General features: G+C 50.3%; 9 protein-coding genes and 1 long non-coding RNA gene across 12 annotated transcripts; 3 read left to right on the top strand and 7 right to left on the bottom strand.

Moving 5' to 3' along the window:
- Positions 1 to 1,669: 1,669 nt before the first annotated feature.
- On the bottom strand, positions 1,670 to 7,560 carry LOC129734408 (keratin, type I cytoskeletal 13-like). The gene is given in 9 exon segments (XM_055697718.1): positions 1,670 to 2,023; positions 2,415 to 2,782; positions 3,572 to 3,798; positions 4,030 to 4,155; positions 4,530 to 4,691; positions 5,346 to 5,502; positions 5,972 to 6,054; positions 6,822 to 7,476; positions 7,478 to 7,560. Coding segments are annotated over 9 exon segments (1,887 nt in total). The 3' UTR covers positions 1,670 to 1,997.
- Positions 7,561 to 9,763: 2,203 nt separating this feature from the next.
- On the top strand, positions 9,764 to 11,444 carry LOC129734372 (uncharacterized). The gene is made up of 2 exons (XR_008729993.1): positions 9,764 to 9,990; positions 11,243 to 11,444. It is a non-coding gene; the product is annotated as an uncharacterized LOC129734372 (long non-coding RNA).
- Positions 11,445 to 16,648: 5,204 nt separating this feature from the next.
- Positions 16,649 to 22,883, bottom strand: LOC102048425 (keratin, type I cytoskeletal 13). The gene is made up of 8 exons (XM_055697782.1): positions 21,873 to 22,883; positions 21,178 to 21,260; positions 20,460 to 20,616; positions 19,903 to 20,064; positions 19,445 to 19,570; positions 18,983 to 19,209; positions 18,104 to 18,426; positions 16,649 to 17,614 (listed from the first exon to the last, which is right to left on the bottom strand). Exons 1-8 carry the CDS (start codon positions 22,536 to 22,538, stop codon positions 17,412 to 17,414), a joined length of 1,947 nt encoding a protein of 648 aa, XP_055553757.1. The 5' UTR covers positions 22,539 to 22,883; the 3' UTR covers positions 16,649 to 17,411.
- An 8,370-nt stretch (positions 22,884 to 31,253) lies between these two features.
- Positions 31,254 to 36,383, bottom strand: LOC102048253 (keratin, type I cytoskeletal 19-like). The gene is made up of 8 exons (XM_005439332.3): positions 35,895 to 36,383; positions 34,921 to 35,003; positions 34,192 to 34,348; positions 33,602 to 33,763; positions 33,027 to 33,152; positions 32,624 to 32,850; positions 31,990 to 32,120; positions 31,254 to 31,425 (listed from the first exon to the last, which is right to left on the bottom strand). Exons 1-8 carry the CDS (start codon positions 36,381 to 36,383, stop codon positions 31,400 to 31,402), a joined length of 1,401 nt encoding a protein of 466 aa, XP_005439389.1. The 3' UTR covers positions 31,254 to 31,399.
- A 5,019-nt stretch (positions 36,384 to 41,402) lies between these two features.
- On the bottom strand, positions 41,403 to 46,648 carry LOC102048082 (keratin, type I cytoskeletal 19). The gene is made up of 8 exons (XM_005439331.3): positions 46,064 to 46,648; positions 45,015 to 45,097; positions 44,313 to 44,469; positions 43,898 to 44,059; positions 43,341 to 43,466; positions 42,993 to 43,219; positions 42,545 to 42,690; positions 41,403 to 41,751 (listed from the first exon to the last, which is right to left on the bottom strand). Exons 1-8 carry the CDS (start codon positions 46,646 to 46,648, stop codon positions 41,726 to 41,728), a joined length of 1,512 nt encoding a protein of 503 aa, XP_005439388.1. The 3' UTR covers positions 41,403 to 41,725.
- A 6,954-nt stretch (positions 46,649 to 53,602) lies between these two features.
- LOC102053467 (keratin, type I cytoskeletal 19-like) lies at positions 53,603 to 58,203 on the bottom strand. The gene is made up of 8 exons (XM_005439362.3): positions 57,354 to 58,203; positions 56,880 to 56,962; positions 56,448 to 56,604; positions 56,191 to 56,352; positions 55,752 to 55,877; positions 55,389 to 55,615; positions 54,298 to 54,415; positions 53,603 to 53,763 (listed from the first exon to the last, which is right to left on the bottom strand). The coding sequence occupies exons 1-7, from the start codon at positions 57,969 to 57,971 to the stop codon at positions 54,328 to 54,330; spliced, it is 1,461 nt and encodes a 486-aa protein (XP_005439419.3). The 5' UTR covers positions 57,972 to 58,203; the 3' UTR covers positions 53,603 to 53,763; positions 54,298 to 54,327.
- Positions 58,204 to 63,630: 5,427 nt separating this feature from the next.
- LOC106631194 (keratin, type I cytoskeletal 14) lies at positions 63,631 to 79,120 on the bottom strand. 2 transcript variants are annotated; one of them, XM_055697710.1, is made up of 9 exons: positions 78,199 to 79,116; positions 68,378 to 68,622; positions 66,461 to 66,543; positions 65,999 to 66,155; positions 65,568 to 65,729; positions 65,349 to 65,474; positions 64,990 to 65,210; positions 64,576 to 64,625; positions 63,631 to 64,059 (listed from the first exon to the last, which is right to left on the bottom strand). In XM_055697710.1, exons 1-9 carry the CDS (start codon positions 78,509 to 78,511, stop codon positions 63,962 to 63,964), a joined length of 1,455 nt encoding a protein of 484 aa, XP_055553685.1. In that variant the 5' UTR covers positions 78,512 to 79,116; the 3' UTR covers positions 63,631 to 63,961. The 2 variants fall into 2 exon arrangements, with proteins under 2 accessions (XP_055553685.1, XP_027661476.2); XM_027805675.2 differs by lacking the exons at positions 63,631 to 64,059; positions 64,576 to 64,625; positions 64,990 to 65,210; ... (3 more) ...; positions 66,461 to 66,543; positions 68,378 to 68,622 and adding exons at positions 73,528 to 73,799; positions 74,140 to 74,177; positions 74,643 to 74,863; ... (2 more) ...; positions 75,904 to 76,060; positions 76,609 to 76,691 and having other exon boundaries at positions 77,990 to 79,120.
- A 19,070-nt stretch (positions 79,121 to 98,190) lies between these two features.
- On the top strand, positions 98,191 to 99,520 carry EIF1 (eukaryotic translation initiation factor 1). Its single transcript, XM_055697727.1, has 4 exons — positions 98,191 to 98,349; positions 98,597 to 98,760; positions 98,876 to 98,977; positions 99,299 to 99,520. Exons 1-4 carry the CDS (start codon positions 98,319 to 98,321, stop codon positions 99,341 to 99,343), a joined length of 342 nt encoding a protein of 113 aa, XP_055553702.1. The 5' UTR covers positions 98,191 to 98,318; the 3' UTR covers positions 99,344 to 99,520.
- Positions 99,521 to 104,613: 5,093 nt separating this feature from the next.
- LOC102052946 (gastrin/cholecystokinin-like peptide) lies at positions 104,614 to 105,126 on the top strand. Its single transcript, XM_005439359.3, has 2 exons — positions 104,614 to 104,824; positions 104,949 to 105,126. The coding sequence occupies exons 1-2, from the start codon at positions 104,632 to 104,634 to the stop codon at positions 105,071 to 105,073; spliced, it is 318 nt and encodes a 105-aa protein (XP_005439416.1). The 5' UTR covers positions 104,614 to 104,631; the 3' UTR covers positions 105,074 to 105,126.
- A 162-nt stretch (positions 105,127 to 105,288) lies between these two features.
- On the bottom strand, positions 105,289 to 112,698 carry HAP1 (huntingtin associated protein 1). 2 transcript variants are annotated; one of them, XM_055697330.1, is made up of 15 exons: positions 112,509 to 112,698; positions 110,599 to 110,675; positions 110,356 to 110,472; positions 110,142 to 110,242; positions 109,764 to 109,872; positions 109,549 to 109,627; positions 109,279 to 109,409; positions 109,125 to 109,199; positions 108,895 to 109,032; positions 108,745 to 108,812; positions 108,494 to 108,661; positions 107,972 to 108,285; positions 107,654 to 107,872; positions 107,120 to 107,222; positions 105,289 to 106,327 (listed from the first exon to the last, which is right to left on the bottom strand). In XM_055697330.1, exons 1-15 carry the CDS (start codon positions 112,603 to 112,605, stop codon positions 105,928 to 105,930), a joined length of 2,196 nt encoding a protein of 731 aa, XP_055553305.1. In that variant the 5' UTR covers positions 112,606 to 112,698; the 3' UTR covers positions 105,289 to 105,927. The 2 variants fall into 2 exon arrangements, with proteins under 2 accessions (XP_055553305.1, XP_055553307.1); XM_055697332.1 differs by lacking the exon at positions 107,120 to 107,222 and having other exon boundaries at positions 106,164 to 106,327.
- Positions 112,699 to 114,938: the final 2,240 nt, after the last annotated feature.

The raw sequence follows: 114,938 nt of genomic DNA, 5'->3' as shown, positions 1-114,938 counted from the left end.
GCTCTATTTCCACACCCCCCCCCCCCCGTTTTCTTTCACTCTTTATTCACCACTAGAGGCCACTCCCTGAGCACCCAGCCCTGCAGCAGCGGTTCAAGCTCCAAGTTCACGTCCAAGTGAAGCAGAGCCCTCACTTGTGCGGCCTCAGGGAAATTTTGGCCCCTTGTCTGACCAGCATACTCCGCTAGCCTTTGGAGCTAGGACCTCTGCATGCATTTGGAAAAAACTTAGATTCACTTAGGTTTTTTCCTGTCTGGGCCGGAGTTACAACCGGGCCTTCTGCAAACAGCGGTATGAGCTGATCCTGCCTCAGGGAAGAGCTACAGGGAGCCTGGCATGCTGGGCTGGCACTAGTATTTTATGTTCCTTTCCAGGTTTTCCGCTGCTGGTTTTACTTGCCAGCTGCGCAGCCTATAATTGAACTTCTGTTCTGTGTTGTCCAAATAGTAGGTGTGCAATGTACTAAGACTTTCAAATGAGTCTGACGAATTCAGATGCTAACTTCTCATTAAAATTAGTAAAGCTGTGGTTTGTAATGTGTCTACTTTGGCAGCCCTCTCCTCCAGAATATCATGCAGAAATTCCTGAGGCTCCTCAAACGGTGCACAAGAGACTGCTTTGAAGGGTCTAGGACGATACAGTTAATCTCCTTTGATCTCTGAATTTGTTACTTTCTGGAAGGCAAAGCTATTTTTTTCAACTGTCTCTGGAAATGGGTTTTATCCATAGGGGTGGACCACAATCAAACAAGCTACTGTTTGTTTTCATAAACAAGGTTGTCCCAGTCACTGGAGAAAGCTATACTGTAATTTTTTTGAAATAATGGGTATAAAAAAGCTGGACAGAAGCAAATGCAATTCCCAAAAGCTAGCTAATAACAAGAGAGTGCTTTCCAGTTATTTGTTTGTTGAGTTGCTCCGAGCTCTTGCAGCAGCCAAGCAATCAAATTTTTTCGCAAGTTGTAGTCAGGAATGTTTTTAAGTAACAGTTAGGTGTGTCTGAAAGAGTTATAGTAATTTTCTTCATTGTACAGCTCTTCCCATATCCAAAAGTAAACATTCCAGGTACTTTCACACGTGCTTCATTTGTCACAGGTACAAGGCGAATATTCTTGTTAGTATTAATGTTTTATGGAGGAGAACGTTGTAAAGCTCCTGTAAATTGTATTCCCTTTTAACTTCTTTTTCTTGTCTCTTCGAAAACAGATTCCTAGTTTGTGTATTTCCAGTATAAAACAAAAAGTGTCAGTTAAGTTTTTGTGAATCACAAATTGAAATATTCCTTTCATTTTACAATCATGGTTCTGGAATCATTCATGTGTCTCTGTCGGGCCTGGGTGGGCACTCCTTTGATGCCAACCTTATTAGCATTCATGTAGCGCTGGGATTCTGCAGTCTGGTCTGGTCTGATAATTAACTGCTATTGAATCTTAGGGCTCAGCTCCACAACAGTATCTGGCGCATTATTAAAAAATGAGGGCACAGCCCAGGATGCTCCAAGAAAATTATGATCTGCCCTGAATGCTCAGACATTGTGCTTTAACTCTAAATTTCATTATCAACTATTGTAATAGATCACCAAGTTTTCTACCTACCATGTGTTGGCATGGCTTTGTATTTTCTTTTTATGTGTTTACATCTATGGAATGGAAGAAAACCTACACACAGGATTCTGGTTGCATCAGACAGAAATGAAGTTTTATTAGCGACATTTTCCCCATCCAGCCCAACCCAAGTAACAAACAGCTTGAATCTCTAAAGCAAGTAGCTCAAGTGCCAATGATTGAAGCCACAAAGCATTCCAGGCAGAAGAAGCGCGTAGCATGGTGGGCAGGTGGCCCCCAAGTAGCTGTGATGGGCCTTTTTGGATAGATGGCATCAGCAGCATTGGGGAGCTGTGAAGAGCATCTGTCGTTCCTCGGGAGCATGGGCAATATAGAGGATTTGGACCAATTTCTTTTGAAAGGTCTTGCACTGTAGGATCCTTATTATGTATGCTTAGTCAAAAGATTTTCTTCCATACCCTGTTTGGAAATAAAACAAACATTAATTTTTTCAGTACTGACATGTGATAGGTGACCATAAGCATTCCAAAAGCATAAAGGCAAACTTCAGCATGGTACAAACCCATCAGTATTTATGAGGTTCTGCAAAGAGAGATGAAGAAAACCGGCTGTGGTTTTAACTACATGATTAGCTGATGTCACCCACAAAATTGAATAGAAATTGAATGTGTGTTTCTTAAGCAGAATGGATCCTTTGCATACAAATAGAAAAGAATTGTTAGTAAAAGTAAATCTAACACTTTCCAGAAATTTCAGTTTATCCTCAGAACTGTTTACTTCCTATGTTGGTACAGTGTATGAATTATTGAGGATGGGACTGAGAACAGTGTGCCCATGCAACAGTTCTCACCTTGGCTTTCACCACCACTCCTGCAGGACTGTGACTGGGAAGACGAAGAGTAGGAGTGGGAACTGCTGACGCCTCCTGAGATCCTTCCTCCTCCTCCTCCTCCTCCTCCTCCTCCAACAATACTACTGCATCCACCGCTGCTTCCCCCTCCTATTCCTCCACTTCCTCCTCCCATTCCTCCTCCACCACTTCCTCCTCCCATTCCTCCTCCCATTCCGCTGCCAGAGGAAATGCCACCACCTCCATATCCACCACTCATGCTACTACCTCCTCCTCCCCTTCCTCCTCCAGAAGAATAGCCACCACCTCCTATTCTACCACCTCCCATTCCTCCTCCCATTCCTCCTCCCATTCCTCCTGCTGGGATTCTGCAAAGAGAGAGAAAGAAGGAGAAAAAAAATTAATCAAATGCATTTTTGACCTCAGAAGAAAATCTGTCTACAGATACTGTGCAGAAGCCTGCACTTCCCTTGTCTGTACTTCTTTCTAGACTCTAGCACAGATCAGCAAGAGAACTGATGCAGTGCCAAAAATCAACCTCTTTTTTCAATTTCAGCTTGAATGCAAGAGTTTTTGCTTTTCCCATATTCTGCTCAGATATTTCTTGCAAGATTTAGCATTGCTGCTGTATGAGTGTATGATGTCACTGCGCTCCAAATTGGAAAGGCAGAACATGAAGCTTTAGCTCTTCTTTCAGGTACCACTTAAAAGCAGAAGCAGGCTCACTGCATAAGGGAGACTGAATCAGCTTGAACTTTCAGCATGTTGCATGCTGAGACTTTTATGAAGATCTGGAAAACTATGGTCATTTTTCTGCTTATGGTCTTTTGCAAGGTGATTTCTGTCTGTTAGTTCCTGGCCTTTTCTAGAACCAGGGTGAAGGTAAGTCTCTGTATGTGGGTTTCCCTGTCCAACCTCAAATTGGTAGTTCAGAATTTCAGCATTAAGTTTTTTCATATGATTTATATTTTGAACAGGTTTGCCAAGAAATGCGTAGTACCTCAAACCTGGGAGGCAGGTGGTCAAGATAGCTGAATTAGCCTCATTTCAGTACAAAATCTGTTTTGCAAACCTAGACTGTTAATTTCCTGTCTTTGTGGCTAATCTAGCCACCCTGGGTTTCACACAACGCTCTGTTCTTTTGTCGATTTACATACACAAGATCATGCTGCCCTTCCTCAAGCAGTGCCCGGTACTGAGCAATCTCCTGTTCCAGGCGGGTCTTGATGCCCAGGAGCATCTTGTACTCTTCATTCTGGCTCTCCATCTCGCAGCGGATGCTGGCCAGCTCCTCCTCCAAGGGGCCAATCATACCCTGGATCTGCTGCAGCTGCATGTTGTAACGACGTTCTGTGTCTTCCAAGTTGGATTGCAAAGAGTCTACCTGCAAATGGAAAACAAAACAGAATGTTTACAGGAATGTGGCAAATTTAACACATTTTTGTGGAAAAACTGGAGATCTTCACAAACCAGGAGAAAGCATATCTTTGAAGATAAATAATCCAGTATCCCATTCTCTACAGCTGGAGTACTTTCTAGGTCTAACCGTTCTTTCATTCTAGTGACTCATACAGCCTGTGTCACAGGTGAAGCAGAAGCAAACCTCTTTACTTACCATGCTGATTTGTGACTGTAGCTCAATTTCCAGGCTTTGATATTCACGTCTCAGCTCAGAGATCTGTTGGTTGCTTGATTGTATCTCCTGGCCACTTGAGTGGACTTGTTGATTAACTTCTTCCATCTGAAAAATTCACATATGAAATTAAGGCATTTTTGATAACAAGAAAACATTGTGGGGTTATCATAAAGGCACTGAGAAAGAAATTAATAAGAAAAAGAAAGATGTAATGTAGAGTGACTGTGTATATTTCCCACATGCCACTCTGCTACCTCACTCTTGTGTAATTCACCTTGCTACTGGAACACAGAGATTCTACATGCTTTACTACATAACCTCAATACTCCAGAACTGACCTGTTGCAGTAAACTGCTTACATTTATTTAAAGTTAATGTTCCTTAAATAATTCATGATAAGTTGCCTTTCCTCTGCTGGATGTTAATTGGTCCAGCTCCTTGTGCAAGACTGAGTAATCAAAAAAAACCCCATGCTTTACCTTGGTTTCATACCAGCTTTCCACCTCTCTCCTGTTGTTCTCAATAAGCCGTTCATATTCGCAACGCATTTCATTTAGTTTTTCCATCAAATTAATGCCAGGAGTAGCATTGACCTCCACATTGACATCACCACCAGATTGTGTTTGCAGTCCTTTCATTTCCTAGAAAAAAAAAACATCAAAACCCCACCATGCTGTCAAAGGGTGAAGGTAAAGAAAAATGTCATAGTTTCAAATAAAGGAAAAGAAAGAAACACAAACCCTCACACAGATGTATCACTCCTGCAAAGGGGGCCTCATCTGCCCTGGTCGTGAAAGGGAACAATTCTGCCATTCCTAAGGCAAACTTTATAGTGAACAATAGCCAGGCACCACATACACATTGACCCTGATATTTTCTCCTCAGGGTCATAAGGAATTTGATGCAGCATGCTTTTTGTGAAAATCCTTTTATGAATTTTTCTTCTTAATGAGAAATACCATTGCAGATAGTATAAATATTTTCTTTTAACTCCTCCCTATGTTCTATGCAATTTTCCTTCCATGAGTTCAGCAACAGAATTGTACTTTGCACTGAAAGCCGTTCATTTCCCTGGTCTCATTTCAGCACATGTTGACCTAGGTGTCTTATTACATCAGTTGTGGGCAGCTATGGATGCTACATACTCCTGAAAATCAAAGCCAGATTATGTCAAATTGAGTGATCAAAGCCAGCAGCCAGAGTCTGGTTACTGCTAGTGGAAGAAATCCACAGGAAATTCTCTGAGTATTGAGTTTTCATTAGTTATTATTATTTTAAAGTGTGGAGAAACTTACCTCTTCGTGGTTCTTCCTAAGATAGATCAGTTCCTCTTTTAGGGATTCAAACTGTGTCTCCAAGTCAGATCTGGCTAGAGTCAGTTGATCCAAAAGTGGACGTAATCCATTAATATCACTTGCCACACTCTGGTGGAGAGTGTATTCGGTTTCATACCTGAATGACAGATGAGAAAGACAGTAAAAGAGCTGCCAGACCTCTTTGTTCATTATCTTGACTACGAGCAGTTCCCATCAGTACCTCTTTGGGTTTTAATCTCATTGCTCAGTTCTTAAAGAAAGGACCTAATTCTCTTTCCATCTCTAATAGGTTTGTTTGATTTTGGTAGAATTTCTGTCTATGAGATTTATATGATGAGGATTATGCTTATAAATCTGCATGGAAGGATAGAGAAACTTAGAATGTCATCCTTTAAATGGCACTCTTCAATAACTTGTCTGGAGAAAAATAATGATGAAAAAATAATAAAAAAATCATTCTCAGAGTGCTTTCCCCCAAAATTGTATATTCTGTCATTGGAGCCAAGAGGCTCCAATTAAGCACCTCAGAAGTTTAATCAGCAATATGAACTCATTGGGGGCTAAAGGGAGGCAAGATGAAATGAGACAGGAAGGGAAAGACTCACTTCAATCTGAAGTCATCCACAGTCATTCTGGTATTGTCAATGTCAAGAAGGATCTTGTTAAGGTCCACATTTGCACCAACAATCTGAAAGGGAGAGGGCAGATGTTATGTGGTCAGTTGTCTTTTCAGTCTGACGCACAGAGGCAGAAAATACCTGTACAGAAACATGTTTCAGAATATCTTCATGGCAATGTCAAGCCTGACTAGTGCTGCAGGAGCTATATATAGAGAGAAGAGTTTATTTCTTCCAGTTAAAAGAAAGTGCCTTGGCTGTCAGTTTTAATTGACAAATATTTATTAAAAATACCTTGCTGGAAAGAATAATTAAATAAACTCCCTATATTCAAAAAACAGTGGAAAAACATAATTACCATTGCATTTGGCATATTCATGTAGGAGATACAAGACTATTAAATGGCTGAGGGCTGGAATCAGACTAAATGCACATGTTGGCTCATCCAACATGTATATTCACAAAAAGGTGCAATTATTATGCCACTAGTAGCACAACATAAGCAAGCAGTGGTTATATCTCCTGTTCAAGAGAGCGAGGAACAAACCAGCAATAGCCAAGTGTTGAAGAGAGCACTGGACAGGCCCCGTAATGGGTGTGCGAGTGATGATCTGCCATCCCACCACACACTGCTACCTGCGCCAGACACAAGTGTGCCAGCATATACACATCACCCACAGCCAAGACAAGCTGGCAGTCAGGCTTTGTCACCACATCAGTCTGCTTTCTGGCTAAAACAAAGGAGGGAATATATTTCCCCAAATACGGATATTGTGCTGCAGGAGGCAAGTGCCGTTCTAATGACAGTCTGTTCAAAGTTAGTCAAATTACAACGTACCTGGTTTTGCAGTTCTTCAATTGTTCTGTAATATTGGCTGTAGTCCCTGGAATGAGTGGGACCTTGGTTTTTATACCACTCCCTGATCAGTTGTTCAAGCTGAGTATTTTCATCCTCCAAGCGTCGCACTTTATCCAAGTAAGAAGCCAGGCGGTCATTAAGGTTCTGCATGGTCAACTTTTCATTTGTGGAAAGCAGGCCGGCATCTTCACCAAACCCCATTCCACCGAAACTACCTCCACCATAGCCACCACCACCACCACCAAAGCTGCCACCACCAAAGCCACCACTACCCCCGAAGCCACTAAATCCACCTCCACTATAACCACCACCGCCAAAGCTACCTCCACTGAGGCTGGCTCCATAGCCACCTCCCATTCCCCCAAAACCACCACCGCCTGATCCAAATCCTCCTCCCATGCTTCCACAGCCCATTCCTCCTCCATAACTGCCGCCACTCATTCTCCCACCATAGCTACTGCGGCTAATCCTCCCACAGCTGCCACTGCTAAAGCCCCCTCCATAGCTGCTCCTGGAAGCTCCTCCACCAAAGCTTCTCCCAGAAAAGCCTCCGCCACCTCCAGAAGAAGTGTATCTTCTAGTGGACATAGAGGAGTATCCACCAGACTTACGCACTCCACAGCTGCTACCCCCCTCCACCACCACCACCACCACCACCACCACCACCTCCACTGCTAATTCTAGTGGTACTAGTTGAAGATTTAGTGCCACAGCTCATAGTGGCGGCAGGTGAGAGTCTAACCACAACCCCAAATTTAGGTGCACAGCCTGATAAGATTCAGGACTGTAAATTTTCATCCCTAGCTCTCTCTATTTATACTTTTGACAGTGGGTGTCACCATCAGGGTGTTTCTTTCTCCCAGGGCATTTACCAACCTTGTTGTTTGTGCCAAGAATAATTTGCTGAACAATATTTTTTTGCTGATATCTCAGGCAATCTAGCCCATTGCTGGGTTTATTGTGTTTGTTTAAGAGTGAACGTTTAATTTCTTTGGGGTGGCATTCTTTTCATTTAACTTTTTCTGAAAAGATATTTTACCTCATCCAGCCTGAATCTGCTTTATGACAGAAAAGCCACTTCGTACACGATCCTGAAGCTACTGTTGACATAATGTGTACCTGGTGGAATTATACAGAGAGATTTTTTGTTCTCAGTTCTTCACTAGAAGAAAGAAGATGAGGCCCAAATCCCTCATGTTAGACTGTGCATTTATTTGTTCAATTCTTAATCTACTTTTTTGCTAAGATTTTTGTAGCTGCTGTTGTCAAAGGCTATTATTCTCTTTTGCTCTTTGATATTTTGTGCATTTACAATCTCCTATACTGCTTATATTCTCTTTCTCACTATACATGATAGTGCCAGAGTTTCGTTAACAGGACTGTCTACTTGTCTATTTAGATTTTCCAACTTGTGTGTCCCTGCCATCACTTAGTAATGCCATCATCACTGCAAGCAATGCAGTGGGATTCTTATTTAAAAATCAAAATCCTTCCTTTGTGAAGAAAGTGATAAGACAGCACACTAGGTAGCTAGGCCCTAGAATTCAAAGAGGAAAAAAAAAATTGGTTTTTTTTCACCAAAGAGCTATTTAATCTAAAATAGTAGGAAGATTAAGGATAGTTTAACTGTATTATAGTCAATTGCAGCACAGTTAGAAGCTGTATTAATGCAGACAATGACCTACAAAGTATTGTGTGGGAGAAGACCTTTTACAGTTTTATATTAAACCACTCATTCCCTCTGTTGTTACTCTGTCATGCATTACAGGTGATAGAGTAATTATATATATGGCTTTTAATGCAGAGATCCTTAAGACTCTGAAATAGTATCCTGAGAGAAAAGTCAATGTCTTCTTACACACGTCAATTGAAATCAGACTGTTGAGAGGACAAGAGAAATTACACCATACTTCAGTCTTGCTCTGCTTCCCAGAAGTTTACCCAAGATGGCCTTGTAAGCAGTTTTCATCCTCAACTGTTAGATTTGATGCTAAAGCAGAGTAGCTGAAGACAGAATGGCATGTGTCTGAAAAATCTGTAAGAAGAGTCTGAGTTTGGGCAAACGGTGCTGACTGACTTTTTGATTCCAGATGACTCTCATCTACAAAGACACTTTTGTGTTATAATGTTTCATCTTTGTCCTGGGTGAAAACTAAACAGTCTGGTTCAAACACAGAATCTTGTTCCCTCAGCATCCCCTTAGCTCTGTTCTTCCACTTCAAGCTTTTAGAAAAAAAATTCATCTTATTTGTTAATACAGTAGAAACTTCATTCATGCAAACAGCCAGTCCCTGCCGCCTAGTTGCAAACACCAGCATTTGTGGTCCTGCTGCAGATGGACCTCAAACTTACAATTTGCTTGGAAGAAAGTGAACATTTTTCCAGTGACAGTTTTGTTCTCTGTTACTGAAATGTCTTCATTGCCTTTCCTCCTCTCTGATTATTGATCCTCTAATGACTGTAAGGTATTTATGAAATGTAGCAACCTCCCCCTAAACCTCAGGTGCAGGGAACAAAGAAAGGCACATCTGAGGAGCTGCCATTTGTTGTCTGCTGTCCTTTTCTCAAAGACCTTCTTCAAAAAGCGCTCTGGGAGGTGACAGTGCAGTGCACTTCTTGCTTTCCAAAGGCCAACTTGATTTGGGAGCTGATTGTATGTTGCTGCTGGTTTTTACACTCTGCTGTCAGTCTCCATGTGCATGATTCTTTTACAAATTGTATTGTTGCCTCTTAACTTCTGGTCTTTTTGAAGTGAAACTGAGAATTATTTAACATTTTCTGACTGAATCCATTGTCCTGTCCTTTGCACTGTTGCTTTTGCCAGCTTTGCTTTATTGCTGCTTATGCAATCTCTTTCAAAAGCTCTCTGATTTTATCTTGCTATTTGATATACTCAAAGGCTCAAAGATGATGAAAGATTTCAAGTAGCTTGATGATGTGATAATTTCTCATTGATTCACAGCTGGAGGATGGTAGTGTCACCTCAGCAGCATAAACAGTTTCTGGGCTTCTGCATGTTCTCTTATTGGTGCTGAAAGATGTATTTTACTATATGCAAAATGTTTTTTATTTTTAGTGTTGCTTTGCCTTTGTGTCTGTGTAATGTCGTTTTGGTCAATGGGGGCCCTTTTTCACAAATTCCATTATGGTAAGTAAAATTGATTATTGCATTCAAATTTCCATCAGTGATTCCAGTGATAGTCCTTATAGATGCTTTTCATAGACATGCTAGAACAATCTATCGCTTGTTAGTGATAGTGAGCAAAAAAATCTCTGTAGTATTGCCAAAGGAGTCTCTTATTCTGTTTATGTACTTTCTGAGAACCAACATTGTTTCCTATTTTATTTATCAGTTGTCTTTTTCTATATGTATTTGTTCACAGCAGGGATTTGCCCATACTGGAAGATCCTTCCGATAAGGGCATATCTTATTGTATGCTTGGAAAGTACTTTAAAAAACAAAAGCAATGAAAGAAAAGAAAAAGTCAAGCCATTGAGCGTGGAGAACTTTAGATAGCCTCAATATTTCATTTTAGTTCTATATTATTGCCACTACTTATATAAAAAAAAGGAACACAAATACAGGTTTTTGTCTTTAGATCTTCGGTAGCTTTTCAGTCATACGCTCATAGGCTATTCCTCTCTTGCCTTTACTGTTACTATTATTTCATTTTTATTACTAGTTCAGTCTTGGTGCTTTTTATAGAAATCCTGCTGGCTATTAGACTATGCTCTGTTCTTACCAGCTGAAAATTTTCCCTTGTGGTATTTTGTTATATTCAAAGCCACTATGCTCTCAAAAATGTAGTGTGTCTCTTTGGAGTATAATATTAAGGTACCTGAAAAATACAGGTGAACTATGAGTACTTTGTCCTCCTGTAAAGTTGTATACATTGAATTACCTTCTGGCACATTTTAATTTGTTGATTATTAAATATTATCTGCACAAATGCTTACAAACCAGAGAAGATCTACTCTGTGGACAGGATGAATTTTTCCTTTCTGAGCTCTATAAAGAGCCTTCAAAAATTTTTGTTCTCTGATGCTTTCTGCTAATGTGTTATATGGCTGATGTAAAGTTTATAAGTTACAGAATTACCTAAAAGGGGCTGGCAACTTTAGGACCTTTTCACATCTCTTTCCTGTATGTGATGCACAGTTTAATCATGAATATTCTTGTGTAGATACAGCATCCAGTATGCTATACAACATCGCTGTCTCAAAATCAAATCAGAATAAAGACATTTATTGCCACAGCTACAAGCATTACTCAGCCTGCAGAGTATCTGGATGTTTTGACACTGCGTACTGCTTCTTGTTATGTGCAGCACATGCCACATTTCAAGTACAGCTGACATTTTTTCACTCTCTCTCTCTGTTACTGTTTTCCTTTTAATCAGGCCTCTGTGATACATATCAAAGAAGTGACTGCCTAGCATCACAATGAAGATGAACTCTGTGAGCAGCCCACACTGCTGTACGTTTTAGCAAAACTAGAAGACTTTTGCAATAGGCTGGAGCTGCTGCATTTGAAACAGACCTGGAGAAAATGTAATCTCACTTTTATGTCTATGCACCGAAAAATTAAAACATTCCCCCGTAGTTCAGTGTCATTCTGAAGCCATGCTTCAGGCAAGTGCTAGAGTTTATTCTCTTGATCTGTTTAGTAATCTCTTCCCATCACTCTTCCCAGAAATTTTTGTAAGAGAGGATCTGTTTTCACCTAGGAGTCTGTGCTCACTTTTCATTCCTACTTCATCTCATAATGTTCTAGTGAAATCACAATAATTTCCAAAGAAATTAAGATTAGACCCAGCAAAGGAAACAAGGACTGTTGAGGCAGCAGTGAGCTTGCCTGTGAGGTTTAAAACCTCTAGCACTCCCCTAGCACACACTTTTGTGCAGGATAACTTGGAACTTCCAAGCAAGTAGGTTGGTGGGAAGAATGCCTGTCGCTTAGATCCTGACAATGTACAGACCATTTTTGTCATTTGGATGTGACAGTCATGGGTCAAGGCTTTCGTGCCCTACAGCTGATGGGCAGTTTACAGGCTACTAATTACTGCCTGTGGCTGCCAGTTATCATTTCTGTCACTTTCTAAGCCAGAATCAGAGAGCTGTCCCTCTGTGATTACCGCGGTCTCCTACAGGGTATTCAATTCAATTGGAATAATTTTTTTTGTTGGTGCTAAAATGGAACATTGCTTTTCATATTGCCTATAACAGCTGGAGGGCACGATAAGAGCATCTGCCAACAAAGTCTCCTGCCTTTCTCTAGAATTTAGGTGCCTCAGTCCATTTGGGTTAAGCAACCTCAGATGCCTTCCAGGCTGTGGGCATCTACAATAGTTCTGTCCCCTTGGCAGCGTTGATTACTGCAGTATCCTGCGAGATAGAACATAGCAATTTGAATCTCAGCAGGCAAAGGCACTTATCCACATACTGCACTTTCTGTTACTACAACTCATGTTGTATAAAAAAAGGCATCCATTCTTCTTGTTTTACCAGGAGGAAGGTCATGCTGGCCTGGGGGAGGCATGGCGCTGGGCTGAGCTTGGGGGGTGGGGGAATTACACACTTAAGGGGCATCTGCCTGGTCTCTGTGTGCCATGGGGACCTGGGAAGGAGCTGGTATTTGCTCTCCTTCGCTTCAGCCTGGTCTGAGCAAGTACAGAAGCAGCCTAGAGAACTCGCTAGTCAAAAAGTAAGATTTAGTGAATGTAATAATTCAAGGTGGTTAAATCCCCACTGAGCCAGGACTTACGAATCAGAGCTATGGACTTCAGCTAGTCTACGTGTAGCTAAATCCTGTTTATGCCTACTGCCTTTGGGGATCTGGTCCCTGCTTGTTTGTCCATACGGAGATTTATTGTCACAAAAATACTTCTTTAACAACACTTTAAACAAATGGCTGCCCAAGTGACCTGTGTTACCCCCCCAGAAAAGCGAAGAAGAACCACTAGGACATTCATGTTGAGATGAGTGCGTTCTAGAAAGCTTTGCTAGTTTCTTCCTTCCCCCCAACGGTGCAGTGACATGGCATACCTTGCTGTATTAATTCCGTAGCCCATGAACACAGCCTGTGAGCATTCGACAATTTAGGCATTTGACAAAATAGGGCTGACAATTAATGCTAAACAAAAGAGAGATCAGCAGAATATATGCATAGGCAATTTTGAAATTACATCTGTGCCTTCAAATGGACAAATGGATTGCTCTGGGAGTACGGAAGCCAAACACAGGAGTGTGTGTGCACATGTATTTTTGCCTAAGGTTGTTCTGAAGGTCTTGTTCTAACACGTACTACAATTTTCTTCTCAGAGCACTAATAGGAACATCAGATAAGCATCCGAATTGCAACATACTGTGCTCATAAAATTAAAGCTTATTATGCTGATTAATGCCTAACAAAATATATGCAAATAGGAAGTGCAAGGTTCTCCTCACTACTCCTAATATTGCTGGAGTCCCACTTTAAACGTGCCCTAAGCTTTGACACCTGACACTACAATATTTGTATTTCTTACTCCTGTTTTGCAATAGTTTTGGTTTTCTATCTCTGTTCCTCCACATAAGTTCTTTTGCATCTTTGTTATTATGACAAGCCTGTTCTCTCAGTAAGCAAATGCTAGGGATAACCTAGATGCAGAGTTTGCATTTACAAAATGGAGAAAGAAAAGAATACTGAAACTGGCATTTTCTTCCAGGGTATGGTAAGAAACCATCTACATTCAGTCTTCTTATTGTCTGTAATGAGTATTAGTGACATGATTAAGTAGGTTTGGTTTTTTTAAGTTTATTGGTGGTTTCTATTTATTTTGTCACATACTGTAACATGTAGCAAATAAACTTTATTATGAAGCTTATTTGCATTAAAGGTGCAGACTCATTACATGCAAGGAACATTATAAGAACACCTTGTTAAGAAAGGTACAGATTTTAGGTAAGGAAGAAAACAGCACAACCAGTGCTGAGTAGTGAAAGTTGTAGTAGCAATATTATATTATTTATCCTAACTGCTCAGAAATTTTTACATATCTCTGTGTGTGATTGTAACATATCATTGCAAGCATTTAAATCGGCAGCAGATCAATAGCGTGGTACGGCACATTCCAAAGGTTGCACCAACATGGTGCTGCAGTACGGGTTTCTCAGGGGCAGAACTGCCTCATTTCCATGTGGATTCTCCTTCCCACACTTCAAACTCTGCAAGTTTCATTCTGCTTTGCTCTCACAAGGATTTGTTTCAGGGGAATTTCTTCTGCAAGGGTAGGTGCATAGATGTTAGATGATTAGATAATTGGCAGTAAAAATATTAAAAGTAAGTTATATTTTTGGAAAGAAGGACAGGAGCAAGAGGTATCAGTAGCCCTCAGAGCTGCTACGATGGTGCAGAGCAGCAAGCTCCAGCACAGACAGACTGCTCCTCCAAGTAAATTGTACCTAACCTAAGCCTCCCCAGTGTTGCTGTAAGGCCAGAGGTCAGACAATGGCCTGTAAATCACTCTATAAAAGCCAGGAAGCATGCACTCAGCAGAAACATTTTTGAGATTAACTTGGGAGGCTCTTGGAGGAGCTATGAGAAGCATGGCTTCTGTATTGGGAGTATGCTTTAATTTGGGCTGTTAGTTTAGTATCCTGAATAGACAGGTCTAAGAAAGAATTCTCACAGCCTGCAAGAGGTGTAAAACTAGCAGAGCAATCAGCTAGGTGTAAGGGACAGCTAGCAATATAGAGACATGTATGATGTGATGCTTCAAGGGTTTTAAAAATTAAGTAGGCAATTTTGCAATAGGAGGGAGATGGGGGTGTCCTTGCAAACTTAATCAACACTGCCTTTTTTACATGTCAGCTCAGGGGCATCAGTGCATGCTTATATATAAAGTAATCCTTCGCAGAGATTAGCCAGTCCTCAGACTCCCCTAGAGACACTGGTCAGAAAAAAATTCTCTTCATAGATTTTTTTCTTTTTAAAAACTAATCACATTGGCTGAGAGCCTGGCATAAGGCAATGCAGTGAATCACTGACACAGATCTGCCTAGAACTCAAGCATTCAGGATTCCCGTTCCCACGGTCTCCCACTCAATCTGTGTTTCTCAACCTGCTCCAGTGGGTGATGCCTTCCTCAGAGTGGAAAAACAAAACTCATTACTGTAAAACTGAGAGAGAAAAATTCACAGCAGTGATACTCCTGTCTGGTTCCCTTTGTTTGTGTTTGAGCAGATGAGTTGAGAAATGCAAGGGATAAAGACTGTATTAGTGAACAGGTGTCATGTAAGAGGCTCTCTGAATTATTGTCATGTCAAATACCCCATGTAGTACATTTCAGCAATTCAGCCCACAGGGGGCCTGCATACCTGGACCCCACACTTAATTTAGCATCAGCAGAAGTGAGAAGCCCTATAAGGGGTATAGCACTGGGGAGCACCTACCCAAGATGAGCAGCTACCCAGGGCATAAAGGAAGGAAACGTGGCTATAATTAAAACAAAGAGAGAAAGTTCAATCTCTACATTTTAGGGCATTTGCACCCTTATCACTGTGAGCAGTCCCTCTACTGTGGGATCTGTAGGCAACCCTTAAACTTAGTAACTTGGTTTGGGAATCTTTTCTCTTGGATATCTTTTTTTTTTCCTCTCAGTCTACCACTGGCTTTTGTAAAATCACATCCTAAATATAAATAATTTGCCAGTCTTCTTTGTAAAACATATGCCTGTCCATACTGAGACATGAGAAATGCTCTGAGTGGAAATACATAGAAGAGACCAGGTATTGTACAGCTACCAGACAGCAAGGCATGGTTATCATCAGTAAAAATAACCTGTGAATTTATTCTTCTGTGAGACCATGTGCATGCGATTTGGTTCATACTGCAGCTTTATGAATTTATTTTACAGTACAGAAAATTACTGACACAAAGTAGGGATATCTTCTTACTCAGCTTTTATCCACTTGTTATCCAGTGTGTACCCAAGCAGGTAGCGCTGGGTTTGTGTTCATTTTGGATAATTAATTGTACATGATCTGACTTCTTTACTCAGGGGTGTTTGGCACTGGGAGCTGAAAATTTCCATCTTTAAATTCCATGATAAAGAAGGTTCATAATGTATTTTAGTAACTCCTTAGGAATAATATTTTTTTTAGAGGCTTTCTGGGGATTAGTCAGCTCCTCAAACCCACCCTCTCTTTCCCTGAAAGAAGTTAATAGCAGAAATGAGTAGGGCTTTTGACTGTGAGTTTTCCTATTGCAGGGACCACCAAAGCATTCTTCAAAGTTTTGCCCAGTTAATCTTAAATGTGAATGTGTTGCTGCAAGCTTTTGGGTTATCTGCATAATCTGACATGTTACTGTGTATTCCACAGGTGGGGCTTGATATTTGTAACTGATTCAAACAAAAATGTCCACTAAAGGAAATTTCTCCCAGACATGGCTTTCTAGTTGCATCAGAGAGAAGCAAAGATTTATTAGCATTTGGGGGTGGGGTGGGTGTTTTTTTCTTTTTTTTTTTCCTTTTTTTTCCCCCTTACAGAATACCAATCACAGTAGAGATTAACTCAGGTAACAGTGATTAGGAACAGAAATTCAGATGGAAGAAGCAGGTAGGCCATCCAGAGAGTTCTGATGAGCCCCCTGGAGTGAACAGTGTTGAGTAACTTAACAACTGTTTGCTCTTGCTCTTCACAGAGGCGTGATCAGACATGATCAGTATCGTCTTGCTTGGTCTAAAGCCCACTGGTAGGATCCTGCAGTGGAAGATGCTGGTTTTGCCAATCACTCCTCAGACTTTCTAAAACTTCCTGTTGAAAGATGAAGGAAAGCAAGAATTTATTTGAAGAAATGTTATTTCATTCAGCATTCTTAATCTTTTTATTATTTCATAATTATAGATTTTGCGGTTCATGGGCTAGATCTTTTCCCCAGCATTCTGGAAAGATTAGAACAGTGTTAGACTTTACATTTGTACAAGCATGGGTGTTTGCAGCTTTATCATCCTAAATACATGGACCTGCTTGTATTCTCAACTGTGTAAGTGTAAAACACTCTTTAAATTTAGACACTGTAGCAGTATAAATCAAATACAGACAAACTTAGAATCCGTATCTATGTGCGTATGGATATTTACAACAAATTTTTATAAGTTAAAGGTGGATGGCGCATAATATATTTCAATCTTGCCTACAAAGCATTAGTATACATAGGAGTGTTGCAAGTCAGGTAGGTTGTTTTATCAAAGGAATACATTTTTATGGAGGAGTTGGCAAAGACTATTAATTTTTAGAAACTAGGATCTCATCAACACCAAACCTTACCAAAAAATCTTACTCATTACACAAAAGCCTTCTGAATTCGCTGCCTTTGTTTTCAGCAGCAAGAAAGTCTGTGTAGTATTCTTAACTTTCTATATTGATGGCTTCAAGCCTTTCAGTCTACAGCCAATACTTTCGTGACCAAATGTTAGTCTGTGATGGAAAACAGCATGTTTGTGAGACAGGCTACATCTTTACCTAGAAGGAGTAAGTGGAAGCCCCAAAGCAGGATCATTTTCCATCTTTTTTTTAAAAAAAAGATCACAAGTGGGTGAGAACCTTTCTAAAAAAGTATAACTTCCTGTTCATTTTCAACATTTTCAGGCATTTGTCTGAGATGCTGTCAGGACCTGGAGACTTACCCAATCTCATCGTTTTTATGGCCTCAGACACTTCTTCCATTGTTGCTCCTCTCTCCAATGTTTTATTCCCCTCCAGGCAGAGCTTCATGTTTTCAGCACCTCCTGGAACCACAGCCGTGAAATCAGGCATGGAGAAGACCTGATCATTCTCCATCTTTTGCTACTTCAAGATTTTGCAGCTAATACCCCTTGTATTTTAAATGGCTTAGATGTTCCATCCCTGCTTTAACCATTTCTCCCCTTATACCAGTTACATTTCTAACATTTGGCTTCGTTCCAAAACTACTGACTTCTCTAGTTCCCTGCATGCTTTGCACTGGGCATTGTTTTTCCCTTTCCCCCTTCATTTCCTCTTTCTGCATGCCCTGATACAACTTTTCGTAATGTCCTCTTCATTCTAATCACTTGTGAAACTACTACCACCTTGGTAAGTTACTGGATAAGAACAAATGTCAAAGTGGACCTAAAACGTGAAAAAAATAGTAAAAATGTCTCCAGATTTCCAAATAAGGAAGGAAGCTGTCATATCCTTTCCTGCTATTCAGAGAGAGAAGTGAGTGGGAGGATGTACTCTTTTATTCCAGTTTTTACCTGGGCTTTCACAAGACTTGCCAGACTGGGAAGATGAAGAGCGGGAGAGGCAGGATTTGCCCCCTCCTCCTCCGCCGCCACTGCCACCTCCTCCACCTGAAGTTTTACCACAGGCTCCACCTCCTATTTTTCCTCCACTCTCGCCTCCTCCACCTCCAGAAGAGGAAGTTCTTCCGTAGGATCCTCCAGTTTTTCCTCCACTGCTTCCTCCACCTGAGGACCAGCTACTTCCTCCTCCACTACTTCCTCTTCCAGAACACCAGCTAGTTCCTCCATGACCTCCTCCTCCCGAAGATCCACCGCTACCTCCTCCCTGTGAGAAGCTGCGAGGAAAGGGAATGTATATGTAAGATTTATAGCAATATGACTGGTGTCTGGTATCCTATCAGCTAGATCAAGGCCACTTTCTGACTCCCTCTGACCTCCTTGTATGACTGAGAAATTACTACAGTGTGAAACATGTTATAGAGAACTGGTTTCAAACTATTGTAATTAAGGGCAAATTAACTGGTCTGCACAGAAGACAAAGAAAGGTAATGGATGGCTTTAGGAGTCTTTCAGAATATGTACTTTGAATATTTATGAAAGGCAGTTATTTTCTTTCTTACCTTTCATTTTCATATATAACTGTACTTAGGAGAAGAAACGGCAAATTACAGTTCTAAATAGTTTTGTAAACATTTTGTCCAGTTCATAATAAGTATAGAATAATAAAGCTTTGTACCCTGCCAGCTAAGATTTAGATTCTATGTGAATTCTTGTGATTATAGTAAATATATTGATGATTAATCAGTTCCACTAGTTCCTAATATAAATGTTGCTACTTTCATCTTCATCTGTTTGCAAAGATGGCATGTTAATTAATCTGAATGTACGTACCTAATATCATGCTGCCCTTCCTCAAGCAGTGCCCGGTACTGAGCAATCTCCTGTTCCAGGCGGGTCTTGATGCCCAGGAGCATCTTGTACTCCTGGTTCTGACTCTCCATCTCGCAGCGGATGCTGGCCAGCTCCTCCTCCAAGGGGCCGATCATACCCTGGATCTGCTGCAGCTGCATGTTGTAACGACGTTCTGTGTCTTCCACGTTGGATTGCAAAGACTGTAGCTAAGAATGAAAGGAAAAACAGAGATATAGAAAAAATACACATAGGAATGTGGCACGTTATGGGAACGTGGCAGGATTAGATCATTCTTACACCCAAAACAAGAAAAATCTTACATGGTGTCGGATGTGCCAAGCATCTCCATTAAATGGAGTGCTAGCTATAGCTTATCTGCTGCCATTCCAGAACTTAATGTGCTCTTTGCATATCAGAGGATCAGAAGCAATTGTTGCCTACCATGCTGATTTGTGACTGCAGTTCAATCTCCAGGCTCTGATAGTCACGTCTCAGTGCAGAGATCTGTTGGTTGCTTGATTCCACTTCCTGGCCACTTGACTGGACTTGTTGACTCACTTCCTCAATCTGAAAAATTAATATACAGAATTGGAGGTTTTGAGTTTTACTTACAATGCCAACATGGTAATTTATCATGGAAGCATCAGGCAGCACAGGTTGAAGAAAGGCCACTTGTCCATCTGTAGTATGGGGGCTGTTGAAACTTGCTTGTATGGCTCTGCCAGTGCAGTTCAAGCCCACCTGTGATTTTCTTTATTTTAATCAAAGAGATTCTACCATTATGTCCTGAAAGCAATGGATGTTGTCGTTCAAAGTGCCATTCATCTACAGGAAGGTGTTACCAGAAGTTGGTATCATTTTTCTTTTGTAATGTGAAAATTCAAATTGTAATCATTTACCTTGCTTTCATACCACCTTTCAACCTCTTCACGGTTTTTCTGAATAATATGTTCATATTCTTGTCTCATATCATTCAGTTTTTTCAGCAGATCCTCTCCAGGAGCAGCATTCACCTCCACATTCACATCACCACTGGACTGTGTTTGCAGTGATTTCATTTCCTGCAGAGGAAACCCAGCCCCAAGGCAAAGAAACAAAAATGGTGCAATTACTTAGTGAAAAAGTTCTGGAGTCAGTTAGTGTGCTCTGACATCATAAACCATCCTGGATCCTTTCAACAACATATATATGTGTGTTGTGGGGGTTTTCTTGTTGCAGTTATTTGGCCTTGACTTCCCAGTCATTGCTTGTTGAGAGGGCCCATGCTGAGCGGTGCCCTGGAGCAGCCTGGGCCTGGCAGCCTGTCTCAGGAGGCCCCTGGCCAAGCTGCTGTACCTTAGGAGAGCAGGGAAGACTATTTAGTGCAGAGGATGTTCCCTGCAAAACCTCCCCCCATTTCAGATACTGTAAGTGTTCTGGTTTTCCTCTGCAGTTTGCGTTTCAAGCCAGCTCTTACCTCCTCATGGTTCTTCTTGAGGTCAATCATCTCCTCCTTTAGAGACTCAAATTGCATTTCCAGGTCAGACCTGTTCAGAGTCAGGTTATCCAATAAGGGTCGCAAGCTATTAATGTCGGCCTCCACGTTCTGCCGGAGACCGTACTCTGTCTCGTACCTGCGCCAAGGACAGTGCAGAACGGTCAGCCCTGGCCCTGGCTTCTCAGTCCTTTTCCTACTGACTTTATTTGTGAAAAAGTTGACATATTCCAGTATCTCAGTGTCTGCTTTTGTGTCTATACTTTGTAGCACATAGCAACTCTCAACCAGCAGAATGATGAAATCAGCAGCCAGTACTTTAATATTAATACTTTAATATTCAAATGTATTATGTGGTCTTTTTCGTTGTCTCTTCTTACTGTAGACTTTATGCAGGTTTCATCTGTCTGTTTCACCTGACTTTCAGTGAGAGAAAATCACAAATTTTATTTCCTTAAAAATAAAGCTTTTTTTAAACTTTGACTCCACAACAAATAGGGAGTATTCCCATTGAAGATCATTATAGAAATAATGAAGAATTTTTAAGTCTTATAAATTATTTCAGTTTCACTGCCATGGAACCAGGACAAACCCTAGTCTCTGTGGACTGATATTTGTTTATGGAATGAATTTATGAAACTAAGTTGAGGAAAGCAGGAGAAAGGAAGTCAGTGCCTGGAAAAGAGGAATATGTATTTACTTTATCCTGAAGTCTTCTGCAGTCATCCTTGTGTTATCCAGGTCCAAAAGTACCTTGTTGGTTTCCACAGCTGCAGTCACCAGCTAGAAGAGAACACAGTATGCTAATTTTCCCGTTGAATCTCTCAGGTATGCAAAAGGGACAGAAATATGAATGCAATCTTTGTTATAATTCCCAGGTGTTTGAGGGGAACGGTGTTTCCTACATACAGAGGCCTGCAATGATCTTCTACAGTGCAAAACAAAGAGGTACCTGTGTGAAAATAACATCAGAACTGTAAAAACTGCTTTGTGAGTCCCAAGAGTCCTTTCAGGAGGCTTGGTGTCACCACCATTGCTGTGTCTCACCTCCCATGCCCATGGGCCTTGAGCTGTACCCAAATGTCAGGCACTGCACATCCCAGAGGGTAATTGTTACCATTTTTCCTATGCTCTAAAATCCACTACAGGCATTCTGAGAGGCTTCACTTGCTGCCAACAAGCAGTCTGTGGGGTGTACTATGGGGTGTGTGCATTGTTTCTTCACCTCTGGTTGAAGATAGTTGGATGCATGCACAGAAGGCAGAATTTCAAGTGCAAGAGGCATTTGCAGAAAGACAATGAGTTGAGAAGTATCCGTGCTGGGTGCCTCAAACATTTTACTCAATTGCAGGAAGTCTGTCAATGCTTAAACTTCTCTGACAAAGAATATCCTACCTGATTTTGAAGGTCTTCAATTTTTCCATAGTAGTGGCTGTAGTCCTTTGTACCAGTGGGACCTTGCTTCTGGTACCACTCCCTGATTAACTGTTCAAGCTGAGCATTTTCCATTTCCAAATTTCTGACCACATCCAGGTAAGAAGCCAGTCGTTCATTAAGGCTCTGCATGGTCAGCTTTTCATCGTTGGAGAGAATTCCCACATTCCCTCCATGAAAGCCACCACTGCCAAAGCTGCCACCGCTGAAACCAGCACCTCCTCCACCAAAGCTTCCTCCATAACCTCCACCAAACCCACCCCCACCAGATCCAAAGCCTACTCCCATGCTGCCACAGCCCAGTCCCCCTCCATAGCCACCACCGCCCATTCCCCCTCTATAATAACCACCACTCATTCCTCCTCCACAGCTACCGCTGCTCATTCCTCCTCCATAACTACTGCGCCTGATCTTCCCATAACTGCCACCGCCTCCCCAGCTGCTCCTGGAACTTCCTCCACCACAACTGCTGCCAGAAATCCTGCCACCACCGCTTGTCCTAGAAGTGATTCTGCTCGAGGAGGCAGAGGAATACTTACTGCCTCCTCCACCACCACCACTGCCACCACTGCCACCACTGCTCCCTCGCAGGCAGCTTTTCGAGGTCTGCTTGGAGCCACAGCTCATAATGGCAGTAGCAAATGACTCAGGTTAAAAGTCAAAGCTGGTCTCACAGTTGTTCTGGAATCATAGCTCCGAATTCCACCCTGCCTGGTCTGCATTTATACCTGAGATAGTGGGTGGCACCGTCAAAGGGAGTAACTTCTTTCCATGTGCATTTGCAAGCCATAGTTTTTCTGCCAAGGGTAATTTGCCAAAGAGAGATGTTTGACAGTGTCAGGAAGCTTAACCCATACTCAAAGTGTTCATGACCATTTGTTTATTGATACAAAACATGTAATTTCTGTTGGGTGGCTCTGAATTAGGTAGATCTTTTCTGCGATCTAGTCCACTGACTTACAGTCATCTGAATTAAACTCATCCCACTCACCTCATCCTGTTCACATCTGTTTCAGCACAACAATAAACTGTCATAGTATGGGACAGTAATGAACATTGTTGAATCTCTCTTTTAATTTTTATTTTTAAATTTTTTAATTTAAATTTTTTAAATAAAAATTTTAATTTTAATTTTTAATAATCATTCCTCATGCTCTTTCCCCTTTCAGATATTTGTCAAGAATCCCAGCTGATTTTTTTATACTTAAGTGATATTCTAATAAGCTGTAGTTTATCATTTTCTTATGCTGTATGCTCCTTATTTTTAGTCCTTTATTGCTTTATGCCTTTTGAAAACATCGCAGGATGTATTTTGTAGTTTCACTGAACTGCTCTGACATCTTTGTAATTTCTCATAAAAACTTAGTGAACGTTGGCAAATAACATACCTGTCAGCAATTTATTCCAAACATGCATCTACAATTATGTTTTATAAATAACAATTTAATTATGAAAAATTATATGACACCAACTGGATAATGGCTCTGTGTAAGACTGTCAGGAAAGGAAGTGTGACAGGTTGTTGCAGGGAATAACTCTCCGTGTGCTCGGCCCAAATGAAGTTGCAGGGTGGCTGAGAGACCTGGGAAAGCATCCTGGCTCTGGGCTAGTCTCATGAGATGTCTGTGGATATGAGAGAGAATTTTCTCTCTCACTCCTGAAGGCATTTCAAAATGTCAGTCAGGATGTTTTCCTTACTCGCTGCAAATAGAAACATACTTACTCAGAGGAGAGGGAGAAAAGTTAAGTGTCTGGTTTCAGGGTTAAGTCAGGAAGTTGTACATCAAAATAACATTTTCCCTTCAGTTTTGTTTTTCATTCATGGACACGGCATGATGAAAAGTAGGAAATATTTGCTATTGTACATCTTCTTTTAAGATTGTATCTTTTTCAAATACATAGCAGTAGATGGCTCGGCTGAGCGTCTGCCTTCTGAGCTCTTACAGCAACTTGTTTCAAGTATTTGAAATTTCTTTCCTGACTGCCTCTCATGTCTGTTCTTTCCCAGGCACATATCTTTAGAAAAATGCAGTCTGTTAGCTTTCCATCATTCTTTGTACGTGGCACTAGCTGTGTGACATCCAACTTCCTGTATCGATTTGGTATATTGTTTTCTTGCTCAGCCTCTGTGTTGGTGGTTGTTGCTAATTTAGAGGTTTGTTTGTTATGGTTTACAGCAAGTGTTTGTGGAAACATCTTTTTATAAATGCCCCTCCCAGAACACCCTCACCCACACAGTAGGACACACCTAAAGTTTCATCGTCTACTCAACTTCATTTCTGAAATGTCCAAGGAAGCAAGGCCTTCTCTGGCTGGTAGAAATTTAAATGCTTCACTACAAAACTTAGTGGAGTCTATGTCATAATATGAGCTTGTTCCACTGAGAAATCCTTTTCTCTTGAAGTGCATGAAATTCTCTGCTGTACTAACAGCTACTTTGGCTTGTGAAACTATTGGGTTACATTCTGTGTAACTGTTGGTTTCCAGTTGCTGACACCCATGTTATGAGGACATGAATTCATTTCTACGTGCTTCTCTGTAATTCTGCAGAAGGGTAAGGATTTGGTAGCTTTTTTTTTCTGGAAAGATGTTTATTGCATCCTTTGATGCAATGATGAATGAGTCATTCCTTTCAAGTGAGCTAAGCTTCATGTCTCTGTTCACAAAAAGAACATGTTTGGATAGTTTGAATATCAAAGTTCACACAAAAAAGACAGTTGTGTGCAACATACCTCACAGCTTCATGTTTAATACATGAAAGGAATATTTAATGCCATTTTCCTCCTAGAATTCATGCAGGCAACATACCTCAAAGAGTGAAGATTAGTTCCTTAAAACTGAAGAAGCCTAATAGATGCAGTATATCTGGAAATGACAGGCTGGGATCAGAGATAGAAGTTATGGAACAAATGGTTCCTGAAAGGAATGTGTTATTTCAGTTTGCTGTAAGATGGAAGCTGTTTTATGAGAGAATAGTTTTCTCTGCAGTTATATGTCTCATAGGATTGTCCAGGCATTTGCAAGTAAACTGAGCTAACTAGATGATCTTAGATAATGTTTCCAGCAAAACCCAAAGGTAATGCTGCAAAAGAAAACCTGAAGGGCTGGGAAAACCTTAACATAAGAGAGATTTCAATGAACTGCAAGGAACCCCAATAGTAACCTGTGAAATGGGACAGTGAAACATTACGAAATCTTGGGCTGTTGCTGCTTATTGCAGCATCAAGCTGCTGCTCCACAAACACACCAAGGCACATCCATCCTTCGGTGTGCCATTTGCTATCACACCCTGCAGCGCAGGGAGCGCAGCACAAGGAGCCGTGAAGGCTTCCTCTGGCATTGCCCAGACTCAGAACTGCCTGGCACCACTCTGATGCGATGCTCATGGATCAGCTGAGCATCTGAACTCACTTTCCCCTACTTGCCCGTCCCAGCAGGCTTAACAGCACTGGAAACAGGCACTGATACATCTTCTGACCACACTGAGGACAGATCTCAGCTATGGGCAGATGAATAAAGCTGAGAAAACTCCAGCTGCTGCAACGAGCAGGGGCTGAAGGGAGCTATGGCTGTGCTTAGGGAAAGGCTGAACAGTGTGACAAGGCAGGAGTCTTCATTTATCACCAGTGAAGGTCTCTTACAGACTCTGTGTTGTGCATCCTTGGCCCTGGCTGCCTGCAGGTATTTGGGTGCAGCCTCAGGTGTGTTTGGTGTGAGTATTAAAAAGGTCTTTTCAATTCTTTTCTGCTTGAGAGACCTCTGAAAGGCTGCTCCAGAGAAGCTGCAATCACCTCTGCCTCTCACACTGGTAGGAAAAAAAAAAAAAAGTGTGAATTGAACAGGAAAGCGAGATTTAAAACATGGGACTGGTTTTGAAACAGATATTTTTATTTTTTTTTTGCACCGGGCATAACTAATGGAGAGACCATATGGGTCACTGTGTACCCTCAAAGCTGAGAGTTTGATGGCATTCAAGAAAACCTACCCTTGCGCATTAACTGATGTGCTTTGGGTCAGAGGCAAAATAGGAGGGGGTGGAGGAGAAGGAGGAAGGTGCCTCGGGGGCGGATGGCACCATACTTGTTTGCAATGAGGCCTCTTCCCTTTTCCTGTGATGAAATTGTTACGAGCTCCTGCCCAGAGGAGGACGGTGGACTATTTAAGCCCGAAAGGCTCAGCCAGTGTGGGCATGAATTCAGCCAGTGCCCTGAAGTGGCAGAATTACCATGTGCTCCACAGCAACACGGATGTGTGTTGGCTGAAAGCAGGGGCTGGGCGAGAATGAAGTCTTCTCCCTTTAGGGTGTGTGTGGCAGCAGTGAGGGGCGAAGCTGAAATAGCCTCCGTGGCGGGTTGGGGTGATAGCAGCGTGTGTGGGAAGAGCACATGCAAGCTCCTCGCAGCTCCCTTGGCACCACCTTTCCTGCTCTGCATTCACAGCCTCCTTCGGACTGATGTGTTTGGGAGAAACCGCTGAGGCCACGGAGCACATTTGTGGGGGTACAACTGGACTGTTACCCACCCTTTTCAGTGCTTCCGCGGTGATGAATCCTCTTCCATCCTTCCTACTTTGGTCAAGTCTTGTCAGGAAAATTCAATTTGCTTGTGTTGCTACACAGAGAAAAACTGTGGAAGATCTATCTGGGGAATATGACTCATTCTTGTAATTATACATTATAAACAAACTTCCATTATATAATCATTAAGCAATTTTACTAACACCAGATAATCCCATAGAACAATATTTTTCCATAGTAAAGAAGAAATCCAGTCCCTGAAGTATGAGTGTGTTGGACGCGGAACACTGTTATGGTTCTGAGGATGCACACTGCTCTTCCTGCCATTGAGGTTCAGCTGCTGAACAGCATGAAAGTGTTCTCCTCTCCACTAAAATGTAAATGACGAGGGTTTTTTCTTACCTCAATAAAAATCTAGATATTTGAAACCTGGAAAATCTGAGAAAATTTGATTCAGATTTATCGAAACGTATTAGGGCTCAATCATGCTTATTATTTTAATAGTGGATTAACTGAGGGTTCTAAACAAAAAGTAATTCCCACCTAACTTTTCCCAGTTGTTCACTCTGTAACAAGGGCACAATGTGCTTTGGAATCCTTTTCTCCCACCAGCTCAGCTGTTGATGCCTGGCAGCAGTTCCATCCAGAGATATTTGGGGTTGAAAATACTGTCAGTTCCAACTAATTCCAGTGAAAAGTATGATTTTCTCTAAATGCATTTTTGTAATCAGAAATCGTTCTGTCAAAAAACTGTGCCTTATTCTTCTCCTAGTAGTGGGACCCTCAACAGGTGGACTTTGGTTTGTTCCCACAGCAGTTTATACAACTGTCATGAACCACCGGTGCCCCATGGGAACATCTTCAAATATACGTAGCATTACTTAGTGGAACAGTATGCAGGATGTATTGTTCATTCTTTTTCTTTCTTCCTGTGTATATTTATGGCCACATCTAATAAAAAAAAAGCAGTCTGGTTTTAGAGCTCGGTGAAGTTCTGTGAAAACCATCTGTGTATGTTCATTCCCTGCATGTGAAAAACATACTTAGTTTTTTTTAAAAAGTGAAGGTTTTTAAAATACCTGTTTTGAAGTGAGAGAGTAAGTCCCCACCCCACCTCTCCTGCACTTTTCTGCAAGACCGGGTGTAGGTCTTGGCATGTACCCACACCCCAAGATGTGTGGTCATGGGGAATATCCCTGGAATGTACCCTCATCACCTCTGATGGTCCTAATGCAGCAGATTCACCCGCCTGTCAGTTAAAACTGGACTGCAGCACTGGGAGGTGATCTGCTGCCCTCCAGGTAAGGGTAGTTAGAAGTATCCAGTCCAGCAAACATCTCTCTTTCAGGAAAAAAATAATTCTTGCATACATTATAGTTGATCTGTTACTCATTTGTTATTGCAGAGACTAGTACTGATGAAACATTAAAGGGCACCTTCAAAAGATCCACCACCCAATGGAACGATGGTGATTATGATAGGAACAGTAATTAGGTGAGTCAGAGCTGTTAAGAGGCTTTTAGAGTACAAACCCTTTGGTTGGGAACTTCTTAATTTTGGGTCTAAACAGCCCCTTGCACAGCTGACTCTGGGGTCTCAGCTAATGCTACTTCATTGGTGACACCTTCATCAGCAAAGGGTCATTATAACACAATTACAACCCCTATGGAGAGCCTGGGTTTCACTGTACTCCTGCCTAACATGATGCAAAATATTCCAGTGCCATTTGAAAAACATAAACAGGTATGATTAACAAATTGGTGCAGGGAGTTTCAGCCTGGCATCCATTCTGTGCACTTACACACAGGAGCCCACAGCTGGGGTCTTCAAAGAGGCAGGGAGGAGGCCCGCATCACCTCCTGCGATAGTCACACACACAGAATCAGGTCACATCAACCTCACTACGAATGTGACCATTAAATACGGATGAGTGAGCTGGAGCAAGATGCCAGGGCTGATAACTTGTTCTGTGTTTTCAGCTCGCAGGATCTCCCCAGCACATACCGCAGGCTCTACTTCATCTGTTTAGCCAAATGTTTCTGTTCGAAGAAGGTTAGCCAAGCAATCAGAGCGGAGTTTGCCACACGCCTCTCCCCTGGGCACCCTTTGGCAGGCTCGGTGAGAGCCGAGTGCCCTCTTGAGAGCAGGTGGCAGCGCCTGGCACAGGCCGGCTGTGTCCATCTCCTCCTGCATCTCCAAATGTCCCCTGTAGTGAAATGCAAAATGTGTCTGAATCCCTCGGCAGCATGGGTGCAGGGATCGGTGGTGGCAGGAGGGGACACTTCCCCACCCTGCTGCTGTGCAGGTGTCCCTGGACAGTCCTGAAATTACTGTATAATATGTATCATTACATTTTATATAATAGTATTTTAATTTCTTAGTGTTGTACTCTTGTTGTACACTCTAACAGCAACTTCCATTTAGCTGCGGAGAGCATTAGCCAAACTTCTCGGCATCTCCTGGCCTTTTAGCCAAATGTAAGTCCCACTTCCAGCAGAGTAGCAGACCTGTCTCACGTCCCGCAGGAATGCTCTAGAACAGGAGAGGGCTGTGCCAGCCCAGGCACTTGGGAGCGGGAGGCTGGCAGGTCGGTTTGGTTTGGATCTGCTAGTTAAGGAGAGCTGACACCTTATGGAGAGATCGGGAAATTGCCAGGGTGTCTGCTCTGCCGGTATTTACCGAGCACTTTCTCCATTTCCTTGTTCTTCAGCACAAACAGCATTTGCATGTAGTGAAAATTTATTATTCCAGCTGCTCTCAAGTTTTTATCTGAAATCAAATACAGTGCTCGTAAAAAACTTTTGCTTGAGTCTTGGTACAAACTGGATAGACTACCAGTTTTGCCCAGTGTTCTCGGGCAAACCTTCAATTTCTCTTTCCTCTGAACAAAGCAAAACAAAACAAAAACAAACAAAACAAAACAAAACAAACCCAAACCAAAACAAACCAAAATAAAAGAAAAAAAGAAGCAAAACCAACCCAGCATAAATATTTTCACAAGCTCTTCAGGTTGATATTTTATTCTGTGGTGGGAAGAGGGAAATGCCAGTGCCAACAGCAGTATAAAGTGAAAACTCAGATGCTAAATTCACAGGATTTTAGTTTTGGTGAGAAATCGTTTCTCACTTCAGGGAGGATTTGACTGATGCTGTTTAGCCAAAATCCTCCGCTGGGAGGAGCGAGCAGCAGTTGGGGTGGCCCATCTGCAGAACTGGGGTGTTTTGTACAAGGGTTTGTACAACCGTGGCTGCTGCCCGGGAGAAATCGCAGTCTGGGAAGAGCAAGGTGGCAAACCTGGCACAATAGCAGGTGTGTGTGCTGCTGGCTTTAACCTCTTCCTCCCCAGGGACACATCAGCCAGAAACATGGTGTTGGCCCTTTGCTGGCATTTCTTTTCCAGACACCGGGAGCCAGCAGTGCCTCTGGGCTCTGACTGCTCCACGTCCCCACGGCTCCTCATAGCCTTCCTGCCAGGGGTCAGTCATGTTGCTTCTTTGCCTCAAAGCCAAAATACCATATCTTCCCTTTGGCCCGTCCCTGCTTATTGCAGCACATAAAGTGACCATGAGCAGAGGCAGAAATTCTGCTCTTCCAGGTGTGTGGCATATTCAAGAGTGGGATTTGGGGAAATGCGCTTGCTTTTATGCTTCAAATATTATTTCTTAATTTCTCAGCAAAGGACTCCAAAATACTTGACATGTGTTTAGGTGTGAGAAATGGTTGTGCCATGATATATGGCTGTAAAAAGGACTTTCAAACCATCTGCTTTTTCCATCCTGTGGGTGTCTCTGCACAGCTACGGATGTGCAACCACACCTTGGCTGTCTCAAGAGAAGAGGAGATTCATGATAAAATTTGAATGCTGTCATCTCAGCACCTGCTCTCAGCTCTGCTTACAGTCACCCGAGGGAAGAGCCACTTGCGTTGCACGGTCCCCCTCCCCGGACACAGAAAAGATGTGATTTGTCTGACACCGAAGAGATGGGATTTGCTCTGCAAGGGAAGCAGGCTCACTCAGACATGCTTGCATTACAGAAGTCCAGAAGACAGGTGAGGTCAGAAGACACCTCCCTCTCCCCAGATGACTGCAATGCAGACCTGTTAAGACATGTATGACTGACATCATACTCCCCAGCAGCCAACACAACTCACAGATGTGTCACATCTGGAGAGCAGCTTGAAAAGATCACCAGGGGTGGCTGCTGAGCTGATAACTGTGTATGTCTATACACCATCCTGAACTGGATTTGTCATGGAAATTTGTGTCACTGATCTCTCTGTTCTCCTTTCATTGATGAGCTCCAGCTCCACTTACCTCCTCCTTTGTTGTTCTGCAATTAATTTAAGCACAATGCTCTGTGGGAAGCACACAGGCATCTGCCTGAACTGGCTGTTCATGTAGATCATGGAGGATGTCATGCAGGAACGGGCAACGTGTGCTACGGGCTTTGACAGGGAGGAGGTGGACAAGACCTGCAAGGCCAGCGAGGCGATTCTCTGGCTCCCACTGGAAAAGCAGCTTTGTTCCCAGTGGAGTAGGATCCTGACCAGTTCAGGTGACCCTTGTGCGTGGCTTTCCAGCTTTTCCTGCTGGGGCCGTGGCAGAGGCTGGCCAGCCCGGCTGAGGTTGTGGTTTGCCCCTGCGTCAGCGACTGGTTTGCTAAAGGAACTCAGTTTCCAGACACAGGTTTCTTGATTGCATCAGGCAGAAGCAAAGTTTTATTAGAGAAATGTTTTCACCAGCAGGTACATTAGTGATCCTGACTAACTCAAGTAATTTCTAGAGATTACAGCATTACAGAACAGAATAGCAGAACAGAGAAAAAGGGGGCTCCCAAGAGCCCCTTTAGGTACATAGCAAAGCATCACTGAGTTACTTCTACTATCTCTGCATAGAGGCATGCAGTGAACATGGAGTGTTCTTGTTTTGTCTGTGGGTTTCTCTGTACGTCATCTTCTAGTCCATTCCTCCTTAATCACAAATTCTTCTGCAGGTCACTGGAGAAAAAATATAGCAGCATTATTTGATTGGAACAGAGATAAAATCCTTCAAATAACAAAAATTTGGTCTGTGTAGTGCCCTTATTTTAAGAATACACTCTGTTAAGCAAGAACAGTTGGCAGACAGCTCAGGAAACTCCAGAAATCCCCTAAATACTTGTGTTTTAATGGGAATTTGCAATTGTCAAGTTACAGACTTGTTCTTCTTTTCACTCCTTACAGACTCTTTCGCTAAGCTTTGTTTGGCTGTCATCTTTACTTCTACTTCCAGATCTTTTCTCTATGCCTCATTTCCTGAACTTTCTCCTTAGTTCTACTGCTCCCCCTTGTCTCTCCTTTGCTTTCTCCAACGCTGTACTCAGTCAGAGCTCTCTTTAAACATACTAGTGACACAGCCAGTTTTGCACTTCAGGTGGATCCATTGTAACAGATCACACCAGTAGCTTAGTAACTCTGCAAAGATACCAATAACATGTCCTAGAAAAGCGTGTTGTCTCAGGGCCTTATTAGAAAGGAACAAACTGAAAAAAAGTTTTCCTTTGATGAAAACACAACTCTTACCTTGTATATCTCCAGTCTTGCAGGGTGGGACTTGGGGCTGGCAATGGGAAGATGAAGTTGTAGTATAGGTGTGGCTTGTCCTAATGACTCCTCCTCCTACACCAGTTCCGACGCCGATTCCTCCTCCATGACTAGTGGGATCAATTTGTGAGAGAAATAGGGAATTTTAGAACTTCACATGACACTGCTAACTGACTACATGACACAAAGACTCAAGCTATGCCTTTCGTAGGGACTAGAGTATTTGTCATTGCCTTCTTTTTTCAGAGTTGCTTTGCATTTGTGCTCCCCTTTGGCATGTAAATGCAATGTGGAGCGTTGCAATCAATTCCTATTTTGACAGTTCTTGTCCATCTTTCTATAGAACAGAGATTGTTAGGAGTGCTGACATAATACAAGTAGTTACAATGTTGTAACTAGCAGTTGATAGATTTAGTTTCTCTGCTTTGCAGATCCTAAGGAGTGACATTTAGTTCAGATTTGAATGTTCATCACAGTAAAGTTGCTCATGAGGCAATTTCTTCATCTCAAAGAAAGCATTAAGATGGACCAAAGAGTATGTTGGATTCCCAAGCTGCAATACAGATCCTTGGTATTTTCATTTATTCTCTAGTGTATTTAGAGATGTACATACATAAGGTCCTGCTGTCCTCCTTCCAACAAGCACCGGTAGGTCTGAATCTCCTGCTCCAAACGGCACTTGACATCCAGTAAGGTCTTGTATTCTTGGTTCTGGCACTCTATTTCCGCTCTTATTTCAGCCAATTGCTGCTCCACGCATGTGATCTGGTTCTGTAGCTCACCGAGGAGGGTGTTGTACTGGCACTCAGTCTCAGCCAGAGAGGATTCCAAATTATTTCTCTGATAAACAAGACAACCAAAGAAGTGACATTCATTTAAGTGTCACTCTGGGTTTTATTATTTCCAATCCAAAAAGGAAAGAGCTATTGACCACCACCATGCTGATTGGTAGGTCTGGCTGTTCATGCTAAGAAATCCAGCAGTAACCGTGTCAGAGCTGTAAGCTCACCACCCACCTGGCTGAGCTGAGCTTGGAGATCGATTTCCAGGGCTTGCAATTGGCGTCTCAGTTCAGTAACCTGGTTGTTGCACGTCTCTACCTCCTGACCGCTTGTAATAACCTCCCGATTCACCTCCTCAATCTGAAAATCACCAATTGAGAATGAAGAGCCTCAGAGAATATCTGTATAAATTGGACTTGCTTTTACAGAAACAGTATACAGTAAATAGCTGGCAAGGAGAAAAGTGAACAGGGTGAGTTCTCTGTGCACTGGGCGTTAACCGCCAGCTTCAACTGTTTGCTGTTTTACAAATCGCATTAACCTCATGGCTATTAAGTCTCTTTAATCCAAACGTGGAACATCTCAGTTCCAACAACACACCAGAAGGCCTTGTGGCAAACGCTGCTGTTCCAGATGGGACATAACAAACTGGTCAGACAGGCTGTGGAACACAAGGTATAATGAGCACTGATCTCAGGCTTCACTGTAAGGGAAGAACTGCTTATTTTCTCCATGCCTGTTTTCTGAAATGCTCCTGTGCCCTGAAATGTGCATGTCAGTTGGTTTCACAGCAGGACTGTGTCGCTTACCTTGCACTCATACCAATCCTCAACTTCCTTGCGGTTGCGCGCTATCAGTGTTTCATACTGGCATCTCAAATCCTCCAAGATTTGCCTGAGATCTGGTCCAGGGCAGGCATTGACCTCCACGCTCACGTCTCCAGTTGATTGTTTTCTCAGGCAGTTCATCTCCTGGAAATACAACCCAGATCAGATGCGTACTGTCTTTTGAAAGACAGCATAGAAGAGCAGAGCTCGGTGGCTGAGAACAGCACTCCCTGCAAAGGTTGCTTCCTGGCTATGGTGGTAAAAAGCACTGGAAGATGGTGCAAGTGTTTTCCCCAACAAATCTGCTGGGTAATTTCTCTTCCACTGGAACTAGCGGCACTTTCACCCCACGCTGGCACTCCCAGAGCCAGCATAGCCCCAAGAGCAGCAGCCGCCTCTCTGCCAAGGCTCCTGTGCCACCCACGAGGCAGAAAGGTCTGAACCGCAGGAGTGTTTGATGGGAAAGCTGTGCCAGGAAAATGGTGAGTCTTTACTTCTAAATTTAGAGCACATTCATGTAGGCAGTTTTATGTCAGGGCCGTGGTGCTGCTAGGGAAATGGCAGGACCCTACCTCCTCGTGGTTCTTCTTCAGGCAGCAGAGCTCCTCCCGCAGTGACTCCAGCTGTGCCTCCAGGTCAGACCTGCACAGAGTCAGCTGATCCAGGACTTGGCGTAAACCATTAATGTCAGCCTCCACGCTCTGGCGCAGGGCCAGCTCTGTCTCGTACCTGGTTGTACAAGAAAGCAGAAATTCAGAACGGTTAACATCTCACACGCGCTCCGTTTGTGCAAAGATCTCCTTTCCCAACTACCTGCTCTAAACCGTGTTTTGTTGTCTAAGCTGAACGCACTGTGCATTGGATTTCTGCCCTGCGCTGTCTGTTATGTGAAAACTTTTCTTCCTCACCCATTTTTTTTTCCTGCTCCTGATCACTATATGTTCGATATCACTGTATGTTTGGTATCACTTATTCAGCTGCGTTTCTGTTTTGCTGATCCCAATCCGCACCGGTCTGTGATGGAAGTGTGCCAGCTATACCACTAAGGACCGCTCCCTGCAATGTGGGTCCCCAGCCCGCACCAACAAACACTGTTGCCAAATGTTTTACCCAAGAATACTAATTAAGGGAGTGCTGGTGACCAAGAGCAAAATGCCTTTCATCACTCCATCCTCTCCTAAGGCAGTGGTGTAGTAAGACTTGTCTGAAGTCTCTGTAATTAGTGCACTGAGACTCCACAAGTAAGATGTAAAGGAGCAGGGAGGAGGTGATGGGGTTCAGCTACACAGAGGGGCACTCACTTCACACGGAAGTCATCAGCAGCCATCCTGCTGTTATCAATGTCGAGAATGATCTTGTTGTTATCAATGGTTGCACAGACAATCTGGAAAAGAGCAGACCATGAGACATGCCTCATTTCTCTCAGCTGTTGTGCTCCATAGGTCTCTCTAGATTGCAGTTAGGTAGTAACTCTTCATAATTTCCTTTTTCTGTTACTTAAGTAATCTTGTTCCTTGAGCAGAGCAGTTGCAGGAGATAGTTTTGCCTCCTTAACTCACAGTCAGTAAAGAAAAGAGGTCAACTGTGCAGGGGCTGGGAGTTAAGGAGTTGTGAGATGGGACTTTTCAGTTTCAGGATCTGAGGGCAAGTTCCAAAGATGCTTCACAAAGAAGTGAACCTAAAGAAACTTCCTTAAGATATTAAATCTCAACTGATATTCAAGCTGGTGTGTTCCAGGCTTCAAGCTTAAGGATCTCTAGGGAAAATGGTTGGAAGGTATCTTTAAGCCTTAAGAACAGCCATAATTTTCATTGCAGATATATTAGTATCAAGCTGTTTGTGCCACTGTGGCAAACGATTTCAAATACTCAGCTTTTCTCACCTAGAATTTATAATGTTTCACTTGACACAGCGTTTGATATGTATGTTTTGCCCTTGTCCTATAGTTCTCTTTGCTTTGCTTTTCCTGCTGGGCTGACACCACTACATTTCCTCAGAGCACACTTGGTAATATTAATAATTGTATAGTCAAAACAGAGTGCAACAAAGCACCCTTTTCCCTTTTTTGGGGGTATGATCCCACCTGTGTCACCTTGCAGCATGCACCTGTGATATGCACCCACACGCAACAATGTCGTAGAGGAACTTGCCAAAAGTTATGTTTGCAAAGACATTTAGCAGCACCAAAGTTACATCTAACAATTGCAGTAGCTTCTAAATACAAATTCAGAAATAAGCTTTCAATAAGGGAGGAACAACTGAAAAAGGGCATTACCTGATTCTGAAGATCTTCAATTTCTTTGTAATAGCAGCTGTAGTCCCGGGGCTCGCAGGAGAGGCCCTGTGTAGCATACCACTCTCTGATTCTGCATTCCAGTTCAGCATTTTCCTTCTCCAAGCACTTCACCTTGTCCAGATAGGAAGCCAGGCGGTCATTGAGATTTTGCATGGTGACCTTCTCATCGCAGGATGAAAGCAAACAGTCGCCACCAAGACCACCAACAACCACACCACCTCCAAGGCCAAAACCAAGGCCATTGCCATAGCAGTTGCCACCTCCATAGCTCCCACCAGCCAAGCTACCAACACTCAGACCCCCTCCATAATTCACTCCACCGCAGTAACTCCTTCCAGAAAAACCTCTGCCACTGCCTATCGTATAGGAAGAAATCCGTGCTCCACCACCACCACCAATGATACAGCTGCCACCACTGCTCCTGCCTTTGCTAGACACAGTAATAGTCTCCTTAATGTTGCAACTCATGGCGACAGCAGTTGGAAATGCAAGCAGAAGCCCAAAGCAAGATGCACAGCTTGATATTAAATCAGACTGCGAGTTGTCCGTTGTGGCGAAACTCTATTTATACCTTCCACAGTGGGTGTCACCACTGTTTCTTCTTCCCATAAGGCTGGCTACTCTAGCCATTGGTGCCAAGAATAATTTCTCAAAGGGAAGTTTCCTTTCAAGAATCCTGGTAGACAAGGAAGATACTTTACATGTCTCTTGCTAATTTCAAAAATACATTAGCAATAATGTTTTATGAATCATCAGCTTTTTGTTTATGATGCAAACTTTACAACATTAAGCCAGGAAAAACACTGTCCTAAATTATATACCAGGAAGAAATCATTAAAGGTTATTGCATCAAAGAGCTCTTTATCTCTCATTAATTTATTTTCATTTTATTTTGAGTTGAATAAGCAGTTTTCATGCAAGGTGCTGATGTTGGAATATGTAAGATGAAAAAGAAAGAATAAGTACGAAGTTTGACTCTCAACTGATGTATGAGGAATGATGTAAGAACTCTGTGGAAAGATCAGAGACACAGAGATTAATCTTTAAGTCTCTCCACTGGCAAAATGACAAATGCAGAACACACTTCTACAAGACAACTGAGACCGTGGAGTGATCTCTTAATGGACGTAGGTGAAAGGGGTTTCATATATGATCATGGCTCTCCAGTAATTCACAAAGGATTTGTTTCTTTATGTGGAAAGCATAAAGTAAGGTAAAAGTACCTTAAATATTTCCTGTTGTTCAGTGAAAGATATTTCTGCAGTTTTCATCATTGTGGATAGGGTGGGTGTTTTGAAACAGCGAACAGGAGTGGAAACATCCTATGGCCATCCTGTGGCCAGTTTCTCTGTCCATATGTGCTGCATTCTAATGAGAGGTTTGGGACTACTGTCCTAGGAAATGCAAAGACAGACTTGCTGCTTCATCTGGCAGAGCAATCATTGCCCCATCCAGTTCTACACTGGCTTGGGGAAGATGGGTTGAGTACAAACTACAGGTTATTCTCTGTCACTAATATCACCAAATCTTAACTAGGCAGAGAAAATAAAAGTAAGAATCCTTTCACTCTCCTGACATCAAAATTCAGGCTAAGCTCGTTTTCATGAGATGTTTTGCTAAGACTCAAAAGCAATGGCCTTCTCTCTAGAGAGAAACTGTTTCTACTGGCCATTGAGCAAGAGAGCTTTCTGAAATGAACCCGTCACTGTAAGAAATTCTCCAAGCCTGCTTCACCAGGGAACAAATTAGTTCAAACTCTTGCTCAAATCCTCACTCTGTGTCAGGATTGTGGATTGGAATAGCTATTATTATGGCAAGTAAATAATTCCATTTACTGAAGGACTGAATTATCCCAATATTCATGGGCTTGCCCATCATTCTATTGTTTTTAGTCTCCTTATTTCTTTTGAAAGGATGCCTCCCTTTATCTCTGCATCCTTGGATGTTACTTATCCAGTACAACGAAAGCCAGCAGCATTCCGGTGATATCTCCAGCAAGCTGGAGACAGAGATGTGGAGAGACTTGCTCAAAGTGATTTGCTCAAAGACAAAGAGCACGCCTCTGGTGAAGCGTGGAGCTGAGCCTAGGTCTCCCATATCAGACTGCAGTGCCTGAATGTCAGCCTGCCCTTCCTTCCAAGTCGTGCTTCACTCAGTCCCTAAATACAAAGGAACAGAGCTCAGAATAGGTAAAAACTGTAATAAAGTTATTGTGTATAGGAAGGAATACCTGGATTTCATTACTAGGACTGGAGAACATAATTGGAGTCAGGGTGTGGTGGTAAGAATGAACCGAAACTGATGTAATATTGCATTGCTTGAAGCTTTGCCTGTCCTGTGTATGATTCTTGAGAAGTTTCCCAATAGCTGTCTGCAGCAAGCATCTTTTCTGAGTGAGCACACATTCCTTCCTCTGCTCCACAGTTATCATTTGAGCACATCAGAATAATGCAGGCAGAAACATGGAATGACTTACTCCTTTGTGGGAGTGGAGGATGTCTACATGCCTGTTGTGGTAATTATTGCAGAGAGCAGAGAGGATGGCTTCTGCTCTTCTGAGATATGTTGGTTCCCCGTGGGCCTGTAGCTTTATCCATTAGACCCACCTTGTTCTGCTGTGGACCTTCAAGCAGGCAACCCAGATCCTCACACGGCACAGACTTGCCCTCTTTCTCGCTATTTTTCCTTTTTGTCTTCAGGAAATGGGTGCACAAGTTAAGCTAAGATAAAATTACATAATTGTTCTGAAGACCTTAAAAAACAAATTAAACTTTCCCTCCTGTTTTCATTCAGTTATTTGAACTCATAAGCTTCCTGGGTCTGTCTCATTAGCACAAATACAGAAATCTCATGGAAATGTAGTTTCCAGCTCAACGTTTGCAGCTCCATAATTTGCAGCTCTTTAATATATGGGTTGTTTCCAGGGTGTATTCTGCTGGGGAACTGTTTATCACAAGCCACCTTCTCATGAGCTGCTTTCCAGACGCATCCCAACTTGTAGGTCCACAAACAACATCACAGTGTTTTAGGAGGTGAGTCTGTGCAGCCCTGGGGGGTTTCCAGAGGCATATTCATAAAGTCTGGGTTATTAGAGTCCTTCTGGTCATGTCATTAGGTTTCTTTAACCTCTCAGGAATTTAGGACAGCTCCTTTGTGAAAGTGCATGCTTTGCACCTGCTGGACCTGGTGGGAAGGGTGGGAAGGCTTTTGATATGGATACAGGGAACGAGGTGGAGCAGCTAGATGTCAGTAGCAGTTCGCGAGAGAAGAAAACTAGCCCAGACCTGGTGGGAATCAGCTGGGGCTCCCAGAAGAAAGTGGCAAGCTTTTATTTATTGTAGGTAGCCTAGAGTTTCCAGAAAACTGAAAACTGGAAGAGTATCACTACAGTGTCTTTATTTTTAGAAATAAGAGTGTGAGGACTTGTAGATTGGGAAGGATTGAGGCCAGAAAGGGCAGCACTGGGTGGTCCTACTGTCTGTCTTTGCGCTGAGCAAGGCAGGAGAAGACAGTGGGAAAGGAAAAGGAAAAGATTTGCTTTCTGACTTCTCAGCCAGAGCTCTGAGAACAACCGGGATATACACAGAGGAGTCGATGGAACTTTGCCATTATAATCAGCCAATGGACCTTTGCCATTATAACCATGATAAGTATCTCTTTTGATCTCTTGTGAAGCACTGGCCCTACACGTCTACTGAGAGATATCTGCATCGAGTCTAGGACTTTCTGTAGGGTTGGAACGAATTTTTAAGACTTGATTTATTAAAAGCGTCTACCTGTGGACACTCCTGAGTCATTATTGCAGTTGTTCCAGTGCTGCATTTTCTTATTTTGCTCTAGCCCCTGGATACTATTGAGTTTAGTGTCTTGTAGATTAAATAAAAGAAATACCACTGAGACATCTTCTCTCCATGGTCTTTTACAACAGGAGAAGGGCACCTTTCATCTCCTCCCTGATACATTAATGACTGAGCTTCTTCAGACACTTGCTGCCTACGGGCCTTGGGGATGCTGCTTTCCTGGAAGGTTTCAGGTTATGTTAAGTCTGCCTCTGCAGTAACTGAGAAATTGGTATCTATATAAAAGAACTGATGCTAGAAAAGTGTGCCACACTATATGTATATATGGTCCTGAAATGGTTTTGTCTTTGTACCCTTTCCCCTCCTCCCCCAAAGCCGGCTGTTCCATAACCTCCAGCTTCTGACAGAAGAGGAGTAACCAGGAGTTTTGCTTTGCCAGGTCATCTCCTAAGTGAATATGACTATGTAACAGCCACATCGCATATACCAGAAATAACAGCAGCCATATCCAGCGTAGGGTGGAGTGGACATGTAAAACTGATCAATGCTTGGGTTTCTGGACCAGCAGACAATTTAACCATCAAAACACCCTCCAGCTGATAATGTTTTTTAACTGAAAATTCTCCAAACCCAGAATGACTCTGCAAGCCCAGTTCCCACGGCTGCACACACCAGTAGTGCTCCAGGGCCCCGAGTTACCAAACTGCTGCCCTTGCTTCTCTGGGCAGGTCAGTGTCGGGATATGTGCACGTTACTGTGCTAGTCCACGCTGACTCAGCACCAGCTACATGGCTGCTGTTTGAGGCCCAAAGGAGGGAGTGATCTTTGCCATGCTCGTGAGGCTTAAGACATAATGGCTTTGTGTACCCAAAGGCCCTAACTGGCTTTTTTCTCCATTGTTTTCTCTGTTGAGCTGCACTTTTTCAGCTCCCATCCTGCCCTCGCCAGTTCTCCAAAGAAGGGGTGTTTAATGTAAAGATGATCTTTCAACAGCTCCTGATGTTCAGGCTGAAACTCTTTGAAATAGAAGGATGACCAGTAAATGACTCAGTCACTATGTGAAAATAGATAGAAAACAAACCTTTTGTCTCCAGTCCTTTTCCCACTGAGGAGATTCCTATAAAATGAAAAGGATAGGTTGGAATATAAGCCGTGTCAGCAGAAATTGAATTAGTTGTGGAGACCAAGTTTTCCTCTTCAACCTAATCCCAGGCCCCAGCCTGGATGATGAAGTATGAAAGGGCACAGCCCAGGTGTGTCAGCACTAGACTGGGGCCAAGGCAATCTGTTTCCAGATGTTCCATCACTGACTTTCAAAATTTTTCTAAAAATTGTGTTTTAGCACAATGCTCTGTGGGAAGCACACAGGCATCTGCCTGAACTGGCTGTTCATGTAGATCATGGAGGATGTCATGCAGGAACGGGCAACGTGTGCTACGGGCTTTGACAGGGAGGAGGTGGACAAGACCTGCAAGGCCAGCGAGGCGATTCTCTGGCTCCCACTGGAAAAGCAGCTTTGTCCCCAGTGGAGTAGGATCCTGACCAGTTCAGGTGACCCTTGTGCGTGGCTTTCCAGCTTTTCCTGCTGGGGCCGTGGCAGAGGCTGGCCAGCCCGGCTGAGGTTGTGGTTTGCCCCTGCGTCAGCGACTGGTTTGCTAAAGGAACTCAGTTTCCAGACACAGGTTTCTTGATTGCATCAGGCAGAAGCAAAGTTTTATTAGAGAAATGTTTTCACCAGCAGGTACATTAGTGATCATACTACTGGTTAACTCCAGCAATAGTCATGGTGGTTGGGCACACACAGCAATACAGACTAGAAAAAGCAAATAGCAAAATAAAGCAGAATGTGGCCCAGCGCTCTGCCTATCCCTCTGACACATTGCTTAGCATCGCTGAGTAATACGAAAGAGCACACTCCTTGCTCTTTGCGGAGGCATACTGTAAATATTCTCTCTCTTCATCCATGGCTCTGCTTCAGGCTTCTCTTGTTGGATATTCTCATTTCTCTGCTTAATCACAAATCCTTCTGCAAGGCACTGGAGACATCAAAGGAAACATTACTTTGTTTATAGCAAAAATAGATTCTTTCCCACACTGTCATTCTGTACAGGTGATCATTTCAGAAGCCAATTCAATTAGACTTCGCATAAATACTCTCTCTTCCTGGAAGGATCTGGTTGTTGCCTGCCAGTCAGGCAGATGGGGTTTGTAGCTGGCTGGAACGTGGTCTGCCCTTTTACATAAAAATGCCGAATGGTGGAAGCTGCAGACATTGCACCACCAGCAATCTGGATGAGGGAACGGCATCAGCATCCTTGCCAGAACAATGCCACTGCTCACGCTCATTCTCCTGGACCAACTGTCACCTTGTTTCTGTCTTTCTTTTTCAGTTTGGCAGGAAGTTTCCCCTTCCTGTACAGTACTAGTAGTTTTCTGCCAGTATTCCCATGATTCCTGCTTTTTTCCCCCTAATTTCTGGGTACTCTGCTTTCTCCTACTCTTTCCTTTGTCCCAGATTTCATGTCAGTCCTTTCTCCATGTTTTCGGTACCTTGCCTGCCTGCTGACTCCGTCCTTCTCATTTCTATCTCTCTTCCCCCCGCTTCCCCCTCCTCCCACTCCTCCCTTTTTGCCATTCTCACGCTTCCTGGCAGAGTCACAGCTCCTGAAAGCACTTGTAGCCTCCCATGGTGTATTTCCCAGTAGCCTCACAATAAAACTTTAAAATAGCACCTGTAAGCTATGTGGGAAAGATCTTTGTCGCTGCCTGTCCTTGTTGCGTGAGAATAGAGAAGACTGTGTAAATCTTGTAGAACGTTGCAGTTCTTACCTTGTATCTCCGCAGCTGCACAGGATGGCATCTGGGAAGACGTAGTGTAAGTGTGGCTTGTTCTAATAATACCTCCTCCTCCTATTCCACTTGTTCTTGCAACTCCTCCTCCTAGACCCGAAGACTGACCAATTCCTCCTTGCTGACTGAGGGGACAGGAGAATAACATTTTAGTGAAGGAAATTTCAGATAAACTAGAACTACAGTTTTTCATTCTCCTCGCTGTTCTCAGTCTGGTTTGCTTTTTGGCAGGATATTGCAGTGACCTCCCTTCTTGTGGCAATGGCTGGCACAGGGTAGGCACTAATTACCAGGTGGCCCAAAAAGGTCAGTAAGGGTGAAGGAGCCTTGCAGTGCCTCCACCTTTTTGTTCACTTTGCTATTATGTTAAAATACCCAGGACCCAGGTATTTTGTTGTATCTTTTGGTGCATCTCAAGCCTACTTACATAAGGTCCTGCTGTCCGCCCTCCAGCAGGCAGCGGTACGTATGGATCTCCTGCTCCAGACGGCATTTGACGTCCAGCAGGATCTTGTACTCTTGGTTCTGGCACTCCATTTCTGCGCGCAGGTCAGCCAGTTGCTGCTCCACGCAGGTGATCTGGCTCTGGAGCTCAGCAAGGTGGTTGTTGTAGCGACACTCTGTCTCAGCCAGCGAGGATTCCAAGTTGTCCCTCTGAGGAGTGACATGTGGCACAATACAAGTACAGGCATGAGAAACAGTGCATTTCACTAGGAATTCTTACATCAAAGCATAACTGTGAGACAGCTGAGCTTTACACCAGCTCACCACCCACCTGGCTGAGCTGAGCTTGGAGATCGATTTCCAGGGCTTGCAATTGGCGTCTCAGTTCAGTAACCTGGTTGTTGCACGTCTCTACCTCCTGACCGCTTGTAATAACCTCCCGATTCACCTCCTCAATCTGAAAATCACCAATCGAGAATGAAGAGCCTCAGGGAATGTAAATCAGATTAAGTATTAAGAAAAGAGCAGAGAAGCTAGCAAAAAACATGAAATGAGAAAGGTTTGGGTGAACTCTCTCATCCTAATGGAGTGTCAGCCCTGCTCCTCATTCCTCTTGTTCTTCTAATAGCGCGGCTGTCCAGTTATTCTCCCTGCTTATTGCTTTGTAAAGAGTTTCTGCTTCAGGTCTCCCTAACATGTGCCCCATGTGAGTAACTGTCACCTCATGAAAAGGACACAGAGTGGCAATATTCCCTGTGTCACCTGTCGTTTAAACCAATGCTAAATGCTGTTACAGCATGTTGTGTGGTTTTAACGTGTAATAAATCACTGTGGAATCATTGCCTGGGTATTAGCCGGGGAAAATCAGAGCTGTGTTAATTTACTCACCTTGCACTCATACCAATCCTCAACTTCTTTGCGATTACGTTCAATCAGCGTTTCATACTGGCACCTCATCTCCTCCAGGATCTTCCTCAGGTCTGGGCCAGGACAGGCATTGACCTCCACGCTCACATCTCCAGTCGATTGTTTCCTCAGACAGTTCATTTCCTGGAAACACCAAACCCAGATCATATCATTTTTGGAAGAGAAGGAAAAACCTGAGGGAGCCAAGTTCCCCTGGAGGGAAGAGCAGAGCGCCTGGGAGAGCCCCTGGACAGTTACAATTCCTAGTTCACATGGGGGTCTCCATCAACCACTTGCTCCTCTGCAGCCAGCACCCCAGAGGTGGGGACCACAGCAAGGGAGAGCAATGGATCCTGCAGGAATTAACACTTTTTACATGAGAGGGGCAGGACCCTACCTCCTCGTGGTTCTTCTTCAGGCAGCAGAGCTCCTCCCGCAGTGACTCCAGCTGTGCCTCCAGGTCAGACCTGCACAGAGTCAGCTGATCCAGGACTTGGCGTAAACCATTAATGTCAGCCTCCACGCTCTGGCGCAGGGCCAGCTCCGTCTCGTACCTGCCAGTGAGAAGGAAAGCAGGAAAGAGTAGTCAGTGTCTGGCACCACCGTTTGCTCTTTTTTTTTTCATTTGACCATCTTTCTTACAGTATTTTCCTAACTAGCCTAACAGGATGCTGAGAAAAGCAGTCCAAGGCTTGCTCTGTCAAATCTGCTCTCGGTCTGCCTTCTCTGGACCTTTTTCACCAGGGCGAAGGTGTCACTCACCACATTTCTGCACTCCAACAGAAAAAACCAAAAGCTTCCCCTTCGAAAGACGCCACGTGCCAGAATGGCAGCTCAGGTGAACCCATGCTGCTCCTTGTCTGCAGATCCCTTCTGCTTTCTAAAGAACTCTAATCTCCACTCAAAAATATCTTATTATCCCAAATCTTACATTCTGGATCTGCCACTAACTAAGATCTAGAGGCGATGGATGAAAGAGCTTTTCTGCACCTCCAGCCTGTCCTGACCGGAGGGTCGCAGGAGACCTGTCTGAGAGCTCCTCTTTCCAGCTGTGAGCAGGAGCAGCGACATAGGGAGGGGATGGCCCAGGGGTACTCACTTCACACGGAAGTCGTCAGCTGTCATCCTGCTGTTATCAATGTTCAGAATGATCTTGTTGTTGTCTATGGTTGCACAGACAATCTGGAAAAAGAATATTCACTCCTGAAGTCTCTTCTCCCCTGTATCCTCAGGCTCAAGTGTACCCACTAACCAGTGCTACCAGACCTAACCTCTTTCTTGCTCTCTTTTTTTTTCATATTGGGTAGCAGGCATGGGGGAGTTGAGGAGCGCAGCAGACACAGGGGTGAGTGTTCAGTGAAGCACAGTGAAGGCATTACAACGATAAAATACATGGTTCAGATGCAGACAATCAAGGAGATATTGTCAGTGTTTTCCAGCATCCTCCACAATCCACCTAACCTGTTAAATCTAAACCTTACTTTCATGGATGAGAGATTTAAAAGTCTTGTTTCAAGACTTAATTATAAGTCTGTCTCATTCTGTCCATTTCCTGGATTATTTTCACTTTGTTCTTCTTTGTGCATGGACATGCTAGAATTTTTGCCAAACACACTTTGCAAAACAAGCACGCTGGTTTTGCTTCTAAATTGCATACTTAAAACGTGTTATGGAGATGTTCTCTTTGTTCTTATTTTTAATTAGATGTCCTATATTTCCCAATTCTGTATGAAAGAGTAAACTTGTAAATAACATCTTGCAAGACTGATGACAGAATAATTTACATTCAGGCAAATTAATGCAATCCATTATTTATTTCACTTTCAGTTGCTTTCTTGGCATATATGTATTTAAACACCTTGGCACAAACCTCATTTGGAAAGACTACTGAGCCTATCCAGATATATTCCATGAAGATAATATTTTCCCTTTCAAATATATCTGATGAATAAAAGCAGTGGAAACAGGCCAAACACTCAAGGTTTTTACCTTTGAGCTCTAGGGCTTTCTACAGGCAGTTGTCTTAATGGCTGTTTACAAAAAGCATTTTACAACAATGAAATGTTACTGTTGATAACTGCATTAAGTTGTGAATCAGCACCATCGGAGAAGTTTACAAGGGAGAAAGCAGCTGAGAAATGATGTTACCTGGTTCTGAAGATCTTCTATTTCTTTATAATAGCAGCTGTAGTCCCGGGGCTCACAAAAAGGGCCCTGCTTGGCATACCACTCCCTGATTCTGCACTCCAGGTCAGCATTTTCTTGTTCCAGGCACCTCACCTTGTCCAGGTAAGAAGCCAGGCGGTCATTAAGGTTCTGCATGGTGACTTTTTCGTCACCAGAAAGAAGAATGCCATCACCAGCAAAACCACCTCCAACTACCCCTCCACCAAGACCAATACCAAGGCCACCCCCCATGCCACCGCCAAAGCGAGCACTGCCACCGCTGAATCCAATGCCTGAACATCCTCCGAGGACAGCGGCTCCTAAGCCACCTCCATAGTTTCCACCAACCAAACTGCCAGTGCTCAGTCCTCCTCCGTAATTCACACCACCACAGTAGCTTCTACCAGAAAACCCTCGGCTACCACCTATCCCGCAAGTCGTGTATCTTCCAGAAGAGACTGAGGAGATCCGTGCTCCTCCACCACCACCACCACCACCAATAACACAGCTGCCACCGCTGGTCCTGCCCCTGAGAGAGCCAGTTGTCTGCTTAATACTACAACTCATTTTGAGGACAGCTGCAGATCCAACCCAAAGCCCAAAGCAAGATGCACAGCTTGATATTGAATCAGACTGCGACTTGGTTCTTGCCGCAGATCTCTATTTATACCTTCCAAAGGGGGTGTCACCTATAGGGTGTTTCTTCTTCCCACGGGGCTGGCTAGTCTTGCTGTTTATGCCAAGAATAAATAGCCCATAGGCAGTTTCCCTCTAGAAATCCCAGTTCACAAGGAAGATACTTTACATGTCAGCAGCTTATTCCAAAAAGTAAAATAATGTTTTATGAGTCATCAGCTTTTTGTATGATGCAAACTTTACAACAAGTCAAGAAAAAAAAGTTGCCCTAGATTATGTACAAAGAAGAAACATTGTTATTTATAACATCAAAGTGCCTTTTATCTTTTATTAATTTGTATTTATTTTATTCTTAGTCCAATAAACACTTTTCTATCACATGCTATGGTAGGGTACGTGAAACAAAAATGGGAAATTAATATAAATTCTCACTTCTGAAAAGTGTGACTAGTAGTGACCGTAGTAGTGAAAAGACCAGGGATATCGTGGTGTAGATGTCTGTCACCTGGCACAATGACAGACAGTAGGACTAATACACACTTCACTGTGAGATTTCTCAAATCACTGAGCTAATTCCCCTGTGGGTTTAGCTCCCCGTTGGTGGATTATATTTCTCTGGTCACGCAAACACGAGAATTCAGCTTGCTCACGGTCTGTGAAGATCAGGCCTGCTAAATCTTGGAAGTCGTCTGTGTCTAGATGTTACACAGACTTGATATAAGCTGAACTGTATGAAGTACCTCTCTGAAGTTATTTTTTTTAATTACTTTAATTGCTGTCCGTGCTGCCTCAATTTGTGGTGATTGTAGATAAAGAAAGAGATGACAGGAAAGGGAGTATCCATGGGCGATATATCCAGGTCTCTGGATGGACTGAGATGTGATCCCGCAGGTCTTTGCCATTACTAGGGTTGTGCTTAAGCACAAAATAAGGAGGAGAAAAGCTTTCTGCATTTCTTTGTCAGAGCAGGAGCAGGCATTAGCCCAACCTGGCCAGTCATGGGAGCGCGATCTCCAAAACCAGGCAAGCAATAGCCAGAGAGCGTTCGGAGAACTGGCTCCACCAGTGCAAGTGCCTTTCTCCAGCAGACTGCTATAATGAGAGGATATTCTGCTCTCCAGGGGACAGAGGCTTCTGTTCCTTCAGGGTGAAATTTCCAGGCAACTCTTACTCACAAGTAACCTTTGACTCAAGTATGTCCACATTTATAGGAGTCGTCGTGATAAATCCTCTTCGGTGGTGAGTGTGACACCTGACAGGGAGTCCTGAGAGCAGCCGTCACCTCCAAGAAGAAGGGCAGAGAAAATCTACACTCACATGCTCAGCCAGATCTCACTCACTGGTGGGAAGTTAGGTGGCTTCTGTCACCGCGATAGGAGAGTGTCCCCAAGCTTATATAAATGTGATCGTCTTTTCACCAGCACAAGTTAGGACTCTCCACTCCCCAGTGAGATGATTTCTTTCTTTACTTAGATCAGAAATGATAAAAAGATGCCTACCCAGGGCTGGCAGCATCCTAGAATATTCATTATTCGTATGGTGCAGTGAAATAACTTGCTCAAGGACAGAGCCAGAGTCTGTCAGAGCTCAGATTCCTAGCTTAAGACTGCAGTGCCTGAAATACAAGTCCATCCTCCTCCTAGAAACACAGCCCCCATGCTCCCCACACAGCCTAGACTCACAGTAGTGAAAATCATGAGCACAAAGGAGGATAGGGAGTAAATCTGGCTTTCATCCGTCATTTTGAGGAATATAATTGAAGACAGGGTGCGGCTGTAAGAGCCAACAGAAATTAATATAATGTCTGGATTGCTTGGAGCTTTGCTTCTGCTGTGTGGGTTTTCAGAAGTTACCTAATAGCAATCTGCAGAGAGCAGCGCTCTGCGCTGAGGCAGCCTTTCTTTCCCTTTCAGAGTCTCAGGTTTAGGAGGAGACATTGCAGATACTGGACGTTTCTCTACGGGTGGGCAGGGAGCACCTACACCTTCTTTTGGCAGTTACCTAATAGGAAGAAGGAATAGGTCTTGCTCCACAAAACAAGCTGGTTTGCAGCATTGTACAGCCTATTACATATGTCCTGGTGGAAAGGTCCATGGGCTACCGAATGACATTTTACCAGTGAAGATTAGAAACGCTCATACAGTTCTTCCAAAGTACTCATATTTGGGATATAATTACATTATTTGGAGCTTTATTGGGCTCCTGCCAGTTGGGCTGGGAAATGGAGCTTGGGACTGGTACAGCAAAGACATTCAAAAGCCGGTCCCTGACCAACCAGTCTGTATTTTGAAACCAGTTAGATTTTTGTTCTTGCTCTGTGCTGGCAGGCGGGCAGCTTGCAGTCTCCAAGCGCGTGTTATATCGCCCTGCTCCTTACAACCGTGTCAGGGCTCTGAGGCTCCGCACTGAGACCTCACCACGGATCGGGCAGAGGCGTGTGTGAGTGTGTGTGTGTTTGCTGGCCATATGGCTTTCTGCTTTCTCTAGCTGTGAGCCACCATCTTGTTCGAAAGCATAGAATCGTGGAATCGTAGAATCATTTAGATTAGAAAAGACCTTTAAGATCATCAAGTCCAACCGTTAACCTAGCACTGCCGAGTCCTCCATCAGTACCAACTTTTTTCCCTACAAAACTGATTTCTTTACCTCCACTTTTGTTATTATTTGTATTCCTGTAGCCTAGGGGCAGAGCCTTGGGGCAGAACACCGTGCAGGAAAGGATTATGCAAGTCTAAGACATAAAAATGTCCCAAAAGTATTTACAAACTAAATGTCAGACAGGTGGAAGCAAATGGTTTCATACAGGTGGAAGCAAAGGAAGCAACGACGGGCTGTTAGCCAGCGTGAGTAGCAGTGGTCTTGGCACAAAGTCAGTGCAAACGTCATTAATTCTTGTGAACATCATGGAAAAGAAGAGAGATCTGAAAGTGGACAACGAGGTAATAAGCGTAAATACTGACACATAGTGATGGGCAGCTCCGAGGGAGGCAGGAAGATGCTACATTTTCAAGTGATGTTGTGGGCAGTGCACTTTGGCCCTGTGGGAATGGTCACTGTCCCCGCGCACGGCCTTTTTGCAGAACACCAGCCTGTCTCCTCCATGCTCTACTTGCTTACTTATCAAAATTGATAATGTTTTCTTGTGTCAACTACAAGAGGGGTGTGTCTAATTTGACAGAACTTTGCTTTCATAAGCATTGCTTCAGTGATGTTTGTGCAACCACACTGGAATATGATTTTATCTTGTCACTTGTAATTACCATTAATAATTTGCATAATAGCCATTAGGCATCACTTATTAAACACTGCTTTGATGTGATACTGAGCTGGCTCCAGACCTCATGCTCCCATCTTTCAAATGCAGACCATGACTTTTTTTCTGGCTAATGACTCATTGGTTTATACCACCATGTTTAGCAAAATTCCTGTAAGGTAAGTGAAATAATTATCACAATGAGTTTGGTAACAGCATGATCCTAGGTCTTAAATACGCCTCAGAGACAAGGTGATTACTCTGTTTCAGTTTCTTTCTTGCTGACTGTTCACATCTTCAGACTACCTCTGAACATTTGCTAGTGATGAAGTAGAAGTTCAGCAGAACATGGAGGTGGACAGAACCAGATTTCTTCCTACTGAAGCTCACAATCTTCCCTGATTCATTTTGTGAAGGGTTTTCATTTCCTTCCAGCGCCTACCAGACGATGACAGTACAGCCAGGCTTCCCAGCATTTGCATCTCTGGAATCACTACTGATTATCATGGCAAAGAAGAGTATCAGAGAATTGTCTTAGGACAGATGCGAATACTGATGGGTGAACGAACTTACAGCAGTTTCACTCCTGCAGGGGCAGCTGAGTGCAGTGCAGGTCGGGAGGAAAAGCGAGGCTTCAGCCTGCAGTCCTGGCTGGCAGAGCCACCTGGGTCAGACCAGAGCCTGGCAAGCAGAACTGGAGTATCCAGGTGATTCCTGCACTCAGATACCATGCAGTGGTACGACAGAGACAGGCAGCTGAAGGTGTAGCCCAGCCAGAGCCTCCCCAGAGCGTCTTCTTTTTATCTTTATCTCATACTTGAACTAAAAAGTCTCTTAATTTCAATACACTTTCAATATGTGGTTCATACTGGCTGTTTAAATTGTATTTTTCAGTGTACTAAGCTGAGAAAACTCCTGCTTGATTATAGTAGTAGTTTACTCACCTATATAATCCTTTGTAAAATGTTACACAAGCCAGTAAACAAAAATACAAACCCTGCAAGCTATGGGTGTGAGACTATACCTGTCTGCGTACTTTATAAAATAGACTTTTATAGAGAAATTATAGTTTATACATCACACCAGAATATGGCTTACTATTAAAAATGAATAGTGCCTGTAATCAGGTACAATTGCTTGTGCGGTGCAGTCCTTAACTCATGGCTGATTTCCAGCGTTGGCAATTTGCAAAACTGGTTGTTTTCTTTCTGTTTCTTCACCAATGTCTTAAACCTCTGGTATGTTCACTCCTCAGGGATTTTTCCTGATGGTGTTGTAATTCACATGTGTCTGCTCTCTGTAAGACAGAGACTGTATCTGCTGGAGCTATCACAGTACATTTCACCTATAGCCACTGGTTCTGATGCTGATAGCTTCTGCTTACCAGTCTGGGTGCAGATATAACTCCCCCTCTTCTCCTGGGGTACCCGCCCTTGCTCTTTTTATCTTTAAATTCCTCTCCCAGTCTTATACCTTCAGCCTAAGTCTCTGTCTGTCTTTGAGATGCTTATTCATTCTTGCTTTACAAGATTTGCACATTAAAAGAGAGAGGAATGAGCTCTTACAAGCTGCACTACCTGTGTGCTCCTGTGAATGGCTGCGTACATGGAATGTGATCGGACTTTCCCTGCAGTCAATGCCCCAAGTCACTTCTTGTCCTGTTGTCCCATGCACTGCATCCTCGACATTTCATTTATTTTCTCTTCCCTATCTCTTCCTATGTTGTTTCTACAGTCATCATTTCCCATCACTGTCCGGGTTATAAATTCATTGGGCAGGGAAGTCATATTTTTGTTTCTGCATAGCATTTAATGTGGTGACTTTAGAGTGCTGTGTAAACACCGAGGCAGGTTAAATAATACTGAAATGCACAGTATAATGAGTGTTGCAGGAACTGGAGATACTGAACTTAGAGAAAGTATCTAGCACAAAGCCTTGTCCAGAAGCTCATTAGAGCAATTACCCCCACAGGGCTAACAAGTGTCTGTTACTTGGACAGAGGCTGGGGAGGGGCATCCCCCAAAGGCACAGCTGGAACCAGTCCAGGTCGCGTAGCCCCCGGCCCTCTGTGCTGGTGCAGCCGTACGGACATCATGTGTGACGTGGAGCGGAAAGCTTAGAGCATGGGAGGCGACACATGACCAGACAAGGCTTTCTGCAGAGCAAAGACCCAGAGCAAAAAACAGAAGTCCCATCTTTGCCGTGATTTCTGCCACGAAAATAGCTTTGTGTGGTCAGGCTTTGGCTTGTCCCATGTCATTCCAGAAGCATCTGAGCTGCTTCTTTCTTTGGAAATGGACACGAATTCAGACTCATCGTATCCCCATAAGTCTTCTTGTTAGAAGCCTTCACATTACACCTCTGTCTAAAGTTAGTTGTCAAACCCCATCCAATATTTCATTACAGAAAAAGGCTAACAAAGCCACATAATGAGGAGCAAAGATCGTAAGCACTCCTCACAGCCTGACACATTTGTTAGATACTGCTGCTGGTGAGAAGGGACAGGCTGGATCTCGAGTCTTTGCTTGCACAAGCAGCAAAATGCAGTTGTGTTCCTGAATGTGTTTGTAATTCCTTTCTCTGTAGTAATAAAATACCAGCATCTTTTTTTCCTGGCTGTTTGTTGTATCTTACTTTTAAAACAAATCTCTCCCACATATTAATTTGTCTCAGCCTTTTATCTTCCCACATGTTGCCAGCTGGTTCTTCCTGTTTGCCTTTTTTTTAAAATCCATGTAAAGGCTCTTTATTTAGCATTTTCTCTGGGAATTGTTTTCCTTCACCAGAAGGGTGTGTCAAGTCCAGCTTTCAAAATTACTACTTCAGTATTATTTGGGAAAACTTGTTGTTCTTGATTTTATCCTGTTACTGCACATTCATAATAACTCAAAGGTGTTGTATATTACCTTATATTATATTATATTATATTATATTATATTATATTATATTATATTATATTATATTATATTATATTATATTATATTATATTATATTATATTATATTATATTATATTATATTATATTATATTAGCACGCACCTACTTTAACGAAAACTCGATTTTCACTAGAAAGTCTCTTTCAACAGAAGATTGTCAGTCAGACTGCCCTGAAACTCCTTCCCTGCACTCTGTCCAGCCTCCCTGAATAATTCTTTCCTCATCACCTTCTACTTCATGTCTTAGCTTATGCTTCCTCCTCTGGTAACAAAAGTCCCTTTCCACAGCATCAGCCAGTCCCTTTTCTCCATCCTCCTGCAGCTGCCCCTCCATCACCGTCCTGCAGCCATTGAATTCGGCAGGAGCAGTGCAGCAGATGTGGGCATGGCTTATTTTTCTTTTTCCCTTGCAATGACTGCTTTGTGGATATAGATCAAAGGTGGATTTCTAACCAAAGGTGCGTGATAAATATAGCTACTTGCGTAACAATTTTTTAAATACTTGTATATTCCTTTACTTGTAGAAATTATTTCTCAGGTTCAAGGCTGTGTCAATAGTAGCAACGTTTTATTAGAGACAAGCTTTGATAGTTGTTAGACAACTGACCGCAAAACAGATTAGCCTAAGTGAAGACCAATGACCGGATCAAAGCAGCGTCAGAGGATGAAGACAGCAGGCAGTGTAGGTGGCAGGAAGGCAGCCGTTCTGCAAAGTCCCTTCTGACTGGTGCTATAAGCAGAACTGAGAACTGTCAGGTTATTTTTGTCTAGTTTTTTCCAAACAGTTTGCTCTTTAAGAGACCTCCTCAGGGGCATGTGCGGTGGGGCTGGCAGGGAAGTTCTCTTGTCTGCAGTGACCTGCTGAGGGAGAGCGGGAAGCATTACTTTTTCAGGGGTGCTGTCTGCATACCATGCCTTTCTCTTAGAACCCCCTTGCTCTTGTACGGACCTTTCTTTTCTCTCTTCTCCCTAGCTTGCTTAATTTTATGTACTTGTTGAAATAAGTACTCATGACTGACCGACACACCCTGCCAGGTCCTCATTTTCGTGTTGTGCTGGAAGTTTTATTTAAGCACATTTACTACTAGTAACTCTCCAGTGTCAAACATATTTTCTATGCATAAGTTTATAAATGCCCCATAGCTGCATCCCTTACCACTGCTTTCTGCCATAGCCCAATTAATCCTGGTGCTTCACCACCAACAGTCACAACCACGATTCTGCATGTCTGACTCCCTGCACTGCCTCTCTCCAGGAAAAAGAAACCACCTCCAGCCCCTCTCCACCATCCGGAAACGCCTGCAGATCTCTCATCCTCCTCTTCCCCAGGTATGCAGTAGGACTAAAGAAGCAAGTCATGGTCACACTCAAGGCTTCTAGAGGACGACTCACCTCACACATCCTCACCCGGAGTGCACGGGCTTAGGGCAGGCATGGCTGGCAAAGGGTGGCTTTAAGCCCACCACTTCTTCCAGCTGGTGCTGCAGGGACTCCTCTTCCCACTGGCCCTCTGTGAAAAAGAGACAGCACTGGTAACCAAAGCCCCCAACGTTCACACCCTGGAGATCTGCCCCATGGCCTGGAGCGTTGGCTTTAGCTGTGTCTCTTCAGTCACTATTGGCCATTTCCCCTTTGAACCATGAGGGTCTTTAAGAGTGAAATTAGCACGTCCTCCATCCTGCCTGTCTGTTGGCAGCTATTGCTTTTCCACCTTGACACACTCAGGAATACCCAGGGCTCTGAGACAAGCTCATTTCATCCGTTGCAACCAGCATTTTGGAATAAAACCTGACTTTTTCTGTAACTAATATAGGACTGGAGGGTCCAGGAGAGCCCACCTCAGGGCACCACCATTAAAATACCTCGTTTTCCAAAGTAATGGAGCAGGTGGGTGCTCAGGCTGGTTATGTGTGTATGCAGCCATTTATGAGAATAACAGCACACCTCGCTGTTCCAAAATCTCAGTCAATGGGAGGCAGGGAAGCGCCAGCTGCTTTGCATACAAATTAAATTTCCCAAAACTTTAATTAAAATTGTTGTGTGAAACTGAAAATGTTTAGATAATTTATTGTTTCAGTCAATTTAACTGCCAGTCCCTAATCCTGTCTAGCTGTGGCAAAGCCAATAAAGCTCAGTTACATGATGGTGTTCATAAAAGACTGTGCCCAGCTCACAGTGAAAATGCCCTTTCACGAGCTGCGATGGTGCACCTTGCCCAGGTGGCCGGGACAGCTCTGGGGCCTCTCCCAGCCGCCTGTTGCTGGCCCAGGATGGGGAAACGGTCTCTGGCTTGCACTCTGGACATTTATGAGCCAAATCCTCAGATGACTCGTGGTTTGCTAATAGGCCCTGTCTGGTAACAGGTCGGTACTGGTTCCTCACCACAATGTTGCTTTTGCTACTGGTGTCACGAATTTTCATATCCCTGTAAGTCAAAGCATAGAGATTTTACTGTGCCCGGGTCTTGTCTGTAGTCTGCATACATGATGTCGTGCTGTCCCCCCTCCAGCAGGCAGTGGTAGGTCTGAATCTCCTGCTCCAAGCGACATTTGACATCCAGGAGGGTCTTGTATTCCTGATTCTGGCACTCCATTTCCGCACGTATTTCAGCCAGCCGCTGCTCCACGCAGGAGATCTGATTCTGTAGCTCTGCCAGGTATTTGTTGTAGCGACATTCGGTTTCCGCCAAAGAGGATTCCAGGTTTTCTTTCTGAGAATGGAAACAACACAAAGGTACGGGGTGTGCTGCAAGCGTGGCCAGTCCGGTTACAGGTACGGCTCTGGACATGCAGCTTTCCGAAGAGACCTGGGGGGTCTGAGATGTGAATTGCAGTGGCATCACCTACCATGGTGAGCTGGGCTTGCACATTGATTTCCAAGGCCTGCAGCTGACGTCTCAGCTCAGTGACCTGTTTGTTGCTTGATTCAATCTCCTGGCTGCTTGTGACAACCTCCAGATTCACCTCCTCCACCTGCAAAGTCAGAAAAGAGAAGCCCTTTCCGCACCTCCCCACAGCATCTCCTTGTGGCTTCCCCCCACTGCTTCTGCATACCCTGCAGTGCATCTGAGTAATTTTGAACGTGAAGCCCCCCGGTTTATTCTGTTGTGACCCTTTAACACCATGCAGTGGCCCCTCTACCAAAACCACTGAGATGCTGAGCACATCTCACATTTGTGACACAATCGCTGATATTAAGACGTCTCCAGTACATGTTCTTCATCTCTCGTTTTTCCCTTTCCCCCCAACAGGCAGAGCAGGGTACAGCTCTGCATGTATATAGTACCTTGCAGGCATACCACTGCTCAGTCTCTTTGCGGTTGCGCTCCATCAGTGTTTCATACTGGCACCTCAGATCCTCCAGGATCTTCCTCAGGTCTGGGCCAGGGCAGGCATTGACCTCCACGCTCACGTCTCCAGTCGCCTGTTTCCTCAGACAGTTCATTTCCTGCAGAGAGTACGTGCACCGTATCAGTAATACCGACGCTTGTGGGGACTTCCCTTCTCTCTTCTGGATTTTTTAAGAGCCAGGCACAATCTAACCTCCTCGTGGTTCGTCTTGAGGCAACACATCTCCTCAGTCAAAGCCTCACACTGTAGCTGCAGGTCGGTCTTGCAACTGGCGAGCTGATCCAGGACGGGGCGTAAGTTGCAGATGTCTGCATCCACATTTTGCCGGAGACTGCATTCTGTCTCGTACCTTTAAGGCACAGGCAACAGAGAAAGGTCAGCATGTCGGTAAACCGTGGCAAGCCCTTGAATTGAGTTTGTGGGGAAAAAAATTAGGATCAAGTTCTTTCGCTTCAGGGCTGCAGTGCTGTTAAGACTGCCAATGCTATCGGTGCCTTTCACAGAGATCTGCATTGTAATACGGCAGCATGAGAAGCAGGGGGTTAGGATTTCCCCATCCCCACCGCTCACCAACCCTTCCACGGGCAGTGTGAACCCCTCGGTCTGGCGCAGGGCTGTACTCACTTCACTCTGAAGTCGTCGGCAGTCATCCTGTTGTTATCAATATTCAAAAGGATTTTGTTAGTCTCCATGGCTGCACACAGGATCTGGAAAAGAAAAGGCAGGAGAGAGATTTGGGCTTGTGGTTTCCTCTGGCTTCAGAAGGTCCTGGGGGGAGCACCCCCCCTGGGGTAATGCAACCCACTTATTTTATAATGATCCCGTATACTGGGATTATGAATCAGTTAGCATTTTTTAGCCATAATTATGGCATTACTGTGGGGAAACCCATGTGCCAGCTTGCTGGAGCAGGCTGTGCCAAAACTTCAGTTCTCTGTAAATGCAGCATCCTCCTCCCTGTTGGTTTCATATAAGCTATTGCTTCTTCTGCACCTCCAGAGACACAGCTATCACCTCTGCCATTTGACATCGGTCTAGCCATATGTGCAAGCAGAGCCCAAAGAAATATTAGGATTTTCTTGAAAAACAATGGTTTACCTGGTTTTGAAGGTCTTCAATTTCCTTATGAAAACAGCTGTAGTCCCGTGGTTCGCAGCTGGGCCCTACCTTGGCATACCACTCCCTGATCTTGCACTCAAGGTCAGCATTGTCTCCCTCCAGGAGTCGCACCTTGTCCAGGTAGGAGGCCAAGCGGTCGTTGAGGTTCTGCATTGTCGCTTTTTCATTGTTAGCAAATAAGATCCCATCACCGCAACCAGCACCAGCCCTGGTGAAACCACCACCAATGCCTCGAGTGCAGATGCCTCCACCACTGAATCCAAGGGTAGAACAAGCCCTCTGGGTAGCTCCAAAACTCCCACCAGTAGCACTGCCGGCGCTCAGCTGCTTCCCAAATAATCCCTCGCTTAAACTGCCACCAGAAAAATTGGCAACCACACCACCTAAGTCATAGGCAGCATGTCTTCCCGAGGAGGCGGAGGAGACCTTCCTTCCACTACCAGCTGCAGAGCTGCCCGCGCTGCTCCTGCCTTGGGAACAGGCAGTAACCACCTGCCTGACGGCACAGCTCATAGTGAGAGCGCAGGGATCCAACTCGAGCCCAGGGCAAGCTGCACAGATCACTGCAGGATCCAATTGTGATCCCTCTGTCCCCATAGTCCTCTATTTATACCATTCCCTGTGGATCTTGCCACCGGAGAAGGGTTGTTTATCCTCTCTCCTTGTGACCTGGCTAGTACTCTGTGTTTTTTCAGCCGGAAATATTTCCCCAAAGGCGTTTGTCTCCCGAAATCCCACAACAGAAAGATGCTTTGGTTAACAGAAGCGTGTTTCAAAACTACATCAAAAATGTTACTTCCTGAATCATCAGGTCTGACTTGTGATGACAACTAAACAACAGTGACACAAAAAACGACGATACCCGAGAGTGCCCGGGGAATGAAACATCATAGTAATTATCCATCCCTGACGTGGGCGAGTCTACCCGGAAAGTGAAAGCTGTGGGAAAGCCGTCCTATCTGACAGAGCCTGTTCGACCCCTTTGCAACCAGACGTGAGGGTGCCCCCTGGTTCAGCTGCCCTGCAGCCCCTGGGACCAGAGCCAGGGGACCACCCTGGGCTGTGCTGCCTCTCTGCAAGAGCACTGCAGCAAGGCTCCGTCCTGTTCCTCGTGGTCCTCAGCTGAGTGAGCACATGCCAAGGTCATTGGACCACCCAGAGGTCGTTGGACCTCAAAATGCTCTTCTCTTGGAGGAGCGTATCACACTAGAGCGATTATCTGTTACTTCTCTTTCCCCTGCATGCATCAAAACACCCCCTTTCAGAGGGGTGACCCCATGGTTTGTCTTTTGCTGCTTTCGAGGGTAGACAAAATATTCAAATATTTATCCAAAATAAAAGAGAAAAGGGTATTTCCTGAACACCAAATGTTGCCAAGAGAGAACAGCCACAGAAGATGTTTCATAAGATTTCTAAAACATTAACACAGAGAATTTCAGAAGCAGCCTGATCCTGTATAGGTCTGACCCAGTTCCAACAAGCACCATGGAAATTCTCCAAATATTATCTAGGGGAACTGTGTTTAGAAAAGAAACCAGAAAAGATCATTTGAAAAAGATAGATTAAACCTATTTTTTAGTCTTGGAATGCTGAAAGGAGGAAGAAGGGAAATAATTAAAATGTTTTGTCATCTGAATAGTTCATTTTATTAATAATATTAATACAGCCATGCTAATATTGGCTGACTTTCACCCAGGTGTTGTTCAGCATTGGTTTTGGCATCCAGGTCACCTGGACACATCTCATAAAGGACGCGTCAGGTGCAGCCTGTTTCAGAAATATTGCTTATGCCATTTGGGTAAGTTCATTAGTCTTGATTTTATCTTGACACTGCAAATCCAGAACACCTTAAATGTGGTGTGGGTTCTGTGTAGGTCCATCCTTTGTTACATGCCTAATTAGCAAGCGAAGCCTGTGCCATGGTGCCATGGCATGCCTCACTGGTGGCACGATCCTGAGCGGAGGCTGTGGCACGGTCAGGATGAGGCATCGCTGCTGTGCGGCCCAGCTGCAGCCCTGTGGCTGCTCTCGGGGCTGGAAGCAGGAGCAAACCAGGAGCAGAACTGGTCAAAAACTGGGGTTTTTTCTATAGAAGAACAGTAACATTAATGCTGAGCTAGCATTTCTTTTAATTTCATTGGGAAACATCTAGTCCTTCATTTTTCAGTGAGAAAAATTAAAATGTGAATGAGTGGGGTTGTTTTTTTTCAGTTATTGAAAACTAAGCAGAAATGTCCACATTTCTTCCTTACTTTTTGAACTTCAGACCTTACCATAGGTCTCTGCAGCCAAAGGCAATTAGAACTTCTACCACTTTTGTAAAGAAGAACAGTAATTTCACTCTTGATTTTACTGAATTTGTGTGTTCTTCATGGTAGACTTTTTCCTTTCCAAAATCTGCAGTTTTTATTAAAACCACCTCTTGCTTTTACACCAGAGCATACGTCCAAACCTGCCAGCAGTTACAGTCCTCATTTTATTAAAAGACATTTTCATTTTTTTATGAGGAGATCTGTTAATCGCAGTATCTACATGCATAATGGAAGGCTCTTTCCAGAATTAACTTTTATTGACTTCCAGACTGGAGTCTACAGACGGAAATTTGCTCACCACAGCCTTGTAACCAGCCACGGGCAATGCCTCTGATGAGCTGTCCTCGGCTGACTTGGGAGCCCCTCGCAGGCAACGTTGTGCCCCAGGGGAGTAAGAGGAGGAGAGAAGTGATGGCTGATGAGGATTTCCCGGCAAGCATTTCAGGAACAGCAGCGCAGGCCTGATGAGGAAAAATTACTACTCCAAATAACAAATGAGCAGAAGAGCCTCCCCTAGGCAAAGGTGCCATTCCCATTTAATAAGCTTTGTGAAAAGTAGAAAGAAAGGAGTTATACTTCAGCTTTACATTTGCGTCTTGTACTGTGCTTTATAAAGGAGAGCAGGATGGTGGTAGAGGATGGGCACTGGGACTTATTCCCAAAGGTTGTTCTACTGCACAAAATTATCAGATTCCAAAGGGCGATGGAAATGAGAAAGATTAGATTTCCCCGGAGGAAGTTCTTTGGTAGTCTGGGGATAGTTTAAAGCTTAAGACTGTTTCTTAGGCTAATGCATATGAAGTACAGAAAGTATAATGTGCCCCCAAGAAGGAGATCCAGCATTTCGTGTTATTACAAACATTTCTGAGTCACTAGCTGGTTTTATGTCCAAGAGAACTTCCCTGGAGACTTGGTGACTCAAACATGACACTGAACCCTGCATCCCTGCCGGTGCCCCAGCTGTGTCCACCACCCTGTGTGACTGCCAGCCCCAGCTCAGCTGTGGGCTTGAAGCAACCATGGCGAGTGCCAGGGTAGGATCCAGGCAGTGCCTGGCATCCGAAACACACCAGCCTGGGCTTCTGCATGTCCCTGCAGGGCTGCCCTGGGCTTGGGGAGAGCCTCATCAGGAGGCTCTGACACAGAGTGAGAACCCCAAGCAGCCCTAGCTCCTCTCTGCGCACTGTTGGCTAAATGTCAGTGTTTCACCTATGGAAAATTCTTTGTTTGCTATTTACAAAGTATTTGCTTATCTAGCTATTGATGTAATCGTCATTCCACTTCTTCTCTGCATGTTATTGGCTGGACAGAAACTGATTTCCATCTCACTGATGACACCAGGCGCTCCAGGGTTCTGATCCCAGCTTTGCAAATCACTCTAGGCAAATCGTTCAGCTTCCCCAGGTCTCAATGTCATGCTTTGTAGGATGGAAACAATAATAACGGTAATCCAACTTTCTCAAGGGCATTGTAAAAACAACTGTCCGATGCGAACGTGGAATTTAAAGATAGGAAATATGGTACTTATTTGAAGTACTATTCATTGTAAGCATTCTTGCTATTATATATTGTTTGACACTGGCACATGCTACATATTTCTCTCTGCATCTCAGCTGATGAAATATCATTGAAGGACGTTCTTGGTTTTCCTTTTTTGTTCGGTTGTCCATTCAAGTTTCACCATCATTCACTGAGAACTTGCTTCTATAACTCCTTGCTGAATCCTAACAAGGCTTTTCTTGTTCTGCTTGCATCTTGCAGAAAGTTTAAATAATGTTCTCCAAAAACAGTGTTTGTCCACCTCTTGGATGTGATAATTTGTCTGTGTTTCACAGATAAAAACAGTGTGTAGCAAAGAGTAGTAATAAAAAATAAATTGCCTAATAGTTATGTGGTATTTTCCTTCTTCAGAGTATTGTAACGTAGCACAGCGATTATCTATGCTTGGACTTCTGTCTTGGTTGTGATAATAGGGTTATGCAGAGCTCTGCACAGAATATAAGCCTTTTTTACTGATGCAAATGTATGTTGGTGAATAAGGAAAACTCCTGGTAAGATCCTCCCAGTGGAACTGACTCAACTAATTACAAATGTGGGCTCTCCATCAGCTCTCCCAGCTATTCTCCCAGCTATTCTCAGGTACTCATTTCAAGCTGTTCCTGCTGAAAGATGTAAATGGCTTAGTGCTGGGTGACAGATATCAAAGATAACTAAATATGCTGCTAAATATGCTCTCCCTCGTGTCCTTTTGGCTGCAGAAGTGGCCATGCCTTACTGTGCTGCCAGCAGAGCCAGATACTCTCAGACTCTTTCAGCCTCCTACTTATTATATTTATCCCATAATGTTTGTGATTTTCAGAAAGCCTTTCTGTATTCATACACCTGGGGCATCCTCCAGGTGGCTCAAGAGTTAAAAAGCTGCAATTTATAATTGAAGTATAACAACGCTCTTCTGATTCGGGGGGAGAAGTATGTTTGTAGTTTAATCAGAATTTCCAGCCTGCACCCTTGCTTGTTGCCATAAAGTCTAAGACAGCTTGATACTAAAGGGCATTTTTGCTTGATCTAGTTTTTATTTTTGTGGTGGCCCTAGCTCTCTTGGCTTGGAAGACTTCCTATTTCTGAAAAAAAGGTCTGTTATTCCAGCAAAGAGATAAGCGTGACACAGTCAATGAACTCGGCACTCTGGTCTGTGTTTCATTTCCTACCCTTTTCTGTAATTGCTAAACAATAATACAGAATGATAACATCTCTTCACACTCCCTTTTCTGGAAAGACCTGGCAGGTTCCCCACTTCTTCGATCACCTTTGCTTGTGTTGTCATGCCCAGCATGATATCATCCACTCTTTTCAAGAGCCTGTTCAGGCCAGGGAGCATGCTTTTGTAATTGTTCAGCAAGGACCATGGTGCCCTGTGGAGGCTGAGGGAGCATGAATCATCAATAATAATCCAAGGCACAAGCATGCTTAACTTGAACCACAGTCGCACCTTGTACATCATTATAAGCAAAGGGAAGCTGATTTACTGCAAACTATTACCTTTTCCTTCTGTCTAAGGCCCACATCTGTATTCCTCATGTGGAACATGAGGCCACGGTCCAAGACTGGACACAGCTCCCAAAACTGGCTGTGTTTTCCTGTACTGGCTGGAAAGCATGAAGTTGGACCTAAGTGGTTTCATCAGGCTTTTGGGTCTAAAATGATTTCCTCTCCTGCCTAGCCCCCAGGACATATTTGGTAGATCTGCAGCCTGCAGAGCATCCTTTGGTTCCTCTGTCACTCTGTGGAAAGTGAGTGGGCAAAGGCAAACTCGGTTCCTGGCTGCCAGTGCCCAAGCTGCTTCACCTAATCCTGAATGGCAGCTTGCCTGCAGACGTTGTTGACATACGATAAGTAGCGCGTGTGTTTCAAGAAGGATTTTAGCAGTGATCTACTAGATGCTATAGTGATAAAAAATTATTGCTACTCATCCCTCTTGTGGATTAAGCAATGGTTACTTTAGCACCTGTTAAGTGCAGCCCTCAGGCAGCATGAAAAGACCTGCATGAAGTTTTCATACAATGTGCCTAATAGTGTGATTTAAAGACAGTCAAGTAAGACAGAAGGCTTGTATATGTAAGATTTGTCAACGAGTCTGATGTTGTGCTCGTGTCTCAGAATGGTACACATGGCAGTAGTAGTCTTGCTGTAGTCAGTTATGTTCAACTTACAGGAGAAAGTGATTCTTTGGGATACCAGGAATTAGAGAACTGGGTTTTATTCTCTTGGCTTTATCAGTCGTGTGGTGTGGTACGTTGACCTCAAACATCATCCTTCCATTATTGCCTTCGTTTTGCAATAAACTTATCTGGTTTATGTCTCGGTCAGTCCCATGTATTTACAAGCAATGAGTTCAGTAGAAAAAGCTGTCTCAAATTATTTTTGCTCCAGGTGGAAACCATATCCCTCCATTCCCCTTCTCTCACTGGCTGCTTCTTGTGGTTTCTTAGGACTTTCCCGGGCACAAACACACAACCCTGAGGCTTTGAGGGATCATGTATCAGTGACAGACAAGTCTGTAATTGCATGAACGAGGGAAAAAAGCTTTATTAAATGTATACAGAGTGCATGATGGCACCCGTGTGGAATCATGGTAGTACAGGAAGGAGGAGCAGACGAATGAAGTGGACTGCTTTCTGTGACACAACCCCATCACATACGGCCTCAGGCAGGGTTTAGTTCAGCTCGCCACTCTCTTGAGCCTGGGGTCAAGGGTCCACAGAGGTGCTTGCCCTTCTAGCGAGTGGTAAGCGCAACCTGCTCCCGGGAGGAGACCACCTTCCCGTCCTGCACCTCCTCAACGATTGTGCGAACCTGACGGGAAGATGTCATCACTACAAAAGGAGAGCAGAGGACAATTATTCAGGGGCAGGAAGGAAAGAAATTTCTTAACCACAATATCAGATATTGCATGTTTTTCTGGAAGATGTCACAAATTCCACAAGATACTGGAAAATGCTGTTTTAAACAACGCAACGTTGGCTAGAAGAGGGAAGAGCCAGGCTGATGGGAAAGCTCAAGAAGGCAAAAGGCACACTCCTTAAATGTGTGATGTCGCCTGATTTTCATGGTCTGTGTAAAGCCAGAACACCACCTGCTCAATCACAAGGCCCGTTTAGGGCAAATCATTCTTGTGATAAAGGAGTGCAAGGTATTTCCCACAGCTTTTCCCTGTGGTTAGCAGTTGTAAGACGCACACAAGCGCCCTTGACTGCTGCCACTCTGATCCAGCCAGCGAGGCGGCACGGCACGCCTGAGGAGTGATTTTCACTCCATCGGTCTGGCAGCTGCTTTAAAAGCAGGTCGCAAAGCTGTTTGTTATAAATATGTGCAGCAAGATAGGTTCTTACCATCTCTGCCAGAGTGTGAGGACATAGCGGAGGAGTACTGGGAAGAGATGCTACAAGAGAAGAAGAAAAACAAAGAGAAGTTAGGAGCAAACTCATTTTTTCTTGTTGTTACACAGACTCTGTATTCAGGCAGGAGGAAAACACAAAAGGCTAAAGTTGCTAAAGTTCCTGCTCACTCCACTCGGCATCTCATGCAGGGCAGAGGGACCACTGCCCCTTCCAGCAGGGAAAGGTGCCCGTTACAGCATCTCGCTGCAGACAGAAACCAGGGACAGAGCCACTGGGCATCCGTGGCTGGTATCAATGTTAAGAAGAACCCTGAAAGCTGCAATTTGAGTTCCCAGACAGCACATTTTGTATCTATTGACCTATCTCCTCCCAACACGCTCTCCCAGTCAAAGCCCCTCTACGTACTGGGCATCTTCACCCTCCAGGAGCCGGCGGTACGTGGCGATCTCCTGCTCCAGGCGGCATTTGACGTCCAGGAGGACCCTGTACTCGTGGTTCTGGCGCTCCATGTCGCACCGCAGCTCGGCCAGCTGCTCCTCCACGCTGGTGATCAGCCCCTGCAGCTGGGCCAGCTGGGTGCCGTAGCGGGCTTCTGTGTCGGCCAAGGTGCCCTCCAACGCCGCTTTCTGCGTGCAGAGGAGAGGGACGGGTTCAGCGGGGGACGGAGGGCAGTGGGGGTGGAGGTGGAGCCCCCACGCGCCCCCTGGCCCGTGCTCCTGCGTGCCCCCCACCCCCCACCCCCGCAGGGAGCCGGCCCCTCGTACCGTGCTGAGCTGGCTCTGCAGGTCGATCTCCAGGCTCTGGATGGTGCGTCGCAGCTCGGTGATCTCCGTCTTGCCGCTCTGGAGCTGCTCGGTGTTGATGGCCACCTCCCGGTTCAGCTCTTCCGTCTGCAACAAGGCAGCAGCGCGCCGTTAGAGCACCGGTGAGCAGGCACGGCCTGGGGTCCCGCGCCCCTCGCTGCTCCGCCGGAGCCAGCTCACCTTGCTGAAGAACCACTGCTCGGCGTCCCTGCGGTTCTTGTCCGCCAGGCTCTCGTACTGCTCCCTCATCTCAGCCAGGATCTTGGTGAGGTCGATTCCAGGAGCAGCATCCATCTCCACGCTGATCTCTCCACCCACCTGCCCACGCAGGGCATTCATCTCCTGGCACAAAAGAAACACATGATACATGTCAGAGTGAAATCAGTATATTCCCATCGTGGCCAATTTCTTATTTGCACCCAGCACACGAACCCCACAGCCCTCCTCCTGGAGGTCCTGTCTCAAAGGGTTGTTTCCCTTCCCCTTTCCCACTCAAGGGTCTCCCAACAGCCCTAATTGTGGAGATGCTCCTGCACATTTGATCTGACCCCTTGCCATTGTGCACAAGGTACATTCTGCAGGTCGCAGTTTGAGCCTGGCTCTGTGCTCACCTCCTCATGGTTCTTCTTGAGGTAGGCCAGCTCCTCCTTCAGGTTCTCGATCTGCATCTCCAGGTCAGCTCTGGCCAGGGTCAGCTCATCCAGGACCCTGCGCAGGCCGTTGATGTCGGCCTCCACGCTCAGGCGCAGAGCCTGCTCCGTCTCAAACCTGGGGACACGGACACACAGTTGCACTGTGGAGCCCAGCCGATACAGGCTTTTTCTTGTTTCCTACCCCGACTTGGTGCACTTCTGCCAAGCATCTTTTATTAAATGTGCATGCACAGCTCTCCACTGTGCAGGAATGTCAAGACAACGCTGTGTCCCTGCAGAGGTGTCCGCTTCCCAAATGTCACATTTCTAGTGAGCAGTGACCTGGTGGAGCAACCTCAGTTGCAGAAACCGAAGAAAAGCCTTAAACAGACGGGGTTTTCCCTCCCTTCTCATAAGAGTTCTCAAAGGCATTGGACTTACTTGGTTCTAAAGTCATCAGCTGCCAGCCGGGCGTTGTCAATCTGTAGGACGATGTTGGCATTTTCAACAGTTGCAGCAAGAATCTGGAGGGGGATAAAAGAAAGGGAGAGAGTGAAAAAGTAGTTCTGAAAAACAGCATGCTCCTGCCCGAGTTCCCGTTCGGAAGGACTTGGAGCAGCACTGAACCTCCTGCCGGTTGGGCTGGAACTTCCATATGGACTCTGCAAGGGAGAGGCAGGATGCCGGTGCTCAGTCTTGCCAGCACCGATTCAGCCTTGCGAAGGCACTGGCATGCCACGTGCCACAGCCTGGTGCCCTTGCCAGGGTGGCATCTCCTGGTGCTGACACCACGCTCAGAGTCCTGGCAGCACTCTGGCAGCGTCTGGCAATGCTGAACAGCCCAGCCGAGAGGGAAAAAAAAAAAATAAATGAGTTGCGGAAGGAGTGCCTGTGCCTGAATTGTTTTGCTTTCGTAATTACACCTGAGGTGCAAATATTTGTTCTAGGATTTTGAAAATTATTGGCCATTTAATGAGCAGTAATTTCTGTAGCCACAAGCTAATGAAAAGCTCTCACTGAGTTCTGGTGCTTCAGGGGATATCCGAGCAATAATCCAGGGATATTGATGTGGTAACTTCCCAGCTGCGGTGGGGTGCGGGAGGGGAGGGAAGGGTCTGCATCCCTCTGGATCCTGAGCAGAGGGTTTCTGTGAGACCCAGCACTTCATTGCTCACATCTGGAGGCAGTCTCTGTCTCCACATGTTTCTGTGCTCCAGATCAGAGCACACCTGACAAGCTGGAATTTGAAGAGAAGCTTTGTGCATCAAAGCAAGAGCCCTTCACCCCAAGGTGAAGCCCGGGAGGGTTAAAGAACTGAAAAATTCTAAGTATTTCCTAAAAAAATCTGGGATTTCCCCCAGGGGCTGATCCCTGAGCCTGTCAACGGCTGCTGCCTCATTTCCCTGGCATTTGCTCTCACAGACCAGGTATTATTTCTCACCTGCCCACACCTCCATCCCCTCCAGTGGAACCTGAGCTTACTAAGGATGTTGTCACCTCGTGTAGGAGTGGTGAAGGACCAGGCAATCAGCTCGTGATGAGTAATGCGGGCAGAGGGAGGACAGCGATGACAGGGTAGGAAGGGAAGGACAGATTCTAGCGCTTTTTTTCAAGGACTTTTGCCTAAAATCAGCCAGGGAGCTGCCAAGAATAAAGAAACAAGCTTGGCCATGATTTCATCTACTGCATTTTAGAGCAGGGCATGCACTTCACTTCAGCACCTCTGAAGCCACCTACTACAGCCCAGTATGTTCTGACTCCCTAGGTTTCACACATGCCTGTGTTTGCACCTCCCAAAGAACAACCATCCCACAGGGCATTTTCTTTCCTTTTTAACCCCTACCTTGAGCGTCTTATTGGGCTAGAAAAGATCTGATCTGTAGGATATTTATGAAAACGACTTAACATCTCCATTTACATATCATCCAGTAGTGAGCAGTGACAAAGAAATCGCGTGTCCCTGCCTGCAGAGAACTTAACCAGGAGTCTGGCTCACGCTTGGGGCATAAGGAGCATGGAGGAAGGGCAGGAGATGACTGGCGTGGCAGCGCACACCCTGTAGCATCAGATAACCTGACCTGACGCCTGATAGCCTCTGGCTCCCGCTTTCCTGCCCTGTCTTTCTCCCTACACTGCAACAGCCAATAGAAAACCCATCTCTGTGCCTTGTGGAGGGCATGCTCAAGTAACTGCTGCTCTTATATTATAAGTATTGCTTCCAAGCATGTTGCTTCTGTTTTCCCATCTCAGACCTATTAATTGTCATTCGTTAATACTCTTCCTTTCAGCTTTTAGGAACAGGGTTGTCTTTCTAAAACTGACTTTAACGAAGATGTCTTGGTAATCACAGCATCCTACCTTGTTCCTGAGCTCCTCGATAGTCCTGTAGTAGGGGCTGTAGTCACGGTCTGGACCAGGTCCCTGCTTCTTGTACCATTCCCTGATCTTGACCTCCAGGTCGGTGTTGGCCTCCTCCAGGGCACGCACTTTGTCCAGGTAGGCAGCCAGGCGGTCGTTGAGGTTCTGCATCGTCTCCTTTTCGCCAGCCGGCAGGATGCCATCGCCGCCTCCAAAGCCTCCCCCAAAGCCCCCCCCGAAGCCGGCTCCAAAGCCAGCCCCAAAGCCAGCCCCGTAGCTACCCCCAAAGCCACTGCCGAGGCCCCCTCCTACGCTGCTGCAGTAGCTGCCCCCATAGCCGCTGCCGAGCCCCGAGACGATGCGGGAAGAGACAGAGTAGCTGCTGGAGCCTCCGTGGACGCTGGGGGCTCTGTAGCCCCCTCCCCCAACTCGCACGGAGGAAAGCCTGCTGGAGCCCCCAGCCAGGCCACCGAACCCCTTGAGGGAGGTGGAGGAGGAGTACTGCCTGACAGTGGTGCTCATGGCGAAGGCTGGCGGGGGCTGGAGGCTGGAGAGAGGCACGCGGCTCGGCAGCGCAGGCAGCGAGTGCTCGCTTCCCCCTGGCTTGGAGCCCTTTATAGCCCGGGCAGGAGGCGTTGCCGGCGCTCTTTTTTTTCTGTTGCATTCCCGATGATTTTCATCACTCCTAAAATCTGAGCCAACTTCCAGAATCGTCATTTTTGCCTTTGTTCTAGTCATGCTTTTTTGTCGTATTCCACCAGAAACTTTTTATCTGACAAAGGGCGTCTTTATGCTTCTTCCGTTTCCAAGTAAATAGTCAGGTGTGATTCAAAGTAGGAGGCTCCTCGCTCAGGGCTACATTTTAATACTGCTTTGTACTGTTAGCTCTGAAACAGAGCGGTTCAGGCAGCGTTTCAGTGGAGCATGTCAGCATCTCTTTTACTGTGTTTTCTTGTCCCAGCTCTGCGGTCTCCTGTCTCTCTTTAGGTTGCACACACAGCACACCTGCAGGGACAACAGCCGTGTCATGAAGCCCTGAAAGTACATCTGCAGTCCCGTGAGTACAATGATGCTAGAAGGAACTTGGCTACCAGTCCTGGAAATACGAGTCTGCTCTTTTATCTGCAGGGAGAGGGATGTTCTGTAATGAAAAAGCAATGACAAGGGAGCTCATGCTTCAGGGCTCATACAGTTCTTCACTTCAGAGACCACCCAAGAGTGAAGGAATATGAAAAGGCAATAAGGAGTGGATATTTTGTGTTGATTTTTGTGAACAAGAGCCTAGCAAACCGTTCAGAAAGGGCAGGGTATGGCTACTAGCTGGCGTAACTTAAAAATTATGAGATGCTCCAGGAAAAAATGTGGACTGGCATAAAGTAGGTGAAGGATATAAGAAGAAAAGCTCCTGCTTTCCAAGCACTGTGAACAAGAGTTCAAAGCTGATAGTAACATAATTTAGCAGCTAATGCTGCTGATGTTTTCTGTGATGAACATCTCAATCAGTTCTGACCAGGGAAGATAAGTTCAATGTGAATTTGAGGTTTACAGCTCCCATGTAGACAGAGCTTCAGGAGAGATGCTGGTTGCTTCTGAAGAGCAAAAAGCCTCAAAAAACAAGCGCACCAGGCATGGTCAAGCTCTGCTGTCTGTTCTCTGTGCTGACCTACGTCATGGGCAGAAACCACAAATCTGAGTGTCACCAGCTAATAATGCAGGGTGTGGAGGAGAAGATAGTTCTCATGTGTGTACATGGTGAATTGTTTGACTTCACAGACAGGCCCCAACAACCCCTTCCCAACAGCCAAGTTCTTCCTTAGATCATTTGCCAAAGGAGGGGGGAAAGAGTATGGAAATAAGCAACAAAGGTACATTTCTGAGCAGCTTTAGAGGGCATGACTCCCTTCCCTCTATCTGAAAAAAGCTGGAAACAATACAGGAGTGGGATGTGTCCTTGCAAGATCAGGAGTTGGCTGCTATGGAGAAGCACAGCTACCCGTGTTCCCATTTGCCACTGGTTAACGGAGACAAGTCTGTATGACTTGGAGAACTGGAGAAAGTGGAATCTCCACCATGTCTGCTCTGGCCAGAGGATGGGTTCAGTCTGTTGGCGGCAGCATCTTCGTGTCGCGTGAGTGCCAGGAGACGCAGCACGGAGCCAGCGGACGCCCACTTTCTGCTCGTCCTCCCCAGGTGCAGCTGGCAAAGGCGCAGCAGCGTGGGGGCGGCTGGGACGTGGAGCTCCAAGGAATGTGCTTTCTCCCCATCTTCATTTCCTTGCCTTCTCTCGGGTGATACGAAAGGGCAAAAGTCATGGATTGTCCTCACTGGGTGCAGTGGTGGCAAGGAGAAAGGGGAACTTCGGTGACAAAAACAGTACAGAGCCCCCGTGCAAGTCCAAGCCCTCAGGCTTGACGTGAGCAAGGCTCTTCAGGCTGGCCAGCCAGCAGGAGCGACCAGCTTCCCCCAGACCGGCTGTAGGATGAATAACTGTCACCACATTACGAGGTTAATAGGGTATTCTTTCTTTACATGAAATCAGTCTTTCATCTTTCGTTTCCTATTTAACTGCAGTGTCATAAAAATACACATTGCTCAAAATATCTACGATATTCTGATGATACCACAAGGCAGCAATTAAAATCATGAAGTGTTAATTAAGACTTAAAACAACATTAAAAATTCTAAGGCGTTATTTACATGACCTGCAATTGAACACAACCACAAATGACTGCATATTGTTTGTATCACACTCTCTTTCAAATAAAAAGCTGACTATTAAATCAGATTCTGCCTCTGTTTCATGAGTGCAAGCACACTATGAGCCTGGGTTTTATACATTCCAAAATCAGAATGCCTGGTCTATGGCATAACAGTAATTTCATGGTAGCACACTGGTGTCTAAACATGCAATTCTGTCTTCAGGAGGAAAAAGGCGGCGAAGCTCTGGCTCCAAACGTACATACCAGCAGAGCCGGTAGATGAAACTACCTGGACAAGAACACTTCTCTGTTTATTTTAGCATTCTTATAAAGTTTGCCCTACTATCAAATTATTACAGGAAAGTTTCCTAAAATGAGCTGAAAAGCCACATCTTAATGTCTCTTTCTAAAGTGGTCTTTTATGTCAGATTAACTCAGCGTAGCCTGAGAAGTCAAAGCATCTTTCTGGAATAAAATACCACCTTCTGAAACCTGCCTTGAGCTGCCGCTGCCTGTCTGCATAAGCCACCACCTGCAGCTCCCCCCTCAATGGGTTTCTTAAGGTCACGACTAATTATTAATGCTTAAGGCAGGAAAGTATCAACACCTGTTTTCCACACCTCCCTCACAATTTGCAGTAGCAGGAGTAATTAAAACAGGGGGGTTTGTTAGCAAAGTATTACTTGTTTCTATAGCAACAAGGGTGTGCTCCGTTTTCCAGGAGAAAAATATAAATCCAGGATGAATACAGCATCCCCATGCTGGGTGTCACAAGGGTGGCAGCTGCAGGGACACAACGATCGCGAGGAGCTGCCAGAGGTGTTGACAGTCCCTGCACCACCCCTGGCGAGGACAGTGGATCCCTAAGAGGTGACCTGGGAAGCTCTTTCACTGCAGGCTGTGTCTGTCCTTACCCTTCTGAGGCATCTGGGCTTGGGCTGCTCAGCGCCTGGCCCTGTCCAGTCCCGGGGCACGGAGCATCCTGGGGGAGAAGCCCCGTGCTGTGCCGGGCTCCCTTGGCCAAGGATGCAGGAGCGCAGCAGTCAGGCCGCAGAGATGCTGTGGCTGGAAGCACCTGGGGTCAGGAATTGTGCCCTGTTGTTTACTCGTGGCCTGTCCACGATGCGCCACGAGGACGTGCAGCAGCAGAGTGGTGGGAGCCGTTCTCCTGACCACAGTGCTCCTTTACTGGGTTGTGTTTACGTGTCCTTTGGTGGAATCGCAGTGGAAATGAGATCACTGCTCGTCAGCGGTAAGATTCAAAACCAAAGCTGTGCCTGCTGCAAGTCAGTGGGTGCTGGGAGTGCTTTCAGCTGGCTCGCTCAGGGTGCTGTGCAGGGTGCACAGCACAGCTGGTCCCTGGCACGGGTCATGGGGGGCTGCCCTGCGTGGCCAGGGGGATGTGGTCCCAGCTGACACTGGGCAGAGCTGATGGCTGCAGCATGGGGTGCCGCTAGACCGTGCATCCCTGCTGCCTCGGCTTGCAGTGCAGATGATGCACTGCAGGGATCCTGTCAACATTTTGAATAAAACCACGAATTCTCTCTTATCTCCCCATAAAATCCAGGCATATTTTCCGGAAAGGCATCTTAAAACTGTGTGGCCAGCTCTATTCTTACACATATTCAGTAGCGTTTCTCTAAATCATCCCATTGATTTGGAAGTTGGATTTATGAGGTAATAAATGTGGCAGAATCCAGCCAAGAATGTGTCTAAACTGGCTTTCCAGGAACGGCTGGGCCAGCTGACGGCAACATGAATTGCTGCATCAGGAACAGCCACTAACAGCCAGGGAGTGCCACAAGTAACTCCCAGAAGTGTTTTAAATTTTGTGCTTGTATAGACCATACCCACCGCTTGTTTTCTTCACCCTTTAGCAGTGCCTTTGGAAGAAAGGATTAAACTAAGCTGAGTTTGTATTTCTGCAGAGGCATCAGCCAATGCATCCCTGCCACATCTACAGCTTAATTTCGTTGTACCTCAAAGCTTGTTATCTGGGCTGCACAGCAGCTGTCGAGGCAGAGCTGGGGAGGGAACCGTTTGCAGGGTCCTGGCTACATGACTTGGGTTTTGTTCACTTTCTTGCTTGTACTTACCTAGTTGAAAGCTTCAGCTCTGCTGTTGCTGCACATTGCAGCTGGGGAAGCAGCATTTTGCCCCAACCTGAAAGTCACCGTGCCAAATCTGAGGTGAAATACAAAGACTCACAAGTTTTGCCTCCCACGACCCATGTAATCAGTTCCCTTTAGACCTCCACCCACATCAGCTTCTTCACGGAGGCAGCCAGGTCACAGGTATTACGGAATTGTCATTGTCCTGGCCTCAACACCTGGGTACCAAAGATGGAGAATATTACTCCTTCCTGAGAGCAGCTTTGTCCTACAGCTCCAGCAGTGGGACAGCCCAGCTCATCAGAGCAACAAGACCAGACCCTGGTTTTCATAAGTGCGAAGAAAAGCTTTATTTGATTTCTGAGCATGGAACAATGCTTGGATAAAGGGTGAGGGAAGCCAGGGTGTGACAAAAAGAGAAGGTGCTTTTTTGTGATCTGCATAGCCAGAGCACATAAGCTGGAATCTTCTTCTGCTTTGCTATGTGAGGTTTGCAGCAAACCACACAGCCGCCTCAGTGGGCAGCCTGGGTGATCTGCTCGCGGGAGGAGATCACCTTCCCATCCTGGACTTCCTCAAAGATCGTGCGGATTTGACGGGTAGTTATAGGTGCTACAATGGAGAAAGAAGGAACTGTTATTTGCAGGGAAGCAAGGGGAAAGTATTTAAAGATTTTCATGGGTAAATCTATTATGACCAAAAACCGCCTGAGAAACCAAATATAACCACCACATTCCTACCACTAAATACTTTATTATATAGTTTCACTCTGCACAAATAATACTTCTGAAAGACGTTTTGGTATATCATGAGCAGTTTCTGTCAATTCACATTTTGAAAGTATAATATGACAGTAATTTTAGTAAATTAGTAAAGAGTCTGTGCTAAGAAGGTGGCTAAGGATATAACAGAGCTACGTGTGATCAGTGCTTCAGCCAAGACGTGTACTTACCTTCTTTCACAGGCTGCGAGATGTAGAGGGAAGACATGCTACAGGAGGAGAAAGGACAAAAAATGGTCAGAAATGGAAAAAATGTGAGTTGTCTCTAAGACAAAATAATTATTTAAACCCCGTCTTTCCTTCTCACACCAGTACAGGATTAAAATGCCTTCTGGAAACAGCCTAGTGTAAAAATTGAAAATGGTAAGGATGTGTGTGTGCCACGGGGATTCAGACATAAGGGCAGCCCGCATCCCAGCTGTGATGAGCAGCAGTGATACCTGCTCCCTCCCCAGGACGGGATGGGAAGGGGATCCCAGGGATGCTGCAGTGCTGTCATAACCACTGGGCTGTTCTGGACTAGCAGGACAGAAAAGGGAGACCCTGTTGCATGACATGGGTCGGGAAATGGCTCACAGGAGCCTCCAGGGAATGTAGATTGTCCATGTTTTATTTCCTTTGCTTCCACCCGTCTCCTCCCAACACGCTCTCCCAGTCAAAGCCCCTCTACGTACTGGGCATCTTCACCCTCCAGGAGCCGGCGGTACGTGGCGATCTCCTGCTCCAGGCGGCATTTGACGTCCAGGAGGACCCTGTACTCGTGGTTCTGGCGCTCCATGTCGCACCGCAGCTCGGCCAGCTGCTCCTCCACGCTGGTGATCAGCCCCTGCAGCTGGGCCAGCTGGGTGCCGTAGCGGGCTTCTGTGTCGGCCAAGGTGCCCTCCAACGCCGCTTTCTGCGTGCAGAGGAGAGGGACGGGTTCAGCGGGGGACGGAGGGCGGTGGGGGTGGAGGTGGAGCCCCCACGCGCCCCCTGGCCCGTGCTCCTGCGTGCCCCCCACCCCCCACCCCCGCAGGGAGCCGGCCCCTCGTACCGTGCTGAGCTGGCTCTGCAGGTCGATCTCCAGGCTCTGGATGGTGCGTCGCAGCTCGGTGATCTCTGTCTTGCCGCTCTGGAGCTGCTCGGTGTTGATGGCCACCTCCCGGTTCAGCTCTTCCGTCTGCAACAAGGCAGCAGCGCGCCGTTAGAGCACCGGTGAGCAGGCACGGCCTGGGGTCCCGCGCCCCTCGCTGCTCCACCGGAGCCAGCTCACCTTGCTGAAGAACCACTGCTCGGCGTCCCTGCGGTTCTTGTCCGCCAGGCTCTCGTACTGCTCCCTCATCTCAGCCAGGATCTTGGTGAGGTCGATTCCAGGAGCAGCATCCATCTCCACGCTGATCTCTCCACCCACCTGCCCACGCAGGGCATTCATCTCCTGGAAGGAACAAGAAACACGTCTTCATGCAATCCAGCAACCAGCATATAAATATGTTCCTCTCAGCACAGAGTTCTTCAAGGAAAGGTAGCATCCTTCAGCAGGTGTTTCTGGGGCAGATCAACAGGGAGCAAGCCAGGGCCTTTGCCCCACAGTCAGAAAGAAAATAACCCAAGTTCTTAAGAAGTCTCCGTTTGAGTTAAACCTTCAGAGAATAAATCAGAGCCTGTAGCTGGCTTCATTTCTCGGGAGACAGACCTCTCAGGCCTGAAGCTGCCAGGATCGTTGATAAATCTCTAACTGCTACAGTGGCCGTTACTGAAATAGCAAGAGGTGAATGAATTTCAGACACACTCTGGAGAGGACGTGCTGCTATCCAGAATGCATCATCCCTATGTCCTTATCAGCACCTCCCATCTTCCCGCCCAGCAATTCAAAACTCAGCATAGCCTTAAGGGTTGGACCAGACCTCGTATTTCTGGGCCCAGGCTGGACTTTTCTGAGCCTGGCTCTGTGCTCACCTCCTCATGGTTCTTCTTGAGGTAGGCCAGCTCCTCCTTCAGGTTCTCGATCTGCATCTCCAGGTCAGCTCTGGCCAGGGTCAGCTCATCCAGGACCCTGCGCAGGCCGTTGATGTCGGCCTCCACGCTCAGGCGCAGAGCCTGCTCCGTCTCAAACCTGGGGACACAAGAACAGTCATGAAAGTGGCACGAGAACTTGCCCAGCCAGGGACAGAGCACCTGGGTCAGTTGGTTGCTTCCTCCGTGCTGCTGCTGGCATCATGTTGATACCCCGACGGTGCACGGACAGCTTCCTGACGGTGAGTGCTAGTGAACACAGGGGAACAACTGATGAACAGTGTCCATCTGACTCCACAACATCACCGTGCTCCTGGTATCACTGGGCCTCGTTACTGGGTCTGGGCTTTGCTGGGCTGTACATACACAAGTTAAATGTGCAGCACAAGCACAGGGAAAGTTCTCCGCACAGGAGAGGTCGTACCACAGAGGAACCAGCAATGAGAATAAAATAGTGAAGTTTTTGTATGGAAGCAGAACAATCCCTATGCGCCTACAGGATTTGATAACCATCTGCTTTGGAAACTACACTTTCATTTTGAAGACCTTGTTTCTATGTTGTCTTTTTGTGTTTGGATGGGATTTTCTCCTCCTTTCATCAAAAGTCTCCGCAGACTTTGTTCCATTTTTCCAGGAAATGTGGCTTACTTGTTCCGGAAGTCATCAGCTGTCAGCCTGGCGTTGTCGATCTGCAGGAGGAAGTTAGCGTTGTCGACTGTGGCCACCAGCACCTGGAGGGCAGAGGATAAAGACAAAGCACTGAGTGTCGGGCACTCCTCCTGGCTGACCACAGGATGGAAGCAGAAGGGAGACTGTTGGGACAGGAACAGTTTTGGGGAAGCCTGGGGCTTCCTTAGAAGTGTGTATTGAATCAGACCGAGTGAGACACAGCTGAGACTGACTCTGCGTTACTCTGTGACCTCCCTTTCCAAAAATCCATCAGTATTTCAAAAGGCAGCGTGAAACATGGAAGGTGTGTGAGATCTGATGACACCATTTGTTCCCATGCTTCAGGGCAGGTGCTGATTACGCAAGGGCCAAGGAGGAATCACCTGCTCCCCCACCCACAGCTCCATGCAGCTCTTCTGGTGGGACGGATGGACCAGCAAGGTGTTTGTGCTTGGCATACCTTGTGCCCATATGTTCTGGGGTGGGTTTAATCTGTTGACTGCAGAAATGGAGCAAAATGCAGTGAGCAGGTGCCTACAGCTTCTGATTTTTATATTACAGAACCAGAAGCAAATAATCCATACTGGGAGAAGATTCAAGGCAGAGTTTGGGAAGACATCAGTTATGGGGCCAAAGACAGGGAGGGAAAACGGATTCCCTGCATCATTTGCCAGCACTCCTGCAGCTCCAGATGTACACCACCTGCCTTCATGCTTCCTGGGGGCAACTCGCAAGTAAGAAGTAACAGAGCAGAACAAAGTCAACTCTTGGGTATTTCCTCTGAAATGGGGAGGGTGGGAGTCAAATCAGATACAGGAGAAATCCCCCCAGAGCTGCCTGGGTTGGTGGGTTTGCATCAAGCCTGGCCCTGGGGCAGTGACTGCCAAAAGGAGGTGAAAACCTCACTGTTGGTCAGTTCCATCTTTTTCACTTTAGCATCTAAATCACATCAATACTGAAGAGCTGAAACAAGTTTGCCAATGTTTACAAATGAATTTTTTGAATGTTTACAAATACGACATCAGTGACACACTCTGCACACATTTACAACTTTCCCTGCACATTCATTTCAAACTGCAGAAAAAAATGCATTATCAATGCAGATTTGCCTCCTTCTTCTTCATTTGTTGCCTTATGTCCCTTTACATCTGCTTCTTCCTGCCGTTTGTTCCACCTAGAGGGATGTAATCAAGAGCTAACATTGAGACATCTCGGAATTCCCAGCCTGGCACTCAGCATGTGCATCTGAGACACTTTTTTACGATGCAGTTAGCGCTTACTAATTACAGAGGTAACAGTCAGTGATTCTGCTTCCACTCTGGTAACGAGACGTCCCACTGTGTTAATCACAGCATCCTACCTTGTTCCTGAGCTCCTCGATAGTCCTGTAGTAGGGGCTGTAGTCACGGTCTGGACCAGGTCCCTGCTTCTTGTACCATTCCCTGATCTTGACCTCCAGGTCGGTGTTGGCCTCCTCCAGGGCACGCACTTTGTCCAGGTAGGCAGCCAGGCGGTCGTTGAGGTTCTGCATCGTCTCCTTTTCGCCAGCCGGCAGGATGCCATCGCCGCCTCCAAAGCCTCCCCCAAAGCCCCCCCCGAAGCCGGCTCCAAAGCCAGCCCCAAAGCCAGCCCCGTAGCTACCCCCAAAGCCACTGCCGAGGCCCCCTCCTACGCTGCTGCAGTAGCTGCCCCCATAGCCGCTGCCGAGCCCCGAGACGATGCGGGAAGAGACAGAGTAGCTGCTGGAGCCTCCGTGGACGCTGGGGGCTCTGTAGCCCCCTCCCCCAACTCGCACGGAGGAAAGCCTGCTGGAGCCCCCAGCCAGGCCACCGAACCCCTTGAGGGAGGTGGAGGAGGAGTACTGCCTGACAGTGGTGCTCATGGCGAAGGCTGGCGGGGGCTGGAGGCTGGAGAGAGGCACGCGGCTCGGCAGCGCAGGCAGCGAGTGCTCGCTTCCCCCTGGCTTGGAGCCCTTTATAGCCCGGGCAGGAGGCGTTGCCGGCGCTTTTCGTCACCCTGGACAGCCAGAGCCAAATTCCAGAATCATCATTTTTCTCTCCCCGATTTCACGTCTTTTGTCACATCCCACTGGAAGCACAGCAGTGCACACAGGATCTTCCTTTTCCGCTTCAGTTCCCAGCGCCCGGCGTGATTCAGACCGAAGGCTCCTCGCTCGTGGCTATGTTTTAGCATTTCACTGTTGCACCTGAGACGCGGAGGTGCTGGCTCCAGCTCCACCCCACTGCTCCTTCATGAAGTAACGCCAGTGAATCCTCTGTGATATGCCAAGTCGCCCGCAACCACCTTATATCATGAAAAATCTACAAATCTATTTATTTGCTTTTTTAGAGTCTAAAGTCAACGGGAGTTGCTGACTTAAGAGCTCTGCACATCCATAATCTTTATAAGCACCAACCCAAAGCCAGACGGAAATTTTCCCGTCAGGACCTCTATTCCAGGACAAGCACAGACCTGGCGGTATTTGTGTACTGATACCGTATTTGGCAGAAATTTTGTAGCTCAAAAGAGAAGAAACTCCAGTAATTTCTGCTTACATACTAGTCTAGGGTGAATCTCTCTACAGAGACTGGAAAGTCCCTGCAATGTGGATTGTCAGTCAGTTTAAAAGGCAGATGCCTGATGTTTCCCAGTGGCACCTGCTTTGCTGCAACACCTTTCACAAGCTCCCCAGCAGCAGTCTGTCACTTCCAAAAGACTTGTAGAAGCTAGAAAATGCGGTGCCACGGCTTCTTCTATCTCATTGCTGAGGCAGGTTTTAATGCTTAAATAGTCCAAATCAGAGAAGAAGGATTGAAAATGCGTTAGACACCCACTGCTAGGACACGTTACATGTGATTTCTGACGGGAAGGGTACAATCAATCCTTACGGATGCTATGCCTGCATGCAGATATCCTTTCTCTTACAGATTTGCAGCTGCAAGACAGCAATGCTAACATCAGCTCAGCAGAACCAGCATCACCTGTATCAAAAGTACCGATGGGCAAAGCGCAACAGACACTGCAGCGAGGGGCAGGAACCCTGCGACCACCGGCAGAGCGGAGGGTTTAAACAGGACAATGCAGAATTGAGGAACAGAGATGAGGCAATGCAGACACCCCGATAGCCACGCCTGCATCGTGCTATTAAGGGATTGAGCATAGTGATTATAGTAATGCAGCTGGACAGGTATTAGCGTGAAAAAAGCAGCAGAGAACCAGGAAGGGAGACACTGCACTGTTTTATTCTTTGTCGGGAAGAAAATCCCTTCACTGATGTGGCGCCAGCTCTTACAGTATACAGTGGAAAGTCGCACACCCAACCTGCTGGCCAGCCCGGCTCCAGCAGTGTCACTCTCGGATAAGAGAAGTTATTTTTTCTTTTAGCAGAGGTGCCTGTGAGGTAGTGAAAGAGAGTTATAGGGATTAGGAACCCTTCTGTGTTCTCTCCTGTGGTGATCTCCTTCCTTCCCTGGGCCCCTCTGGCTGGTTTTGCATTCTAACACACTTAACTGATTTTGGAGTTGCTGAGGTGTTCCCAGAGCCTCACCCTTGGTAATTCATAGTGCCTCCTTTCTTTCATCTGTTCGCTGAAGGACACAATAACAACAACGCTTTATCTGCACCGCTGTTAGATCCCAAGGCCTTTATAGGGAGTCACGTTCTCTTTCTTTAGCAGCTCTGGGAGAGGTGGTGTGGTTTTTCTGGGTGGCCACCAAGGAAGCAGCTTAAGCACAAAGAGACTCCAGATCCTCTTAGTCGAGGGCTCTGGGCAGCCCTGCCTCAGAACCGATTGGCTTCAGATTTGGATTTTTGACTCCCCAAGATGCAAACTCTAGAGATTTGGGATGCACATGTGCCCCCTCCCTCAGAAAGCTGGGGGAAAGGAGGGGGACCTGGGAGCAACCCATTGCTGGCAACTGGCAGAGCGTGCAGATGACTCTGCTCCACTCAGCGCTGTCCTGGGGCAACCTGGCAGGGTGAAGATCAGTGCTCCTGCTGGCCCGCTGCCCTCCATAGTGGGGGGTACAGGATTACCCAACAGCCGTCGTGTGGGAGCTGTGCTCCAGAGCCATCCCTTGGCCTCCCCTGCTGAGTTCTTCCAGACGTGCTCGCTTTGCTCGTGTTTGCTCTAGCAAACACCTTCCTGCTCCAGGCAATTGGCCCTGAACCCCTCACGTGGGCCAAAAGCTGTGCTGGGAGCTCTGTTCCCCCACTCAGGTCACCCACATGTTTTAGGCCAAGGTACAAGTCAGCCTGAATGTGGCAACTGCCCTAGAAGAGGCAAAGCCCTGCCACAGCCCCACAGGCAGGGAATTGCTGGATTTAAGGCTTTTCTTTCAGTATTATCATGACCTCAGCCCATGTTTGAGCTCCTTTATCACAACTGGCACAAGAGCCTAAGAGGAGATCTGTAGATTGGCCTACAATATCAGCTTTTTCTGGTCTTTTCCAATCGATATTTTTGCCAGTCAGCTGCTACCCTGACCTCTGTCTGAGCTCCCGAACAAGAATCCCCAAACCAGCCCCATTCCTACAGGAGAAACCCTTAGCACAAAGTTCCTCTTCCACTGGCTCTGGCGACAGGTCGACGTGATTATGCAGAGAAGCACGCACCACTTCAGCGATTTTATGTCACCAGAAGAATTCAGTCTCCCAGGCTCTCCTGAAGCACTCACCCACAGTAAATTCCCTTGAGATAAAAAAAAAAGAAAACACATCATAATGTTCAGGAGATGGTATCAAGAGTCTGTTCCAGCAAGAAGCATACCATCGATGCTATCTCTCCCTCAGGTGTGCTGCAGGGGGAAAGAAAGAGCTGAAGTCCTCTGGTTTGCATAGGAAGGGAGGTGAAATTATATGTTAGGAGTGGACAAGCAGCCCACAGGGTACCCCACTGTGGTAAGGGTTGGTGTGAAAAGGCCCGGGTCAGTGTGTGGCATGTGCCTCAAACAATAGCACTTAACTGTGCTTTTCATGTCATGAATTAAGAGCTAATTAGGAGTCATTGGGTTTCCCCTGTGGGCCAGGTTCTTCCCAGTGCCTTTCACAGCGGTTCACAGCTCAGTAGGAACTAGCTGGAGGATGCAGCTCTGGGAAGGATGTCTCCTGCAAGTAAGGAATGGCAGGCACGGGCTTTACCCTTGCTGACAGGTTTTCTCTGTAGGTTTGAACAACACCAAAATGGGTAACAAATATATCAAGGTGTGGAGTGAAATAGTGCTGTCTTTGTTTCTATCATCTCAGCTGCTGTTGTTTTTATCATCTGCTAGGACATGTCCTGACAGCCCCCTCCCATTATCAGGAAAAGAGCGATCCCAGATCTGTTGCTATGAAAGGAAACTTCATAGTGTGTGTGAGCGATGGAAACTCCCCCTGGGCAGGCTCAGGGCATTTAGCCACCAGCCAGCAAGCCAAGCCACGCCAGACGCTCACCCTGTTTGATCCCCCCCCCTGCCCACTGTGCTGCGCGCTGGATGAAGGAGACAGGCAGCAGAGCCTCGTCCCCTTTAGCAGGAGAACGAAGGAGGCAGTGATGGAGCCAGAGGGTGAAGGGCTGACTGGAGGGAAGGCAAAGCGGGGTGACTCCGTATTGCCCGTCTCTGAACTCCAAACTGGCTCCTGCCAACGCTGAGGCCAGACCTTGCCCTGCCGGTGGGATGCTGCGGGCAGCCTCACCCGCATCCCTGCGCCAGCGTCACACCAGGCTCTCAACGAGCCCTTTTCTCCTCTCGGTGAACGTGAACGAAGATGATGCTCCTCCACGTTGGCCGATGCCCCAAGCTGTTTGCAGAGCACCAGGTGAGTCCTGGCCCTGCGTCATTTGATGCTTCACAAGCCACCTCCACCTGTGAGCACCTTGCTGGAGCACAGACCTGCTCCCCGGCCGAAGAGCCGCTCTGCCCATTTCGGCACGGCGTGTGCCAAGGAGATCCCCTTACAGCAGTGATTCCCAATGAATCAGCGCTGCAAACACAGCCAGTTCACACACTCTTGCTCGGCTGCGGGAGCAGCTCAGCCAAGGGGCTGGGCAGCACAGAGCGATGTATGTGGTTATCTCTGCTTTGCTTCAGGGATCACAGACCTGTCTGGCACTAGACAGTCTTTCAGCAGATCATTCAGACTCTTCCCCCTGGTCCTGCTGTAGTTCTTCATCCTTGCAGCTACCCAAGTGCTGTGGCCACCCATCATGCCATCTGGTCACCCAGCCAAGGGCTGAGCACTGCTTTTCAGCTGCCGTGCTTCAGCAGTAAAGATCCTGAACAGCTTTTGATCACAACCAGTCTTGTCTCCAAGGTCTGGCTCAGCCCTTCTGCCCCTGCTTGGGGCCGAGGAACCCAGTCTAGCAAGTTCAGCGCTTAAGCAGCTCGGTGGTCTCTCTGGTGACATCCCAGCTGACATGCTCCAGCTTGGGCTCAGGCCAGTCACAATATGCAGAGCCATGGACCAGAGATGGGGATTCCCTGGTCCAGAGCCCAAGGGGAAGCTGCTCCGCAATGTGTGTGGGACCAAGGCAAAGGGAGGACAGATGGGCAACAAACGACTCCTTGTTTTCCTCTAGACAAAAGAATACTTGTGTCTGAGCAGAGCCAGACTCCCGAGCCATCATGAATTGCTTTAGCTCTATCTCCGCAGCAAACTCCAACCTTCGGAGTTTCCCACGTTATTTTTTCAGTGTCTCTCTTCCAGATCGCAAGCAGGTCCTGCATTTCCTCATGTCTCATTCTGTCGGTGTGGAAATAGGCTCACACCCTGTCTGCTCATCCCTCTCTCCCCTTGCTGAGCACAGCAGAGCAGGCAGGGAGTTGCACATGTACTTTCCCATGCTGACTGGAGGCAACAACCAGCGGCTCCCACGTTCCTTCCGTGCCCACACCCGCTGCACCTACAGTGACTCCAGGCCAGGTCTCCAAGCCACAGATGGGGACTTGGGCTTGGGGACAGCCGTGACGCTGGCAGCGGGATGAGGCAGGTACTGGCATCAGCCTGGAGACACTCGTGCTTGTGGAAGGGCAGGAATGGTGTTTTCTCCCTGCTCTGGGGTGCGGCCAGTCGTGCCACCGGACCCCGGCTGGATGGGCCAAACCCCTTGTTGGTGACAGGGGTTGCACCAGCCCCGTGACTCCCCCGCTGGCGTTTAGTGCCCTCCTGCTGCCAGGGCTTGTCCTGGCCTCTGTGCAGATGCACGCCGCGCACACAGCCCCCCATGGCACACGAGGACGGGCAGGAGGGACGGTGACAGCCCCTGCAGACATTGCTTTTCTAGCTCGCCCCAGGGGAAGCCCCTCTCCCCAGTGGGACCCTGGCTCTCAGCTTGGTCCCCTCTAGAGGGGGGCTTTGACGTGGCCCCTTCAGGTAGGATCTGCCATGTGTGCTGGTCCCCTCCCGGCCTCCCTTTCTGTTGCTCCTTGAGGGCTGATGGTTGGGTGGCTGTTGCCTGTGAGCAGGCAGCGAGGGTCCCACCGTGGCCCGGGTGGGACCAGCAGGGGGCTGGTCACCTTGTGCCCACGGGGGGGACAGTGGGGGAGCGCTCCCAGGAGGCCAACGCATCTGCTGGGAGGGGAAGGGGCTGCCCATGGTGCTGAGGAGATGGACCACACTGCCCCAGAGTGCTGCCTGTGACCAGGCTGCGCTGTCGCTTCCCACACGGTTTTAATTACTTGGCTGCTTGTTAATCGGTCCTTGGCAGGCAGTTTTCTGAAGTCATTTACAAGACTGAAACAGCCCGTGCCAACCCCAGGTCCCAGCCATACACCTGCCTTCCCCAGCTTCCCCCCAAGGACCGGAGCCCCCAGCCTCACCACCGCCCCCGCGGCACTGCCAGTCCCTGCCACGGCACCCGCCGGGACCACGAGCATCCCTCGCGCTGTGCCCTGCAGCTCTCCTGGCTGAGGTCCACGGCTCCACCTCGAGCACTAATGATTTTCTGTGCGGGAGTTCAAAGCGAAAAGGCAGCGCTGGGCTGTCAGCCGGGTGTCTGGCATGAGGCAATTACCTGCCCGGGCTTGGCACCGCGCTCGGCTCCGCTCTCTCGCCTGGAGCGCGGCTGATCCTCCTGATATGTAACAGTAATTATGAGCTGCAGCTTTGGAATCGGCTCGTTTGCCTCTGTTATTATATATTATTTTTTTTAATCCAAATAACTGTGCTCAACTGGTGGCTGCAGGGAAGAGCAAATGGTTGTGATTAACCTCCATCCCCGCCTCACCGCACCATTGCAGGGCTGCATCGCCACGGCCGTGCTGGTGCTGGCGGGTGATGCTCAGCCTGGCGGTGCGCAGGGACAAGGGACAGCCCCCGGGTGCTGCGCTGTGCGGGGCCCGTGCCCAGGGCAAAGCCGCTGCACCGGGCAGGCACCCGGCGGGTGGGCACAGGGGGCTCAGTGGGGGCGGGGGGGGCGGGGGGGGGCGGGGGGGGGGCGGGGGGGAGGGGGCGCACACACCAGGCACACACCAGGCACACACACCCACATACCTGGCACACACACACCCTGGAGCACACTGGGGTGTACCAGGGCACGCACACACAGCATATACACACCAAGTACGCACACGCCGGGCAGACACACACACACACGCACACCTCGCACACGCACGCCAGGCAAACACATGCCAGGCACACACACACACGGGCACACATAGACACACACACACAGACACACTCCAGGCACCACATCCCGGGCACACACACACATGCACACAGACACAGACACAGACACAGACACACACACACACACCCCCCACCACCACCCCACACACCCCCACACACACACTCTCTCTCTCTGGGCACACAGACACACACACTCTCACACTCTTCAGGCACACAGAGAGACACACAGAGACACACAGACACACACCCCACACACACACACACACACAGAGACACACAGACACACACAGAGACACAGAGAGACACACAGACACCCACACACCCACACACACACACACACGCAGAGACACACAGACACACAGACACACACAGAGACACACACACACACACCCCCCACACACACACAGAGACACACAGAGACACAGAGAGACACACCCACACACACACACCCCCCACACACACAGAGACACACAGACACACAGACACCCCCCCACACACACACACACAGAGACACACAGACACACAGACACACAGACACACACACCCACACACCCACACCCACACACACACAGAGCCACAGAGACACACAGACACACACAGAGACACAGAGAGACACACACACACACACACACCCCCCACACACACACAGAGACACACAGAGACACACAGACACCACCACCCCCCCCACACACACACAGAGACACAGAGACACACAGAGACACAGAGACACACACACACACACACACACACACCCCACACACACACAGAGCCACAGAGCCACACAGACACACACAGAGAGACACACACACACACACACACCCCCCACACACACATCCACACACACCCCCACACACATCCCCCCACCCCAGCCCCCCACACACACCCGGGTGTCGGCCCGGCGCTGGCCGCGGGAGGGGCTCTCCCTGCGCACTGGCGCCCCCTGCTGGCGACAGGCGGTGCGGCGGGACCGGGCGCGGCAGGACCGAGCGCTGCGGCGGGGCTGGCGGGGGGCGCACGGGCGTTCGCGGGGGTGCTGGGGCTTGCTGGGCTGTATATGGGGGTTCCGGGATGCACGGGGTTGTGCAGGGGGCTACTGGCGTGTGCAGGGGGGTGCTGAGCCTTGTTGAGTTGCCGGATGTGCACAGGTGTGTAAGGGGGTACAGGGGTGTGTTGGTGTGTGCAGGCTGATGCTGGGATGTGCAGGGGGGTGCTGGGGTGCACTAAGGTGTGCAGGGGTCTGCTGGGGGTTGCAGGGGGTGCTCCAGTGTGGGCAGCCATTCCCTGCCTGCATCTCACCAGTGCTGCGCCCAGCAGAGGGTTCCTGCGGCAATGGGGACATGGGGCATAGACCGCCACACCGGCAGGGCTTTGGGCATCGCATCAGGGCCAGCCAGACACAGTTGCTCATCCCGGCTGGGCCCCAGGGTCCTGCCCTCGCTGTGCCCCAGCAGCCCCACAGCCCAGCAAGCGGTGCCTGCTCTGCTCCTGCTGTGGGCAGCACCACTGCATCACTGGCACCTGCATCCTGCCCGGCAGAGCTGGGCCCTCACCCTTCTTGGGTGGAGAGGAGGCGAGTGCTCACAAGTGTGTGAGGGTGTACACACACGTGTGTATGCATGTCCGTCCGTAGTTTGGATTCGTTGCCACAGATGGCACAGCTCACGGCTCACCACACCACAGCTGGCAGGGAAGCGTCCCTCTGGCACCCCGGCTGCGGCGTGCAGCCCCTGCGCTGCCACAAGGACACTGGGCTTTGGTGGCCGCTGTCTCTGCTCAGCTGCAGCCAACGTCCCTTGGCCACGTGCCTGTTCCTGAGCCCCAGTTGCACAACACGAGCATGCACAGCCCCGGCTGTGGTGTGCAGGAGCAGTGCAGAGCTCCTGCCCCAGTGGGTCCCCCTCTGCGGGTGCCCTCAGCGTGCTCACCCCCAGTCCCTGGCCCCGAGCCGCCACGGCAGCCTGGCTCTGCGTGCTGCTCCAGCTGCGCAGGCTTCCCCTGAGATGGGCCAGGCACTCTCAGCCCTGTGCAATGGCCCTTTTTCTCGGTAACCCCACAAGCCCAGGCCCTTTGGTATCTGCTGGCTCACAGCTGCCAGGAATGTGACCGGTGGCCCAGTGGCATCGTCCTGGGGATGGCACCTGCAGAGCTGGCCAGGGTGAGGATGCCTGGAGCAAGGGCCAGGCCAGGCTGCAGCCCAGCCTGTCCCCTGCATGGCCAGACCCATCCCACAGAGGCACCTTTCTCCTGGGTCTGCTGAGGGCCTGTGGCCAGGATGCTGCCCGCTCTGGCATGAAGGCTCTGTCCCCTGGCTGAGGGCAACGTCTAGGTGTTTGGTCACCCCATGGGATGTCCAGGCTGGAGGACACAGAGCCCCACACCTGTGTGATTCCAATGGGGTGCACCCACCCAGCGCCCCAACTGCGGGTGCCCCCCTCTGCACTGCCCGGCCTCACCGCCCCTGCGGCCCCCGTGAGTCAGCGGGCGCGTTCCTGGGGCAGGAGGGGACATGTGCGCTGCAGGGACAGGCCGGCTGCGTCATCCCCACGCTCCCACACCTGAGGCTGGGGCGGCCCAGCTCCAAGCTGAAACTTGTCTGACTAATTACAGGGGAGATGAGGCTTCAGAGGATTTACATTCCTCTCGAGCCACACCTCTGAAAACTTTCACCATCAGCCAGGCCCTGAGAAAACTTTCCACCTGCACAGCCAAGCTACAGCCCTGTCCAGGGAGCCTGGGGGGCTCAGGGGACGGGGGGGGGCTCCTGTCGACCCTGTCTTGGGTTTGTCCCGGGTGCTTGCAGACAGCCCCCTCCCCTCTCCTGCTGCCCCGGGGGCTCCCGCAGGCTCTGGGGAGGGCTGCTGCCATGGCTCCCTGTGCATGATGCAGTGCAGCCCGGTGCCTGACACAGCTGGGGTCCAGCTGCGCTTACTGGGGGGTCAGAGGTGGTGGTGGTGACTGGAATCTGCGGGGTTTACACCAGCATCTGCTGGAAATAGGAGCCTCATGGCAGCCAGGCCCTTCCCCTTCACTTTGGCTGGGGATGCTCCCCAGTGACCGCCCAGGACCCCGGGCTTGGACCCCGGGCTGTTGTGAGGGGTGGGGGGACTCGCTGGGGCAGAGGGGCCACGTCTGCTCAGGGCACCTCTGTCTGCCCAGAGCCAGTAGTCCCCAAATTGCAGAGCTGGACCCGCTGAGCCCCTTGGGACACATCCCGTGCCTCCCAGCTGCTAAACCAGAGGGGAAGGACCCGAATCCCACCTGTCCCCTGTGCCTTTCCCTGTCCCCCATGAACCCGCAGAGACGCAGGCAGCCAGCTCCCCGAGCCGGCTTTGCTGCACAGCCCTTGCCAGAGCTGCCGCCTTCATCCTCCTCCTGTTTCCCACCCTGTGCCAGTGACCCAGCGCTGAGACCACCATGGTTGCACTGGGAGGCCGGGACCGCTGTCCTGCTGCTGACCCGCTCTGGTGCGTGCTGCGCCTGTGCTGAGCACCAGCAAAAGCTGTTGCAGGCATGCGAGCGTTACCGCAGCAAGGCTCTGCACCCAGCACGGCTCCGTGGTTCACGCCAGCCAGGCCAGCGCGGCACACAGCACAGAGCCAGCACTGCCAGCCAGGCGGCAAGCCCTCGTGTCCTGCAGCGCAGCGCTGGCAGCTGCGGCTGCACGCACGCCATGCACGGTGCGTGGGGCTGCCCTGCACTCAGACTGCGGCTCCCTGCCTGCGCCCCCTCCCCGTGTCCCTCACTCTGCAGACGGGGCACTGGGACCCCAACGACCAACCCCGCCTGGATTGGGGTCTGGAGCATCGGCTTTGCAGGGTCCTGGGGCTGTGGGCTGCAGCCCAGAGCGGGGAAATGGGCCACTTTGGCCTCCACCACCTCCCGGGAGCTGCCGGGAATGGGTGGCGTCAGCACAGCACCGAGCCCAAGGTGTTTTGCAAGCAGGCGGGAGTAGGTGGTTTCCTTGTTAGGCAGCTCCGTGGCGGCGTGTCCCCAGGGTGGTGGGGCGGCACACCCGGCTGGCAGCGCCTGCCAGGGCGGCGGTGCTGACACGGGCGGTGGGAACGCGCAGCCAAGCCCCCGCCTCGCTAATCACAGCCCGGCACTGGGTGTGGGGGCAAGCCATGGCAGGGACGCGGCAGGGCGGCCATGTCAGCTGAAACGACACCGGGCCGACGCACCTGCCATCCGCCCCACCGCCCGCAAGCCCGGGGGTCTCCTGCCCTGCGCAGCCCCTGTCCCCTGGGTTGTGTTTGCTTCCAGCAAGGCCAACGAGCTGCCGGGCAGGGAAGGCTGCGGGGGATGTTCGTTCCTGCTCCCGGTTAAGAAGCAAAGGCAAAGACTGAAAATGAGCCGGAGCCTGCCCTGGAGCAGGAGGGCGATGGGGAACGGGGAGCTGGGCAGCATCTCCAGCCCCAACCTCAGCCCCACAGGGTTCACCCCAACCCAGCCCGGCAAGAACCTGCTGCCGGGCTCTGGTGCAGCACCCCCGGGGCCAACACAAAACCTGGGCTTCCCCGCACCCCCAAAAGCTGCTCAACCCACCAGCCCCCCGTGCCAGCCCAGCCACCACAGCTCTGCCTCCCGGCAAGCACGAAGCTGAGCCCATGGCGCCAGCGCGGCAAAATCTGCAGGAGAGCTGCTTGCAGAAAGGCAACGGCTCCATCTTGACCTGGTTTTCCAGGGAAGCCCCATCTATGGTGGCTGTTAGGGAGGCTGAGCACACGGTGCTGAGCTGCACCATTACGGCAGCGCCTGTTCCCCAGGGCTGCATCAAACACCCCCACTGCGGAGAGAGGGGCTTTGGGGGCAGATACAGATGGAGCAGCCCCAGCCCACGTCGCTGCCTGCAGATGCCTCAGGGAGGGAACTGGGGGGATTCAGGGGCCCCTGGGGAGGGCACGTCCCTGCTGTCATCTCTGTGCTGCTGCTGCTGCTGCGCGGGGCCCGGCAGGTCTGCAGGCAGGTGGGAGCTTGGCTCCCTGATGTCTCACCAAAAGAAGGTGCCGTGGCCAAGCTGGTTTCTGGCTGGACACCCAAGACACAGCCCACCAAGGTTTCTGTCCCCCTGCCAGGCTGGCAGAGGGGTAAGGGGTCCCGAGCAGCTCTGTGCTGCCTGGCACCGTGGCGTGAGCCGAACACGCCGCTCCCGCAGCCTCCAGGTGCCAGGAGAGCCTTGGGTGGCACGAGCGGGCACGGGAGGGCCAGGCAGCTGCAGAACACGGCAGCAAATGTGAGCTGCGGCTCCGTGCTCTGTAGCCGCGATGCCCCAGAGGACCTCAGGCACCCCAGGGCCTGGGGTCCCCACAAGCGTCCCTCTGCCACTGCAGCCCGTGCTCTCTGCAGCCCCGCTGTGTCTGCAAAGCCCCCCCTTCCCCAGGGCCAGCCCGTGCCCCCGTTCAGGTGCTTTGGGAGCCCAGGGCACAGCCAGCCCTGCCGCCAGCTCCCGGCCTGGCAGGGCAGGGTGGGTGCCGTGGCCAAGTGTTTTGTAAGAGGCAAATCCCTGAGCGCCGGGCACGGTGCCAGGATGGGGGGGCCGGGGCCAGGCTCTGCCAGCCGTGTGGAAAGGGGGGGGGCTGGCCGGCGGCCAGTGTTTGGCCCGCAGGGGGTTGTGTGTAGGCAGGGATGAGTGTGCCTGGCCGTGGGGCAGGGAAGGGGCACGGCTGAGGCTGGAGGTGCGTGGGGACCTGCTCACACCCCTCACAGGTTTTGCCTCGTAAGTGAAATACGAACTGCAGCGAAGCAGATGCTGACCAAGGTGTTTGGCTCGGCCGTGCCCTTTCTCCCTGCTCAAGTCAGCAGAGTGGGGACACTCAGGCTCTCTGCCTTGTGCTCGCCATTTCTGCTGCTGTTGCCCCAAAAATCTCCCGTCCCTTTGCCCCTGGGTCAGCGAGAGGTGCATTCAGCCCAGCGTCCTCCCTCTCTCACACCAGGGCAGGGCAGGATGCCTGAGCTGTTTGCAAACTGGGCTGGTCGAAGAGCAGAGCTGGTTCCTCCCTTGGCAGGAGCAGGAGGGTAACCCCCAGCCTGGGCTGAGACGTGTGGGGCAGCGCAAATGGGGCAGCCATGCTCCAGGGGGGGAAGGGGCTGCTCCTTGGTGGGCCCTGGAGCCCCCAGGACCCATGGGGAGAGCTGCACAGTGAGGCTCCCCCCCTCTGCCCTTGCGGTGCCGGAGCAGGGGATCTGCTTTGATCCCTCTTGTGCAAGGCAGCATCAGTAGCACGGGGCTGTGCGTGGGGGCACCTGGGAGGAGGGTCCCACTGCGTTCAGGGTGTCCCCATACCCTGGCAATGGCCCAGGTTGGGCCATCCCGTGTCCGCAGACACCCGCAGAGGGGTGACCTCCCGCAGGCGAGGAGCCCAGCACGGCACAGCCCTGCCTGGCCCACGAGGCTTCCAGCAAAGGCGCTTCCCAGGGTCTCTGCGTGGCCAAATTCTCCCCCTGGCACGGAGCAGGGAGCTCCCTCCGGGCTCGGGCAGAGTGCAAGGGGAAGCCGCAAGCCGGGGGGCCGCAAGGCAGGACCACCACATTGCCCCTACCCCGCTGAGTGGAGGGAGGCAGGGCTGGAGCCGCGCGGGCAGCAGCAGTGGGAGACGAGTTAAATCCCAGGCTGGACCCCGGTGTCCCAGGCTGTTCCTCTGCCGCGCCGGCCCCGCTGCAGCACACGGAGGGAGCTGGCGGGGGCCGAGCCCAGCACCCAGCCCCTTCCCACAGCCCCCGGAGCAGCTCCCCATCCCACCAGCGTGGCCCAGGTGCGATTGACTGCAGAAAAGCGGGACGTGCTTGGCAAGAGCACATGTGCTGGCGTGTGCAAACAGGCCGTGTGCCGGGGCCGACATGCAGAGGAGCCGTGCAGGGGCCATCCCTCCCTCCGCCCCAGCACAGCCCGGTGCCGGGGCTCTGAGTCAGCCCAGCACTGGCTGATCCCAACCTCCATCAGGAGAGACTGGATGCAAAAACCGGCCGTGGCTCTCCCTGTCCCGGTTCCCAGAGCTGCCCTTGCTGCCTGCTCTGGGCCCCTTTGCTCCAGAAAACCCTTTAGACTTGCTAAGCAGGGGGGAGCAGCCATGGGGGGCCCAGAGATGCTTCTGGGGACAGGGTAGCCCATGCACAGGGGCCACCATGGTGCAGAGCAGCAGCTCTGGTCTGTGCCAGACACCCACAGGGGGTCCCGGGAAGCCCTGGCAGGGTCTGCACTGCTCAGGAACAGCCCGGCCCCAACGTTGCATCTGCTTCGGTGCAAACCTCCAAAGCCAGGCAGAGACACAGAGGCTGCCGATGTGCCGAGAGCTGGGCGTGAGGCGTGAGAGCAGGCAGTGCGCTGGCCCTGGCCGGGGGAGCTGCTCCCACCCTTCCCAGTCCCTGCAGTGGCTGCTCCTGGGGTCAGGTTTGCCTCAGGCTGCTGCCAAGTCCCCAGGAAAGGGCTGGAGCCCTCTGTGCCCCTGTAACCCTGACAAGGGGGACGTTTATTTGATGTCTTCCCTGTGATGCGAGCACTGAGCACTGTGTGCACAGGGGCCTCAGCCTCAGCTGGAGGGAATCCCTGTGGGTGCAGGACAGGCTTCACCTGGGCCCGAAGAAGGGGCTGGGGCTGCAGCGGAGGGTGCTGCACCCCTTCTCTGCCGGGAACCCTCCCTGGGACAACCGGCACAGGGGGCTGCACCCAAGGCCGGAGGGACCGAGCAGCTCGGCAGGGTGCGAGGCCGGCCATGGGGATGTTCCCTCGCCCCCATCGCTTGTGCACAAGTGCAGGCAGGGAGAGGCTGAGCCGGGCTGTGAGCCAGCTTGTGCCTGCTGCCAGCCTCAGACGCTGGGCTGGGCTGAGCCCCAGTGCTCAGACCTCTCCTGGCACCTCGCGGAGAGGAGAGGTTTGACAGCCAGCACTGGGCAAGGGAGGAAGGCCCCTGCCAGGGGATGGGGGAGCTGAGCAGGGGCGCGGAGGGTGCATAAACACCATTAGACAGCAGTAATGGTAATACATCAGGAGCCAAACTGGTGACCGGGGTCACTGGGTTAGACAGGATCAGGACGTGCCCACAGCTGGCCCTCGCTGTAGTAGGGGAGAGGGCTGCGCCAGGACACGCTGCGACGTTGGGGAGGATGCACTGGAACCCTCCTTGGAATGTCTGTGTTACAGCGTGGCCAGTGCCTCCATCCCATGAGCACCCACCACATGGGTGCCACAGAGAGCACCCTGCGGGCCACGGCCCTGACCTCGGGTGGGCTGAGGTGGGATCACTTGCTCGTTAAGTGAAAGCTTGCAGGGCTCGCAGACTTTGGGAGGTGAATTGCCAGGAACAGCCGCGTAAGGAAAGGGAACATGGTGCTTGAGCAAATAGTGTGGGATTCCCTGCTCTGCCTCCGGCCCCGTGACAGCTGGGCTCACCCCAGCCGTGCCTCGGCTCTTTCCAGGAGCAGGTTAATCACCAGAGCAGGTTAATCACCAGGGCTAATGTCTGTCAGTGCTGCCTTCGCTGATTAATGGGATCAAACACGGCACATCAGAAATCTAGCTCGTCCTGAATCCACGGCTGTGCAGTCACACGGAGGCTGCAGGAAGGATGTTAGAGGAGAAGAGCTGGTTTCTAGGAATGTCCCAGCCTGGAGGGTGTTTCTGAGCTGCTGGAGAAGCAGTAAAGCAAAATGTTGGGATGATTGCTTCCTTCCTGCTTCCCAGGTGTGTTGGAGGGGCACCAAGACCACCCCCCCCACCTCAGAGCACAGGGAGAAATGGCCTTGCAGGACTCAAAAGGGAGAGACCCGTAGTCATCCAGGGCTGGTTGCCCACCCAAGAGCACCCATGAGCACCCAGCAGAACTGGTGCGGGACCCCCGCACACAGGGTTGAGCTGCATCACCCCAGGGTCGCCGAGCCCACCGTGCCACACACACAGAGGTGCATGTGGGAGCGTTTCCCCCTGAAATCCTCGGGTCTAGCAGGAGCACCGATGCTGGGCAGCCCCTGCCCTCACCATCAGCATGTTCCTCGTTGCAGGGGCCCTCTGCAGACTGCGTGGCCCGCTCCCTGCTAAGGGACACGATGCTTCCCAGAACCAGCTCCAGCCCACAGCACCACTGCGGAGCCGTGCCTTTGGCTGAGGGATCGATACCGCGGGCACCACGGGACACGGGCTGCTCTGGGCTCTCTCAGCTCCTCCTGCTGACCCCAAAACCAACCCGGCAGCTCACCAGCCATTGCCACGGCCCCGTGCACTGGGATTTTCCTGTGCACGAAGCCAGCGTTCGGACTGGAGAGGATGGAGGGAGACTGTTATTTGCCAGGGACTGGGCATAAAAAAAACTGCAGGAACTCGGTGCTACCTGCTGAGAGATGCTCTTGCAAAGGAGATCAGCATTGCCACCTCGTGGGGAGCCCGGGGTGAACGTCTCTCTGGGAGGAGGCACCTCCTCGGGCAGGTAAGGCAGGAGTCGGGACCGAGCACCCAGAGATGGACAGAGGTGAGGAGGGTACAGGGGGCTCAGCCCCGGTGCCCAGCTGAAGCCACCTGAGACTGTAGGTGCCTGCTCTGAATCCTGCTCTGAAGGACAAAAAATTAATGTTAACTTTTCCCTGATAGCATCCAGCCCATCACCAACGATGGGCTTAGCTCTGGTGTCTAACACACACTCACCTCTTCCGCTATTTTACCAAAGGCCCTGGCGGTCCAGCGGCGAGGATACAAGCTGGGATGTATCGTATGGACACTGTGAATCTGCAGCAACGCTGATCAATTGATTCTCTGGGGCATCCTGGGCATCCTGGCTCAGCCATGGGACGGGGCCGCGCAGCAGCAGATGTAACGCAGGAGGTACCAATGACTCTGTTCAGGTGTTTGGCATCGACGACAAGAAAGAGTCCTTTTGCTGTAGCAAGGACTCTGAAACACCTCCAGCAGAAAGATGCAGTGTAAATCTCTAATTTCTTCTCTGCTGTCTGGATGCCCCACCATGCGGCCGCTGGAGACGGTTCCTTTTCTGGGAGAGAAGGAAAATCTGATCAGAAAAAGAGGAGAGAGAAGAGCCATCTGCTCATTCATGATGGTCATGGAGCAAATTCATCTTAACGAAAATTTAAGCCAGTTCTCCAGGTGATCTGTCACATATGGACATACAAAAGTGACAGATGCTTTAGAAACACCAGAGAGACAGTGACGTACAGCAACAGAAATTATTCCTTCTACCTAGTGCAAGAGAAACAATTTGCCTTTATCTTAAATAAACCCCCCATGAATGATGCAACATCTAAACCGTGTACTGGCTGCCAGGACCCACAGATGGCAGCACACCCAGGTGCCAATAATCTGTCCAAAAATGCACCGTATTCCCGAGATGGCTCCCAAAGCAGGGCAGGAACACCTACACCTACACAGAGAGTGCCGAGGCCACGGGAGATCGGAAAGGAGCTTGATAAACTCCAGGATAAACGATCCACAGCCCAACAGATGCAACGCAACAGACCCATGTCTCCCGGGGGGCAATATTCCTGTTCTGTATGCAGCTCTCGCTAGCTCCCAGCGGAGAGTTTACACTCCGTCTGGATCTGTATGGCTTTTGACCCCATTAATTGTGTAGGCGATTTACTGTTCTTCATATCTGGAGTTTCAGTGTATTTTTAGAACGTGTAATACATCTTTGAGCTGGATGTGATGTTCATCTGCCAGCAGTCCCTGCTCCGCACTGTGCTGAGGCAGTGCTGGGAGACACTCGTCACTTTGTGAGGGGTTTTTAGCCACACAGCAGGCACCAAGAAAGCGTTAAACTGTCTTTCTTTAGCAGCTCACACTGAGCACAGAGACCCAGGCTCCTGGCACCCAAATTAGGACTCAGAAACAGGATTAAATGCATCTGCTTTTGAAGGACATTCGGTCACACCTGCATGCACAGGGCTTCAGGGCAAGGAGCAGACCTGAGATCACCAGTTCCCACTGACCAGCGACCAGGGCTCTGGCGCAATGGCCGGTGGCTTTGCCCAGCAGTCCCGGGGCCCCTGTGCAGCACAGCGGCCGGAGCGGTCCCCGTCCCAGAGGGAGCCCCGCTGCAGGACACATTTGGGCTCGTTGCTCCACTCAGCCACCTCCTGAAAGCACCTTTGTCTCAGCGCGTTACAATGGGCCAGACTGCCCCATTCCCAGTGCCACAAGCCAGGTTACTGGGATGTCCTGGCCATCATGATCCCGTGGTCACACAGCACAGCCAGCAGCTGGGGAGGCGATGTGCCAGGCCAGCCGTGCTGCACCAGCCTCTCAGGGCGGCCAGCAAAGAGGGTGAGCTGAGTTCATCCTGCATGGAGGACTCGAGTTTGCCAGGGCCTGACTGTCTGAGTTGAAACACAGTAAGTGCAAGGGGACTTGTTTCACACATTTAGAGAGAAAAAAACTTCCTTTTCTGGCAGGCTGGGGCGATACCTTGAGCATTTTCCTTTGGCAGTGAAGAGCCCCCAAGCCCTCCCTCAAGAACATCGTGTTCTGCAGCACCCTGGTGTCCTCAGAGCATCTCCCTGCCAAGCAGCCTTGGAAAACGAGCACAGAAGCCCGATTTCTATCTGCATATGGTGCTCTCCTTGCTTCAAGCGTGGCTGTCATCATGGTGATAGCCAAGTGACAAAACACATCCACATAGAAGCTCTCCAGTCTGAGTGAGTCTTCTCCAGCTAGAGCTTGTAAGGAAGTTGTGGACAAAGCACCCGCTGGGGTGCAGCTGCGGAGCACAGGGTGGATGGATGGGCCTGCACCCGGCCCAGCAAGGCCAGACCCAGACTGCAACGCCCCACAAAAGGGACCTGGGAGCGGGACGTGGCAGTGCCACACACGGGCTGGCAGCGCTGGGGGTTAGTGTGTGTTTTGGTCATCGGGAGATAAACTGCCCAGCTGCTCTGCACAATGCGGGCTGGCAAGCGAACACCTCGTGTACCCACAGGAGCCCCGTGGGCCTCAGTGATGCCTCCATCAGCCTTCCCGCAGCATTCGCCCAGTGCGCCGTGCTGCTGGGATGCGGCCCGCTGCACTGCATCGCGCTGCTGCCAGCTCCTGCTCCACCACCCAGCTCCTGCTCTGCCACCCATGCGGAGGGTGCAGCAGGTCACCACAGCCTGACACCGCGGGGTTGTCACCCTGGGGCTGCAGCAGACCCAGCAGGGACAAACCCTGGGCACCGCGCTGTACACGGGGTCCCATCCCACCCCCGGGTCCTGCACCCAGCAGCCATGTCTCACCCTGAGGCCTCATCCTGCCCAGGGGTCCTGCACCCAAGGGCCATGTCTCACCCCTCAACCCCCAACCTGCAAGGGGTCCCAACCTGCACCCAAAGGCCGTATCTCACCCTGGGGCACCATCCCACCTCAGGGGTCCTGCACCCAAAGGCCATGCCTCACCCCTCAACCCCGATCACATCAGGGGTCCCAAATGCACCCAAAGGCCCGTCTCACCCTGAGGCCCGGTCCCACCCGGGGGTCCTGCACCCAAGGGCCGTGTCTCACCCTGGGGTCCCGTCCCACCAGGCGTCCCACCCCGCACCCAAGGGCCGTGTCCCACCCCTGAGGCCCTGTCCCACCCCGGGGGTCCTGCACCCAAAGGCCTGAGCCCGGCTCCCACGGCCGCGCCGCCCGCCAGCCCGCCGCAGCGCCGGGCCGCCCGGGGGACAGAGGCGGCGGCCGGGGCCGCTCAGGGGACGGGGTCGGCGGGGACGGGGCGGGGCTCAGCCCCTCAGGGACCCCCCGGCCCGGGCACGTCGCGGCCCCGGGCCCCGCCAGGCCCGGCCAGGCCCCCGCCGCACTGCGCACGCGCCGCCCCGCTCGCGCCCGGCCGCCCCCGACGCGCATGCGCCCGGCGCCTCTCGCGCCAGCCGGGGCGCGGCCGCGCTCGCCCGTGCGGCGTGACGCCATCGCTCGGCGACCAATCACCGCCCTCGCTTCCCGTGCGTGCTGGCGTCACACGGAGGCGGTATAAAAGCGGGCGGCGCCAGTCCCGCCCCCCTGACAGCGTCTCCAGCCGCCGCCGCGAGAGCATCCTCCGCCGAGACCCGCTCGCGCCGCCGCCGCCCCGCCGCTCCGCCGCCGCCGCCTCCGCCGAGGGAAGGGAAGCGTATCGTATGTCCGCTATCCAGAACCTCCAACCCTTCGGTGAGGCCCTTTGTGCGGCGGCGGGGCCGGGCCGGGGGGGAGCGGCCTGGGGGCCCCGCCCTGGGGCGGCCCCGCCCCGTGGCGCAGTTGCTATTCCCGGGGCCGGTTGCGTCAGCCGCGGCGGGGGGGGAGGGCGGGGCCTGGCGCTGACGGGCGGGCGGACTGGCCAATGGGAAGGCGGGGCGGCCAGTGGGAAGGCCAGTGGGCGGTGGCGGGCCGGGGGCTGACGGGCGCGCTCTCCCCCCAGACCCCTTTGCTGATGCAAGTAAGGGTGATGACCTGCTCCCTGCCGGCACTGAGGACTACATCCATATAAGGATCCAGCAGCGGAACGGCAGGAAGACCCTCACCACAGTCCAGGGCATCGCGGATGATTACGATAAAAAGAAACTGGTGAAAGCCTTCAAAAAGGTGGGTGCTGCGGGGGGAGCCTGGCGCAGCCCCTCGCCCGCACAGGGAGGGGGGGGCCGGGGGCGGCGTTTTCGGTGGGTGTCAATCCTGAGGAGGCTGTTGGTCTTTGTTGCAGAAATTCGCCTGCAATGGTACTGTAATTGAGCACCCCGAATATGGAGAAGTGATTCAGTTGCAAGGTGACCAGCGCAAGAACATATGCCAGTTCCTCGTGGAGGTAGGCAGTCTGCGGTGTGCGGCACGCGCCAGCTACCTGCTAACCCAAACACAAGTTTCCTTGTTAATAACTATGCGGGTTCTGATTCCCTTAGCTTTAGAAGAACAGGCTGATGGAGGAAGCTCGCTCTGTTCTTGAAATTCTTGCTTGAGGCAGCTACCGTCCGGCAAGGTTTTGCAGTAGCCATCTAACCTTTGTTCCAGACTTTAAGGGGGAGCAGAAACGCAACAGTTCTGTGGTGCCTGTAGCGTAGATGCGTATAGATGTGCACAGAGGTCTCTCTGCTTCGGTGTGCTGTAAAGTGCATTTTCTTTCTTACAGATTGGACTGGCTAAAGACGACCAGCTGAAAGTCCATGGGTTTTAAGTGCCTGTGGGTCACTGAAGCTTTATGCAAGAAGATTTCCTTACCATGAAATTCCCATCTCTCCCTTGTCATAAGTTTAAAACCAGCCGGTTTATGTAATGTAAAAATCTTGGGTCCACTGTTCAGTCTGGACTAGTGTAATTCAGTGATGTAATAAACTGACAAGAGCCCATGCTATCTCGTCTTGCTGTCCCTCATTTAACAGAGGTAAATCGGGCGTTTGGCATGGTCCAGCCTGAAGCTAAAAGTAACCAGATGTTCCAAGTTAAGCCAAGGGACTCAGCCTGTCAGTCCAGAGACTGTCCGGATCGCTCCTCAGTCCAGCTGCTCTTCCATCCCGATGGACGGTAACTCACGGTGCCTCCCGCAGTCCTACACAGAGCGAGGCACCAAGCGTGAGCCATGACATGGCACAGGGCGATAGCGCCTTCCCGCTAGGCAGTGTTGGCTCCTGGTGGCAGAGGGATTTGGGGAAGCTTGACTTTGAACAAGAGGAGTAACTGAAGAGTGACCTCAAGGCTGGATGTCTGCAGTTCAGGCCTGGCAGATGCTGGTATCCTCCAAGCCCCAAGATACCGGGCTGGTGTACTGGAAGGAATTTGGGTTAAACTTTTGACAAGGGATCAATTTTGGACTAATGTAATGAGTATCATTGTAGAGAGCTGCAGAGCTTATGTGTTACTAGCAGCTGCTGCCTAATGCTCTGTGAAGTAACAGATTTTTGGTTTAATTTTTAATGTTTTATGTAATGTATTTAAAGTCTTATTTAAATAAAAATGGTTTTCAAAAGCATTCGCTTGGTGTGTTCCGTTGCTTTCCGGGGCCAAAGTGCCTCGCTTTCTGTTAGCAGTGAGGCTGGCTCGGTGCTTCTGGAGCAGCACCAGGGTGGGATGTGCAGCCCCGGGAGCGCTGTGGGAGTGGGAAGAGGAGCAGCCTGGGTGCTGTGCCTTGCGCGGAGCTGAGGAAAACCGCCTGTGAGTGTGTGGGTGTTGAGTCATTCCCTTCCTGGGCCGGAGTTCTGAACGTGCTGTGTTCCCTTCGGGTGGGTCAGCACTTCTGCTTCTGGCAGGGACAAACGGCTGCGGCGAGGGGGGGATCTGCCACCCGGGTCCCCGCTCTGCCACCACGCATGGGCTGAGGGGCGCTTCTCTCCGAGCTTGGGAGACCCCCAGCAAGCAAGAGTGAAGCCCCTCAGATAAAACGTGCCCTGTTAGAGCAGTTCTGGTTACAGGGGCTGCACCAGAGCGATGTGAAGTGTACCACCGCCTGTACGACAGCAGCAGAAAGTCCGTGAGTGTCCCTGCGGGGCAGCCTGGCCCTGTCCATCCCGCGGCTGGCGATGCGGCCGCAGACCCAAGCCCGCTGGCTGCGAGGGCCGGGGTGCTCTGATGAGGCTGGCACCCTGCGCAGCGGCGGTGGAAAGGCAGGGAGCTGCCTGGGCAGCCACTTGTGCTTCTGGCACTTTCCAAAGAACAGCGTTGCATCCCATCACTCGCTACCTGCAACGAGCCTGATTTTCCAGCCTTTTTCCAGGTGCTGCGGCAGAGCGCTCGGTTTGCTTTGCCATTTAACTTTCCTGGGAGACTTCGCTCTTGAAAACCAAATTGTTCCAGTAACGCAAAGCACCTCGGGGTGCTCTGTGGAGGCCGGGGACCTGGAGGGCTGCCGGCACCCCGGCAAGCGAGCGCTGGCAGCGCTGTGGCCGGCGCTCACACTGGAGCACGTGCGTGTGCCGCAGCACCACGCCATGCAATCTCCGAGCTGGTTCCGCTCCAAAATCCAGCTTCCCCAGCCTGCGCTGGAGCCTCGCTGAGCACACGGAGCCGGGATTTCTCCTTGCTGGGCTTTGCCAGGCAGCTCACAGCCCTGAAAGATGGAGGCACCGGCTTGGCCCAGCATCCCTCTGCCAGCACGGGCCAGAAGCCTGGGCAGAGGCGAGCGATGCTCTAAGCAGCAGCCGTCATAGACCCGACCTTCGCGGTGCAACCAGGGCTGGCAGAATCGACCCCCCCAGCTACCAACCTGCGTCAAGGGGCTGCGGAGCCCATCGCACTGGAGGAAGTGGCCGCTGCCTTCCCATCACCCTGACGGCTCATTTGGCCCAGATTGAGCCATTAAAAATGAGAAATTGCAAAACAGTTTGTTTGTTCCTTTTCAAAAAACCACTCGGCAGAGCGAGCGATTGACCGCTGCCGAGCAGGGGGGTGCCGAGCGCCGCTGCCTTCCTGCCCATTTAAAGCCCATTTATGCCGGGGCCGTTTGGGGAGCAGCGATACCAGCCCCCCTGAGCACCGGGGGCACGGGCTGGTGGTGACGTGCCCCCCCCCATCCGTGGCATGTCACTCCCACACATTTTATTGAAGGAGGGAGACAAATGTTCCCTGCAAAGATGAGGGTAAATAGAGGGAAGAGGAACTATCAATATTGGAAGAAAAGGGTGGTGGCAGCAAAGGATTTACCGGGGGGCGGGGTGGTGCTGGGGGGGCTGTGCTGGGTGGTGCTGAGCCTTGGGGTGGGCATGGCGTACCCCCAACCAGGGCGCTGGGGTTGGTGGCTGTGCATGGACAGAAGCAGGGAGCAGTGCCCACCCGTGCCACAACACCCCAAAGCTTTTCAGAGTGGGGGAGGGACACACAACAGAGCTGCAGAAATGGGGGGAGGGACGGACACCAGAGCTGCAGAAATGGGCGGAAATACATGTATGGATACATATATACAGACATAGATGTAGGTATGTAGGTAGATACGTGTGTGTCTATATACACACACAGATGTATATGTAGACATGCATATGTATGTAGAGACTTACACGTATAATAGGTGCAGTATAGCTTGAGCTATATATTAGGTACAGTATAGCTTATGTAGCAATCTTAATATACATACATATGCATATGTATACATATAGATACAGACAAATGTGCACACGTATGTTTATGTGGATGGAGAGTATATGGGGCAATTGCCCCCTATTGTATGTGCATAATATGTGTGTGTGTATACATATAAACATATAACATGTACACAGACAGCAACACACACATGCCACTGGGGCAGGTTGCCCCATATAGTCTCCACACATACACGTATATACGCAGACAGCCACACATACATGTGTGTACACACACACACACACACTGGGGCAAATTACAGCTGTATGTACAGCTACCAGTTGTATCTATAGCTATACCTTTGTAGCTATACCTCCATTTCTGTCTAGATGGAGCTATACATATGTGTGTATGTATAAGCTGTGTATGCATTTAATTATGCATCTATTTAAACACAAAGATATAAATTATACAGACCTACACATATACAGGTATGTGTGCACACACAGTGTTGTGGCCAATGGCTCCATACAGCTGCCTTGCAAATAAACCTACCTACACACATACATCTGTATGCGTACATATAGATGTATACAGTCATCTGTCTATGCATGAATGCATGGCGGACAGACAGACTAAACACGGGAGCAATCACCTCACACACACCCCGAACTCTAACAGTATATTTCTGTCTAGATCTACATGTATGTATATACATCTATATATACATCTGCAGCTACATCTGTATCTTTTAGTTAGTTATATATGCATGGATATATGTATTTACATGCATAAATATCTGCGTGTTTGTGTATATGTATGTATATACAGAACTCGAAGTATTTCTAAGTATGTATGTGGGTATATAGATAGGTATGTATAGGTGTGTGCGTGTGTTCAGCTAGATAAATAGCTATACTTTTCTATATACATACGTGCAGCCAAGGCTAAGTACCCTGCAGCTAACTCCACCTAGATTTATATTTCCATACATCCATATGTAGCTATATATGAACATACCTATATGTGTATACAAGTACCTATATCTGTATATGTGCATGTATGCATATGTATATGGACATATGCATGTGTATCTATGGATACAGCACTATCAGGCTGTGCATGTGTGTGCGTGTATTTATATGAGCACTCAGTCTATGCATACACATGTGTACATGCAATATATATAGCTATACACACAGAGAGCTATAGCTACAGCTATACCTACGGATGTTTATATGTATCGAGATATATATATGTATCTGTATGTGTATAGATGCTATACCTATGGATGTTTATATGTAGCTATACACATATACCTGTATGTGTGTATACATCGATCTAAATGTGTGTATGTATAAAATACACACATGTAGAGGATGGGTATGGCTGGATAAAGCGGTTATATGTTTGTTTATGCATACCGCCTACAGCCACGTATACGTGTGCCCGTGGGGCGCTGGGGGTGCGGAGCCGCCCCGGGGTGGGGCAGCAGTGGCAGCGCCTTTAAAAGTGGGACCGAGCTGGAGCCGCCCTGGACAGACCCCCCGGCCCCCCGCCCCTCCGAGCCCCACACCCAGCAGGTGAGTCCCAGGGGGACCAGGGGGACCGGCCAGAGGCCACTCGGGGACTGGCTGGGAGAGAGGAACGGAGGGAGCTTGGGGACCGGTGAGAGGGGTGGAGGGGACTTGTGGACCAGGTGAAGAGGGATGGAGGGGACTTGGGGACCAGATGGGAGGGACAGAGGGGACTTGGGGACCAGGTGAGAGGGGTGGAGGGGACTTGGGGTCCAAATGGGAGGGTAGGAGGGGACCTTGGTACCAGACAGAAGGGATGGAGGGCACTAGATGAGAGGGATGGAGGAAACTTGGCGACGAGGTGAAGAGGGAAGGAGGGGATTTGGGGTCCAGCCAAGATGGACAGAGGGGACTTGGGGACCAGACGGGAGGGACAGAGGGGACTTGGGGACAAGGTGAGAGGGTCAGAGGGGATTTGGGGGTGAGGTGAGAGGAATGGAGAGGACTCAGGGTCCAGACAGAAGGGACAGAGTAGACTCGGGAACCAGATGAGAGGTGCAGAGAGGACTTGGGGACTGGCCATACCATGGGGACAAGTTCAAGGAGCATTTGAGCAACACGTTTAGTCGTATGGTTTAGTTTTCGGTATTCCTGCAAGGAGCAGGGAGTTGGACTTGATGGTCCTTATGGATCCCCCCAACTTGATTCTATGGCTCATGGGGATTTGGGGACCAGCCGGGAGAGAGGGATGGAGAAGGCTTGCAGACTACATGGGAGGGATGAGGGGACTAAGGGGCCCATTGGGAGGGACAGAGGGGACTTGGGAACTGGCCATATCCTGGGGACAAGCACCCTGCTCCCCTCACCGCAAGCTGAGCACGTGTCCTCGGTTCGGTGGCTGCAGCCCCCTGCTCTCCTTCCCCACTCGGTCTCGCCAGCCATGAAGGTGGTGTGCATCAGCCTCACCCTCACCATCGTGGTGACCGCCTGCCTGTGCCGGCCCGCAGCGGAGGCGCCAGGCACTGCACGGGACCCCCACCAGCCCCCCGCCAGCCTGATCCGGCGGGACTGGCCCGACTCCCTGTCCCAGGAGCAGAAGCACCTCGTCCAGTTCCTGCCCCACATCTTCACAGGTACCGGGATGCACAGGGTGGGCAGCCCTCGGGGGGCTCCATAAGGCACAGCCCAGCCCCCGCCCCCCCCCCATGCCAGCTCCCAGCCCGGGGCAGCTCTAACCTGCTGCCCTTGTCCCAGCAGAGCTGAGTGACCACAAGGGCTACGTGCACGGGGACAAGGGGATGGAGGCTCTGCACGACCACTACTACCCCGACTGGATGGACTTCGGCCGCCGCAGCGCCGAGGACTCCCCCGATGCCGTGTAGCTGCTGGGCTGGCCACGCTGTGCACAGCACCGGCACGCTCGGTGCATGTCTCTTCCCGCAATAAAGCTTTGGCACTACGGCTGCTGCTGCTCGTGTCTTTGCTGGGAAGAGCTGGGAGGGGGCACAGTCAGGTGGGCTTCACCCCCAACCCCACCAGGAAGCGCAGGGCAGAGAGATGCAACAGCAGAGACATGGCACACCGCATGAGCTGCTTCGTGACTTCACATTTATTTAACAGAGGACGGGGCACGGCCGGAGCAACCGCTACATCCTGAGAAATACCCACCACCGGTGTCTCCCGAGCCAGGGGGGGGGCTGCTGCTACTGCTATTGCATGGGCAGGAAAACGTTTAAAACCACTATTCCCTTTAAAAGCCAGCCGAGATGCTGGGCCTGGGGTGGGAGGTCTCACCTCGGCCCAGACTGGTCCTCCCGAGCCCCCCAAAGGGCCGAGCTGCCCTTTGCTCCTCCAACAGGCTCCACAGAAGTAGGAACAGTTTATTGCCAGCAAGCGGCTCCTGCGAAGGGTCCGTACCCCCCCAGTGGGGGAACAGGGAGAGCCAGAACCCCCTGCCCAGAGCTGCCCCCCCCCAGCATCACCACACACAGCTCCAGGTACACAGGACCCCTGCCCCAGCGTAACACGGGGCCAGGGAGCATCGCGCTGGGGCCACGGGGCACCACAGGGGTCTGTCCTCGCAGCCAGGGCAAAGCCCCTCGATCCGGGGCTGGGGGTGCTGCAGGTCCTGGGGCAGCACCAGGGCTGAGGCTGACAGCCTGGCCCGTCTCCATTCCCAGTGGATGGGGACAAAGGGGACGAGTCTCATCCTGAGCTTGGGAGCTCCGCAGCACCGTCAGGTCAGCACGCCCCGGGCTCTCCCACGCTCCACTCGGGCGTAGGACATCTCCCCTCTGGCCACCACCTTGTCCAGCCCCAGACGCCGCAGATTCTCCACCAGGTTCAAGCTGAAGATGCTGCTCCTGGGTGGGGGTCTGTCCTGCCCCCCGGGCGCAGGGAAGGGCCGGGTGTCAGCGTGCTGGAGGTCCTGGGAGGGGAGCTGGAGGGGCCACTGCGGCCCCAATCCTGGCACTGAGGCAGAGATACCCTGCACCAGCAAGAGCCTGACAAGTCCCAGGGGGGTGCTCGGGGGTCTGGGGCCAGGTGTCAGAGTGGGGTAAGACAGGTCCGGTGAGGGGCTGCCAGGGCTCAGCCCCGCAAAGGGCCCACAAGAAGGCACGACGGCGTTATACAGACTGGAGGGGAAGAGAGAGGAGAAGTGGCGGTCAGTGGGGGGTCCTGTCCTGGGGGATGCTGCCGCAGGTGTCGGGGGGGGGGGCCTCAGGCAGAGCAGGGCCCCCTTTCCTCCTTCTCACATGCTCCATTCAGCTAATGGGAGACCCCCATGCTTGCAGCATTGCCCAGGGCCCCCAAGCTGATGGCACGGTGCTGGGGGGGGGGGGGGGGGCTGCAGCCATGGTCCCCCCCACAGCTCCCAGGCAGCCAGGAGGGGACAGGTCGCGGTTGCTGCTCCACAAGCATTTTGCAAACATGCAGGGTTTTGTCTAACAGCGCAGTGAACTCCAGCTCACACCAGCCCCCAACAAGCCTTGGAGGGGCTCATTAGGGCTAAGTAACAGTGCTCATTAATTAAGGGGCAGCCCAGTGCCTGGCTGGGGGAAAGGTCCTGGCTGATGCACAAGTGCAGGGAGGAGGAAGCCACGTCTGCTCCCAGGGAAGGAAAGTCCCTGCCGGTGCCAGGAGCCAACGCTGCTCCATCCCTGGGGACCTGTGGTCCAGGCTTTCCTTCCCATGGGGGTGCTGCAGCACAGAGGGGGGGGCTGGTCCCAGCAGCCTGGCGGGTGCACATCCCCAGGCACACAGCCACTCATGCAACCACATTTGGGGACATTTCAAGCGCCAGGCGTGGCTCAGGGGCTGCAGGCGGCTTCGAGCTGCACAGGGCCAGGCATGAGGAGAGGAGAGGGCTGGGGGAGGGCAGGGGGCTGGGGTGGCAGTGCAGGCGGTGGGGGGGCCACGCGCCTTACCTGGGTGTCACAGTGGTGATCTCAGTGGTGGGGTGGAGGATGTGGCAGGTGGTGATGGTGAAGGTAGACAGGGTCTGGGGAAGGTTGTTAACAGAGAGGAACACTGGAAGGGACAGGAGACACGGGGTTAACAGGGAGGGGGGGCGGCACGACACAGACGGGGAGCTGGGCTCTGGGCAGAGGGGGGGCGAAGCTGGGCTGGGAGCTGCCACCCCCAGCAGAAAGCTGCATGCACGGGGCACAGCTCCAGCAGCAGTTAGCTCCGGCGCTTGCTCTGAGCACAACTGGGAGCAGGACCCGAGGCTGCTCCCAGACCTGTCCCTTGCAGGCGGCCGGGCACACTCGCATGCCAGCTGCGGGACAGCCCTCCTGCAGGTGCGGCTGCAGGAGCATCTCTGCGGGGACAGACGCGGGGCAGGGACAGGCTGCTGCAAGAGGGGGGGAGAGGGCGGCGGGGGGTAGGGGACAGCCTGGGCAGGAGGGCAGGAGCATCCTGGGGGCCGCGTCCCCTCCGGCCCCTTGCCCCGCGCTCACCCCCGGGGTGCTCCTTGGCTTTGGCAGGCGTTGAGGTAGGGAGCAGCTGGAAGGAGCCGGCGTCCACGTCGTCCTCCTCCAGGTCGTTGAGGCTGTAGACCTCCTCCAGGTCAATGTCCAGCTGCCTGAAGTCTTTGGTGAGCACCCCGGGACGGGGCACCAGGATCCCACCCAGGTTGGGCCGTGCCAGCTGCTGCCAGTGGTGGAGAGTCACAGAGCCTGGGTGGGGAGGGACACAGCCAGGGGGGATCAGCTGGTGTCGTGGGACCCCCCCAGCACCTCCAGCTCTGCACACTGGGAAGTCCCCCACCCCCTCACCTTCCAGGGGCTTCACAATCTGCAGCTTGTCAGGCAGGTAGGTGAGGGAGCTGAGGGAAAAGCCGGAGCCAGCGGTGAGCTCCGAGCCCCCTGAGTAGTTGGTCCCGGTGGAGATGATGCTCTCATTGGGGGTGAGGAAGCCACTGGAGCTCTCGCCATCCCTCAGCCGCCAAAGCTTGCGCTCCCGCTCGGCCTCGAAGAAGGAACGTTCCTCCGAGGCATGGCTCTGCTGCCGCACCGACAGCCGCTGCACCGCTGCCTCCAGGTCCTGCTGCCCGGGGGCCACCCGGGGCTCCTCTCCGGCCCCCTCGGCCCTGCCAGTGGGCGCACATTAGGGTGCTTGGGGCCACAGTCCTGCACCACCCCCCACCATGCCAGACCCCAGCCAGCAGCAGGATCCAGCCGCGCATGCCCCCCACCCCCTCCCCAGGCTGGCCACATTGATTAATGCTCCGATGGGATCAACATCTCTCCAAGAGCCCAGCTCCATCCCGCCCAGCCCGTTCCCGCTGCAGCACTCACTGGGTGCCCCCTGGGCCGGAGCAGCTGGTGTGGGGGGTGCTGGCCCCTCCGGAGGTGGCAGCTGACAACTGCTTGGAGCCCGGCATGTTGTGGGGAGACTCTGAGCAAGACTTGGCTTTGGCCGCCTGGTTCACCGCTTTCACCGTCTCAAAGACGCGCCGGTAGCTCCTGCGGGCAGGGACGGACCCTTGAGCCAGCCCCCCCAGACCCTGCCTCATGGGCCAGCACAAGCCACCGCTGCCAGCACTCACTTGTAGTCCGAGGAGGAGCTGTCTGCCCCCTTCCTCATCGTCCCCTTGATCTCAGCCGCCAGCGAGTCCTGGAGACATGGGAGACCCGGTGTCAGCAGAGGGGAGAGCGGAGCCCTCCACCCCCCCACCCTGCCCGTGCCCCCCGCTCACCACGGGCAGGAGGCTGGGTGCGCCGTAGCGGCTGACGGTGCTGTTGGGCAGGCTGCGGCTGCGCAGGCTCTTGACCTCCTCCTGGGCCTCCTGCAGCATCCCGCCACACTCCGTGTACTTCTCCTGCAGGTCCCGCAGCTGCGGGCACGGGCACAGCTCAGGCATGGCCCCGGCAGAACAGGACCCCCCAGCAGCTGAGGCACCCACAGCGGGACCCTTGCAGGGCTCACCTCCATCCGCAGCTGTTGCTGCACCTCCTTGGCCACAGCCAGGTGCTGCTGGAGCTCCTCCACCTCCGAGCCGTACTGTGGACAGAGTGGGCAGGTCAGGGGGCTGTGCCCCGTGCTCCCCTGGCACCCCCCGGCACAGGCAGGGGACACTCACCGTGCGGCACTTCTGCTGCAGGTCCGCGACCTGCGCCAGGAGCTGGCTGATGTCCTCCTGCTGCCGCGCCGTGTCCTCCGCCTTGCGGGCCAGCTCGTTGGAAAGGTAAACCACCTGCTGGCTCGCTTCGGCTGGGGGAGACCCAGGGTCCATCAGCACCAGGGCACGGCCCCCCAGCCCCAGCCCATGCAGCAATGCTGGGCAGTGCCTGCAGACCCCCCAGCCCAAGCGTGGAGAGGAGCTGCCCCCGGCGAGCCCACCCCCACGTACAGAACTGCTCCACACAGTCAATCATCAGCTGCTGCTCCTGGTCCTCGTACCGACAGGTCTCGGTTGCGATGTTGGTGGCCTGGGGAAGAGGGTCGGAGGGGCTGAGTGCGACAGGCAGGACCTGCAGCCTCCCCAGGGCCCAGCTCAGGCCCCCAGCAGCGAGTGGGGCAGAGGTGGGCACAGAGAGGGGCGTCCCACCAGCCGGCTCCGCTCACCTCCATGCGAAGCTTCTGGTTCTCCTCCTCCAGGCACTTGAGTTTCTGCTGCAGCGTGTCGTACTGGAAGTACTGCTGCAGGGACAGCGAGGACTCGTGCCGGCGCAGCCTGCAGATGGCAGGGAGGGCGCTGAGCACCTGCAGTGTGGGCAGGATGGGGCTGCCCACCCAGCATCCCTGCCCCCAGCTCCCAGGCAGGCATTTGCAGCAGCCCAGCTCTGTGGGGCTGGACCCACGGCTGCCGTGGGAGGGAAAGGACCACCAGCCCTGGTGCTACCCCAGGGTGGTGATGGCTCCTGCCCAACGCTTCTGCACCTGCACAGCCCCCCAGGAGCAGCCCTGCCCTGGGCGAGCGGTGGGACAGGGACCCCCACTCACGGTGTGGAGGTGGTGGAGGTGGGCTCGCTCTCCTCCGTCGTGGTGGTGTAGAAGTGGAGCAGGTCGTCCCGCATGGAGACCTCGTGGCGCAGCTGCGCAATCTGGGAGGGGAAGGGGCTTTCAGGGCACAGTCGAGGGGACCACAGCCACCCCTGGCCCCCAGCCCAGGCACACAGGGGGCTGAGCCCAGGACCCCAGCCCCAGGGGCCGTTACCTCCTCTTTGGCCAACTCCAGCTGCTCCTCCAGCAGCTCGTTGCGCTCAGTCAGGCCCCGGTTCTGCTTCAGCAGGGACTGCCCGATGCGCGCTGCTAGCTCCAGGTCCCGCTCCTTCTGCAAGGGGCAGGGCTGTGTCATCCAGGGCCCATCCCCTGCTCTGCCCCCTACCCCCCAGCCCTCACCCACCCCTGCATCCCTGAGGTCCCATCGGTCCCCACGCCAGGCCAGGGACCAGCATACCTCATCCAGCAGGTTGGTGACAGCATCAATGTCGTGGTAGGTTTTTGTGATCCTGACCACCCGCTCAGTGCACAGGACTGGGGGAAAAGGGAGAAAGGAGAAGGGTGAGACCCCCCCGCACTGCGTCCCCCTGCTGCCTCCTGCCCCATGTCACTGCTGCCCATCAGCTGCCCTGCATGGTGGAGGGGACAGGAGGTGGCTGCTGCAGGTGACACGAGGCTGCTCCATGCTGGTCACCAAAAAGGAGTTTTTATCTGCTTGGCAGCACCAGCCGTGGCGCAGGGCAGAGGCAGGCAGGGATGCTCACAGCTGTGACAGCATCACAGCAAACGGGATGTTCCCACCTCGCCCCCCAACCCTGCCCACATCCTAGGGCAGCAGGAAAGATGCTGACCCCCCCCCCCTCGCTGCACCCACCACCCCAGTCTGGACATAGTGCCAGCCCCACCATGGGACACAGGGATACGGGAAGGAGGGATGGGGAACGGCGGGCAGCAGAGATGGGATCAGAGGCGACATCTCTGGCATAAAGCAGGCTGGAGCTCCAGTATAAATAGCAGTGGGTGGCACCACACCGAGCTGGGCTCACAGGCAGCGTCCCCTCCAATCTGTCCCCAGCCCCCTCCCCCAGATCTCCCCCTGGGAAGCCAGCCCTGCCCTAGTTTCTCCCTGGAGAAGCTGGCCAAGGCAGAGTGCATCCTCTCAGGATGCTGCACCCCACACCCACCCGATGCCCCTCCAGCTGCAGCAGCGCAGCGATCCACGCTGAGCCACAGGGCAAAGGCAGCTGCAGGAGCACAAGCCGGTGCAAGGGCACAAGCAGTTGCAGGCAGGTCATCTCTGTATCGAGCAGCTGCATCAAGCTGGGCCCCAGCTAAAGCTCTGCCTCCTCCCCTGCCGTTATCTGGGTCTCTGGCAGGGAGAGGTGGCGTGAGGATGGGGACGTCTGTCCCCCCAGCACCAATCCTGCCAACTGTGCCTGCAGAAGCTGCCAGACAGCGCCGGGCACGCACCCAGATGGCAGCTGCACGGTGGGAGCGAGCTGGCAGTGAGCACGAAGCCCCAGACCCTGCCTGCACCCCGGGCCCTGCCTGCACCCCACAGCTGCTCCCAGCACCGCCTTTGATGTCCAGCTGCCCCCAGTGCCCGTGCCTCAGTTTCCCCTGCAGAGCAGCGCCGGCTGCACTCAGAACCTGCACCCCCAGCCGTGGCAACACTCCCCAGCTGGGCAGACAAAGTGGGTTAACTGGAGAGGCTCAGTCACACAAATCCCATTACGCCCCGGCCGGGGTTGTGTAATGGCGTGCACGTGTTGTCATGGCAAAGCCCCCACCTGACACCCCCATCCCACCGGGTCCCCCACTGCCCCGGGTGCTGGCCCCGCACCCCCGTGGGCACGTAGCCCAGCGGGCACGTCTGTGGGGAGAGGGGCTGACCCCCGCCCCAGCCTCACCCCCCTCCCCGCGCCCCAACGGGGGCTGCGCCCTGCAGGGGTCCCCGACTGCACCTCGTCAGGCCCCTGAGCCATTAATTGGAAATAATTAGAGCATGAGCATCGTTACAGTTTGAGCGAGCAGCAGGCCCTGGGACGCACCGGGGGCTGCAGCGCTGGCAAACACATCAACCCCCGCCCCACCGCGGGCCTGATCCGGCGCAACGCGGGGACCCGCGCCCCACGGCGGGGCACAGCCCCATCCCCACGCCCCCCCCCGGCCCCCTGCCCGCTCCCCGCCGCGGGGACAGCCCTCCCTGCGCTCAGGGTGGCCCAGCGGCCCCCAAGGGACCCGGCGCGGTCAGGGGGGCCGGGGCTGCGCACCCCGCGGCGGGAGACGCACGGACCGGGCGGGGAGGGGGGGGGGGGTGTCACAGCACCCGCCCGGGGGAGAGACCCCGGCCCGAGCCGCCCTCACCTTCCTCCAGCTCCCGGGCGAGGGGGTCGGCGCCGGCGCCCCGCTCCGCGTTCCCGTTCAGCTCGTCGTAGGCGGCGGGGCTGCTCCAGATCTCCATCGTGCCGTGCCGTGCCGAGCCCACCGCAGCGCAGCGCAGCCGACCCCACCGCAGCCGCTCAGCCCAGCCCACCGCAGCCGAACCGAGCCGTGCCGAGCCCACCGCAGCCGAACCGAACCGAGCCGAGCCGTGCCGTGCCGTGCCGAGCCGAGCCCACCGCAGCCGCCCAGCCGAGCCGAGCCGGTCGCTCCCGCCCCTATTTATAGGGTCGCCCCGTCTCCGCGCACCTGCCGGGAGCGTCCCACCGCGGCGGGGCCGGGGCCGGGGCTGGGGGCGGGGCCGGGGGCTCCCCCCGCTCCCCCCGCTCCCCCCGCGGCGTGGGGAGGCTCGCTGCTGCACGCTCCCCCGAAAGGCCTTGGGGACACGGTCCCCGTCAGGGTGTCCCCGGGGCATGCTCTCCATCAGGCACCCCAGGCGTCCTGGGGACCCACTGGGACAATCCTGCTCAGCCCTGGGGTGCTGGTGCAGCTGGGCTCTGTGTCCCGCCTCTCGCCCCCCAGCCTGTGGATGTGGGGGGGTCTGGGCACGCGGGTCCCCACGGGTGGTGGTGAGTGCTGACCACCGAGAGGGGACACTGAGGGGTCACCGGTCCCTGAGCAGCAGCTGCTCTGGGCTGACCCAACAGGTCACACACAGACGGCGGCTTCTGCCCCTTAGGAGGGACGAGGGGAGGTCTCGGGTCCTTCCCCCAAGCCCCGGGCGGCAGGGCTGGGGTCCCCGGCACGGCCGGCTTATGCCCGGGTACAGCCTTTGCCACAGCTCCCTGCCCCGTGCCAGGCCAGCCTTGCTCCGCTTCCGCAGGCCTGGGTCCCACACAGCCCACCGCAAATCCTGCATGTGCGGGTGCCCAGTGCGGTGCTGGGACCTGCCAGGTCCCCAAGCCAGCAAGGGGCTTTTCCATCCCCCTCCAACCTGCCCTGCTCAGCACCCCCCTACTCTGAGCATGGGCCCCCCCGGGCCCCATCCAGGCTGCCCCACGCTCCCTGGCTGGCACACTCAGCACCCCCACAACCACACTTGTGCGAAGGCAGCACCGAAGCAGAAGAGCTGAATAAATCATCCCGTGCTGAATTATGGAGGAGCTGGCTGGCACGTAACACAAGCCTCACTGCTGGGGGGGGCAGCGGGGCTGCACCGAAGACCCCATGCCACAGCACCACGACGCACTGAGCGTGATGCTGGTAACGCCAACGTAGGCACTGCCTGCCCCCATCACCTGTCCCAGTGTTGTTTCTCATTAGTACCGAATTAATCGATGAATCGGCAAGGCTGGGGGCTGGAGCTGCCCCTCATCATCGCATGGTGCTTTTATTTGCCTGCTGGACCCCCACCAGCTGGGACCCTGACCCAAACCGCGTCCTGCTGTAACCACTGGACCCTCCATCCCAGCCTCTCCCTCCTCCTTGCACCGGTGTTTCTGCCGAGTGGGAGGACAGGGACCCAGCCAGCTCACCTGGGCACCCACCCCCAGGGACCCCAAGGACACAAGTGAGCATCTTGGCATCCACGGGCAGGAGACGCTTCTTCCTAATCCCCTCCCCAGGGATTTGCTCCTCCGGGCAGGTCCCCTGCGTCTCTGCACAAGCAGATTACAGGGGGCTATTTCTGATGGCGGCTTAGAGGTTTGGGTAAAGGGATGAGGCGGCGCGGGCCCCCTCCGCGCCAGCACATGCCGGTGGCACTGGAGGCACCGAGGAACGCGACCCGTGGGGCACCCAGTGCTGAGCAGGGCTGTGCCCACGGGGAGGGGATGGGGGTGCCTGGGGTCCTGCTGAGTGCCCTGCTCCCTGCCCTGTGGCGTGCAAACGGGATTTGGGGCTCAACCCCTTACGCTGTTGCTGCAGGGTAGGGGGTGCTGATGGCTGGGGGCTGCACCCCGCTGCCTGCTGAACAGGGAGGGGAGCAGCTGGATGGGGAAGGCTGCAAGCAGCAGGGCACGGCAGGGGGTTGTCCCCAGCGCAGCCTGCCGCAGGCAGGGGGGTGGGAGCGGGGCCAGCAGGCTGGCTGGGCCCCCAGCCCCATCTGTCTCCTGCTGCCCCACATCCATCCCCCAGCCCCTTGCTCTAATCCCGTCCCCGTCACGCGTGGGCCAGAGGCAGACACAAAGCAGAGATAATCCCCCTGTCCCCCCGCCGCTGACCCTCGACCCCGCACCCTGAGCGGGGCTGGCTGCATCACCACAGGGCATCGCCCCCCGCGACCATGGGGGCTGTGAGTGTCTCCCCCCAGGCACCCACACCCCACCGCTCCGGGGGCTTTGCTGGCAGCAGTGGCTCTGTGCCCACCTCGGCCACTCCAGGTTTGGTGGGGCAGTGGCCATGGGGGTCACCGGC

This window comes from Falco cherrug, chromosome 20, assembly GCF_023634085.1.
Source record: "Falco cherrug isolate bFalChe1 chromosome 20, bFalChe1.pri, whole genome shotgun sequence".
Lineage (NCBI taxonomy): Eukaryota > Metazoa > Chordata > Aves > Falconiformes > Falconidae > Falco > Falco cherrug.
This window is presented reverse-complemented; position numbering and strand designations above follow the sequence as displayed.

Excerpts from the sequence above, each read along its gene's own strand:
- LOC106631194 (XM_055697710.1), bottom strand. The coding sequence starts at position 78,511 with ATGAGCACCACTGTCAGGCAGTACTCCTCCTCCACCTCCCTCAAGGGG. Across the intron at positions 66,544-68,377 it reads TCGAGGAGCTCAGGAACAAG|ATTCTTGCTGCAACTGTTGA; the intron begins GTAGGATGCTGT and ends ATCCCCCTCCAG. Across the intron at positions 65,475-65,567 it reads AGCAGTGGTTCTTCAGCAAG|ACGGAAGAGCTGAACCGGGA; the intron begins GTGAGCTGGCTC and ends GCCTTGTTGCAG.
- HAP1 (XM_055697330.1), bottom strand. The coding sequence starts at position 112,605 with ATGGAGATCTGGAGCAGCCCCGCCGCCTACGACGAGCTGAACGGGAAC. Across the intron at positions 109,628-109,763 it reads ACCAGAAGCTTCGCATGGAG|GCCACCAACATCGCAACCGA; the intron begins GTGAGCGGAGCC and ends CCTCTTCCCCAG. Across the intron at positions 106,328-107,119 it reads ATCACCACTGTGACACCCAG|TCTGTATAACGCCGTCGTGC; the intron begins GTAAGGCGCGTG and ends CTTCCCCTCCAG.
- EIF1 (XM_055697727.1), top strand. The coding sequence starts at position 98,319 with ATGTCCGCTATCCAGAACCTCCAACCCTTCG. Across the intron at positions 98,761-98,875 it reads TGGTGAAAGCCTTCAAAAAG|AAATTCGCCTGCAATGGTAC; the intron begins GTGGGTGCTGCG and ends TCTTTGTTGCAG. Across the intron at positions 98,978-99,298 it reads TATGCCAGTTCCTCGTGGAG|ATTGGACTGGCTAAAGACGA; the intron begins GTAGGCAGTCTG and ends TCTTTCTTACAG.
- LOC102048253 (XM_005439332.3), bottom strand. The coding sequence starts at position 36,383 with ATGAGTTGCAACATTAAGGAGACTATTACTGTGTCTAGCAAAGGCAGG. Across the intron at positions 35,004-35,894 it reads TTGAAGATCTTCAGAATCAG|ATTGTCTGTGCAACCATTGA; the intron begins GTAATGCCCTTT and ends GCTCTTTTCCAG. Across the intron at positions 31,426-31,989 it reads CAAGACTGGAGATATACAAG|TGACCTGCAGAAGAATTTGT; the intron begins GTAAGAGTTGTG and ends TTTTTTCTCCAG.
- LOC102048082 (XM_005439331.3), bottom strand. The coding sequence starts at position 46,648 with ATGAGTTGTAGTATTAAGCAGACAACTGGCTCTCTCAGGGGCAGGACC. Across the intron at positions 44,470-45,014 it reads GCTGACGACTTCCGTGTGAA|GTACGAGACGGAGCTGGCCC; the intron begins GTGAGTACCCCT and ends TCTCACTGGCAG. Across the intron at positions 42,691-42,992 it reads GGCGGACAGCAGGACCTTAT|TCAGCAAGGAGGAATTGGTC; the intron begins GTAAGTAGGCTT and ends CTGTCCCCTCAG.
- LOC102052946 (XM_005439359.3), top strand. The coding sequence starts at position 104,632 with ATGAAGGTGGTGTGCATCAGCCTCACCCTCACCATCGTGGTGACCGCC. Across the intron at positions 104,825-104,948 it reads CCTGCCCCACATCTTCACAG|AGCTGAGTGACCACAAGGGC; the intron begins GTACCGGGATGC and ends TTGTCCCAGCAG.
- LOC102053467 (XM_005439362.3), bottom strand. The coding sequence starts at position 57,971 with ATGGGGACAGAGGGATCACAATTGGATCCTGCAGTGATCTGTGCAGCT. Across the intron at positions 56,353-56,447 it reads TCAAGACGAACCACGAGGAG|GAAATGAACTGTCTGAGGAA; the intron begins GTTAGATTGTGC and ends TACTCTCTGCAG. Across the intron at positions 54,416-55,388 it reads GGGGGACAGCACGACATCAT|AGGGCCAGTGGGAAGAGGAG; the intron begins GTATGCAGACTA and ends TCTTTTTCACAG.
- LOC102048425 (XM_055697782.1), bottom strand. The coding sequence starts at position 22,538 with ATGAGCTGTGGCTCCAAGCAGACCTCGAAAAGCTGCCTGCGAGGGAGC. Across the intron at positions 21,261-21,872 it reads TTGAAGACCTTCAAAATCAG|CTGGTGACTGCAGCTGTGGA; the intron begins GTAGGATATTCT and ends GTTCTCTTCTAG. Across the intron at positions 20,617-21,177 it reads GCAGAAGACTTCAGGATAAA|GTACGAGACAGAGTACGGTC; the intron begins GTAAATACATAT and ends TCCTTGGCGCAG.